This window comes from Maniola hyperantus, chromosome 12 (assembly GCF_902806685.2).
Source record: "Maniola hyperantus chromosome 12, iAphHyp1.2, whole genome shotgun sequence".
In the NCBI taxonomy this organism is placed as follows: domain Eukaryota; kingdom Metazoa; phylum Arthropoda; class Insecta; order Lepidoptera; family Nymphalidae; genus Maniola; species Maniola hyperantus.
This window is the reverse complement of record NC_048547.1, coordinates 3,351,863-3,476,431: the sequence shown is the minus strand read 5'-3', so window position 1 is coordinate 3,476,431 and position 124,569 is coordinate 3,351,863. Positions and strand designations below refer to the sequence as shown.

At 37.6% G+C, this 124,569-nt stretch overlaps 3 protein-coding genes across 4 annotated transcripts; 2 read left to right on the top strand and 1 right to left on the bottom strand.

Moving 5' to 3' along the window:
• Positions 1 to 32,086: 32,086 nt before the first annotated feature.
• Positions 32,087 to 49,454, top strand: LOC117987000 (peptidoglycan recognition protein-like). The gene is made up of 6 exons (XM_069502252.1): positions 32,087 to 32,231; positions 32,904 to 33,105; positions 33,535 to 33,650; positions 44,380 to 44,578; positions 44,965 to 45,083; positions 49,221 to 49,454. Exons 1-6 carry the CDS (start codon positions 32,162 to 32,164, stop codon positions 49,421 to 49,423), a joined length of 909 nt encoding a protein of 302 aa, XP_069358353.1. The 5' UTR covers positions 32,087 to 32,161; the 3' UTR covers positions 49,424 to 49,454.
• A 2,899-nt stretch (positions 49,455 to 52,353) lies between these two features.
• On the bottom strand, positions 52,354 to 61,183 carry LOC117987181 (E3 ubiquitin-protein ligase MARCHF2-like). 2 transcript variants are annotated; one of them, XM_069502240.1, is made up of 4 exons: positions 61,074 to 61,183; positions 54,918 to 55,476; positions 53,310 to 53,462; positions 52,354 to 52,587 (listed from the first exon to the last, which is right to left on the bottom strand). In XM_069502240.1, the coding sequence occupies exons 2-4, from the start codon at positions 55,401 to 55,403 to the stop codon at positions 52,441 to 52,443; spliced, it is 786 nt and encodes a 261-aa protein (XP_069358341.1). In that variant the 5' UTR covers positions 55,404 to 55,476; positions 61,074 to 61,183; the 3' UTR covers positions 52,354 to 52,440. The 2 variants fall into 2 exon arrangements, with proteins under 2 accessions (XP_069358341.1, XP_069358340.1); XM_069502239.1 differs by having other exon boundaries at positions 52,391 to 52,587; positions 54,654 to 55,476; positions 61,074 to 61,177.
• Positions 61,184 to 64,948: 3,765 nt separating this feature from the next.
• Positions 64,949 to 109,566, top strand: LOC117986997 (tachykinin-like peptides receptor 86C). The gene is made up of 12 exons (XM_069502235.1): positions 64,949 to 65,055; positions 74,323 to 74,518; positions 80,409 to 80,520; positions 83,771 to 83,872; positions 84,421 to 84,555; positions 91,146 to 91,223; positions 91,309 to 91,459; positions 104,747 to 104,943; positions 106,603 to 106,727; positions 108,315 to 108,329; positions 108,715 to 108,852; positions 109,444 to 109,566. Exons 1-12 carry the CDS (start codon positions 64,966 to 64,968, stop codon positions 109,467 to 109,469), a joined length of 1,365 nt encoding a protein of 454 aa, XP_069358336.1. The 5' UTR covers positions 64,949 to 64,965; the 3' UTR covers positions 109,470 to 109,566.
• Positions 109,567 to 124,569: the final 15,003 nt, after the last annotated feature.

The following is a 124,569-nucleotide window of genomic DNA, read 5'->3' as shown; positions in this document are numbered from 1 at the left end:
ACACCGACTCATAATATTATGCGTTGATACAATGACGTTTATTTATGGTACCTAGTTTACAAATTGGTTTTCGCTCTGCGGTTTCCGGTATTTATGTGGACATTCCCTCTTCGAAAGGGATCCAATGAATGATTCATTCATAGCTATACTACATATACATGCGAATACAACATATTAATATGCCTTACCTACTTACCTTCGGATTAACGACTTCTGATGAATCTCTTAGCATAGTAATTATTGCTATCGTGCCAAGAGATTAATGATAATTGACATGTTTACAAACACGCTCGATGAAGTAAAGTCTACGTAAAAGTATGGAACCAAGGCAGAGATGGGAAAATAAAATTGAAAAACTTATGTTACTCCTTGGTTAATCCTCTACTTGTCTGTGAAAGTGCTGTCAAAATAGGTTCAGCCGTTCCGAAGATTAGCCCGTTCAACCAGACAGATAGACAGACAGACGGACAGAGAGGCAGACATACAGACAGACAAATATTTTAAAAACATGTGATTCGGTTATGGTACAGTTCAAATAACCATATGAGATTAATATGAGGTAAGTAGTTATTTCGAAATTACAGACAGACACTACAATTTTATTTATTAATAGATATAGATAGTATATATAGATGAATGACGGCATATTCGATGAAAGCTCTCATTCCTAGTGATTATATACTCTTTGTCTCATTCATCTTGATTTCTTCTGACATCTTGAACAATTATCCTCATATTTCAACAAATTAACACAAAACAAACTATAGGTAAGTAGGTAATTTATATAAATGAAATCTCCATTAAAATTCGGGTCAGACGACGGGAAGCGACTTTGTTCTATACTATGAAGAGATTCTATTGTTTTGTTTTATTAGAATTTGATAAAATGTTGGATTTATCTCATGCAACTAGGTCATTCGGGCCGGTAATTTATTCTATTGACAATATTATATATATGAGCTATGGCTTGGAGTTTCTCTACGTGATCAAATCAGAAATGAGGAGATCCGTAGGAGAACTAGAATAACTGACATAGCTCAACGGATCACGAAGCTGAAGTGGCAATGGGCAGGGCACATAGTTCGTACAACCGATAGATAGTCGTTGGGGTCCTAAGGTGCTTGAATGGCGATCTCGCACCGGAAGACGCAGTGTTGGAAGGCCCACCACTAGGTGGACGGCCGACATCAGACGAGTCGCAGGGAGCCGCTGGATTCCGGCGGCGCAAGACCGTGGCGTGTGGAAGTCCCTATAAGAGACCTATGTCCAGCAGTGGACGTCTATCGGTTGATGATGATGATGATGACAATATGTAAATTTGAAGAGTAAATAAATTATTATAAATCCATACTTGATTTAATAAATGCGAAAGTTTGTTTGTGTCTCTATCTATCTGTTACCTTTTCACAGCCCTCCCGGTTTTAAGGTAAGGTACAGAGATAGCCTGCATCCCGGAGACGGATACTCATTATCCCGGAGATCAGTTCCCAAGGGATTCTGAAAACAAAATGATGTCCGCGACTTCATCTGCGTGGATTTATAAAAGTAGGTAGGTATACTTATACTTACCTAGGTACCTAGTACCTACTAACTTAGAAATTTTCTCATAGAAATCACTCTTGAAAATCGTGATAAAATCCGTTCAGAACTTTTCTTCAAAAAAGTTAGGAAACAGGCCAAGTTTTTCCACCTCCTCTGACTGTAATGTGAAGACTGCATCGTCACTTACCAACAGATGAGATCGCGGTCAAGGTTAGTCCATGCCATAGAATAAGACATAGGTAGGTATATCTAATTTAAAAAATTTCATAATCTCTCAGATTAATAATACTTACTTAAGTAAATGTAAAAAAAAATTTGAATTATATTATTATTCTTTTATTGTAAAATATGAATAATAATTTTATTTATATTTAACAGTAACATGTTTGATAAAATAATATATTTACAATAAGGTAAAGCTTGATTAAATGGCATACATTTAGGTATACAAAAACAAGAACTAAAATTAATCTTTGAAAAGAGACTAAATATTTACCCTGTAAATGCCAATTTGGACTGGTGAGGACTGAAATCCGAAAAGGTAAAGTTACAAGGCTGGGTTTCAACTTTCAATTATGCGCCGTAGTCTGAGAAGAAGCCTACTTATAAAAACTACACATTATTATTTTACTTTAATGATCGAAGGTATAAAACACTAACTAATTCCCGCGACTTCCTCCGCGTGGAGTAAACATTTCGAATTATTATTATATTCTTTCTTAGCGGAGTCTACGTCATAATAGCTATTTGCATCAAATTTCAGTCCGATCCGTCCAGCAGTTTGAGCTGTGCGTTGAATCCGCCAAGAAAGGGTTTTTGAAAATTCAGTCCCTAAAGGGTTAAAACAGGGGTTTCAAATTTGTGTAGTCCACGCGGACGAAGTGGCGGGCAGAAGCTAGTTGTAAATATTATGTACTAGTAGGTATTATAAGGGATGATTTATGCTAGACCGTGCCGGCCCCGAGCCGTGCCACGTCCGAGGCATGTTCGATTCACGGATTGCAATTTTGTATGAAGAAACGTAACACTGACGCGGCACGGCTCGGGCCTGGCACGGTCTAGCGTAAATCATCCCTAAGTCGGCTAAAACTCACTTTTTCCTTGGAGTAAATGAATGTGAACCGGCTCTTTTATTTACCCATGGTATTATAATGTTATAATATTGTTGGCTCCGTGTAATCCTACGTTATCATGGCTACACGTTCTCTTTATGGGTAATTAATTTATGATCTTGAGTTTACGTAACAGTTAACAAGGTGATTATTTATAATTAGGGATTGTAACTTTAATTATTGCTATTTACAAGAAAATTGTAGAACCAGTTACAAGTTATACACGTGTGAAAATATAGGAAAAAATGCTTATATAACAATATAGATAACATTGTAAATTGCAACCTATAAAGTAACAAATTAACTCTGCAAGTCATGTTCAGTAGTAGGTATCTATCTATATACAGGGTGTAACCAGAGCGTTAGCAAAAACTAAGCGTTATTGTTATACTATCTAAACACAATCCAATGCCAATAACCATTTGCCTCATTATGTAGTTTTAGTGATTGAGTATTTTTCAAACCCGCAATGTATATCGTGCAAAACTGGGGTTAATGCCCCACCTACGTCACGGCATTGACTCCGAGTGGCCTACTTACGCAACGTTCGTTGACCTCCAGCGTCAGTCAGATGTTTTATTTCCAATGTATCGTGAACTTTTACAATATTTAGGATTTTTTGTGGTATCCATATATTATGTACTGTGTATGTAGTCTAACTTATAATAATATAATATACCTAGGGCCATTTTCGGCTGCCGCACCAACCCGTGCTTTCGTGATTCCTTTCGTCAAAGGTTGCCTGGAAGAGATCGCTTTAGCGATAAGGCCCGGCCGCCTTTGCATGCTACAGCTAGTAGATTAAGATCTTGTATTGTGTTTTATCAATGTTTACTTTGTGTTGTGTGCAATAAAGTGTAAATAAACAAATAAATAAAAAAATCAACATCACTTCATCAGTACTATCACCTATCTTCGTTTTTGCTAGCGTTCTGGTTACACCCTGTAATTACGATTATATTGAAGGTAGGTATTTGTTTTCCATGAACGTTATACTCAGTTTAAAATACGTATCACTCAACGGAGAAGCAAAACATCGTGAGGAAACTTGCATGCCCGAGAATATTCTCTTTATGGATTCAAAGGTATGTATATGAATCTGCTAATTCCACTTGGCCACTTGGCGTGGTGGACTATGATCTAAGCCCTTCTCAATCTGAGAGGAGAGCTATACTAAGTACCTAGTGGGCCCGCGATGGCTTGAGAAGATGATGATGTATTTTTGTATCAAATGGGGGGGTGTCACACCAACACCGGCAGAAAGTAATGTACAACGGCCTTTCGACTGACATTTTGACTTTGTAAGTAGAGCGTTGTCTTTGTGACTCCTATATAGATAGAGATAATCCACTATCTCCTTCTAAAGGTCGGTATACATTATTTTTTGTATAATGTAAGTACATCGCGGACTGTACCAGGTACCTATCTTCATTGCGCTTCTGGGATAGCAGGTTTTTAAGAACATCCGGATACATTGTGACTCTCCAATATTTTCTCTTTCTCTTAATAGATACAGGATATTATTGATAGTGTATCTAATAGGCCTCAAGGAGAAACGGACTAACCGTACATGGAGCTCAAATCGCTGGGTCTAAAAACTTGTGTCTTTCGCGTCGCGGATAAAGTAGACAATATACCTACCTACCTACTTAGTTTAATTTCATTAGATTCGAGTTTTCATTGTTTTCAGTATAAAAAAACCTAATGATGTGGTTGACTTTGACTTTTAACTTAGAGTAAGTACTTAATGTTTATGGTTCTTACATTAAAGATAGGTTTTAATATTCTCAATCTAAAACTCATTAGATTCGAGTTCTCATACATCCTTGTATAAAATAGCTAGATTATAAAATAATTAATACCTAATGATGTGATCGACTTTGACTTTTAACTTAGAGTACTTAGGTATTATTTATGGTTCTTACAAAAAAGATAAGTTTCAATATTCTCAATCTAAAACTCCATTACGTGTAATACGTTTCCTACCATTGAATTATCGAGATCGTCATTTCATTCCACTCTCTTAACTCTTTACGTTTCAATCTAATCAATCGAAGTAGTCATTCATTGTTACTTTCGAAATATTCTTTCAGTTTCAGTTCATGTGAAGAAGCCGTAGAGGCTATGCATTGTTTAGGCGAGGTTGACCTGCAATTCTTTTCGAGTCACCTTCGACCGGCTAAGGTTTCCATGTACCTGAAAAAGAAATGGTATTGTTCAATTTGATTTATATTATTGAAAGAAAGAAAGTAAAGAGGGAAACTTTTTTATTTGATCACTACAATGCAACTTAATACTAGGTACTTAAGTAATAAGTAAGTAAGTACCTAAGTATTAATATTAGGTAGGTATGTTATATTATTTGCTCGACAGACGACAACCAACTTTCAAGTATAAAGCTTTATTTACGCCAGAGCAACACAGTATAATATTGCGGCATGCGGCATGCACGCATGTTGCACTAATTTAAAAGTACGGAGCGACTGAATCTAAAAAGATTCGTTCGTCCCAGAAACGTCACACGCGCTATGTAAGTTATAATAATTGAACAATCGAAAATAATCGATTGTTTTTCGATTGTTCATTTGTTATTAGATTGTTATCAAATAATAACAACAATCAAATACTTCGATTGTTATTCAAATGAATCGCCCATCCTTATTTACTACCTACTACCTGTGCTACTACTACAACGGGGCCTCAGTCTTGGTGAGATCTATAGAGCGCACTCTGAATTTGCTTAGACTTAAGACAGAGTAAAAACGAGACAGAGCTATATCTCTCACATAAATGTTTCTCGTTTTAACTCAAACTTGAGTCTGAGCAAAGTCAAAGTGCGCTATATAGATCTCAGCAGGCTTAGAGTTATATCTTTACTCAAAACCTTACGCCCGAGACTGCGTCAAGTTTAGCAATATTTAATTTGATATTACGTCGAAATCGCGCATCAATCGTTTTATTTGAAACTGTTACGTGTGCCAAGGGCAAGCGGTCCGCGGCGGCAAGCGAAACATATGAGAAAGTACCGTTTCGACAGACAAAGCCGAACGATTGCATACTAAATTTCCAGACCAGTTTTCGATGCAATGCTCAGGTGTATTGAGTTCAATGGCCTTACAATTGTGTATTCTCTTTTATATATAAATATTGAAGCAGCCCTGGGTCCTAAAGATCAATCCTACTAAAGAAAATTTTTTGTTCACGAAACGCCGTATAAAGTGTACAAATTACAGTTGGGACAGTGTTCTTTACACATTTAAAATAATATGTGATGTAGGTACTTATACTATGCGGATATACACATATAGTAGGTAGTAAGTAGCTGACTCTTTGTTTTCAGTAGATTTATATAAAAATACGATTTTATCGCGTCTTATTTTGTATGCAGGATGTCGACGAAACGCACTATTTCGTCAGCGAGTTGAGGCAACGGAATACGGAAAATTTTCCAGAACACTTCGATGCCATTAATTATGATTCATTTTTATAGTTCAGTGTAGAAATATACTTAAATATTATAAATGCTAAAGTCTGTCTGTCTGTCTGCTAGCTTTCATGGCCCATTTCATGATAGCTTGCTTTTTACCCCAAAAAGTCAATTCGCAGAGATCCTAAAAAAACCTATCCACGCGAAAGAAGGCGCGGGCAAAATCTATTGTATTAATAAATGTAATTTAACCAAAATATTAGGTAGGTATAAATATGTTTGTGTAGCCCTCAATGCCTAGGATTGCATTTGGACTAGCACGCCTAATGGCAAGTGATGATGATGGTACCGGGCTAACTTGGAAGGGGTGTGCACTGAATTATAATACTAAACCTCAGTGGGTACGGAGCAGTTTCACACCCCTTTATCAATTTCTACATGGCATTGTACCGGAACGCTAAATCGCTTGGCGGCACGGATAGCCACCACGGCCGTAGACTCCCATCAGACTAGACTAGAGACAATTTAGAAATTATAAATTCCCAAATTGCCCCTGTCGGGAATCGAACCCGAGACCTCCTATTTATAAGACCACAGCACTCACCACTGCGCCAGGGAGGTTCGCAAATAAGTTAATAACCTGAAGTAGGCAAGCAGAGATTTTTAGGACCAACTTCTTTCAAATGTAATTATTACAAGTCTGAAAAGTTCCCTAGGTAAGTTGATAAATCAGACTCTGCTTTCAATTAGATAACAAACTTAAGAAAACTTGAAAGTTTTTCTCTTTCAGTGGATAAAATATTCGAAAGAACACACAGAACATAAAGTTTCCTCGTCGTCGTCAGTCGATATAGGTACACGTCCAGTGGCGTGCATAGGGTTTATAGCAAAAGTGCTTACTTTAGTAGCTATATTATAAACCCTAAAGATGTGTGTTAGTTGATAAATAGGAACCAATTTACAAGCAGGTCCTAAAGGAAAAAACCGGCAAGTGCGTGGCGGGTCACGCGCAGTGTAGGGTTCCGTATCACATCACATCACACTAATAATAATATTATAAAGGCGAAAGTTTGTGTGTGTGTGTGTGTGTGAATGTTTGTTACTCCTTCACGCAAAAACTACTGGACGGATTTGGCTGAAATTTGGAATGGAGATACATTATACCCTAGATTAAGACAAAGGCTACTTTTTATCCCGGAAAATCAAAGAGTTCCCGCGGGATTTTGAAAAGCGTAAATCCACGCGGACGAAGTCGCGGGCATCAGCTAGTATGAGTATAAGTGTAAGTTTTCAAGTTTAAAACTTGACATTCGAGTTAGGTTCTTAATCTGCGTTATTATGGAGATTTTAAAACACGTTACCCGTCTATAGTATACTAATACACAGATTTTGAAAAGTTACACAGCCTCAAAAGTGGCCTCGACGAAAGTTTTTTCTTTTTATTTTATTCATTTTTGATATTATTCTTTTTGGGTAATGAAACCATTTTTATATTCCATTACTTAGCTTTTATTATATCAGTGAAATTTTTAATAAAATCATATTGAAAAGTCTTATTATAACTCGTGTCTGTGCTTGACTACAAAAGAATTTAATAAAAATGTAAGCTTCAACCCTTTTCCGAGTAAAAGCAGTAAAACAACGCTTGAAATAACATGATAATTTGGAGTATCTATTACAATGAAGTTGACCATAGGTAGGTACAGCATGTACCGAAAGTGCTTTTCAATTTTCACCCGACAGTGAGAAACTGAATTATGTGTTTAACAAACAGTTTGTACGTTTGTCAGTACCCTGATGCATTCATTTATCATTGACAATCACCGAATTTTGATAAATAAGATGTTTTATGGCTTTCGTTCGTCGTGTACATAGCCATTAGCAAATTTACAATATGGGGGAAACGAAAAACAAAAATAGATTTGTTTTTGATAGAAAATCGAGTTTGGTATCAAATGAAAGCTCTCGTTGTCATATACGGTGTCCTAATTCGACGCAAAAGCCACAGCGAAAATTTTATTAAATAGGTAGTGCATAGTAAACAGTAGTAGACTATTAGTAGGTAATACCTAATAGAAGCATAATAATAAAAGATCTATGGAGATAAAGTTCTGGAAGATATAGTAGATAGACCAGTAAGGTTGAAAGATGGACGCATAATGTACCAAGTGAAACAAGTTTTTGTTATGTCCGATTTATGATCTACAGAACCTTGGTATATTTTAAAAATGCAAGGTTGAATTATAAACAAAGTGACAAAATTTGTACTGTTTTCGGGCTATTTTTTATCCAACTACGGAAGGGAAGGTTATGAACTTAGATGTGTGTTTTTATTTGTTTGTTCTGTTATCTAATAACTTCCAAACTATTCATAAGATTTTGACAAGATTCAGATTTTGGCCTTAGGTTATGCGATGTTTTGGCCGGATTTGGGTATATTTTGGCCGTGACTTTGTATTTTAATGTACCAATTGGATTGTAGGTAGGTACTAAACATGCATCTAAGGATAATTTTTTTACACATTTCGTACGTCGTTAACTAAATAAATATCTAACAGGTAAGCAAGTAGGTTTGAGCAAATGTGGTTCTTACAAAATCGCGTTGAAATACGAGCGCCGCGTTTTACTTGAAAAATCATTGGTAAATTCAAACAAGATAATTTCGCAAGTGCACACAAGCTAGAGCGAAGAAGAGGCAATAGCCTAGTAGTTAAGACTTTGGTCTCCTATTCGGTAGTCCGGGATTCGACCCCGGGCACGCACCTTTAACTCTTTAGAGTTAAATGCATTTCAAGCAATTAGATATCTCTTGCTTTAGCGGTGATGAAGCCTGAGAGTCGCCATTTAAAAAAAAATTCACAGACAGCGCAGTTCGCAGTTCACACATCTTTGAGAACATGCAGGCATACAGGTCTTGATACGATATCTTCCTTCACCGTTAAAATATCAAGTGAACGCAAAGTTATAGCTCCGTAAAATAGGTTTGTGCCCGAAATCGAACCCCGGACGTCTCGATGAGTAGGTAATAGGTATGTCCGCTTTTGTTTATATTATTTTGTTGGTATACATTAGAAGTATCTATATTTAACGTAAACTGTGGCCTAGATGCTCGCATAGGTACCTATAGGCATATTTGTGCTACGAAATAGCTACGAAAGCTATGTACATAATTTAGAAGACTTAATAGACTTTCCCAGACGTATCTTTTCTTACAATATTCACTTGTATTTACAACTTGACAAAAAGTTCTATAAATACAAAATATTGTTACTAGGTTTTCACTAGCGACCTTATTCCTAGCCTTGTTTATCTGGCCTTATTTCTTGTTTACATTTATAAAAGGAAAGTCTATCTGTGCTTTCAGCTTTCTAGGTCCAAACTCCTAAGGGCTTGGGCTGGGCGTTGATAGTGAGTAAGGCAGAACTTTTCTTTTTATATATCCAGATTTAGTTGATCTCTCTGGCGCTGTGTTCCTAGGTCGGGAGGTCCCGGGTTCGATTCCCGTCTGGGTGGAAATTTTAGGCCAGTCTACCGGTTACCACCCTACTGCCAAGCGATTTCGCGTTCCGGTAGGTACAATGACCCGTATTGGTAAAAACTTCTATATACCACTTCCAGCATAGGTCAGCCTTAAGCCTGCTTCATTTTAGACTGCATCTACCATTGTCAATTCATCACTTACCACTAAGTGCAATCGCAGTCAAGGTCTTGTAGAAAAAATACATCTTACTTACGTAAGCATCAAATTTTTTCACAGATAAATCTAGAAAAATGCCTATCACTCACCAAATTGTCGGGTACCGGAAAGCGTAGCGCCGTATGACGACGAATGCCGTCGAAGCTCACTCACGAGCGTATCGAGAATCCGTCGAAAATCCCTCTGCTTCCCGACGACGAACTTGAATCCGACGAACAAGACGAGCCCGATGAATTGCTGCAGTTACTATCCTTTCGCGAGAGTTCATATTTACGCGCACTCTTTCTCCTTTTCAAAAATTTGTCGAACACTTGTCTTATAGTCGAATGTTTTCTGTCAAACGGATTTGGGAACATTTTGAACACTTTTTTTTTTTACACAATAAACGGTCAGCACTTTCGTGCGTGCCGTGTCGCTTTAGTTAAATGAGTGTTGCATCTACAGGTGGCGTGATCGGTCGAAAGGGGGGCGGCTTGCAAAATGATAAGGTCAAGTTCAGGATTGTATCGGTTGGTAAACGGGTGGGTTACCTAACGCAGCAGCTGTATGAAATAGAGAAGTCAATGGTATTATTAATTTTATACCTACCTGAGGTCCAGCTGCATATCAGGCGGTTAAGTTACGATTATCGTTAATCTTTGATCTTCGGACCAAAATTATGCTTAAATTCGCTTTCTCAAAGCCTCGTGCTAAAATATTAAATTGGACAATCAAAATATGATGTTTATTTTTCTAACATTTACTAATGCTATTGGATACACGCTAAGCAACGGCTGGTGTCTCTGGGGATGACACTAAATTAGTCTATGATCGAAAAAAGAAACGTAAGTAAGTACGAAAATAATATGTTATTAATGAGTGTGCCTACCTGTGAAGACGTATGGAGCGGAAACGTGGACACTGACAGTTGGCCTCGTCCACAAACTAAAAGTCGCTCAGCGCGCTATGGAGCGAGCTATGTTGGGTATCACTCTCAGGGATAAAATCCGGAACGAGGAAATTCGCAGAAGAACAAAAGTGACCGACATAGCTCAAAGGATTAGCAAGCTGAAGTGGCAATGGGCAGGTCATGTCTGTCGCAGAACCGACGGCCGATGGGGCAGACGTGTTCTGGAGTGGAGACCGCGCCCGCAGGACGAGCTCCAGCCTGCTGGACCGATGACCTGAAGAAGGTGGTGGGGAGCGGGTGGATGAGGAAGGCTGAGCTTCTTATATAGTCTTATCACCACTTCAGAAGTGGTGATAAGACTATATAAGAAGTGGCACTTCTTAGTTGATCTAAAAACGTCAATTTATTATATTAGCGCACATAGTTTACAAGTAATTCAAACAAAATGAACAAACCTTTGTTTCAAAATCAAAAATGGAAGTTTTATAATTTGCAAAATAAGTAATAAGTATATTGCGCTAATAAAATATTTCATTTCGCGTAGATCTACTTAACCGAAAATAAAATTACAAATCTCGTTAAATGATTCTCAAATTTTCGATAAATGGAGTTAATTACTAGAATTTTCTTTAACGTATTTACAGATAAACAAACGCGGTTCGGAGCAGGTTCTTATAATGATTTCACCAATTAAATTATACTTACGTCAAAAGTATTAAGGATTCATCAGCTAGGTCAATAACATTATAAATTAATTTTTGAATATTTTGTATTGTATTTGCCTCTAACCTTTGGAATTCTTGATATTATTATCTGTTAAGTAAGTACATCTTTATTTCATTTTATTGAAAACTTGCTGCCCCGGCGAACTTCGTACCGCCTCAGTCGATTCATTTTTTTTTAATTTTTCTCTCCGTAATAACCATCCTCGTACTTCAAGGAATATTATAAAAAAAGAATTAGCGAAATCGGTTCAGCCGTTCGCGAGATTTGCGATCAGCAACACATTTAGCGATTCATTTTTATATATAGAAAAAGATGTCCTTATCTAATAGAGAGAGAGTCAGCGAGTGCCAGGACTTCGTTATTTTATAAAAGCTGAAAGTTTCTCTGCGTATTGTCTCCAGTACAGGGTAGGGAGTGTACTTTTTGTTCTATTTACATACATGGTAGTATTGGTAGTAGGTTGAGATGGTAATCGGGGAGGGAACACACACACCCGCACAGCCCCCGCGCTAACCTGGTGCGGGCGTGCGCGGATGACGTGCGGGTGTGCGGGGCATCTCCCCACCTCACACCATCATCATCGGCCTATTCTTGTGTTCTCGATCTATCGCCGAAGGTACTCTATTATTTATACGGACTTATTTAATCACTTATTTCGCTGGTTCAGTTACCTAAATAGAATTTGGAACTCCAACATCAGAAACAGCCATTTAGTCCTGTGTCATTTCGTGCCAATCGACTATTCCGATGGCTTATAGGTTTGTCCACGGCTCGTCAATCTAGCAATACTGAAAGCGCTTTATTATTGACTAGCTAATGCCCGCAACTTCGTTCGCGTGGAATTAGTTTTTTTAATCACGTGGGAGGGAACTCTTTGATTTTCCGGGATAAAAGTCACACGCAAAAAAGAACGTCAATCCGTTGCACCGTTGCGAAGTGATTGAAGGACACACCAACAAACTACTGTACCTACTGATACTGTACGGGTACTGATTGACCAAGTGTGCTAGTCTTTCCACAAAATATTACTATCCCTTCGTTTCTGTTTCGCCAGCACAGTCAGGCAACACAGGAGGGCGATGATCACTGCAACACAGTTTATACTTCTGCAGTATCATCGTTCCCATTTGTTGTTGTTTTGTAAAATCAATGTGTGAAAATAAAGATTATTGTTATTAGTCGTGTCGATCTCATGTAATTTGATACGAGAACCGCGCTAAATATGTATATGTATGTTCATTTATTTATTACTTAGCTTATGCTCGCGACTTCGTCCGCGTGGACTACACAAATACCTATCGAACCCCTATTTCACCCCCTCAGGGTGAAATCATTTCTTAGTTTATTGATAGATCAGTCAGCCAGGCAGTCACATTTTCGTTTTATATATTTAGAAGTCTTCTTAATCGATTTAATTACTTCATTCATATTTAGCCACCAGATTTTATCTCCTGATTCTTCCTCTGCCCCCAGCCACCATCCTCGCGTTTTGTATGTCCCAGTATATTATTTCGGATTTTTTTTCTGTTTGTCGTTATTAGCCTATAGATATATTTTTGTACTTGTGTTAAACATGATTGACGTTGATTCACAACCGGACATTAAGATTGATATATTATGCCTACGGAGTTTGCCATATCTATAGAAATAAATCTATGTAGATAGAAATGCTGTGATAGCCTAGTGGTTAGGACGCCCGCCTTCTAATCGGAGGTCGGGGGTTCGATCCCGGGCACGCACCAGCTCTAACTTTTCAGAGTTAAGTGCGTTTTAATTAATTGAGTATCACTTGCTTTAACGGTGAAGGAAAACATCGTGAGGAAACCTGCATGCCTGAGAGATCTCCATAATGTTCTCGAAGATGTGTGAAGTCAACCAATCCGCACATGGCCAGCGTGGTAGACTATGGCCAAAATCCTTCTCACTCATGATGATAATGAGATAAAAATGAATCGCCTAAATGTATGTACCGACTCGCATAGGTAGGTAACTTCCGAATGATTGCATTAAATTGAATACCTTATTCTTTTTTGTTGTACACATCGTTATTGTCAGAAAAAAACCGGCCAAGTGCGAGTCAGGCTCGCGCAATGAGGGTTCCGTACTACAGTCGTATTTTTTCGACATTTTGCACGATAATTCAAAAACTATGATGCATAAAAATAAATAAAAATCTGTTTTAGAATGTACAGTTATGTACCTTTCATAATATGATACCCCACTTGATATAAGTAGTTATCTTTCTAAGAAAATTGAAAATACTAATTATTAGTTTATGACCACAATTTAATTTTTTTTGTGTGATGTAACCACAAATTTACGGTTTTCAGATTTTTCTCCTAATACCAGCTATAAGACCCACCTACTGACCTATTCTAGGTCAACGGGAAGTACCTTGTAGGTTTCTTGACAGACAGACGGACAGACAGACAGACAGACAGACAGACAACAAAGTGATCCTATAAGGGTTCCGTTTTTCCTTTTGAGGTACGGAACCCTAAAAACAAGATAAAGCATAAATATCTTATCAAATTAGACATTGTTATTCATCTTATATTTGGTTTATCAAAGAGATATTATTAGACCAGGTATATTCTTCTGCAAATAACTGGGTAAGAAGACGCATTAGTGTTTTATTTGAGGTTCTTAATAACATTTTACAGCTCGAGGCGCCTGTTAGTAAATAAGAATGAATGTCTTTCTTAGGAAGATTTTCAATATTTTTAATTTTCCAATGCAAAATGAGATGAGATATCGAGATATTCAGATTCAATATCAAGGCTCGACGGATAAAATATATATATAAATAATATTAATTATTAAAAAAGTAAGGTACGAAATAGAATAAAAAAAATATTAATTAATAATGTGCGCGACGCGAAATATAACCACACTTATTTTGAAGCCGGTGTTGTCTGATGGGACGGTGGTCGCACAATAGTCGTTGGCAAACAAATAGGTAAACAAAACGGTACCTAGGTAGGTACTCATATATCATCGATCATTATATTTCGATTAGAATAAATAGGAATAGGAATAGTCCGCGACAGGTTGAAATATGGAAATCGGGGTATGAGGCAGGCGGACGCTCCGCACACCCGCACATCACCCGCGCTCGCCCGCACAGGGTTAGCGCGGGGCCTGTGCGGGTGTGAGGGGCATTCCCTCTGCGATTGCCATCTCGCAGACAGCTACATTACTAGCTGATGCCCACGACTTCGTGCGCGTGAATTTACATTTTTCAAAATCCCGCGGAAACTCTTTGATTTTCCGGGATAAAAAGTAGCCTATGTCTTAATCCAGGGTATAATCTATCTCCATTCCAAATATCATCTAAGTCCGTTCAGCCATTTTTGCGTGATTGAGTAACAAACATCCAAACATCCACACTTTCCCATTTATAATATTACTAGCGCTCGCCCGCGACGTCGTCCTCGTGGATTTAGGTTTTTCAAAATCCCGCGGGAACTCTTTGATTTTCCGGGATAAAAAGTAGCCTATGTGTTAATCCAGGGTATAATCTATCTCCATTTCAAAATTCATCCAAATCCGTTCAGCCGTTTTTGCGTGATTGAGTAACAAACATCCAAACATCCACACTTGCACATTTATAATAGGTATTATATTAGGATTAGGATGAATCGATTAACCATACACTTACATAAAGGACATATAGGATCCACAGCCAAAGGACGCGGACGGTCGGCTATTCTATACTAAACACTTGCCCTTTTAGGTCCCTTGTTACTAGATTTTCCTTTTAGAAGCGAATTAACAGCCTTCTTTTTGTCCTAGCATACCTGTTTCAAAGCCAACCAAGGTTCGCTAATTGGATACAGTTTCCATGTAGGGATAAAACGATTATCCAATGGTTAGATAATCATAAGAGTAATCTGTTTGCATTCCCAGACTCTGCATTAAGAGTCCTCCTCGCAGTTGCTTCAAGTCGAGCGTGAGAGCACGCTATTGCAGTCATCCTGAATGTTTTGCATTTATTATATATTTTATTTATATTTTTTAACAAAATTAAGATATCTGAAATATTATTATTTGCAATTTTATTGTTTGTCTTTGATTTTAAATAGAGACGTTTCAAGGATCATAAATCCATACTAACACATAAATGCGAAAGTGTGTCTGTGTGTTTGTATGTCTGTCTGTCTTCTACCTTTTCACAGCTCATCCGTTTAACTGATTTTGATGAAATTCGGTACAGCGATAGCTTGCATCCCAGGGAAGGACATTTTTGGTGCGACCGGGGAATCAAACCCAGCATTCGTCATCCGCAGTCGAACATGCTAACCATAGACGAACGAGGCAGTCATCAGAAATAAACATTGGGGCTGATTCTCTTGACACACAATCTCTCAAGTCTAAACTAAACTAAATTAACAGGTCCAAATCTAGTGCTATCCTTTTCCGCAAGCAATATTATGAAAGGGAAAGCAATACTTAGATTTAGACGTGCTATTTTAGTTTAGTTAGAGATTGCGTACAACGGAATTAGTCACACTACCTAGTTAAGGCTAGGTTTTCCCGGAACTATAGGTATTTGCGGGCTGCCTCGCTCCCCGAAATTCTCGCGTACGTAGTTAAATACGCGTTGCGCGGATATCAAGAGAAGCTAGAACATCCAAGTTTCCAGAAATAGCAGTGCCGTAACAATACGGGCGCTATTTATAAATATCTAAATGCTGAATATCTAATAATTTCCATTACGATACCTAAGTTGCTTTAGTTGACTCAGCTATCACAATTGAATAGAGATTGCGTCTAAAATCAACATCTCCAGAGGCTGGAGCGAAATAACTTGAACTGCGACATTCAAATTATTTAGGAGGTGTACCTATGGAATGATATTCCGGTAACTATTGGTTTAATTTATTCTAATACTTATTAAACAATACAAGAATATTTAATAGTTTAGGTACTAAATCTAAACTTAAACTAAGGTCGACTTGCACCAAACTTTTAAATAATATATTTAAGTTAAATTTTAACCCCTGTTCTTTTATTGTCAATTTGCGAACTTGGAATAAACTTATCAGATTAAGTACTGTGGTGTAAGTGGGCCTTAGATTATGTATTGTAAATTATGATACCCTGAGAGATATTTACGAGTTTGGCCTAGAAAAAGACTGTTTCAACACCAGCGTGAGGAGTCTGCCTTAGATCACTTCTACGTTTTCTACGTACGCAAGTTTCATTCCTACGAGTGAAACTTGCGTAAGACGTAAGTGCATCTTAGAGGATCTTTGTGGTGGAGGGTACCATGGCCACAGTATCCTTGCTGTCTGGCTGTCTGCTATTGCTCACTTTTGGTGCATTAGTGCACTTTGCCAGCTACACCATAAGGTTTGTCTGGTTTAGCGGATTATCTAGTAGCTATAAATAAAAATTAATTGTTGCAATCATTACGTATTGACAAGTTGAGAACGGCGCGACGGATTTGGCCGATTTATTTTTATTGGATTCGTAATTGTTAGGCCGCGAATAGACCTGTAAGTTTTACTCACGTAAGTAGCTTACATGATTCTTACGACTTAACTAATGTAAACACACTTAGGTAAAAGTACATTTATCTTAATAAAATTACGTAAGCTAAGTAGATACTTACGTGACTAAAACTTACAGGTGTAATAGCGGTCTAAGGATAAGAAATGTACTTTTTAAAAATAAAAATAGCGTGCAAACGAGCAGGCGCGTCACCTAATATTAAGTGATTACCGCCGCCCATAAACATTTGCAGTACCAGAGGAACAGCCAATGCGTTGCCCGCCTTTCAGGAATTTATTGGTCCGCCCCTTGCTGCTGTAATCTCCCCCATGTTGTAATCTAATGGGAACACCGCCAAAGGGAGTTGATTCCACAGTTTGCATGTGCGCGGCGTGGAAAAAAGAACAAAATTTCCGAAACATAATATTCATAGTAAATTGCTATGAATATGTTTCAAAATGGTCGTATGGTCGCTCGTAGAATAAAAAGCAAATAAATCATGGGCATCACAAAGTACGCTAGATTACATTATACACTATTTTTTGTAAAGAATGTAGTCAATAATAATAATCAAAACAATGAAAACATTCCGGTATCAAACGATTAAATATAGATTTATAATGCATTTATCGATCATTAACATTGATAAAATCGATCAGTTTAAAGGTTAATGAAGGTCAATAGAATTAGTGGCTCAATTAATACAATCAAAACAATTTAATTGAAAACTCAAACTGTAGAACCAGCTCCCTTCGACAGTGTTCCCGCTAGATTTCAACATGGGGTTATTTAAGTGACAGATTAACGATTCCTGAAAAGCCGGCAACGCATTGGCGATTCTGGTACTGCAAATGTTTATGGGCGACGATAGATCCGCCTGCTCGTTTGCTGGCTACATATATGTACCTTAAAAAAAAAGTGATGATGGAAAGCTTTATTTCTGAAATCAGAAGTGGGATTCGTACATACGCCTAACTAAACAATATACAAGGAATAATAATAATCCACCAAAACCGACAATTTGTATGGTACAACGTGCAGCATGCGATATACACCACTCGCCCTCCCACGGCTAACCATGAAGGAAAAGCAAGTCAACGAGCATGCAAGACACACCACCACCGCTTCCTTGCTCCTTCATTGACCTCACAATACATAATCGCAATAAGTAATATATCTGAGTATGGTCAATTTGGACATTTATAATTTACTAGCTGATGCCTGCGACTTTGTCCAAGTGGACTACACAAATTTCAAACCGCTATTTTATCCTCTTAGGGGTTGAATTTTAAAAATCCTAACGTAGCGGATGTGTACGTCATAATAGCTATCTGCATGCCCAGCCCAATCCGACCAGAACTTTGAGCTGTGCGTTGATAGATCAATCAGTCAGTAAGCTTTTCTTTTTATATAAGTATTTAGATAATCTTTTTCTAGCCTGGCCTGGAGGGAGGCTTTAGCCAAGCAATTTAAATTCCCTGTACGATACTATCGTACCCTTCGAGCTGCCTATTGCGTGCATCTTAGTCCGTCGTCATCAATATCATTTAAATTGTACACAAAAAAAATGTTTTTTATTTCTGCAAAAACTTTATGAGAGCAATATATTAATAAATCAGGTTTGGTATTTATAGAACTTCTTTAATTCGCCTTTTTAGGACTTCATTGAGCGAGATAACTTTCAAGATTTAAGTAAAAGAATCCTGATAGATAATATCAAACGCCAGTTATGTTATACTTGAGTTGTTGTATCGTATTTTCGACTAATCTTTGAAAAGTACGAGTAGCTTGTTGAAAAAGATTAGATCTAAAGGAATGAGTCTTCTCTGAGATTTACTTGTTTTTCTTTTTAAATTGAGTACAAAATATCTAGTAGAATACAGGTACTCTACTTTAGGCTTCAAGGTAACAAGATTTAGTTCTTAACAGCGCGCAGCGCGGTGATTCGTTAACTCAGTCTCTAACACTGAAATGATAGCCACCGAGCTCATTTGACAATGCATTGGTTGGTTCTACATTGCTGCTTCACAGAGTGATATTAAAATATTTTTTCGTAGACAACTCAACTAATTAAAAATAAATGTAATTATGAACTCTGAGGCTATCTTTCTGTGTTAGACACTGAGGTAGCGAATCAGTAGGTAGGCCTGAGTAAGTCAAAATCTTATTTTTGTCCAGATTAATATGAAACTATGGGCAGGTCATGTCTGAAGGATAACTGATAATCCAGGCAAGCTAGCTAGACCAAATTCTCCACTGACCACTAGCGACTTTGTCACGTCAACAGATCAGTTGGAGGCAGTGTAATTTGGCATCACCTAATGGTGTCGTTGACAAGACGTGAACAGGTCATTTATGAAAATTGTATTTGAAAACTAGCTGTCCTGGCGAACTTCGTTCCGCCTAGCAGTCGATTCAAATTTTTTAAATTTTTCTCTCCGTAAGGACCATCCTCGTACTTCAAGGAATATTATAAAAAAATAATTAGCGAAATCGGTTCAGCTGTTCTCGAGATTTGCGATCAGCAACACATTTAGTGATTCATTTTTATATTATAGAGAAGAGATACAGCATTAATGTAAAGCAAGTAGCAACATAGAGGTGTTGCAAATCATTGCAACTTGCAATTCAGTAAATCTAAATATATAAAAGGATTGACTGACTGACTGATCTATCAACGCACAGCTCAAACTACTGGACGGATCGGGCTGAAATTTGGCATGCAGCAGATTATGATGACAAAAATTCTTGCTTAGCGGATTAGATATCTGCTAAGCAAGAATTTTCATAAATTCAATCCCTAAGGGGGTGAAATAGGGGTTTTAAATTTATGTAGTCCACTCGGACGAAGTCGCGAGCATAAGCTAGTTAAATAATAAAAATGGCATAAAATCCAACTAAATATATGTACATATAACTAAATAATTATTTTAGACCAAGTTCATTCCAAAAGATAAATAAAAAACAGCTTTATCAAAGTATTATTTTATTTGATAAAATATGATGACAATCTGAGCACCTTCTTAGCACATTATAAACATTGCGTTTTGGTAATAATATGCTGACTTATACCTATGCCGACTAGTAACACCAGTATAGTTAGATGTAGTGTATACCATTGACGTCACCAAACCAGTTGAATGGCCCGTCTCGACCTGAGGACAAAAGAAAAAAAGGTTAAAGAATGTGTTGTGTAGTTAATAAGATTTGGAAATAATGGTGAAAATAAAATTAAGCAAATCTATCTATAGGAAGACGACGTAAAACTTAAACAGAAATTTTGTATAATAGGTTTCCTCTCTAATGTAAACCCTCAATAAGAGAGGATTTTGGAAAATTCCAACGAAATTTTTGAAAAACCAAACTCCAGGCGGACTCAGCAGTTGTTATCGGAATAATTTAATGCATGTTATCTGTAGCTTCATAATAGGTTCTGCCCGCGGGTTTAGCCATATCAAAAATTCGGGTCAAATTGTATGTCTCGTAACTGGTTACAGGTATTTGACTGATTCTGATCAAACTTAGCTCAGTATCTAGGTTTATACACTTAGGTACTTTAAGTTTAATTATTAGCGCACTAATAAATCAAAAAATTTACCATTTTATAACGATACGATAACAAGTAACTAAACAATTATTGATGGTTCAAACATTAGGTATAATATTATCAAGATATTGTTATGTCTTGATAATATAAACAGTTTGTTTAAAAAACTAATTCGGTAGTTATACCTAGGTTAACTCCAGTACTTAGTCCATTAAGCAAGCTGTGCTGTAATAATTTTAATAAAAATGATTAATCTGTAAACTTTGAATGTAAAAATCTTCCAAACGTTTGTAAATACTTCAAATTATTTTATTAATTTTTTTTATTAATAATAGTAGTTTGTTTGTATATTTGATTGCTCCCAAATAACTGGATCAATTGGAACTAATTTTAGTCGGTTAGTAGTCCGATTTTCATTAAAATTGGTCAACCAGAATCTAAAATACAGATCAAATCTTATATATGCGAAACTGAAGGCAAAAGCAAGTAGGTACTATATTTGATGATATCAACTATCAATATCTACAATTCGACATACGAGTACCGTTAAACCTAATGATATCTATTAGTACATTTGTATATGTTAAACAGTGTGTATATACCTACCTACTCAGTAAGTATTTCATCATGCCCTCTTAAATGACAAAACTGACCTAAAATGTCGCTTATTATTTGTAATATTAGATAAATTTAATCAAAGAGTAATAAAAGTACACATTAAAAGTTTCTATAAGTAATAAGAAGCAACATTTGAATTACTTTGAAGATAGTAAGCGTAAGTAGACACAAAGGCAATATTTTAATTAAAATAACTGAGTTTATAAAGTACTCATTTCGGGAATGCGTATTATGAAATCTTAGTTCGGGATAAAGGCTTAGACGAGCACCGTAGAGCAACAGAATATAAAACATTTTGTTATTAATATGAAATGCCTTTTGAGCGTACAAATAAATGAAAAACCTTCTAAAATTGAGATCTCAAATTCGATTATGTTCCACAAATATACCTAAGTAGATTAAAAATCTAAGAACAGAAACTACCTACATACCTAACTTTTTGAAAATCTAAATGATATTATGTACCTACCTACTTACTTATTTAAAAACTAGGGCAGGTAATATTTTTTAATTAAATTTGATTGTGTACCAACCTTTTTAATGAGTGGGCCACAGCAAATTAGCACAAACACTGAACCATACACAGCTTCATCTTTTTCCGAAGAATTTCTGAATACTCTCGTTACTGCTTGACGAAGACATGGATGAATCGCTGCTTATTCTCTTTGAAAGGTTGCTTTTCTTTCTAAAGCTCAGTCTTGTTTCTCCTTTAATAAGCCTGTCTAAGGCTTGCCTCAACGCTGAGTGTTTCCTTTCAAACGGATTTGAGAACATCTTCACTATTGATAATAACTTATTTATTTGTTAATGAAACGCGCGTGCGATCGCTTCGGATTATCACAACAATCTGATGATCGCCGACGCCTCCCACTCCTTATATATATCAACACATGTGCCGTACACGCAGTTCAACAAGTCTACGAACGTCATTATTTTTTGTTTCAATACTTACCTACGCTGTAAATGGATGTCACTTTGATATTGATGTCGTTTTTTTATCCAAGAGATTATTAACTTTCGAGATTTCTCGCTAAGTTAGCCTCAAGTTAAGTTTATTTACGTCTTCGGAAGGAAAACGTGCTAAAAGCGTTAATAGTTTGTTTACGCTTTTAGTTATCGAATCTGCATTGGCAAGTTATTTCCAAGTATCATAATATCTTTGATAAGACATATTATATGCAGAACTGTAAGTAATAAACACTTATTTAGAAACAAAACCAAGTTGTTTTTCGTTTATCAAATAATCAGGGATTTACCGACTTCAATTTAAAATAAATTATACCTATACTTAAGTATAGGTATTTATTACTACCTAATACTTACCTACTTATCACCCCAAAAAGATATCATACTCAGATACACATACGTACCTACCTACAATAACAATTATAATGACTAACTGCACAAAATTATTTACCTATCATAAAAGTTCTGTCAAGTAGATTTGGTCCAAAAGTCACCAGGCACAATATAAAATATGACCTCCCCCAATCAGTACCCCTATTATAAATGCGAAAGTTTGTTGGTTTGTCCTTCAATCACGTCGCAACGGTGCAACGGATTGACGTGATTTTTTGCATGGGTATAGATAAAGACCTGGAGAGTGACATAGGCTACTTTTTATTCCGGAAAATCAAAGAGTACCCACGCGATTTTCAAAAAACCTTATTCCACGCGGACGAAGTCGTGGGCATCAGCTAGTTGATGATAAACCACTATCCTTACGGGTATCTTGCACATTTTTACAATTAGCTAAAATCAAAGTTGTGGCAAGACTCATGAGTAGGTAACTAGGTACCTACAATAAATTGTATCTCCCCCTCTTCTCCTATCACTCTTAGCCATTCTTCTTCTTATTCTTTGAGGCTATACAGGTTCTTGGATACCCTGTATCACTTCGCCAGTCTCCGATCCATTGTGATCGCCAGCACTTTTAAATACATATTTCTTTGTCAATATTTGTTGCCGCTAGAGCAGCACTTTTCTGATTGGAATTAAAGTAGCTTCCTCAGGGTGTACGATGCGCTTCCCTAGGTGGATGCCACAGCCCACATTTATGCATTAGAGCAGTGCAATATGTGCATCGGAGTCTTGATACACTCCTGGAATAGTCTGCAAATGTCTGTGCCCTGGAGCTCAAGGTTGTGGTATGTCCACAGTGACCCGTTAGCACTAGAATGCACTCTTGGCCATACCTGTCGTTATCATCATGCCGTGGCGTTTTTAGTGGCGGATCTGATTTGCCACTTTTTCTGGTAGCAGACAGCCTGAAGAACTCATGAACGGGATCACTCACAACTTTTATTAGCATTAGTTGGTCAGCCAATAGCTTTTTTGGCTATCGTTAAAGTGATGGCCACGTGGGAATATGTCGTCAAGCATACCAGATGCCTTTCCATCTGAACAGCTAGGCAACCTTACTCTTCTGTCACCAAAAGGAAATTTATCTAGTTACTTTAATGAGAAATTTTTATCACTCTGGTGAACGACATTAGCTGAGATAGTGCTTTATCAATTTCCGACCCAACCATGGGCGAGAGATAGTTTTACAGAAGAGCAACGACCTATTAAAGGTCAAAGTGATGCTGGTCACTTTCTTCGAGGAAGAGAGGGGCCAGGTTTTTCCGTTTACGTTGAAATGTGGTTACAATATTCGACAATTTTTAATTGACCCCTTATAATATCACCCTATCATAGGCAAGGCAAATCGAACATTGCGAATAATACGTCATATAGTCCACGACAGTTTGTGATTGCAATCGGGGTATGAGGCGGGAGGACGCACCGCACACCCGCACGTCACCCGCGCCCGCCTGCACTGGGTTAGCGCCTGGGCTGTGCCGGCACAGCCGAGTGCGGGGCGTTCCCTCCCCGATTGTCATTTCAACCTGTCGCGTACTATAGGCATGTGTACAAATAATACGCAATTAGAGTAAAAAAATAAATGTATCAGAGGAAAGAAATAACTGGTTTTCCGTGGTTAGTTATTACTTTTGTTTATATATTGTTTTGTTTATTAGTTTATCCTGTTTACTTAGGTACATAAATTACGGTTTATTACTAATCAAACAAAATTACTCAGGTACTTACCATCATCATCACGATCAACCAATAGTCGGCTCACTATTGAGCACGAGTCTCCCGTCAGAGATAGTCTTCTACGCTGGCTCATTGCGGATTAGGGGTTTAGTAGGCCGTAGTCTGCCACGCTGGCTCAGTGCGGATTGGCAGACCAGTGGCACTCAGGTAGGTAGGTATACCTAATAATAATAGCAATAATAATAAATGCGAAAATATCTCAGTCTGTCTGTTACGTTATCACGGTCCATTCGCGTAACCAATTTTGATCCAAAAATCTACGTGTTTGATCGTCTCGGAAGCTCCTTAAAGACCCAAATCCACGCAGCTGAAGCCGCGGTATCATCTATATCAATAAATTCCAAATAGCAATTTGCTAAATGACTATATCCTTATAGAGTCACTTCATGTATGAAGTCACGTAATTAAAATTTAATACAAAAACATATTCCAAGGCCTGGATGGTCAGGGCTAGAGTCACGGCTTAGAGATAACCTATATTTGGTTATCGAGCTTCATTCGTGGAGCGAGTGGTTCGGTTAGTTGGAGAATTTATAGATAGACCAATAAAATTATCATTTAGACATAACTAGCCGATGGCCACGACTTCGTCCGTGTGGAATTAGGTTTTTAAAAATCCCGTGGGAACTCTTTGATTTTCCGGGATAAAAATTAGCCTATGTCACTCTCCAGGTCTTTATCTATACTCATACAAAAAATCACGTAAATCCATTGCACCGTTGCGATGTGATTGAAGGACCAACCAACAAACCAATAAACCAACAAACAAACACACTTTCGCATTTATAATAAGGGTACTGATAAGAGTATTGATTTTCATTTCTCATTAATTATTTTAAAGGCCTCGTCACCTGTCACCTCGGCTTGAGGTTATTGTTTCTATGATGCTACGTGGCTGGCCACATTTTTTGGCAGTAGCATCTGGTGGAGTGTCCAATTTTCTTTATGAGTAGGAATGAGATTGATATGCTTAGGTGCACGATAATTGAGACAGCAGGGCGATTGTCTAAAACCTGCATCAATCATTATTACAATCTCAATTGTTCTGATTGGCTGAATTTGTGCGATTCTTGTTGCAACAATGCATTGTGGCCAATAGTGAGCGAGCATTAACCAATCAGAGATGATTGCGATCGTGACATTGTAGCTGTCAAACAACCGCGGTAGGGCCACAGATCTATTTTTTGCAAACGAAATAAGCTAGGTGTGTATGCATACGCGTGTATTTATGTTTGTTACTGTGGCGTCACCCGGGTCACAGCTGAAAATCAGCGTCCTGCATCTTATGTGTGTTAACGAATATGATGCAGGACATTATGCTGAGCTGTACACCCATTTGGGGTGGCATCACAGATGAAAATGTTACATTTGTACTTTGTTTTTATCTGTGACACCAACAACGAATAAATGCATTTTCTTTCTTCTTCTTTCTTTCTTATTTCATATACCGTCCTATATGTATAAAAAATATTTTTTACTTACTATTTTATAAATTTGTTCAAGCGACAAAAATTGCCATAGATTTAATCGCACTTTACCGGTCGAACCCTCTCGACATAACCTCAAATAAATTGAAAGTTTACTCTTACCATAAACAGCAAAAAATACGTTCTATTCCATGAAGGCTTAAATAATAGGGGTTTAAAGTTGGTTGTATAAAAATGTATTTAAGAAAACTAAAAAACTGATTTTTAAATTTTGAATCATCAATATAGGTATGGATTCCTATGCGGGAAAGGGTTAAGAAACGTGATCAACTGATGTGCACTGCCACACCTCCTCAGATGAGAAAGCAAATTATGGAGATTGTAGCAATATAATAGAACTGAATAGCATAGAAATATTTTTATAAAGTAATTCATTTTTTTTATTTATTCAGATACAAGTTAGCCCTTGATTGCAATCTCACCTGGTGGTAAGTGATGATGCAGTCTAAGATGATAGCGGGCTAACCTGGAAGGGGTATGGCAGTTTTTATTAAACCCATACCCCTTTGGTTTCTACACGGCATCGTACCGGAACGCTAAATCGCTTGGCGGCACGGCTTTGCCGGTAGGGTGGTAACTAGCCACGGCCGAAGCCACCAGACCAGACCAGAAATTTAGAAATTATAAAATTCCAAACCCCTGCCAGGAATCGAACCCGGGACCTCCCACTATTAAGACCACAGCGCTCACCACTGCGCCAGGGAGGTCGTCACATTAAATAAACTTTTACAAGTACCTAGGTACTTTTGATTCGTCAAATGCATCTACCAGTTCTACCACTGGTTCGGAATGCTGTTCCTACCGAGAAGAGCCAGCAGTGCAATGTGATACTTAATTAAAACTTTCGTGCTGGATAGTTATCGTAGAGTTTATTTTTATTTTTTTTTGTACCAAAAACACTACTACCCATATTATAAAAAAGAAAGTGTACCTATTTGTTTATTGGTTTTTGGTTTGTCGTTCAATCACGTCGCAACGGTGCAACGGGTCGATGTGATGTTGCATGGGGATAGTCAAAGACCTGGTGACATAGGCTACTTTTTATCCCGGAAAATCAAAGAGTTCCCACGGGAATTTTAAAAACCTAAATCCACGCGAACAAAGTCGCGGGCATCAGCTTATGTTTACATTTTACAATAAAGAGAAAAACCGGCCAAGTGCGAGTCAGGCTCGCGCAATGAGGGTTCCGTACTACAGTCGTATTTTTTCGACATTTTGCACGATAATTCAAAAACTATGATGCATAAAAATAAATGAAAATCTGTTTTAGAATGTACAGGTGAAGACCTTTCATAATATGATACCCCACTTGAAAGTTGAAAATACTAATTATTAGTTCATGACCACAATTTAATTTTTTTTTGTGTGATCTAACCCTTAATTCACGGTTTTCAGTTTCGGTTTTTCCCCAAATGTCAGCTATAAGATCTACCTACCTGCCAAATTTCATGATTCTAGGTCAACGGGAAGTACCCTGTAGGTTTCTTGACAGACAGACAGACAGACAGACATACAGACAGACAGACAACAAAGTGATCCTATAAGGGTTCCGTTTTTCCTTTTGAGGTACGGAATCCTAAAAAGAGAGTAAATGTGAACAGGGAAGCACTTATCTCTATGAGAGGTCTCCCAGTGACCTTTGGCAGTGCGAGAGGTTGTAGACTTTTTACCTGACGTCACTGTACAGGGCAACACGGGAGATCTCGACTCGACCTCGCTGATCTCTGCTAACGTCAAACCTATCGTAACAATGTAAACAGGTGTACCTATTAATCCCATTGTAATCATCGCTATCATCGCAAACATCATAATGAAACGTAATTGCAATTTTGTTTACCTACGTGCTATTTTATGTACCTAACTAGCTTGCGTAGGTTAAATCTGACTCTACTTTGTTTGGTAGGTACTGTTTAATTTGAAGGACAGCTCTAGAGGGAAATCTAACGTGATGTTGAGACCGAGCAAAGCTTGGGAATACACAGTCAAGCCAAAAAAATCAGTCAAGTGCGAATCACACTCGCACACGAAGGGTTCTAACCATCGTACAAGAAAAACACCTTAATTTTTTTTATTTTCATGGCGGACATATTGAAATTTTTATTAATACTTGTTGTTATAGCGGCAATTTAAATACACAATTCTGTGAAAATGCCGCTGACAGATATAGACGGATGGACGGACGGGCAGCGTGGGCTTAGTAATAGGGTCCCGTTAGCATCCTTCGGGTACGGAACCCTAAAAAGAGTTGTGGTATTATACCTATTGTCGTGATAGTATATTGAGTATTGACCTGTCTACTATCAAACTTGTACACCGACCTTATATTTAAAGATGTACAGCATGAATATTGAATAGTTTCGTTGTTTATTGTTGTTTGAATAAAATATTATGAGTAGGTAGTGTTAGGCGGCAAAAACTAGGTGATTGTATTAGTCTGTGGCGTTGCACTGCGGAGTAGCGAATCTATGTAAAACGTCAATTTAAAATGACGCGTTGAAAGAGGTGTTTGCTCTTGTTCTCATATTTATATATGTAAAAGGAGAAGGTGACTGACTGACTGACTGACTGACTGATCTATCAACGCACAGCTCAAACTACTGCACGGATCGGGCTAAAATTTGGCATGCAGATAGCTATTATGACGTAGGCATCCGCGAAGAAAGGATTTTTGAAAATTCAATTCCTAAGGGGATTAAATAGGGGTTTGAAATTTTGTAGTCCACGCGGACGAAGTCGCGAGCATAAGCTAGTAAATAATAATTACTATGTTCACATAACAGTACTATGTTCATGTTGACTGAGCACAGTTGAATAAAAGTCCTCTAAAGTATATCGAAGTGGTTTTCATTCTAATAGTAGGCACATATGAAGGGGAATAACGGTTTTAGCATGTGTATCGCCATAACACTATCTGCTAAAAGGAAGTAGAATATCAATTATGAATAGTCTTTTATGAATAGGTTCTTTACAATTATTTCCTAGCAGACCACAAATTTCGTAATGTGTTGGTTTTATTCCTTGAGATACCTAAGTACCGTAGAATAGAACTTTAAGCCCGTGTAGGTAATAATTAATACTTAGGTCCTTACTACCTATTTACTTACATATTGACATAGGCATCTTTTTACCCCGTAAAATCAAAGAGTTCCAAACCTAAATCCACGCGGAGTCATGGGTATCCTCTAGTAAAAAATATACCTAATATCAAAAACAACAAAAACATTTTATAGTAATCTGTCAAATCAAAGATATTAAGCACAGTGTATCAGTTAGATAAAAGGAAAGTACCTACCTACCTTCTGTTCCAAAATACACATGATATGTAGATAGATAATAGGGAATTACTTAAAATAATACGATTAGGTACCTAGGTATTATATAATAAGAATTCATATCGCTTCCTGTCTTACAAGATTACTTACGGAGATAAGATTTATAGCAAGCATGAGACGGTAATAAATCTAAATTTTTATCAAGTTAGGCAAGGAAAAGACGTTTTCGAGTTAATTAATTAATATCTCTACGGACCGGATGATGAAGAAATTAAATATTTACTGAACATTCTGTTCAAATACTACTGCCTAGTATTCTAAAGAGACTCCTCACTATATAGGATCACTTTGTCGTCTGTCTGTCTGTCGGTCTGTCAAGAAACCTACAGGGTACTTCCCGTTGACCTAAAATCATGAAATTTGGCAGGTAGGTAGGTCTTATAGCAGACATTAGGGGAACAATCTGAAAACCGTGGTTTTGTGGTTATATCACACAAAAAAATTGTGGTCATGAACAAATAATTAGTATTTTCAATTTTCGAAGTAAGATAACTATATCAAGTGGGGTATCATATGAAAGGACTTCACCTGTGCATTCTAAAACAGGTTTTTATTTATTTTTATGCATCACAGTTTTTGAATTATCGTGCAAAATGTCGAAAAAATACCACTGTAGTACGGAAACCTCGTTGCGCGAGCCTGACTCCCACTTGGCCGGTTTTATTTTAATTGGGGTAGGTAATCGCCGGGTTTCCGTTTGATCATTGTTATTCGTAGGTTTTATCATCATATTTACCTACGTGGAAACTTGTCGCAAACAAAACACGGTTACACCAGAAAAGAACCACATAAACCTAGAATTAGCGATAAGCTAAAATACATAGATAAAGTCCATCATGGACTAGATTTGATTAAGTGAGACTTGTCATAGAATGATACTGGTAGTAAACTTCAAATAAAGTAAAAAGAGAAGGATAGGCCTACATGACAAATCGACATGTATTTTTTTGTGATAAACACGTCGTTATTCCTTCAATCTAGTACATACCTATATTCAGTGGCGTGCACAGGAGTTCAAGCCAGGGTATGCATTTAGGTATGAACTTATTTTACGGCAGGTTAAAATGAAAAATAAGCATAGACTTATTATAATGAGGGTAAGCAGTGCGTTTATGCCTCTATGAGCTGCACGCCACTGCCTATATTGTGTTGCAGGGTGCTCGGAATTTTTCCACATTGTTAGGTAAGAAATAGACAGGAAACTGTAGAAAGAACCAATACCTAACCGACAAAGCTGAAGTGACAGTGGGACAGGCACATAGTTTGAAAAAGTGGTAGACGTTGGGGACTGGGGTCTCAAGGTGTAAGTAGGTAGGTACTTTAGATTTTTTATAACTGATTGATATATACAAATTGCAGAAACCATTGATTTTGATGGATCCGTATATAAATATTAACCAAATTAATCTTAATAATGAAACGCCCTTAATCTAACATTAATAATATGGTCTTTTTGATAGTTTAATACAATTTTCAGTTGTTTAGTAAAAAAGAAGAATTAAGTAAGTATTTTACTTTGCAAAAGTGTTTAGTTATAAGTTACAATATAAGTTTTTCTTGAATGACTTATGAATTTGTTTATTGTTGCCTCGCAAATGGGAGAAAGCACTATACAGTATACACGTCTCGGCCGAAATGGTAATTCGGTCTCGTTTATTTTAAAAGGACTCAGCTAGCGCCTCGGCCGTCTATTTAATTTCCGGCCTAGACAGTTATGTACCTACTATTACTTTTGTCATGATTTTTGTGCAAGGGTGACCCTATGTGCAAGCGTGATCAAATCATGAGATTTTGCTGTAACTTGACCTCCATAAATGATACAACGCGAACGTCACAACGCTCGGTTATCGTGAACTCTACTCACGGGGTGGTCTGTGACTCTACCCAAGTCTCAGTGCAATACCAATAGTTTTCGTTAGCAGTACCTACCGCAACTTGCGTTGACACATTGGCCCCGTGTCATATCAGAAAGACAGCGTCAAGACCGGGAGCCGCAGCAGAAACAGCTGAAAACGGCAAGCGGCGCAAGTATGCCTCTCTTATAGAGAGTTACATTTTTGTGCCGTTTGCCGTGGAGACCCTGGGGCCATGGAGTCTTAGTGCAAAAAATTTTTTACGAGACATTTCACCGCGATTAATAGCCTCATCTGGTGACAGAAGGGCTGGCTCATTTTTTGTGCAACGGATCAGCCTGGCTGTCCAGCGCGGAAATGCAGCCAGTATTCTTGGCACCATTTCACGCGGTCATGATTTATATAGTAATTAGATAAGGCTAGCTAAAAAAAAATGTGAAATAAAATTTTCATGATTAAAATTTAACAATAAAAAAAGTCCCTAAACTTATTTTGATAAGTTTAGGTATTAATTAGCAACTAGCTTATGCTCGCGACTTCGTCCGCGTGGACCACACAAATTTCAAACCCCTATTTCACCCCCCTGGAGGTTGAATTTTAAAAAATCCTTTCTTAGCGGATGCCTACGTCATAATAGCTATCTGCATGCCAAATTTCAGCCCGATCCGTCCAGTACCCGTAGTACAAGATTTTACGTCTCACCAAACGAAACCAAATTCGAGAGTCGAAATACTTCCGTGTTACAGTAAAATGGGCCTAAACAGCCTTGAATTGAAGTCAAATATTCAATGCCACTGATTTTAATTTCGCAATGTTTCCGCTTGGAGCGCTGGCTGTAGAAGTGTAGACAAACTTGAGCTTTAAAACAAGGCCTTTATGATCCAGTTTACTGTAACGCGAAAGTATTTCGACTCTCGAATTTGGTTTGGTTTGGTGAGACGTAAAATCTTGTACTACGGGTACAGTAGTTTCAGCTGCACGTTGATAGATCAGTCAGTCAGTCAGTCAGTCAGTCCGTCAGTCATCTTTTCCTTTTATATATTTAGATAACAAGTCAATGTCAGTTCTGTTCATTTATTTTACTTATTTATTATTTTTATACTTTATTACACAAACACATAGTAAACATATTATATAAAAAATCAATCTTAATAGTGTTCACTTTATGGTCTGTATTATAGAGCTCCTTTATCAGGAATTGCTGGGGATGTACCCAATCCTATTCAATTGCTACAAATACTAACGTATGCGGCCATTCGTCTCATTTCTAACAAAGTCTAATACCTCACATGAAGTCAGCAAAAAGGAGTTAGTGTAGGTAATATTCATTGTGAAGATGGCCGCCGTACGAGTACTTAATGTGGTTTTCCTTATGATTGCTACAGTCAGTCAGTCTCGAATAGCTGGTAAGTTTTCCTAAATCCATACTTAATGTTACAAATGCGAAAATGTATGTAGGGGAGGTGTGCCCAAAGTGGACGCCTTAACTTTGTGTTTAAAAAAAAACCTATCAAGTGCTTGATTTTCCAAAAGAATTTTTATGTTCTAGAATAAGTTTGGTATTTTTGTTTTTTGTATTTTCATTTGCATTAAAAATAAAAAATACATACAAATAAAAAAAAAAGAATTTTATACTGCTGCTATAAAAACCGCTTTGCCTTTATCATGGGGCATCCATTCAAGCAATTTGGATGTGTACCGACTACAGAGTTAGCTTACATCTCACAGACATAGGCTACTTTTTGTCCCGCGAGAAACAAAGAGTTCTCACGACATGGGATTTTTAGAAACCTTAAATCCACGTGGACGAAGTCACGGGCATCATCAGTTGGTGGAGAGTTAGCTTGCATCCCGGGTATGAACATAGGCTACTTTTTCTCCCGGAAAATTAGAGAATGCCCACGGAACTTTTAAAAACCTAAATTCAAGCAGATTAAGTCACGGGTGTCATCTAGTCTAATTATAAATTGTAATCAGCAATTAATATTAACACATTTTTTTTTACTGAATCTGTACTAAATACTGTAAAATAAAACTGAAAGAATTTAAATGTTAGTTTACTGTTTTGCCTATTTCAGCGGCTGATTGCGATGCAGTGCCAATAGAAAAATGGGGTGGGAGTCCCTTAAATAGATTAAAGGATCTAGAGAAACCGGTGAGGATTGCTGTTATACAGCACACGGTTACTCCGGAGTGTACAGCTGATGCCGAGTGTGAAGAGGCCGTTAGAAAAATTAGGGAGATGCAAACCAAACATGGCTTCGACGATATTGCACAGTCGTGAGTAGATTACATTAGCATTACTTACTGTTGCCATCTTCTTTTATCTTTGGGGCTGTGCAGTTCCTTGGATTCCCTGTATCACTTCCATCTATCGGACGAGATTGAGCGAATCACGAATATCTACAGAGTGCGTCTGTGTTCGCGCACGCAATTTGTATAATTATCTCGTGCGTACTGCGTACATGGCTAGTTACCGTTGCGTATTGGGAATCATCAATGGGGATTTGTAACTTTTCTTCTACAATTCCCCATCGACAAAGGAAATAAATAAATGAAATGACACTGTATCCTCCTCCTGAGCTCCTAATAAGAAATTGGCTACCGTTACCTCAATCCGTATTGATTTCGTAGGGTACAAGTACCTATACCTACCCTATGAACTCTATGAAGTAAGACGGTGTCGTATCAATACTTTTGTTTTTTTAGATTCGTTATTGGTGGAAACGGGAAAGTGTACGCGGGAGCTGGGTGGAAAGTCGGAGCACACACTTTGAGATGGAACAACAAATCCATCAGCATCTCTTTTATCGGAGATTTTAGAGGTAGGTACCTCTACCTATTAATTAAAATCAAGGTAGGTTTAATTAATATAGGTACCTACGTACCTATATTAATTAAAATTAAACTATCATATAGAGCTAGAGAGCTATCATACATAATCGGAGGTCGGGGGTTCGATCCCGGGTACGTACTTGTAACTTTTGGAATTAGGTAGGTATGTACATTTTAATTATTTTATTAGGTTTCTCTTGCTTTATCGGTGAAGGAAAACATCGTGAGGAAACCTGCATGCCCGAGAGTTCTCCATAATGTTCTCCAAGGTGTGTGAAGTCTACCAATCCGCACATGACCAGTGTGGTAGACTATGGCCAAAACCCTTCTCAATCTGAGAGGAGACCCGTGCTCTGTAGTGAGCCGGTGATGGATTGATCATGATGATAAAGCTAGAAAAAGTCCCTAATAGCAGTAAGATACAATATTAAGGAAATTGGTCAATTGCGATTTGGACTCGCACACGAACGGGTTCCTTACAAGAAATAATAACACTATTTTTAATGGTGGCCATTTTTAAATTTTTATTATTTACTAGCTTATGCTCGCGACTTCGTCCGCGTGGATTACAAAATTTCAAAACCCTATTTCACCCCCTTAGGAGTTGAATTTTCAAAAATCCTTTCTTAGCGGATGCCTACGTCATAATAGCTATCTGCATGCCAAATTTCAGCCCGATCCGTCCAGTAGTTTGAGCTGTGCATTGATAGATCAGTCAGTCAGTCAGTCAGTCATTCAGTCAGTCAGTCAGTCAGTCACCTTTTCCTTTTATATATATAGATTGTTATAATTTGCTATAATATTGTTGTTGCAAAATAATTATGTGATCAACTCTCTATTACAGTTCTCGAGATACAGCTCGCTAACAGACAGACGGACTGACAGACAGCGGAGGCTTAGTAATAGGGTCCCGTTTTTTCAGTTTTTTAGGGTTCCGTACCTCAAAAGAAAAAACGGAACCCTTATAGGATCACTTTGTTGTCTGTCTATCTGTCCGTCTGTCTGTCTGTCTGTCTGTCTGTCTGTCGGTCTGTCAAGAAACCTACAGGGTAGGTACTCCCCGTTGACCTAGAATCATGAAATTTAGCAGGTAGGTAGGTCTTATAGCAGACATTCGGGGAAAAATCTGAAAACTGTGATTTTGTGGTTTACATCACACAAAAAATTAAATTGTGGTCATGAACTAATAATTAGTATCTATTTTCAATTTTCATAGTTAGATAACTATATCAAGTGGCGTATCATATGAAAGGGCTTCACCTGTGCATTCGAAAACGGATTTTTATTTATTTTTATGCATCATAGTTTTTTTTTTTTTTTTTTTTAATATTACAATAAAACTTAAAGCTAGCCTTATCTAATTACTATATAAATCATGACCGCGTAGAATGGTGCCAAGAATACTGGCTGCATTTCCGCGCTGGACAGCCAGGCTGATCCGTTGCGCAAAAAATGAGCCAGGCCTTCTGTCACCAGATGAGGCTATTAATCGCGGTGAAATGTCTCGTAAAAAATTTTTAGCACTAAGTTTTTGATTTGTGAAATATTATGTCGAAAAATACGACTGTATAGTACGAAACCCTCGTTGCGCAAGCCTGACTCGCACTTGGTCGGTTTTTTTTCTAATGTTCCTAATCACTAATCATGGGGTTTTCAGATAAATTGCCGACACCCGAAGCTTTGAAAGCCGCACAAGACTTCCTCGCCTGTTCCGTAAACAACAAGGACTTAGATGAGAAATACCACCTGGTTGGTCACCTTCAGCTCTCCGCAACGTTGAGTCCTGGAGCCACGCTGCAAACTCACATCGAAACTTGGCCTCATTGGTTAAGTGATATCAGCCAAATTTAGGATTACTTTTTATTTTTACGAGACATTTCACCGCGATTAATAGCCTCATCTGGTGACAGAAGGACTGGCTCATTTTATGCGCAACGGATCAGCCTGGCTGTCCAGCGCGGAAATGCAGCCAGTATTCTTGGTACCATTCCACGCGGGCATGATTTTTATAGTAATTAGATAAGGCTAGCTTTAAGTTTTATTGTAATATTTTCATTAAAAAATCTTAAGCCTTTAAAATAAAATCGGCCAAGTGCGAGTTGGATACGCACAAGAAGGGTTCCGTAATCCGTACCAACGTAGGGTCAGCAACAAAGCTAGGTTTGCACCCGCAAATACAAGTGACTATGGACGGGTGTATACCTAGCTTTGTTGCTGACTGAAACAAGCAAAAACACTTTTTTTAATATTCTCTAATTTTCATGGTGGTATATTGTTCTCTTGAATCTATTGATGTAAATCGCATTAGAACCCGTTACACGTTGTTTAAAAGATCGAACGAAGCATACAATACGGGGACAGACGGCAGGAAGCGCTTTGGTTTTATACTACGAGTACGTAGAGTTTCCAGGAAAATTACTATAAATGTTTAGAAAATTAAATGTAAATTTAAATAAATGTAAATTATATGTAAATGTAAATTAAATGTGGAGAAAAATCACTATAAATGTTTGTGCTGAACGATGCATTTCATTTTGTACTTTATTTGTTATTTAAAACCTTTGCACACAACATTTTCACGCTTTTCGAACTCGATGCAGACGGAACCTGGTGGTGCCTTGTTTACTTTGGTCTTTGGCATACGTTAAGACATGGTCACACACAACGCGCGACGGAAACAAATCGTGATGGCATTTTGTGCATATGTAAAACTTTAGTTAGTAAGAGTAGTTTTAGGTCACCAAGACTCTAGAATACAATGTTTACGTCAATAAAAGAGCTCTGAATGGTTTTCTTAGAGCCGATTTTTCAATCACCATCTACTTTTGGCTGAGAAAACGTTTTGAGAGTTTTTGTATTGGAAATCGCCAAAATGAATATAAAGGAGAAATATTTTGACAAATAAATGTTACGTACTTCGGTCTGCTACGTACTTTAATCTTGTACCTAGAGAAATCTTAAAATACTCGTTAATAAAATCCTATTTATGCCAACCCTAGTTTGTGTTAATGAAAGCCTCCTGAATACTTAAGTTTTCGAACGAAAGTTTAACTATTCAGTTCAGTCTAGTTAAGGTTAATGGGGCTTAGTGCATTCGTTTCGCAGTTGGAAAGAAGAGTGCCCCCAATGGTGAGGTCTGCTTGAGTAAGTCTAGGTCAAACCAACGCTTTGTTGATGATAGTTATGAATTATGATCAACACTTTGATCGCACGCTGAAGCCTTGCTGCTGCACTCACGCGTTGTCACAGTCGCGATCAGCGTGGACGTAGAGTAAATTGAAGGACCTACTTACCCGGTCAAGCTAAGTTTGCACCTCGCGTCGATTAAAAATTAAAAAAAAAAAAAACTCAACAAGTGGCAGATAAAAATTCGTAGTACGTGTATCAGTGGCAAAGATGCAAACATACACGTACTACGAATCTTTGTCTGCCACTTGTTGAGTTCTTAATTTTATTTAATTTTTAATCGACGCGAGGTGCAAATTTAGCTTGACCGGGTTATACCTTTGAATTTCGTCGCATGATAAATCGTATTCGCATACACGCTCGTTCAGTATGACATCAGGCAATTGGCGTCGTGGGTCGTGTGTGCATAAGCCTTTATTATATCCAGCTTGCAGCACGTTTCTCCTCGCAGGTTATAGAATAGTTTATAGGTATTTTTATACTGCAGTGAGTGGCGGCAAACCGCAATGACAAAGGCTTTGTTATTTCCTCTTTATACCGGTATATTTCTCTTAATTGAGTCTTTTACTAAAGGTAGTTTAGAGTAAATAATAATAAAATACATAATAACTTTCATAAAGGCTGATTTTTATGCAGAAGGAAATAAATATTTTTCTCATAACTTTATTCAATACTAGCTGACCCACCCCCGCTTCGCTTGGTCCACCCGAGGGTGGGTCAGCTATATAGGTAATTTATTCAGATTAGGTATTATTATATAATGTATACACTTTCTGATTGTCACTTGGTGAATTTGCAATACAGTGATAATTAATAATTAATTTTGGTCGAACGAAAGCTATTCAACAGAATATGATGACGTCATTGTAGCTTAAACCACCATCAAAATCTGTCTGATAGTAATCAAGATCCCTTGCTTTGACGAAACTAGGTAGGTAGTGGTACTTATAAGGCATAATTTGCACTTTAAGGGAATGGAAGCGAATTTCTAAAATATCACATAGCATAGGTATTGACTTTTATTTCCACCTCGTAAAATACAAACTTCTTGCCCAAATGAAAAATCGCCGGAATGCATGGGGATTCTCGCGACTTCACGGGAATTTTCTTAATCGGTAGAAATTTATGTTTTACGTGGTGGAGATATACCTAAGTCAATATGCTATGTAATACTAAGAAATTCGCTTCCATTCCCTTTCAGTGTGAATAAAATTGAACCTTAGGTTTCTTTGGTTTGCAATGGAACCCTAAAAAATAGATCCAGTAAATATAATAATATAGAATATTCTAGAGTTATAGATACCTACCTACCTCAAGCCATAAATAATTTAAACTGATGGCAGGATCAAAGATCTTGTGTTGTGTACCTATTGGTATTGTATGCTAATTGGAAAATTCTCATATTTGGAAAATTGGAATCTTTTAGCACAGTTTTGATGACAACGCTGAACTGCGACCTCACTTGGTGGTAAGTGGCGATGCCGTCTAAGCTGGAAGGCCAACTTGGAAAGGGAATGGCAGTTTCAAACATGACTAATCGGTTCTACGCGAATCAAACCAGAGACCTCCATTTTATAGACCACAATGCTCGCCATTGCATCAGAGAGGTTGTCAAAATGGTCAACCAGTCGAAACGCTTATTATATCCGGTCAATTGGACTAACTAATGGAAGTTAGTAACCAGCATCGGCTTATCAAAAGATGTAGGTACCTACGAGTATGGACCTCTACATTCAGCTTACGAACTTCTATTATACCACGTTTTCAATAAACGTGAGGTCTTAGAGTTCAATGATCTTTGAGTTTATACGATTATATTATTATGCTAATTAAACACGCTATCCTTACATAGTAAAAATATGTTACCGGAGACATTGTATGAAACCTCGGAATTGTACGCAATTCCCTAAGGATTGAATGTGTTAATTGACACTAGTATATCTAATCATGTGATCAGTACCCGTAGTACAAGATTTTACGTCTCAATAAACCAAACCAAATTCGAGAGTCGAAATACTTCCGCGTTACAGTAAACTGGATCTTAAACGCCTTGTTTTAAAGCTCAAGTTTGTCTACACTTCTACAGCCAGCGCTCCAAGCGGAAACATTGCGAAATTAAAATCAGTGGCATTGAATATTTGACTTCAATTCAAGGCCATTTAGGTCCATTTTACTGTAACGCGGAAGTATTTCGACTCTCGAATTTGGTTTGGTTTGGTGAGACGTAAAATCTTGTACTACGGGTACAGGTTAGAGGCGGCGGGACGCATCGCACCGGGTTAGCGCGGGGGCTTTGAGGGTGTGCGGGGCATTCCTACCCCGATTGCCATCTCGACCTGTCGCGTACTTACTTATAAGTGGGTAGGTATTACAGTTTTTTTATTACTTACTGACATTTATATTACCTAAGTATAATGTTCGTAGGTAATTTAGTTGTTCGTCTCTTGATAAGTAAACGTATTGTGAGTTGTGACCTCTGAACCCCGAGCATGTACCTCATACAGGCAAATATGCACTGCCTAATCAATGAAATTGGAGGAACTGGTAGCTATGACTATTACTGAGAAGTGAGAACCGTGCACCGTACCTACTATAGATTTAGGTAGGTACTTGTAAAAATACTGAATGTACCTACTTGTTGCCTTCAGCCTAATAAGTAATTTCATATTTTATAAATTCTTGATTTCGCAGAATAGAAGCTATAAATTAAACTAAAATATAAACAAACTAGATGATGCCCGTGACTTAATCCGCGTGGATTTAGGTTTTTAAAATTCCCGTGGGAACTCTTTAATTTTCCGGGATAAAAAGTAACCTATGTCTATCCCCGGGATGTAAGCTAACTCTATACCAAATTTCATAAAAATCGGTTGAACTGTTGGGCCGTGAAAAGCTAGGTGACAAACAGACAGACACACTTTCGCATTTATAATATTAGTATGGATTAGCCGAGCAGATACTAAAATTTGTCAATGATCAAACTTACTACTTAACACACTTTTTCACTGCACGCGGCGATCGCGCCTGCCTGATTTTTTCTTGCAAAAACTTTCTGCCGTCTAGATACAGTTTTTTGTTTTGATAGGTAATTTATAAAATCATTAAAGTATAGTAGGTATTAAAAAATTTCATCATCTAAAGTCAAATCATTTATTCAAAATAGGTAAAATTTACACTTTCTGACAGTTGTTGGATTTGTGTGATATAATCATCATCATCATCATCATCAATCAATAGACATCTTCTGCTGGACATAGGTCTCTTCTAGGGACTTCCACACGCCACGGTCTTGCGCCTCGCCGCCTGGATCCAGCGGCTCCCTGCGACTCGTCTGATGTCGTCCGTCCACCTAGTGGGGGGTCTTCCAACGCTGCGTCTTCCGGTGATATAATGATATAATTAATTACGTAAACTTAAAACTAAAGCTACGAGGGTTCCAAACGCGCTCAGGTCATCATGATCAACCCATATCCGGCTCACTACAGAGCATGGGTCTTCTCTCATTATGAGTAGGGTTTGGTCATGGTCCACTACCCTTCACACACCTTTGAGAACATTATGAAGAACTCTCGGGCATGCAGGTTTCCTCACGATGTTTTTCTTCACCGTTAAAGCGAGCGACATGTAATTTCTTAAACGCACATTATTCCGAAAAGTTAGAGGTGCGTGCCCGGGATCGAACCCCCGACCTCCCCAATAGGAGTCGGACGTGGTAACCACTAGGCTATCACCGCTGTGAAAATATAAAAAATTAGATAAATATTAAATAGCATAAAAAACGTACGTAGGTTATTCCCCTAGAAATGATACCTACCATACTGGCCTTCTGTAGATATTACTTCATTAATTAGGGTTCCGTAGCCAAAACCCATCAAACCCATACGCGTGGGGTGTATCTATGGATAGGTCTTCAAAAATGATATTGAGGTTTCTAATATCATTTTTTTCCAAACTGAATAGTTTGCTCAAGAGACACTTCCAAAGTAAAATCACACATCCCCCCAATCATATTTGCAGTGGTGCCAACATTCTTACGCGTTTAAACTACCGTGAGTGATTTCCATTATAAAATATATCATCTGTCCCGGGCCCCGGCTGTACTCACGCGCCCCCCCCCCTGCCTTTGAACTCCCTCCCTTTGACTCCCTTGAAAAAGGACCCGATGGGTTCGAAACTAATCGGGCTAACGTCGACTAAACACGTGAGTACAGCCGGGACAGATAATATTATTTATATTCTTTCGCGTCAAGTCATGATGAACGAACTGTCCATACCCACTTGATATTACAAACGAACTTAGTGTCTGTCTATGCTTACATTTTCACGACGAACGAAGTCACAGACACGACCAAATAAATATTATCATGAGAGCTTGCATTTAGGAAACGGAAGTATAGGTTTTATCACGGAAAAATAGCGAGGTCCGTTTTTCTCAGGCCCATTAGAAACTGGGTTCCCGCATTTTTATCCAAACCAACGAAGACGACGGAATGAGCTAGTTGTTACTCCTCACAGAACGCACCAAATCGAGAATTGATTATGATATTATGACGTCTTAAATAAAATCAAGCCGTCTCTCTTTTGTCACTTATTAATGAGCAGGATGCACTGAGGATTTGCAAAGGTCTTCACCTGTGAATTGATAAGGCAGGTTATTAACTCAGTAACTCCGTTGGTCAGTCTGCTTTCCGAAGCTCGGCTAGTGTGAACTGAAGTGCATAATGATTTTAGTATTTTGTATAGCTTTAGGTTTAGTTCAGTGGAGTCATGTGGAAGCCGGTATGTACTCGTCTGTTATTTTTACTCCAATGAATTACACAACAACGTCTATTCCATTTTATTTATTTACTAGCTGATCCCCGCGGCTTCGCCCGCGTAGATTTAGGTTTTTAAAGATCCCGTATAGCCTATGTCACTCAGGAATAATGTAGCTTTCTACTGGTGAAAGAATTTTTAAAATCGGTTCAGTAGTTCTAAAGATTACCCCCTACAAACAAACTTAACGACATTACCTCTTTATATAATATAATACAACGGGCCGTGCAGCAGAAATCGTAATATTTTAATTTCGCCATAACTTCAAAACCAAACGTCCAATTTTAATCATTCAAAGACCAAATATTATCTCCATAAACTGTTCTTAGTGATGAAATCATTTATTTTGATAAGGATTAATAGCATGAGTAAAATAAACGCGTTTAAATGTAGTCCAAAAAAAATTCAAGATTTTTAAATAAAAAAATGGTTGCTGTGCCTCACTCGACATAGATGGGTATAGTGTGTCGCGGATTTTTTTTGTAGATATTTATAAGATCTACAATTAATTAGAACATTTTATGGTTCTATCTTTTATAGTTTAGGCAGCGTACGCAAAATAAGTAACTTTTCTGGTTGATTTTTTACACCTTGTGTCCGAAAACCCCAAATATCTTACGGAACCCTATTTTTTTCCAAAATAAAATATAGCCTATGTTACTCGTGGATAATGTAGCTTTCGAATGGTGAAAGAATTTTTAAAATCGGTCTAGTAGTTTTTGAGCCTATTCAGTACAAACAAACAAACAAACAAACAAACAAACAAACAAACAAACAAACAAAGTTTTCCTCTTTATAATATTAGTGTAGATTTATTACTAGCTGACCCGCCCCGGCTTCGCTCGGGTGGAATTTAGAAAATCGAGGTGGGGGTTGAATTTCCGAAAATCCTGAAATACATAGGTATTTCTTCATTTGTTGCCGAATTACTCATAGATCTAAACTCCCCTCCCGCACGCGCACCCCCGCCTTGGTGACGCCCACTTCGCAACGGGCCGTGCAGCAGAAATCGTAATATTTTAATTTCGCCATAACTTCAAAACCAAACGTCCAATTTTAATCATTCAAAGACCAAATATTATCTCCATAAACTGTTCTTAGTGATGAAATCATTTATTTTGATAAGGATTAATAGCATGAGTAAAATAAACGCGTTTAAATGTAGTCCAAAAAAAATTCAAGATTTTTAAATAAAAAAATGGTTGCTGTGCCTCACTCGACATAGATGGGTATAGTGTGTCGCGGACTTTTTTGTAGATATTTATAAGATCTACAATTAATTAGAACATTTTATGGTTCTATCTTTTATAGTTTAGGCAGCGTACGCAAAATAAGTAACTTTTCTGGTTGATTTTTTACACCTTGTGTCCGAAAAACCCAAATATCTTACGGAACCCTATTTTTTTCCAAAATAAAATATAGCCTATGTTACTCGTGGATAATGTAGCTTTCGAATGGTGAAAGAATTTTTAAAATCGGTCCAGTAGTTTTTGAGCCTATTCAGTACAACCAAACAAACAAACAAACAAACAAACAAACAAACAAACAAACAAACAAACAAACAAACAAACAAAGTTTTCCTCTTTATAATATTAGTGTAGATAGATGGGTATAGTGTGTCGCGGACTTTTTTGTAGATATTTATAAGATCTACAATTAATTAGAACATTTTATGGTTCTATCTTTTATAGTTTAGGCAGCGTACGCAAAATAAGTAACTTTTCTGGTTGATTTTTTACACCTTGTGTCCGAAAAACCCAAATATCTTACGGAACCCTATTTTTTTCCAAAATAAAATATAGCCTATGTTACTCGTGGATAATGTAGCTTTCGAATGGTGAAAGAATTTTTAAAATCGGTCCAGTAGTTTTTGAGCCTATTCAGTACAACCAAACAAACAAACAAACAAACAAACAAACAAACAAACAAACAAACAAACAAAGTTTTCCTCTTTATAATATTAGTGTAGATGTAGAAGTGTAGATAGGCAAACGCTTGACCACAATCACACCTGATGGAAAGTGATGATGCGGCCTAAGATGGGACGCGTTTACCTAGAAGATGCCTATTCACTCTTGTTTTAAAGATTCCAATATTTTGAAAGATATCCGTTCTGTTAGACTGTTAGGTAAATCGTCTTATAGGAAAACAATCTGATCTGTTCGACTGCTCGGTCGGGATGCTCGTCTGTCTGTCGTGTCTGTGAAGACCTGTCAAGGGTATCAAACCCTATAGGTTACTTCCTGTTAACCTAGAGTCATGAAATTTGGCAGATTGAGTTTAAACTGTAGGTACCTGCAGTAATTGTTTTATGGACTTCCGGGTAGGTTTCTGACATGGTACCATCAACGCATCATCAATCAATAGGTGGCGCGCGTGTCGTATTGTAAAGCATGCCGGGCATTAGTTAGTACTTATAATAGTATATTATAATAATATGTTCCATTTGTAATTATAATACCTAATATAGTAATGGTATAATAAACTAACAATATATTGTAAACTGATCACTTGAAAAGAGCAACCGCCGAGTTTCTTGCTGGTTCTTCTCGGTAGGCACGGCATTCCGAGCCAGTGGTAAGGTAACTAGTTGAAGATTCAAAAGCACTTGTCAAAGTTTACTTCAATAAAATATTATATTCTGTTCTGTTCTATTCTATAGGGTGCACTATTTATAATAGATATACCCTAATAATTATAATTTTCATCCCATTTCAGAATGTGACGTAGTGAGTAAAAAGCAATGGGACGGTTTGAATCCTATTCATGTGGAATACCTCCCAAGACCAGTGGACCTGGTCATTATACAGCACAGCGTGACAGCTGGGTGCAGCACCGATGCGGCATGCGAAGACCTGGTCAGGAACATCCAGGATTACCATATGGAACAGCTAAAGTTCTGGGATATTGGAATGTCGTATGTATCATTTCAAGGGTCCATACCCGAAAAATGCCAACGGGACTTCCGTTGTCCGGCCCTCCGTCCGTCTGTCTGTTTGTCAGCGGGCTGTATCTTGTGAACCGTAATAAGTAGAGAGTTGAAATTTTCACAGAATGTCTTTTCTATTCAAAATGGCCGCCATGATAATAAGATTAAAAAGGGTAAGGTACCTACCTATTTCGTAGGGGCGTTGTATAATTTGTCCATAATACCTCAATGTTTGTCTGTCTGTTAGTCTGTCTATCTGTTACCGTTACACGGCCCAACAACTAAACCGATTTTGACAAAAGGTAGGTACAGGGATAGCTTGCACGCGGACGAAGTCGCGACCATAAGTGACAAATAAAATAATATCTTTACAGGTTCATGGTAGGCGGGAACGGCAAAGTGTACGAAGGGAATGGATGGTTGCGCGTGGGAGCTCACACCTTTGGATATAACAGGAGATCTATCGGCATATCCTTTCTTGGGAACTATAATAGTAAGTAGTTTTGTAAGATGCTGACTCAAAGTAGAGGGGACTAATAACTCTTGCTAGGTATATAGGAAAGTCTGAGAGCAAGCAATAGCTTGCGATGGAGAAAAATACTAGATTAGACCAAAGCTTGAAAAGATCGTTTATAGTGGTCACGGCTTTGGCAAGAGACCCTTAGAAAAAAAACCAAATTAAAAATAATAATTGAGGAACACTGCGCACATTTTACTAACTATCATCTAAATATATAAAAGGAAAAGGTGACTGACTGACTGACTGATCTATCAACGCACAGCTCAAACTACTGGACGGATCGGGCTGAAATTTGGCATGCAGATAGATATTATGACGTAGGCATCCGCTAAGAAAGAGTTTTTGAAAATTCAACCCCTAAGGGGGTGAAATAGGGGTTTGAAATTTGTGAAGTTCACGCGGACGAAGTCGCGAGCATAAGCTAGTTAAATATATGCCGTGTTATCTTTGCAACGATATACCACAAAAGATAGATCGGAAATAATGACATTGATTACTGCTCAAGGTTAATTAGGTATTAGATATACGGTATACCTATCTATTTTTTTAAGCATTTTATCGGCTTTTATACCTGTTCATGCTGAAGTATAACATAATCATAAAAAAACCGGCCAAGTTCGCGGCGGGCCACGCACATTCTGGGTTCCGTATCCTCGAAAAACAGATATAACTCCTTAACCTGGGAACCCTACTTAGCCAAAATTGTTTATATAGGTATACCTACTACTGCTGTGAATTTTTCATGTTCCTATATACTATCATTTGGCTGATGGGGGGGTGGACGACGACGACACTTGACTCTAATAAAAATTTGCACTTTAAAACATCATATTTTACAAACGGATCTAGAAATCGAAAAATGATATTTCCACACCCACAGTATTTTTAAAAGACCTATTCAACGATACCCCTAACTATGAAAATTCAACCCCTAAGGGGGTAAAATAGGGGTTTGAAATTTTTGTAGTCCACGCGGACGAAGTCGCGAGTATAAGCTAGTCATTTATATAACGGTGTGCTGTTAATTAATTAAAAGGTCTAATAAATATGAATTCCCTCGTTATATTTAATCTTTATTGTGTTTGTGGGGTAGCAAATAATTATGAAAGACCGTTTCAGATATTTTTACTGCTGCTAGATTAGGGAAGGTGCTTAAATTATTAGGGTTTAAAAGAACCGGTCAAGTGCGAGTCGGACACAAAGGGTTCCGTACTGTCGTATAGTACGCGACAGGTCGAGATGGAAATTGGGTTAGAGGCGGGGGAAAACGCCCCACACACCCGCACAGTGCCCGCACTTACCCGCAATGGGTTAGCAGGGGGGCTGTGCGGGTGTGCGGGATGCATTATGCCTATGGCGAGACGTCCCCACCCTGATTGCAATCTCGTCCTGTTGCGGACTATATGATATTATATTTTAACTCTTTTATGTGCAACACAGCAAGTTAATGACAACAGCGCCATCTTTAAGTATATTAGGATTTAGTAAACCAATTATGTGCAAGATCACATTTAAATTGTTTTGTGATGTACTTAACAACAAATTCACGGTTTTCGGATTTATTCCTTTACTTGCGCTATTGGACCTACCTATACTTGCCAAAGTTTGATTTTAGCTCAACGGGAAGTACCTTATAGGTCAACAGACAAAATATAACGGACAACGAAGTGATCCTATAAGGGTTCCTTTTTTCTTTTGAGGTACGGAACCCTAAAAATATATAATATTATGCAAATCTTGTTAGTATCTACCTAGCTTAGTACTTCCTGAAATTCATAAATTATCGTGAACTCGTCACGGACCGGATGGCGGTCTACGGGAATGATTCGCTGGTTCCGTCCACATTCGTAGGTAACCAATGTTTCGTAACCAGCTATTATGAAATAAGATGTATACTTAACTAGATGATGCCCGCGACTTCGTCCGCGTGGTTGTGGGTTTTCAAAAATGCCGCGGGAACTCTTTGATTTACCGGGATAAAGAGTAGCTAATGTCCTTCCCCGGGATGTAAGCTAACTCTGTACCGAATTTTATCAAAATCGGTTAAACTGCTGGGCCGTGTAAAGCGAGCAGACAGACAGACACACTTTCGCATTTATGATATAAGTATGGATTAATAACCGGTTACGAAAAGACGACGAAGTCTAACCTTATTTCGAAGCTGGTTACGAAACATTGGTTACCAATGTGGACGAGACGGAACCGATTCGCTAACTTCAACGTTCAACGCTGGATGTTAGCCACCAAGCTCATTTGATATTGGTTGGCTTTACATTGCTGCTTCACTGGTTTTTTTTTATCGTAAAGTACTGACAACAGTACTGTACTATCATTACAATCTATGAGAGAGGCTAATAAGTAATATTATATCAACCTAAAATTATAAACGTACCTATAGGTACCTACCTAAAAATTTTCCTAGAAAAACTTCAATGGATTAAAAATAAATGTCAAATGAGATCGGTGGATATCATTCAGTGTTAAGAACACTGAGTTAGCGAATCAGCCGGCTGTTTGCTATATTTACTCAGCCTTGTCTTATGTAAGTAGGTACTACTAAGTCATTTTGTTGGCACGTAGTGTTTTCTTTTTTAAAGAATATTAGCCATGTTAAATGACTAATATTCCACTTTCCTCTCCAACTAAGCGTCAGGCTTGTGCTAGGAGTAGGTACGACAATAGTGCAATAGGCGGGGTTTGAACCGTTGACCTTTCGGTTTTTCAGTCCACTCCTTTACCGGTTTAGTGTACCCGGACAGAATCAATATTCGTTAAATTGTGATACAAATTCTAAGAGTTCTGTTTGTTAAGCCTTTAGTCAACAGCTTAGCCTTTCACTAACTTAGTTTCGGTTAATCCTAGGAGTTTACTTCTTGAAATTCCTTAACCTTTTGTTTGCGTTCTAACCATGTTTAAATAATTTTAAATACATACCAAAGTGATGTCATGAAATTATGATTGGAACCTGTGTTGGCGCCGCGATGCAAGACAGCTGTATATGTATAATAATGTGAATATTTTTTAACATCTAAGTTTGAGTTTATTGTCAAAGTTAAATAATATGGAATTAATTGGTTGGTTGTGTCATGTGTGTCACCAAAAAGCGATAGTGGCGCGGGCCGAGACGATATAATAACTTTAGAAGTCGGCCAGTCGGTGATTGTTGATTATTCAGAGAGTGTACAAGTCGTTTTAAATATAGTAACTTAGTGAGTTATAGTGATAATGTGTAATGTAAGGTAAGGTGCCAATGTAACGTTAAAGAAATAAATAAGTATGATGAAATTGGTGTGATATTAGCTGATTAATATACTTTTCCTGGTATTGCTACTTACGCGTATTATTTCGGTGGCTTTCACCTGCGCGCTGCGTCTCCCCATGGGTATAGCGCAGAGCGCGGCACTTGGAAGTAAGTGAACCGTGGCCTAGCGGTTAAAGGCGTTACGGGCACGATACCCAAGGGAAACGCAGGTTCGAATTCTGCCAGTTTCGCAATTTTTGATGTGTACCTACCTATGTATTTTTATTTATTTAGAAGTTTCTTTGAAGTGTACTTAAATAAAAAATACTATCACAAAAAATACATACATAGTTCATGAACGCATTTTTTTGTGATGTAACCATAAATTCACGGTTTTCGGATTTGTCCCTTTGCGTGTGCTAGAAAACCACGGAACAGACTGTTCTTTCTGTTCCGTGTAGAAAACCTACTACCTGCCACATTTCATGATTCTAAGTCAACTGGTACCCTATAGGTTTCTTGACAGACAGACAGACAACGATGTGTTCCTATAAGGGTTCCTTTTTGATTTTGAGGCATGGAACCCAACCACCGCACGTCACCGCAATCAATTCCACCCTCACCACCTGGGTTTCTGGAGCACTTCGACCACCCGTTGTGCCAGATCCTTTTTCCAAGCACATGCAAACTGTGGAATCAACTCCCATCGGCGGTGTTCGCACTAAATTACAACATGGGGCGGTCCAACAAATTTCTCTAAGGCCGGCAACGCATCGGCGGTTCCTCTGGTGGTAATCACCTAACATCAGGTGACCCGCCTGCACGTTTGCTCGCTATCTCTATTAAAAAAAACCATGTTTACTTTACAGATGATGAACCTAAGCCTGAACAGCTGGAAGCAGTGAAGAATCTTATCAAATGCGGTGTGGAGAAAGGTCACTTATCACCGGACTATCATTTAGTGGGACACAAACAGCTGATCAGCACCGAGAGCCCTGGACGGAAGCTGTACAGAGAGATCAGGACTTGGCCTCACTTCTTGGAAGATGTTTCATCTATAAGAGCTGTATAATAAAAGTTAATGTTGTTGACTGCTGACTACAGTTAATTCTTTTTATTCTAGCTAAACTAGCTAATGCCCGCGATTTCATACGCGTGGATTTAGGTTTTTAAAAATCCCGTGGGAACTCTTTGATTTCCCGGGATAAAAAGTAGCCTATGTCATTCTCCAGGTCTTTAACTATACCCATGCAAAAAATCACGTCCATCCATTGCTCCGTTGCGACGTGAATGAAGGACAAACCAACAAACCAATAAAGCAACAAACAAACATACTTTCGCATTTATAATATGGGTACCTAGTGATTAAAATTAAAGTTACATATATATATTCTTCTTGTTCTATCTACATTTTAATGGATACTTACTACTATGCAAATTGTCATAATATAAGCTATATTAATTTAATGGAGTGGTGTTTTCGATATAAAATGACTAGCTGATCCGCCCCGGCCATATTTCATCTAATATAAATGCGAAAGTGAATCTTTTTGTTTGTCTGTCTGTAACCTTTTCACGGCCCATCTATTTTATAACCGATTTTGACGTTTGGTGCAGAGACAGATAGAGGTGGACAGAATTTTTTATCTCGGAAAATTAAGGAGTTCCTAGATGTTTTTCAAAAAATTAAATATAAGAGGATAAAGTCACGGGCATCAGCTAGTATGATACATCTTATACCAGCTTCCCACGGTGCGTGATATTGCGGACGGACGCGTACCAGCTCGCACCGACGACAACGACGCACCTGGGGAAGAATGTCGTCCGATGGTAGTCGCGTCGTCGTCATCCAAGCCTTGTGCTTGGTGCGTGGCTTCCCGTGGTCGTGGTCCGTGATAATTCGTAGAATCACGCACCGTGGGAAGCCAGTATTAGACAGCTGGGTCTAATAGAAACTTTGCACGTAGATTTTTTAATAACGTAAGTAAGTAGAGGTGGAAAGGACTTTCCAAATTTCCACGCAAGCAAACCTGCAAAGGAACGCGAGTAGGTAAACTCCTGTTTAATTCCCTTAGCAATAAGATTAGTTGAATCTTCGTTAAGTCTATTGTCTCTAAGTTCTTAGAAGTTTAGCTGTATAGAAACTGTCCTTGAAAGATAAGGGCCGCGTTTGTATGTACCTAAAACCAATACGTCCATAATTGCCTACCAACATCTGTTCGATTGTTTAGTCGATAATGACAGACAGACACATACTTTCACATTTAGACACAATGCATATCTGCAGAGTTGAGTAGAGTCGAGACGCAGCGTATTTTTATTAACTCAAACATGTTTTTGAAGGAGTTGAGATAAACTAGGGCGCTCTCTTAGAATGTACTACAATAATATATCTCAATACTAGCTGATGCCCGCGACTTCGTACGCGTGGATTTAGGTTTCTAAAAATCCCGTGGGAACTCATTGATTTCCAGAGATGAAAAGTGGCCTATGTCACTCTTCAGGTTTTAAACTATACCCATGCAGAAAATCACGTCAATCCGTTGCTCCATTGCGACGTGATTGAAGGACAAACCAACAAACCAATAAACCAACAAACAAACACACTTTCGCATTTACAATAAAAAGACTTATGACAAAACAAATTATTTAATTAGAGCGCGATTGCTATCACAACAGCTAGTAATCCAGCTCATATCTAATCATTGAAGGAATTCAAAATCGTTCAGAGTATTATTTTATAAAACTACCTTCATTAGATAAATTAATAATTTTATATAATTTCTAACAAATTCAAATCAATTTTTAGGGTTTCGTACCTCTAAAGGAAAAACGGAACCCTTATAGGATCCCTTTGTTGTTTGTTTGTCTGTCTGTCTGTCTGTCAAGAAACCTACAGAGTATTTCCCGTTGACCTAGAATTATGAAATTTAGCAGGTAGGTAGGTCTTCTAGCTGGCATTAGGGGAAAAATCTGAAAACCGTGAATTTGTGGTCACATCACAAGAAAAAAATTAAAATTAAAATGTGTTTCGAACAAAAATTGCTATTTTCGACATTCAACGTAAGATTGCTATATCAAGTGGGGTATCATATGAAAGGGCTTTACTTGTACATTCTAAAACAGATTTTTATTTATGTTTATACATAATAGTTTTTGATAAATGTTTTGGGTCAGTCTGACTCGCACTTGAACGGTTTTATACTGACGTATATTATACTGATGGGTGTACAATCAAGCAATTTTGCATGTAAGTTTTCTCTATACAACGTGAACCCCCACTAAGAAAGGATTTTCAGAAATTCCACTGAACCAAACCGAATAAGATTTTGATAACCGCTAGTCATCATGATTCGAGAAGCTTTTAATCTCTTCACTCCCAGAATATTAAAGGTAAACTTTTCTCGTTATAGTTCATAACTTTTGTATCTATTCCTGGATGGCCTTTCATTTACATTGGCTTTTGATGCGGTGTGCCAGATTTGTTAGGTTAACCTTCATTAGGTTTACTCCAGGTCAAAGTATTGTTTTGCGACTCTCACAAGGTACCTATATTATTGGATTTCTCTCTATTTGATGGTTATTTATACTATCATCTTAGGCTGTTTTCCCACACTGAGGAATTAGCAGATTGTCTAAACATAAGCTTCGTCAAATCTCTTTCCGAAATCAGATAAACAACCAGTATCAACCAACAGAACCTGGAGAACTTTGTTGACATAGGACGTATTCACAAATAAAATAATGTATTTGTGATAGGCCTTATTCTGAAAATGTTCTATTCGGTAAACATACCTAAGATTTATTCAAGTTAAAAGGACTCAAATAAAAATACAATTGTGTTGTAAATAAGTTTTAATATTTACGATACGAAAGAAGTATTTTACTATTTCCTGCACGTTATGTAGGTAGGTATACATTGTATAATAGTTCTTTTACAAATTATTACGAACAGCGAGATTTTATTTATGTACAGAAAGTTATGGCGAGCTATGGCATTTGAACTGCAATTTGACTTGCAGTTCAAAGACAGGTCGTCTGTATAAGTAGAATCTTAATGTAAACGTTTAGGTGGGTACACTTCAGGAGTCAGTATAAATGATTTGCGATCGAATCCTGCGAGTGTTCTCCTTCCTCCGGGATCTGCAGCCTCACTTCGTAGTGGGATCTGTACCAAATCCACCAACCGAGTGCGTGACGAGTCAGAGCAGATACGATCCAGCAGTAGTAGCACACCTGAGAAAGGCATAACGCCGCTGGTCAATTCAGAACTTTAAACAAGAACGAGTCAGTTCTTTAAAGCAACAGTGAATAGGCATCTTCTAAGTAAACGCGTCCCTAGGTTTAACTGGAATGTGGCACAGCTTTAAAAAAATAAACGTTTTTCTTTCGTTCTTTCTTTATCTTATTCTTAGGCCACATCACTTACCATGTGCCTATCTCTTTATGTAAAAATGAATTGCTAAATGTGTTGCTGATCGCAAATCTCAAGAACAGCTGAACTGATTTCGCTTATTCTTTTTTTATAATATTCCTTGAAGTACCTACGAGGATGGTTCTTACGGAAAGAAAAAATTTAAAAATTTGAATCGACTGTTAGGCGGTACGAAATTCGCAGGGGCAGCTAGTAATGAATAAAAAATCTTTGGGTCAAATTGATAACAGCTCTTCTATTATTTTGTAGTCGAAAGGCAGTTAAAATGTTCTTAGTTTGATTTTAAACAAAAATATCAACAAAGATATCTTATAACAGCAAACACTAGGTGAATTGATGGTACTATAAATCTTAAACTTATACGCGACAGATTGAGATAGCAATCGGGGTATACCCGATTGCCCGCACCTGGTTAACGCGGAGGCTGTGCGGGGCGTTCCCTCTCCGATTGGCATCTCGACCCGACGCGCACTATAATTAGGTGAAGATCGGTAGAGCTGGAAAATTTGAAAAGTATGCTTACCAGGGTCATGCAAGCTAGGACGAAGGTCGAAGCTAAAGGCCACGGCGTCAACTGATCTTGAGCCATGAGACCAGCAAATGTCCGTCCCGTGAGACCCGCAGCGACAACCGCGATCGGTGTCATTATCATAATACCGAAGAAGTCGACCATCAACTATAAATATATCACAAAAACAATGTAAGTGTAGTTTCCGAAATACTGCAGCAATGGTATTTTAGCGTTTAAACTATCGTGAGTGATTTCCACTATATTATATAATATCTGTCCCGGCTTTACGACTAGTTTCGAACCCATCCGGGGTCCTTTTTCAAGGAAGTCAGTTCGCGCACGCGGCGCGGTTGTGACTGCGAGCTGCGCGTGCCGCCGCTGCCCGTAGAGTCCGTTGTGAGGGTGGCTGAAGGGGGGGGGGGGAGCTGCAGATCGTCTCCCGACAGTTCTTGCTGATCTTCAATCGTCGACTAAACACGTGAGTAAAGCCGGGACAGATATTATATATTACTACAATGGTATTCGTTAAATTCTTGAAAAGCCGGCAACGCATCTCGTCTTTGAACATACAGCACCAAAGGAACCGTCAATGCGTTGCCGGCTTATCTACCATAAGTACGTCAAATAATAAGTACAATAAATGATAGGTACACCAAGCTTGAACTCCTAAACAATTAATGGCACCTTAGAAATCGAACAAAGCTAGTCAACACAGCTAGATGCTTTATATTTTGACGACTTACATAACAGTATCTCGAGACTAAAATAGAATTTGTTCCAGTCAACCGAGGACTTTATATTGAAGAGAAGAAAAAAGGAGTTTACTTTATTTTATCTGTAATATCTTCAAAAAAGGGCACAGTCTTTACAGGCGTAAAAGGATCTAAGAATAGGGTTGGCTCTATTTTTAGATCCTTTTACAGGCTTAAATACTATGCCCTTAGCTTTATTTCATACTATAAGATGCCCGCGACTTTCTGGTCGCATGGATTTCTTCTTAAAAATCCCGTGGGAACTCTTTGATTTTCCGGGATCAAAAGTAGCTTATGTCGTTCCCCTGGATGCAAGCTATCGCTGTACCAAATTTCATCAAAATCGGTTAAACGGATGAGCCGTGAAAAGCTAGCAGACAGACATACAGACGGACAGACAAACACACTTTCGCATTTATAATATTAGTATAGTATAAATTGAAATATTATAAAATCAGACAAAAACAATCACTACAGTACCCATATTATAAAATGAAAATATGTTTGTTTGTTGTTCTATTGGTATGTTTGATTGTCCTTGTAAAAGTGTAAAATTTAAATAAATCGCATATTTGCCCAACTTCTCGTTTCTAATAATACTTACATGCTTAGAATTATTGCTAAGAATCCACATAACAAGCGACTTTAGAACGCCGAATTTATGTACGCGTTTGGTGACGTACTTAGTCCCACATAATTCACACCTAGACTTTCCGGATTCTGTCAACCATCTCTCCAAGCATTTGACGTGAATTCTACCAACAGTCCCTCTGCACGAACAAGCTGATATTAGCCGACCCAACTCAGCTGAAACTGCTATCCCACTGTGACAAATACGGCACATGTCTTCCATAGAATGACTGCTTACTCTCTCTTCTTCTTCAGTATTCGCAGCTACTTCTGTAACTTGCTTAAGAACTTGCACCTTTATTTCATTTTTCTCTTCTATAAGTAAGTCATCCCCCCAATCAACTGCATCAACACCAATACTTTTTTTCTGACAAATATTTTTCTCTATCTCTGGACCTTTCCGCTTTGGACTTCTTACTTTGCAACGGTGAGTTCGTTTTGATGTTCTTTCGCTTTTAACATTACTGTTTCCTATATTTTTGTTTTCTGTAAGTTTTTTACTGATTTGGTTATCATTCCCAACATCGTCTTTTGAATTACTTCCAATTAATGAATCAGCAGTATTCATCTTCGTGAATAAATCAATGTTGCTAGAACTTGCAGTTACTTCTTTATCAGTACTGATTATATTAACTTCTGGTATCGTTCCCGTGGATGTAGTACTTTTGCATTCCGAAACAATTTCTAGCATAAACGATCTCGTCGAAGTGTTTGGATACGTCATGATTTTTCTAGATTTGGTGTTCTTGATACCGAACAGATTTTGTGAACTATTTATTTCTAGATCAGAATTAGAGCTAAAAATTAATTAAACATGTGATTTATTACATTGTAACATTACAAATATAAATTCATTTGTGAGAACGTTTAAATATGTTCTTATAAGCTTCATTACCACTGGAGTAAAAAAGTAGGCAACCTATCTAAATATATAAAAGTAAAATGTGACTGACTGACTGACTGACTGATCTAACAACGCACAGCTCAAACTGGACGACATACTGGACGGATTGGGCTGAAATTTGGCAAGCAGATAGCTATTATGGCGTAGGCATCCGCTAAGAAAGGATTATTGAAAATTCAACCCCTAAGGGTTTGAAATTTGTGTAGTCCATGCGGACGAAGTCGCGAGCATAAGCTTGTTACAATATAAACGTAAAAACGGTATCGAATTACTAGCCACCTAGAAATTTTCAATAAGTAGTTAACTTCTTATTTAGTAGGTCATACTCATGGCATACTCATGGTCATACTCTTCGAGTACGCTTGTACCTACGTATCTATAAAAGCAGAAAGTTTGAAAAAACCTACCTGATTTGAGTTTCATTGTGTGTTTTTGATTTTTGTCGATTCGCTATATCGTTTTGAACATTAAACCGTCGTCGTCGCGCACTCGGCATTTTACAAAAGAATTTAGAATTTTTATAGAAAGTTTTAGTTATTTATGAGAGCCAATATTATTAGTTTTTTTTTGGTATATAAATGACAGTCATGACATTGTTAGAGTGAATCTCTAAATCACTGACCTCTACTAATAGATACAAGTACGCTAGACTTGCTATTGCCGACCTATTTTTGAAGTGACCGTACTATCCCCATTATGACATTGATAGCAGTAATGAGCGTCATGTGAGCGTATTCGGTAGGGCGATTGTCTAAAACCTGCATCAATAATTATCACAATCTCAATTGTTCTGATTGGCTGAATTTGTGCGATTCTTGTTGCAACAATGCATTGTAGCCAATAGTGAGCGAGCGTCAACCAATCAGAGGTGATTGCGATCGTGACATTGTAGCTGTCATTCTACGGCAAGGTGCAGCGGGGCGATTGTCTAAAACCTGCATCAATCATTATTACAATCTCAATTGTTCCGATTGGCTGAATTAGTGCGATTCTTGTTGCAACAATGAGCAACAATGCATTGTGGCCAATAGTGAGCGAGCATTAACCAATCAGAGATGATTGCGATCGTGACATTGTAGCTGTCAAACAACCGTGGTAGGGCCACGGAACTAAATGTCAGAGATGATTTGAGAGCACGAATACCATTTGATACAAAGTGTCAATTTGATTCCCGGTACGCTCGGACCTGGGTGAAGCGCTTTGAATCGGCATAAAAATAACTGTCATTTTGTATAGCACACCTTATCTAGCGTATTTACTTACTTATCTATAACTGTGCTTTGAAAAGATTTAACCTTTTTATATACAAGAAGGTTTCTCATATTTAGCATTTCTTTTTAGAGATGTTTTAGAGGACACATTGATTCTCTTTTTGAGTTCGATAACGGCAGTGGTCCGACCGCCGACGATGAACGAGAAACGAGTAGAACTAGAAACTATAAACGAGTTGGAGATCAGCGGGAAGCGAGTGTGTAGTTTCGATACTTATGTCACCGAGCTATAAGCGAGTGTGCAAGTGCGACTTGTGCGAAGTATGCTATAAATTAAAAATATTCATTTTCTGTATAACGTAGACCGCTGCTGAGAAAGAATTTTTAGATATATCACGCAGGCGAAGCTAGGGGGCGGGTCAGATGGTTTATATAATACAATAGCTTTTGCCGTGACTTTATCCGCATGGAACCAAGTTCTTGGGAATCCCGTGTATCTATCGAAATCTTGGTATCGTAGCGTAGTACACTGGAAGTTGTGCTGTTGTCTTGAACCGCTACATGCATAGGAAAGCTCCCTAATCACTTTCCTTTCCCTTAAAATTGTGAAACACGTATATTTCTTCATTTGCAATTAAAAAACAGATGCCATACATCTAGTGGTTTGATCTTCGACCTGTGCGTTGCTAGATCAGTCAGTCAGTCACATTATAATAAGATATTTTGATTTGTTTTATTTTAAAGTTTGTATTGCTTTAAGCACAGAAGCGACTGGTTGACTTTTTGTAAGTAGATATGTCCGTAGTGCCATGCCCTGGAAATGCTGTGGAAATTCGACGTACGATAAACACTCCTAGCGCCAGTTTATGTGATAAGCTCAACAGAGACGGTCCTCTGCTAAAGCTTTCGCCTGAAAGTTTCGCGCGTCGGAGTGTCGAATACTTGGACGATTAGGTTAGATCGTCCAAGGTCGAATACAATCCGTTGAATTTAGTTTGATAAGTGTTTGTTGATGACAGTTTGACTGTTTGTTTTGTTTGATTGGCTTTTAAGAACTACTAATGTTTACTTGGTAAGTTTAATTAATTGTTCTGAGTGAAAGTTTTAATTGAAAAACTCTTCAGGTTGGGAATCATCTAAATATATAAAAGGAAAAGGTGACTGACTGACTGACTGACTGACTGACTGATCTATCAACGCACAGCTCAAACTACTGGACGGATCGGGCTGAAATTTTGCATGCAGATAGCTATTATGACGTAGGCGTCCGCTAAGAAAGAATTTTTGAAAATTCATCCCCTAAGGGGGTGAAATAGGGGTTTTAAATTTGTTTAGTCCACGCGGACGAAGTCACGAGCATAAGCTAGTTACAATCTAAAATTAAGTCAAGTAAGTACTTATATTTTACATCAAGTTTCAACTCAATCGGATGAATCGTGGTAGGTAGATTATTTTGACGATTCAAAAGCACTTGTAAAAGTTTAATTGAATAAAAATATATTCTATTCTAATGATACGCGAACACATAGATAACTAGCAAACAGATAGACACAGATAGATAAATTCTATTTTCTACATTAATTATTTAATTATTCTCGGTTATTCTTTATTAATTAATCCAAAAGTTTACTTTTTATTAAATACCTATTATGGTTTTAATTTATATAAATAAGTTCCCGCCGGACGCCGGCGAAGTCACGGGCAACAGCTAGTTTTTAATAAAAGTTACAGATTTTTATTATGATAAATTGAAGGATATTCACTGAAGGAAGCACTGTCATTATAGAGCCCAAACCGATTTTTCTTTTCATAAGTCTGTTTAAGCATGCTTCTTATTGAAACCAACGCAACTTAGCATACTTGGCTAATACCTACTTCGGGTTAACATAATATAGGATAACTTTTATCCCGAAAAACAATTAAGCTACTTTAGGATTGATTTGTTTTGTTAATTTTAATCCACTCTCTCTCTCTCTCTCTCTCTCTCTCTCTCTTATTTATGTTCTCTACTTCTTATTTATAGACTTGAAAGTTGAAAATGGCCAAAACCAGAGGACTGGCCAAAACCGGGGCTCCTACCCTAAATGAGTATTTTTGACCAAAGTTTTTATGGAAAAACATGTAGATGCATAAATGTTATGTCTGCAAAACTTCGATGTATGATTCCACAACTTATTCAAACCTTTTTTTACAAGAGTTGTATTATACTATCAGGTTGATTTCATGTAAGTGAATTGTTTGAATTCTCAGGAATAGTTTTGGAGCTAGAGAATAGACGTACTAGACACCTTAATCGCTAGTAGCAACTATAGGAGTAGGTAAATCAATTGCGATCATTGTTAAAGCTTATAGCAAACAGTAAATTTTTAATCATAAATTAAACATATCATAATATACCTATATTCTTTCCTTATTAGTTCGAATTTCAGTTCGATTTCGGTAAAAAAATGTTAACTTAAACTTCTTAGTACGATGTCAGTCTAGTCCACTGGACTGTATACCTTAAGTAGCTGGATGAAAAAAGTGGAGGAGCGCGATTAGTGGTACACCCTCGTAAAGGTCTATGTCCAGCAATAGACGCAAATAAGTAGACGCAAATATAATAAAGATAATGGTGACGTTATGTTAACAACAGTAACAATATAGTTTTTTAACCCCGCCCACGTAGCAAGCGTTTTGGGTCGTACCATTTTATTTTAACGGAATGCGTGTTCCTTAGTTATTAACTTATTAGTTCGTTGGTTTCCATGTACTTACAATCGATCACCACAATTTTGTCTTAAAAATTAACTAGCTTATGCTCGCGACTTCGTTCGCGTGGACTACACAAATTTCAAACCTCTATTTCACCCCCTTAGGGGTGAATTTTCAAAAATTCTTTATTATTGGATGCCTACGTGCTACGTCTGAATAGATATCTGCATGCCAAATTTCAGCTCGGTCCGTCTAGTACTTTGAGCTGTGATCAGTCAGTCAGTCACCTTTTCCTTTCATATATTATTTAGATAAATAATCGTCTACTTATAGCCCTTGGGTATAGTACGAACAAACTTTTTTCTAAGCTGACTTCAAAACAGACAAATCACTTCTCGAAGAAACGTGTGCGACTCGCTTCGCCTGGTGGCTTGAAGTTTGAAATAGAATTTCTACCCAACCTATCATTACGTAGAATTTCTTAGAATGTTCACGTTAGAGTTAGAACTATTCTAGTCAAACCACTTCACTTAATAAAATTGTAAAGTAATTTAAACTGCGGTCGGTCGGTCAGAAAAAGTAGTTCAAATCCAATTTTAGAGCTTCGATGCGATGGGACTTGGCGTTTTAACTGAACTTTACCCTTTGTACGAGTTTGCACCTCTCATATTAACATATCAGCAGTGACATAAAAATATAACTACAAAGAAATACAACCTTATAAATCTTAATACCAAGCAAAATTAATTAAGTGCAATTAAACAAATTAACAGGGCACAATTGGGCAGGACACATAGTTCGTAAAACAAATAGACGTTGGGGTCTCAAGGTGCTGGAATGGCGACCTCGTACCGGAAGACGCAGCGTTGAAAGACCCCCCACTGTATGGACGGACGACATCATACGAGTCGCAGGGTGCCACTGGATTCAGGCGGCGCAAGACCGTGGCGTGTGGAAGTCCCTACAAGAGACCTATGTCCAACTGTGGACGTCTATCGGTTAATGATGATGATGAAACAAATTGATATAACACGCACGCTCCAATCGTCTGAGCCAAAGTTAAAAATTCTCGAAGGCCATTCGAAAGATCATTTTCCGAGATACTGCTTCGGTCGCGTTCGTAAAAACTTTCCTGACAGTTGCCACGTGACTTCCGTTCAAAAAGGCGGCAACCACAAGTGCGACAAAACTCATTAACGTTAAAAGCTGCTTTTCCACCAGAGATGTGCCACGTAGCGAACAGGTCAAACCTATGTGACCGTTTCTACCAATGTGTAATGTAACAAACGACATATTGTGTCATATTCAACCTTTATGCAATGCATTAAGATTGTGTATGATATGACACATATCGTCTGAATCGTCCTGTAAAGAAGCCCCTATCTTGACTATGAATTCTAGTCTAATTGCATGTGTATGAGTTCTGCAGAATTGCAATTTTCGCTTGTAATAACTCCCAGAGTTTCAGAATGGAAAGTAAAGAAAATTTACATTTATCTGAAATTCATATTTTTTAAGTATAATATCACTAACTGCTTCCTTATTGAAATAACAAACATGTTCCGTTAGGGAACTTTTATTTTACCTTTTACTTATTACTTTTATGCACTTCCACTAGTTATATAAAAATCACTTGGACGGAATCACTTGGATGTAACTAGTTTGAACGGCTCTCCTGAAAACCTTTTTTTGAGTTGTGTCATTATTCATTCAAAGCAGCGTTACATCAACGAAAGCCCCTAGAACATTAGAAAAATACTTTTTAAATTGAAAGATTTTTTAAACCTTTTTAGTTTTAACAAAGTTTGACTTGAAAAAACTCATTTAGAAATCTAAATGCTTACTGCGAACAGCCGTATAAAAGGAGAATTTTTAACGACCTATCCAATTATTATCATTTAATCATAATAATTATATATTACTAGCTGATGCCCGCGACTTTGTACGCGTGGTTTAGGTTTTTAAAAATCCCGTGGGAACTCTTTAATTTTCCGGGAGAAAAAGTATGTCCCTCTCCAGGTCTTAAACTATACCCATGCAAAATGTCACGTCGATCCGTTGCTCCGTTGCGACGTGATTGAAGAACAAACCAACAAACAAAACACACTTTCACATTAATTTTTAATATGAATTTAAACAATTGAACGTAAAAATTACAGATCGAAAATATCATCTAAACCACCACTTTCACATTTATAATAGGGGTAAGTAAGTAATATAAGTATAGATTTGATGTACTGCTTGGATTACGTCCATTAATACGTCTGTATATAATTGTCAGTAGTTAGATGGCTCCTGAAGTCTGCGTCTGTATGGTCTATAATCTATTTGCTAAGCCGAAATTCAGCTTGAGGTGAAAATTAACGCAAACAAGCTTTCCAACTGCAGCTCACAGAGCTTGTTATGTTTAACTTGAGCACAAAATTACAAGGCAAAGTTGCACTGTGACACAGGCTTGTTGATTTTGAGTTCATATTGAGCATGACATAATTTAGGACTTCTGACCATGGATGAGCTAAAGCTGTGATATCCTAGTGGTTAAGACTTCCGCCTTCTAATCGAAGGTCGGGGGGTTCAATCCCGGGCACGCACCTCTAACTTTTCGGAGTTATGTGAGTTTTCATTAATTAAATATCACTTTTTTTAACGGTGAAGGAGAACATCGTGAGGAAACCTGCATGCCTGAGAGTTCTCCATAATGTTCTCAAAGGTATGTGAAGTCTGCCAATCCGCACATGGTCAGCGTGGTAGACTATGGCCAAAACACGTCTGTGGCCAAGACCTTTCTAACTCTGAGAGGAGATCCGTGCTCTGTAGTGAGCCGGTGATGGGTTTATCATAATGAACCATGGATGAAAGAAAGGTACTATACTCTATTCGCGAAAAGAAGTTAGTATAGATGCTCTCTCTGTTACGAAATCCCATTCAAATGATGAAGGCACTAATCTCAGTGGGCGCTAACCATTTCGAGTCACCAACCAATCACTGTCATTTATCAATCACAAACCATTTTGATGAATATTTAGTCACTTCTAAAATATTTCGAATGTAAATTTATTGCTAACAATAAATTATTTGTTTTCTGGAACAATAAAATGATAATTCGTAGTTCGATGAATTTTAATCAGACGTTCTTTGTATTAGGTACTTACCTAGTTTTCTTTAATAAAGCAAAGGAGACATCCAGTGGGAATTCTATGCAAGGAAATACGCGCGGAATCTCAATCGAATAATAATTATGTTATATGGCAACGTTAGGGCCAACGCATACCGACCACGGTACGAATATAATATAATTGAATATTAAGTATTATAATATTAGGTGATGCCCGTGACTTCATTCGCGTGAGTTTTGGTTTCTAAAAATCCTGTGGGAACCCTTTGATTTTGCGGGATAAAGATAGCCTATGTCCTTCTCCGGGATGCAAGCTATCTCTGTACCAAATTTTGTCAAAATTGGTTAAACGGATGGACTGTGAAATGCTAGCAGACAGACAGACAGACGGAAAGACAGATAGACACACTTTGGCATTTATAATATAAGTATGGAAAGTATGGATCAAGAATTTTCGTAGCATTCGTAGTAAAGACGCTACGCGTAGTCTTCGCGTAGCGTATACATCTTCTTGTACCTACTGACTTGCCCCGGCATCACAAGGGTGGGATGACTATTTTATAGACTACTAGCTGCCCTGGCGAACTTCGTTCCGCGTAACAGTCGATTCAAATTTTTTAAATTTTTCTCTAAGAACCATCCTTGTACTTCGAGGAATATTATAAAAAAAGAAATGGGGTATTTGACTACAACAAAAATAAATTATATCTCAGTGATTAATTCCTTCCAAAATACGTGAAATAACCATTTTAAATTATCGATTAAACTAAAAAAAGCACGTCAAATGATTGTGACGTCACACACCAGTATTTCATAGAATCTCACATACTAAGCGCGCGTTTTGACGTTTGATAAAAAGTTACTGATTTGACTAGTTGTCAAATACCGTATTAGCGAAATCGGTTCAGCTGTTCTCGAGATTTGCGATTAGCAACACATTTAGTGATTCATTTTTATATTATAGATAATCTCTACCCTATAAATGCGAAAGTGTGTTTGTTTGCTGGTTTATAGGTTTGTTGATTTATTGAATTATGGTTATAAAAGACCTGCAGAGTAACATATTGGGCTACTTTGTATCCGAGAAAATCAAAGATTTTCTACGGGATTTTAATAAACTAAATCCACGCAGTCGCGAGCATCAGCTAGTACCCAACTATGTACTTAATAATATAAGCCTCCCTCGTGAAATGTGCTAAATGATTGTGAAACTAAGAGAAATTATAAACAAATACAAACTACAAACAAAGTATTATTTTAATAATATATTTTGTGGTAAAAGGCAGATTGCGTGCGTACTTTGTGATATTTAAAACATGTTTAACGTTTTACTGAATATTTTCTCTTTTTTTCAGATATTTCACAAGCTGCCACATAAAAAAATCTCAATTGCAAAGAATAACAAACAGAATTTTCGAGTGTAGGAAAAAGTGTTAAATGGACGGTCGGTATGGAGCGACAAAATAAATGGACTCTCTTTTTTCTTTATCCGAAATCCGAATACTAGCTGGCTTGTCCTATCTTTGTACGGATGGGTTTAAGTATATATAATAGTCGACGCATTTTAAACTGAGTCGTCGAATTATCTGTCTGTTTCGCTCGCACTTACCTACGACCTGTAAGTGCGAGCGAAACAGACAGATAACTCGATGCCTCGGTTTAAAATGCGTCGACTATAGTAGGACTGAACAAAAACTGTCCGTATATTTAAGAGTAGAATTTTAGATACTACAATTAATTTTTGCCCGGCATGCCGGCATGCATTAAAAGTTGCAACGCGACTCATGCATGCTATCTATTGTGCTGATGGTACTATGTCAGAAACATTAATATAAGTGCCAACAACAGCTGTATATTTTTTCAAATCAATCGGATGAACGATGCCCGGACGTATAGTAATACGAATGAACGAACACTCAAACATTAATTTTTATATCACTATCACTACCCACAAAAGTGTGTTTGTTTGTTGGTTTATTGGTTTGTCAATGGATCAATGTGATTTTTTAAATGGATATAGTTTACGACCTGCAGAGTGACCTGAGAGTGAAAATCAGAGTTCCCAAGGGATTATTAAAAGCATAAATCCACGCATACGAAGTCGCGGGCATCAGCTAGTGTTAGATAATTATTATGATAAAATGATAATAATTGGATAGATCGTTAAAAAGTCTCCTTTTATACGGCTGTTCGGAGTATATAAAATTTTTCAAGAACTTAAGTATAACTTTTTAAAAATAATTTTCCGAATGCTAATAATTGAGTTGTGAGTTAGTAACAGTTTACGAAATGAAACAGTGAACTTGTGAGTGTGTAAAGTGTAATCTTTTTTGACTAATATAATGAAGATTTTGGGGACAAAATGGATGTGATGTCCAATATAACGTTGCTGAGAAAAAAGTTTTACGCCTCCGCAGACTTCAAGAACCAGACTGATAGGAGTGGAGTTGAGGTAAGATGATAGAGATAAGGTATATCTATGTCCGTTTTACGACTTTGAAACCATCCAACCCAAACCAGTTTCATTAGAAAGGCAATAATGCGAAGATGGTTTCAGAGCGTATCCACTAGTAATATTATAGATGCGAAAGTGCCTCTGCCTGTTACCTTTTTACAGCCCGTCCGCTTAATCTCGAAGAATTCCTAACGGATTTTTAGAATTCCTAAATCCCCGCGGACGAAGTCACGAATCACGATTATCATCTGGTAAATTACATTTTATAAATTCTTTAATTATTATCCATGCCGGTAATCGAATCTTAGTCCTCTCGCTCATAAGTCCCAGCGCTCACCACTGCACCAGGAAGTTAATTATTAAAATTAATAGAAGTAGTTATTTAAATTTTCTGGATATTTTTCAAAAAATATAAATAAATCGGCAGTAATTTAATATTTATTTAAATTGATGGTCGTTTTATTTGAAATAAGCTATTAGCAGCCAATTTCATAGCAAAAGGCAAAACCAATAAAAGCTCTTTAAAATCTAATCCAATACGACTCGACGCGACAGAATGATCAAAGGAGTTGGCCAACCATTTCGAATAGTAAATTAAATTCTTTTCCCCGAAAATGAGACCATAACAGATGGTCCTTATGGGTGCGTACCTAACAAGGAAGGCATTATTAGCAACAAGAAACGTATTTATTAGACGAATTTATTTTAGGGACCTACTGGAACCTATTTTGGCTCGTTCTCATCCCACGGAAACAGCATGTTATTTGGGGGAATCGTTTTTCGCAGGATTTTATATGTGTCGATGCTAGCGTTCATATACAAGCATAGGTACTATATGCGAGATCTTAACCTACATAAAGAAGCCGAAAGAAAGGTTTTTTCTTACTCATAATGTATTCTAGAGCTCATTGATTAGAGGACCTACAATCTATTTGTTTATTCTTTTTTAAAGATTCAGTGAATTTGACAATTCAAATGTAAGTAGATAAAAATTTATTTCAATAAAGATATTTCTATTTTATTCTTACCTTGAATAATTAAACTTTTGAATAAATAAAGAACAACAATTTTGACATGGGTTCTATTGCAAACCCAAAAATAAATATTACTATAATTAATAGGAATTTGGAATTTGTGTACTTTAGGTACCTACCATATTGTAGCGTATTTCATCAACAAATAGTGAAAACCGACTCATAATAATTGGGTATTTGACTCCAATTTTTTTTATTACTTTATTATAAACTAGAATAAAAATAATGACGTAAACTGAAAAAACTAATTAAATCGATCAAATACAAAAAAATATTATAAGCATTTAAATATTTCTGATTAGACAGAGATAGCCCGTCACACTCACATCCCGATTCGTCCTGAGCCGTGCGTCGATAGATTAGTCAAGTCAAATAGTCACCTTCTCCTTTTTAAAATACATACATAATAAGGTTTTTGATGAAAACAATTCCAAGTTGTGTCCGATTTGTTTGCAGTCTCCGTACCTTAATAAACCTCAGTCAACTAAATTGAGGTGTGCATTTCCAAAGAGCGTTTTAATTAAGCTTTATATAGGCGAGCTAGCTTACGTCCATGACTTCCCTCGCGTGGACATCACAAATTTAAAACCCCTATATTTTAATCCCCTTAAATTTTCAAAAATCCTTTCTTAGCGGACATCCATGTCATAATAGCTATCTATCTCTTTCAGCCCGATCCGTCCAGTAGTTTGAGCTGTGCGTTGATAGATCAGTGGATCAGTCAATCAATCAGTCAGCTTTTTCTTTTAAATATTTCGATTTGGAAGTTTTATAATAAAATTGATAGTGAATTAATTGTTACAAGATTGGCTCTTGATTAATCGGAGCTAGGTATATAGTGAGTTCAAAGTAAGAATAGGATACCATAGCCATTTTCTTTTTCGAATCAATCATCATCATCATCATGATCAACCCATCGCCGATTTACTACAGAGTACCTACGGGTCAATCGAAAATTTACACAATAAAGTTATGCTAGTGAAAGTCCGAAATGAACGATTATCACAGAACAATTCAGACTTGTACCATTACGACTTTGTACATCTTAGGTTTTACTGCAAATCCTAGGATTTACCGTAGTTAGAGTTTTTACAGTTAATATATTGCGTGACACGTGATACAAAAAGTAATTTCGCAACAAAGCAACTAAATGTATTGTGATTTGTTCCACGAAGAAAATTATCGTCGTTATATTGCGTCGCCATTATTTAGTTCAATCACAGTACATAATTATTTACTTAATTACGCAGATTGCTTTTATAGACGCTGCCTACTGCTTTTGTGTGTTTTAGGCTTTGTTGTTATAGCAACTTCGTCTGCACACGACCAATTTCATGTAAGAGATCCATTTTTTAGGGTTCCGAAGCCAAATGGCAAAACGGAACCCTTATACATTCGTCATGTCTGTCTGTCTGTCCGTCCGTATGTCACAACCACTTTTTTCCGAAACTATAAGAGCTATCCTGTTAAAACTTGGTAAGTAGATGTATTCTGCGAACCGCATTAAGATTTTCACACAAAAATAGAGAAAAAACAATAAATTTTGGGGGTTCCCCATACTTAGAACTGATACTCAAAATTTTTTTTTTCATCAAACCCCTACGTGTGGGGTTTCTATGGATAGTTCTTCAAAAATGATAGATTAGATTTTCTAAACGGAATAGATTGCGCGAGAGACACTTTCAAAGTGGTAAAAAGTGCAACCCCCCCCCCCCCCCCCCCCCCACCCCAACAACTTCTAAAATAAGAAAATGATAAAACTAAAAAAAATATATGATGTACATTACCATGCAAACGTCCACCGACAATTGGTTTGAACGAGATCTAGTAAGTAGTTTTTGATTTATCGTGCAAAATGTCGATAAAATACGATTGTAGAACGGAACCCTCAGTACGCGAGTCTGATTCGCACTTGACCGGTTTTATCTATAAATGTTTTGGCCCGTCTATAGAGACGGGTAATAAATGGTGTCCAATTTTATGCCGACTCAATGCATATTGATGTCTGCTTTAGTGTTAGTGCACTCGTCTGTATTCTAATTCTTCTCTTCGCCCGTGAAAATTCGGATGGTTTCGAGAAAAGTTCATTTCATTCAGACACATTTCACCCTAATCTTTGAGGGGCTGTTTTCTGTGGGTCGTTTTTTCAGTAAAAAATAGTGCCACCAACTTATCTGTTCAGATGACACTCTAGTGGCGAATTTGGTATCGTTTTGGTGTCGTTAAGAAATTTACGAAGAAAGAATGGAATCAAGATTCATTCTACATAGCGAAGATTCAATATAACTTATAATATTACAATTCGCCGCGTTCACTTAAGACAGGGTCGCCATGAGGTGTGCGGGGTAAGGGGAAGTATTGCAATCAAAACACGTCCACTCTGTTTGACGTTTATTTCGTTTCTCTCTCAAACACATATATTACTTAAGGTCTATGCTACACTATCTTAGGGCTATACCACACCACAATTAGTTGGTGCCCGCGACTTCGTCCGCGTGGATTTTGAAATGGCGACTGATGCGACTCTAGTTCCAATTTTGCCCACCTGAACAGATTTAGTTGGTGGCTGTGTACGCAGGCCCGTAGAAACTTAACAATAGTTTCTTAGGTGCTTCATGTTTATTACTCATGAATGGAGTTAGCCCCAAAAGTTTACACGAAGCCACCAGACAGCCTTTGGAACGTGCCAATGTATGATTAGAAACACTAACACGCCATTGAGACTTTATTGGACCATTTCAAACAATTAGATTTGACCTACATCCCTTAGACCCATTTCCACGAGGCGTTTAACACCCGTTTAGTTAAACATTGTACCTAATGCTGTTCCTTTTTGGTAGCTGACATACGCGATTTTCAAAAAGGATACAAAGAATGCTACTGATTCTGTACCCGTAGTACAAGATTTTACGTCTCACCACACGAAACCAAATTCGAGAGTCGAAATACTTCCGCGTTACTGTAAAATGGACCTAAACAGCCTTGAATTGAAGTCAAATATTCAATGCCACTGATTTTAATTTCGCAATGTTGCCGCTTGGAGCGCTGGTTGTAGAAGTGTAGACAAACTTGAGCTTTAAAACAAGGCGTATAAGATCCAGTTTACTGTAACGCGGAAGTATTTCGACTCTCGAATTTGGTTTGGTTTGGTGAGACGTAAAATCTTGTACTACGGGTACTGAGCACAACCTAATTTCGCATCCTCTTCTTACTAATGTACTTAATATGAAAAGGACAGCCACAGTTTGACAGTTTTAAATTTAATTTAGACCTGTCAAACTTCGTAACTTTAGCTGCCAGTCGAGAGCCAATTGTTTAAATTTATAGCGTGCCCTAAAATTTAGAGTCTTCAATTGTAAAATTTATGTTCCGTCCTTTTCTAGCAATATTAAAAAGAAAAAAATGAAGACACTCTAAATTTAGTTTAGAGAAAGACAACGAATCGACTCCTGTTCAATTAAACCATGGTTAATTGCTAAAACTACAACAATTTAAGAGATCCTCTAACACTTTAATTGCCGAATTGCGAGTGCGAGAGTCTGACTCGCACTCGAAAGGTTTACAGACTATACTAGCTCATGACGATTTCGAAAATCACTTCGCCACAAACCACTACCTAGGCTGTGTTCTGCCAATAGCTATCAAAGGGCCGGAAGATTTACCAGCACTTTATTAACCCATAATAAGGAACTGCGAATGGGTAGATTCTAGCGAGAAACAATAAAGGGTCGGCTCTATTCGTTTTTACGTGATTGACTTGTCTTCTTTCAAATGCCATGGAGTTTTCGAAACGGTTATCACAAAATCTTCTCCAGCTATACATATAAAAAGGAAAAGCTAACTGACTGACTGACGGATCTATCAACGCACAGCTCAAACTACTGGACGGATCGAAGGGTAGGTGTTTGGAGCGCGCTCCATACCAACAAATTAACCAATCAAACACAATGAAATTTTGTAGATCCGCTCTACAAAATCTAAATATGTATATAAAATGAAAAGCTGACTGACTGATCTATCAACGCACAGCTCAAACTACTGGCCGGATCGGGCTGAAATTTGGCATGCAGATAACTATTTAGACGTAAACATCCGCTGAGGTAGGATTTTTGTAAATTCAACCCCTAAGGGAGTAAAATAGGGGCTTAAAATTTGAGTAGGCTACGCGGATGAAGTCGTGGACATAAGTTAGTAGGTAAATAGGTACTTAAATATATAAAAGGAAAAGCTAACTGACTGACTGACGGATCTATCAACGCACAGCTCAAACTACTAACCGGATCAGCCTGAAATTTGGCATGCAGAAGAAAGGGTTTTTGAAAATTCAACCCCTAAAGTGGTAAAATAGGGGTATGACTGTGTAATCCACTCGGATGAAGCGGGCATAAGCTAGTATAGTATAAAGTAGAATTCAATATACACCGCCCAAGTCCAAAATATTTTGGATCCGAATCACACACAGTGCTTATTTTTCATCCCAAAAAAGTAGGATTACCTACCTACTCGAAACATAAATTAAGTATATACTAGCTGACGCCCGCGACTTCGTACGCGTGAACGTAGGTTCTTAGCAATCCCGTGGGAACTCTTTGGTTTTCCGGGATAAAAACCTATGTCACTCTCCAGATGACATAGGTTTTTATCCCGGAAAAACTTTGCCTATAACCGTGCAAAAATCTCGTTAATCCGTTGCTCCGTTGCCACGTGATTGAAGGACAAACCAACAAACCGATAAACCAAGAAACCAACAAACTAACAAACAAACACACTTTCGCATTAATAATAAGGGTACTGTAGACACCAGACAATAGACATTACATTGAAAGTTTAAATAAAACACAAAACTTCTATGTATAGACATTGCTTTAGTATGCTAAAGCACGAACGCGGACCAATCAGAAGAGAGAGAGCTAAATCTCCCATAAGAACAAAATTGAATTTTGTTCTCACATCCTGTAAAGCCAATTTTCGTTTTTCGTATAAAATATGATGGCCTAAGAGTCAGCACGTGCCAGACTTTATTTTATAAAAAAATAAGGTAAACTTCAAAGTAGGTAGGAATAATACCTACCTACCTACAAAATCTAATTTTTTATATTTTTTTCGGAGTAGGTAGTATTAGAAATCACGTCATGCATTGCCAAAAAGTGTCGTGGGAACCCCCGCCAGACACCTTAATACTTAACGTTAATTCTATAATTATTATAATATATATAAAAAACCGGCCAAGTGCGAGTCAGGCTCGCACAATGAGGGTTCCGTACTACCGTCGTATTTTTTTGACGTTTTGCACGATAATTCAAAAACTATGATGCATAAAAATAAATAAAAATCTGTTTTAGAATGCACAGATGAAGCCCTTTCATATGATACCCCACTTGATATAGTTATCTTACTTCGAAAATTGAAAATACCAATTTTTAGTTTATGACCACAATTTAATTTTTTTGTGTGATGTAACCACAAATTCACGGTTTTCAGATTTTTCCCCTAATGTCTGCTATAAGACCTACCTACCTGCCAAATTTCATGATTCTAGGTCAACGGGAAGTACCCTGTAGGTTTCTTGACAGACAGACAGACAACTTATAAGGGTTCCGTTTTTCCTTTTGAGGTACGGAACCCTAAAAAGGAAAAAGTGACTGACTGACTGACTGACTGATCTATCAACGCACAGCTCAAACTACTAGACGGATCGGGCTGAAATTCGGCATGCAGAAAGCTATTAAGACGTAGGCATCCGCTAAGAAAGGATTTTTGAAAATTCAACTCCTATAGGGGCTTTTATAAAATAAGGAAGATCTGGCACGTGCTGGCTCTATGATGAAAATAACTTGTGCAAAATTCCTCTTGCGGTCCTGTCTATAACACGCAAATGTCACTGAAAGCATTCATAAATAAATAATTGTTGGAATCTTGTCTGGGTGGAAAATGGTTGTGATTCTGAGCACAACAACGTCAATGTAATGAACTGGAATAATTTTAATGTTAACATCATGTATAATTTGAATGTTTATTCATTAACCATTTGCACACCAGGACCTGGTAGAATGTGTAAGGCAACTCAACTGATGTAAAACCTATATGTATCCACAATCCAGCGAATAAACGTATTATTTATTATTTATTAACTAAATTTTAGAGCATTTGCATCCTCTTCTTACTAATATAATATGAAAAGGACAGACATAGTTTGTCAGTTTTAAGTTTAATTTAGAGCCGTCAAACCTCGTGACTTTAGTTGCCAGTCGCGAGCGTATCGTTTAAATTTGTAGCGTGCACTAAAATTTAAAGTCTTTAAATGTAAAATTCATGTTCCGTCCTTTTTTAGCAACATCAAAAAGAAAAGAATGCAGATACTCTAAATTTATTCTAGCGAATCAAACAAAACGAAAAAACAGAATGTCGAAAACAACAGAATCAGCGCCAATGTCTGAGTTAGATAATACAAACCTGAAAGCTTTGAAGCGTAGTATAAGTGAACCGCGCTTTATCATACTGGATTTTACCTCTATTCAATTTGTACCAAACCTTTTGTTTATTTATTAAAGGACTTTAATTGTATATGCAAAAAGCAAATCTGCTTGTAGGGTTCCGTACGTCCGAACAAAAACAGAACTCTTATAGGATACTCGACTCGTGTGTCTCTCCGTCTGTCACAGTCAATTCGCTCCAGAACTACTGAATCGAATAACTTAAAATTTAGTCATAATATTAGGTTTATTAATTTCTAGGACCCAAACACGGATATTATGTAACGCAAATATTTTTTTTCGCCCGCGACTTAATCCGCGTGGACTACACCAACCCCCTATCCCCTGGGGTTGCATTTTAAAAAATCCTTTCTTAGCGGATGTCTAGGACATTATAGCTATCTGCATGCCTTTTAGCCCGATTGTGCGTTGATAGATCAGTCAGTCAGTCAATCCTTTTATATATTTAGATCAGTAAGTAGTCAGTCAGTCAGTAAGTCAGTCAGCTTTTCCTTTCATATACCTATTTAGATAAAGATAATAACAATAATAAAATATATTAAGAAAATCATTCTGTTTGATCTTTAAGTCCTCATAATATTATTATCTCAGAATCATAAACTTATTATACTAAATCATATCACTGCTCAGAATGTATATATTTTTTGGATTGTGCCAGTATTCTTAATAGGCACCATATTGTTCAATGTCAACTTCTTTCCGGCCTTCAATTTGTCACTTCCATGTTATTAGTCATCACTGTAAGCTAATGTTTTTTCTCTTATATACACTCTCGACTTTTACGCAGTATATAATATTCCTGTTTTCCTCAATTATGTTGGATACTTGTCCCCAAAGTTATGTTTTTTCGATGATATACGAGTAAGTTGACCCTTGACCGCGATCTCATTTGTAAGTAAGTGACAATGCAAAATGCTTGCCGATAAGTCTTTCCCAGTAGGGTGGTAGGTGATAAGCATTGACTTATATATTACTTCGTAAGGACATGGCCATATTGAACAAGCAAAATGGCACCGACTCATTGGTCCTAAAATGTTTATTTAGCACCAATGCAACCTCGGTGACGTCTGGATTTCAAACGGGTCGTTCATTAGAGGTGGCGCTGATTTATTTGGTTCCAAAACCGTGATAAATTTTGTTCGCTTGGGCATATCTTGTCATTTATATCGATGGTGATAAGTATAAGCACGGTTGAAGCCTCCCACCGTAGTGTATACTTACGTATACCTAACTGCAAACGGCGAATGTGGAATAATTTCACATACTTATTCTCTGCGGATTTGCATAGTTTGATTATTTGAGTCCTACGTCAATGGGACCGTTAAGCCTAAATTTTGAAGTGAGTAGGTAGGTCTTATAGCTGACATTCGAGGAAAAATCTGAAAACCGTGAATTTGTGGTTACATCACACAAAAAAAATTAAATTGTGGTCATGAACTAATAATTAGTATTTTCAATTATCAAAGTAAGATAACTATATCAAGTAGGGTATCATATGAAAGGGCTTCACCTGCGGATTCTAAAACAGATTTTTATTTATTTTTATGAATCATAGTTTTTGATTTATCGTGCAAAATGACGAAAAAATGTGACTGTACTACGGAACCCTCGGTGCGCGAGCCTGACTCGCACTTGGCCAGTTTTTTTATGGAAATCAATCCGCAGTCCAAAGACACGTAGATCTTTAAACGCGTGCAAGCCTGAAGTGAAAATTAATGTGCAATTTTAATCCACAGGTCATCTACACTTGGGAAATGGATTTCAACCGAAGTCTCCTGGCCGCAGCGACGGTGCTGGTGCCGAAGAAGCCCACCCCCTCCCCCTCGGCAACAACGATGCCTGTGTGGGCGCACAACTCCTGGGTGTGCCTCTTCACGGCTATGTTGACTATCGCTATTGGGGGAAACGCCATCGTTATATGGATTGTTACAGGTAATAATCCTTAGGGGCACAAAGTTTAAAAACAACCGGTCGAGTGCGAGTTGGACTTGTACCCGAATGGTTCCGTACCATCGTGCAAGAAATAACACTTTAATTTTTTTAAATTTGCATGGTAACCATTTTTTTATTTTATATACATATACATTTACATCATTTTTTTTCTGCAATTTAGTTAGATAATGTGGCTAATTCCGTTGTACACAATCTCTAAACTAAACTAAAATAGCACGTCTAAATATATTGCTATCCCTTTCATAATGTTGCTTGCGGAAAAGGATAGCATTAGATTTAGACCTGTTAATTTAGTTTAGTTTAGAGATTGTGTATAAGAGAATCGGCCTCATTGTAAATATGAGTTATGACAAAATATTATATTACCAAGATTTTAAGATATTATAAGTTTATATAAAGTAGTAAATGAAACTCTACATAATTAGGTATTAAAACACGAGTGTAGCCTTTATTATGTACCCGTTTCATAAACTACTATTAGAGTACACTGTCGCATTAGGACTTAATAGAATACTAATTTTACATCTAGTATTTTTAGGGTTCCATACCTCAAAAGGAAAAACGGAACCCTTATAGGATTTTTCGTTGTCTGTCTGTGTCTGTCTGTCTCTCAAGAAACCTAGAGGGTACTTTCCGTTGACCTAGATTTTATGAAATTTAGAAGGTAGGTAGGTCTTATAGCACATGTAAGGGGGAAACCGCGAATTTATGGTTACAATCGAAAAAAAATTAAAATGTGTTCATGAACAAATAATTAGTATTTTCAACTTTCAAAGTAAGATTACTATACCAAATGGGGTATCATATGAAATGGCTTTACCTGTGAATTCTAAAACAGATTTTAATTTATTTTTATGCATAATAAATAGTTTTTGATAAATCGTACAAAATGACGAAAAAATACCACTCTAATAAGGAACCCGCGGTGCGCGAGTCTGACTCGCACTTGGCCATTTTTTCCCTCAGTTCATTTGACATCCCACTTGATACAATAGCAAAATTTAAAGATCCCCACTTTTTTGGATCCGTTAGGTCAATTTTGTTCGTATAAAAGGTAGACTATTAATACCCGAACCATAACGTTGAATCAAGTTTAGCAGCTACAGTGGAACACACATAGATAAAACATACATACATACATAGACTGCCAAAATCATAACCCTACCTTTTGGCTTTGGCGTAGTCGGGTAAAAATAAATTCACGTCGGTCTACGCAAGATTTACGCATATTCATTTTGGAATTTGTTTTTTTTTTGTCGTGGACAAATTGACAAGATTCGGCCGGGTCGCCGAACTGGCCTCCTTTTGTCGCTCCGAAGCCTTTTTATTATGTGAAAACATTTGTCAAGTAACATTCTTTATTGGCTTCCCCCTATGAGAAAGTAATATTGAGTCGGATATTTGCACATTCAAAAGAAATTTTATAGAATTGTACTAAAAAAATCGAATATGCACTCAAGTTTCTCACACTTTTCGTCCAATACCACGCTTTTATAGATGTTTTTTTTAAATTCAGACTCGACTTCAATCTCACCTGGTGGTAAGTGATGATGCAATCTAAGATGGACGCGGGCTAACCTGGAAGGGGTAAGGCAGTTTTTATTAAACCCATACCCCTTTGGTTTCTACACGGCATCGTACCGGAATGCTAAATCACTTGGCGGTACGGCTTTGTCGGTAGGGTGGTAACTAGCCACGGCCGAAGACTCTCACCAGGCCAGAATTTAAAAATTATAAAATTCCAAATCCCTGCCGGGAATTGAACCCGGGACCTCCCACTAACAAGACCATAGCGCTTACCACTGCGCCAGGGAGGTCGTCAACAATCTAAATATCTATATATAAAAGGAAAAGGTGACTGACTGATCTATCAATGCACTACAGCTCAAACTACTGGACGGATAGGGCTGAAATTTGACATGCAGATAGCTATTATGGCGTAGGCTTTCGCAAAAAAGAGTTTTTGAAAATTCAACCCCTAGGGGTTTGAAATTTGTGTAGTCCATGCGGACGCAGTCGCGAGCATAAGCCAGTCAGTATATAAATTTAATATATTATGTATTATGTTTTGATACAAAGTTACTCTGTAATACTTAAACACTGGTAGTACTTACTTGCTTTGCTTTGAAAACAGTATTGTTGTCGGCTTTAAAAAAAGATCTTTTTCGATACAAAAGAGTATCGTTGAAAAAACGCCTGGGTAGAATAAGTTTTGTTTGATCCATATTCTGCTCCGAGCGTAAGTTCCTTAATTAACATCACAACTAATTATTATCTTAATTGGAGACCAAGACATAACAATAATATCATAATAATCATAATTTGTGAATTTCATAATTATTTAAGTACATATGCCCTTTGTATCATAATTTAGGGGGTTTCAGTAAAATGGCGTCCTTTGAACGTGTAGATTGTAACATAGTAATTAGTATCGTGTTGATAGGAATAACATACAGATCCTTCACTATAGTACATAATATTATGATAGTATCGAGGGTGTCATATTTACTTTAGAGAATTTGCAAAACAAAAATAATTGGTTCACTTTGAAATTTAATTAGGATGTAATTAATTATGATGATGAAAATGTACGTGTTACTGTCGTGAAATACTCTTCTCGATGAAATATGCGAAATTTTTCAGTTCTAGTCTTTTTTCGTTGCACCGATATTATGTTCATAAGAGATCGGAACCTCCTCATATGCGCTGAGGGTGGCCACCGAGGGGGTTCTAGTAAGTGAGAATCCTAAGATCTAGAAGATTTCCCCCTGTAAACATAAAAGTACACTTAGTCATATTTTGTCATTTATTCATAAATACCCAGTGTGTTTATTTATACTGATTCTGATGAACACCTTAATTTTAGATTATTCACATCCTCTTCTTACTAATATAATAAGAAAAGGACAGACACAGTTTGACAGTTTTAAATTTAATTTAGAACCGTCAAACGTCGTTACTTTAGCTGCCAGTCGCGAGTCTACTGTTTAAAGTAGCGTGCACTATTTAAATGTAAAATTCATGTTCCGTACTTTTTTAGCAATAATAAAAAGAAAAAGATGCAGATACTCTAAATTTAGTTTAGAGAAAGACAACAGAATCGGTGCCAGTATTCGTTAATATGCAAACCCACAGTGTGAACCTATCAGATAATATCATCAATTCATTTTAGAGCCACCATTTTGACTTGCACCGCCTCGCCTCGTGCGGTTTATTTAATTATTTCATACTAGCTGATGCCCGCTACTTCGTACGCGTGGATTTAGATTTTTTAAAATCCCGTGGGAGCTCTTTGATTTCTCGGGATAAAAACTAGCCTATGTCACTTTCCAGGTCTTTAATTATACCAAAAAAAATCACGTCGATCCGTTGTTCTGTTGTGATTGAAGGACAAACCAACAAATAAACACACACATTTATAATATGGGTACTGATGATACACCATCGAGTGCTATATCATAATAATATGCACTTCTATGGGCATAGGTACACTACATGAACTCCGTAGCACTCCGTAGCATTCCGTAGCGTCAGCGAGCGAAGCTATCTGCTACGCTACGCTATATTTATCGTATTTTTTAAAATAAAATGTTCTTGCTCTATTATCCCTCTTTAAGTTCGAGGTTGTGGGCATTAAATTATTTGTGAATATCAAGTAGTCATAGTGGTAGTCATGTTCATTATATCAGACGTTACAAGACTCTGACAGATGATGGGCAGACAGATGGACAGATAGCCGAAAAAAGTAAAACAACCAGTCAAGTGCGAGTCGGACTCTCACATGAAGGGTTCCTTCCGTTCCGTACCATCGTACAAGAAATAAGACTTTTTTTGTGATGATACCACAAATTCACGGTTTCAGATTTATCCCTTTTGCTATACGACATTGCTACCATATTGCTTTATATGCCAAATTTCATGATGTTAGGTGAACGGGAAGTAGGTACCCTATGCGTTTTGATTTCCTTCACGACACAACAGACAGATAGACAGACAAAAAGCATTTTTATTTACTAACTAGCTTATGCTCGCGACTTCGTCCGCGTGGACTACACAAATTTCAAACCCTATTTCACCCCCTTAGGGGTTGAATTTTCAAAAATCCTTTCTTAGCGGATGCCTACGTCATAATAGCTATCTGCATGCCAAATTTCAGCCCGATCCGTCCAGTAGTTTAAGCTGTGCGTTGATAGATCAGTCAGTCAGTCAGTCATTCAGTCAGTCATTCAGTCAGTCAGTCAATCAGTCACCTTTTCCTTTTATATATTTAGACTAGCTGCCCTGCCGAACTTCGTTCCGCCAAACAGTCGATTCAAATTTTTTAAATTTTTCCCTCCGTCCTCGTACTTTAAGGAATATTATAAAAAAAGAATTAGCGAAATCGGTTCAGTTGTTCTCGAGATTTGCGATGACCAACATATTTAGTGATTCATTTTTATATTATAGATATATAATTTTGCATTTTTTTGCAAGGCTTGGAGGTTGAATTTGATTACTTTTTTCCTGAAAACCATAGGCTTTTTAAAAACCGAAACATACGCGGCTAGGTCTGAGATATTGCTATAATAATATTATTTAGTCCATTCAGTCTTAATTCATTTATGTGACAAATTAGATAGTGTGTGACCATGAACTCGTGGACTACAGCTAATCTGGCATGTAACTGACATTTAATACAGTTATGTAACAGTATCTGATATCATTACCGTGAGTTGGCAACACCTGACATGTCACTAGACTGCTTTGGGCTAAAGATAGAACCTTGGTAAAAAGCGCAAAGTTTATCTGTATATTCGCCTTTAACTATATTCTATTCATCGAAGGAAGTTAGTATATAGAGCTCTCACTGTTACTTAGCCCCATGCAAATGACGGAGCTAAAAATTTAAGTGGGTGTTAACTATTTTGAGACCCCAACCAATCACAAACATAAAATTTCAAAAAATATTTGAGATTCAATTCAAAAACTGTTTTCAAAAAACTGTGGAATCATCTCCCATCGGCGGTGTTCCCACTACAGTGCGACAAGGCTCTCTTGGCACTTGAATGACATTGACAGGGGGGCGCTGTTGGAGAACAAAGGCTTAGACTATTCAAATAAGAACAAAGGGGACACAGCCTTGACGGCAACGTTAGTTCCGATTTTCGCCACGCGCCAATATAGCCTTGTCGCACAGTAGATTACAACATGGGGTTATTCATGGGGCGGACTAGCAAATTCCTGAAAGGCCCGAAAAGCATCGGTAGTTCTTCTGGGACTGCAAATGTTCATGGGCGGCGGTAATCACTTAATATCAGGTGACCCTCCTGCTCGTTTGCTCGCTATCTCTATTAAAAAAAACATTTTCACTATTCCCATTGGCTTAAGAAACGACGAATGGAAATAGTGAGACTCATGTCCTCCTACAAAATGTCTCCGTATTCCCATTTAGAGCGTTTTTTTAAACGCCTGGTGATAAATCGACGATATCTTACAGAAAATTGCTACAACAAGACAAAATAATCTTTATCTGAAAACAAATAACTGTCAAAGCAGGCAGTAAGTACCTACGATCAAATTACGCATTGTAGACATTTTTATAGTAAAAAAAATAAGTAGGTATACTTCCAATTCTATTTATTAGAGAAAGAGTTTATAATTTTATTTAGATTCGAGTATGTTATAAAAATAAACAAGCGTTTTCTTGGTCGTGAATAATCGCGGTATAAACGCGCAACGGGAATAGTGATCAATGCAAGAAGTATCAATATTACCGTCAATGGGAAAGCTCAGCGGGAATAGTGCTTTATTGACAGCTCAGGATATTAATACGTGTAACAACGTGCTTCATTTGACAGCTTAGATTATTAATACGTGTTTTATTTGACAGCTCACAGAAGGATGCGAACAGTGACGAACTATTTCCTGGTGAATCTCTCCTTCGCGGACCTGATGATGGCATCCCTCAACTGCCTGTTTAACTTCATCTACATGCTTCACAGGTACGTTTAACCTCTTTACTAAGTCTGCAATCCTGGTGGGAGCGATTACGGGCTGCCAGCGTACCCATCTAAAAACTAACACCTCCTTATCATCATCATCATTATCAACCGATAGACGTCCACTACTGGACATAGGTCTCTCGTAGGGACTTCTATACACCACGGTCTTACATCGCCTGTATCCAGCGGCTCCTTGTGATTCGCTTAATGTCGTCTGTCCACCTAGTGAGGGGTCTTCCAACACGCTGCGCTTTCCGGTGCGAGGTTGCCATTCTAGCAGCTTGGGACCCCAACCTTATTAGCGTCATGAATCGATTTCCGTCAAGGTGGAGAAATTATAATTGTATCAGGTTTGGTCATTGCTTGTTTTAATGGACATTCTCTTTTTTGGAAGAACTTTATATTGGGTGAAAACCGAAAAGGGCGAGAAATAGTACTTAAAGGGTAAACTTATTATGACATAACAGGCGTATAGAGAAATGGGTATCTAACAAGATTAAACACGCTTGAAGTATTATTCATAAGCTGTCTACCTTTAAACTAGGTTAAAGTTCAAGATATGCCCCCAATTTCCATCGACTTCCTGACACAAAACCGTACTAAAACAGCCAAATGAATGTAATAAAAGTACGGCTGCCTAATTTACGAAAATTGACTTAGCTGGGCGGGGTGCGGGACCTGTGATGATCTCATTTAGCCGGCTAGATGTCCGTCTTCTTTGCTTAGGGCCCTATGATACTTATAATATAACGATGCATAAGTGGTTTCCACATAACGATACTAGATGACACCATAGACTTCAATCATCACTATGGAGTCTGAATCGATTTTTTCTACGGAGCACTATAAATACAAGTTCCAAGATACAACGGTCAGACCAGCTGGCTCCCCGGGTATAACATCAGATCAAAGAAAGTTCTTCCAATTATAACGGTCGAGCGTACATCACCTGCTCGTAACTACATTTTCTTTATGCTTATTTCATACATTTTCATGGCATTTGCATTCGTGATGTGGGCGTACTATTCTCAAATGGGAAAAGTTAAATTAGTACATTTTACGCGCTGCGCAAATGTATTTAACCACTTTTGTAACCGCAGCGGGGAACCGTGAATATTTTATTTTGTCTTTCTTATATGAAAAGACTGACTGACACATCGATGCTGCGCGATCAAATTGACTACGATACGAAGCGGGATCGTCAGCCGCATAGCGCCTAGCGATGCGCCCTGCACACTTACACGTAGGTGTGCACGTATACACCCGCACATAACTCTCACCCAGTGCGGGCGAGCGCGGGTGACGTGCGGGCGTGCGGGGCGTTCTCCCACCTCATACCCCCATTGCCATCTTGACCTGTCGCGGACTATATAGATTCGCGTCGTGGACGCTCCTGCATCGCGTCCCGCATCCCGCATTTATAATGCGCAGGTGTAGCCGTAGCTTTAAATCGCTGGGTCTAGAAAGATATTTCGCATGTAGGTTTTTTCGTTAATAATATGGATCCACTCTAATAAGAAGGAATTTTCAGAAATTCCATTCCAAAGAAGCCGGCCCGGTTCAGCTAATATTAATATTATGAATTCGAAGTTTCGCAAATAATTAAGCATAATTCTTAATAATAATATGTCCTTTAGAATATGACCGGATTACCCTTATTCGGAAAATATTCCCTTTCATTTTTATTGTCTGTGTCACAAGGTCAAAAAGGGTCACGAGCGATTAACTGAGGTTGTCCCAAAATAGCTGCAATATTCGTTAGTCACGTCAACATAACAATGCCACGCGATTGCAAACATTTAAATCAATGCTATTGTAATTTATGCGAGTGATGAATTGAACAATTTCATGATACCTAAATGATAATATGGTAATCATTTGGAGAGATCCATAAAATGTAAGGATAATTTGCTTTCACAGACCCGAAATATAAAATTCCATTTATAAGATAATGCCCATTTGTCTGTTACTTTTTTTACGGTCCATCCTTTTAACCTGTTTTTAACAAAGATACAGAGGCTTGCATCCTGGAGGCGGACTTGGCTTTAACCCCGGAAAATCAAAGAGTTTCCACGGGGTCTTACAAAACCTAAATCCACGCGGACAAATTCGTGAATATCATCTATTTGGTACAGATATAGCTTGCATCCGGAGCTGGGCATGCATAGTTTAGGGGGCATCCATAAATTACGTGAGATGTTTAAGGGGGGGAGGGGGTCAAGTCAAATCTCATCTAATCTTACGTTGGAGAGAGGGGGGGTCTCGGCAAATATCACGCAATTTTTTTTTTGATTGAAACAAAAAAATTATATTATTTTGGTCCATTTAATCCAGATTGTATTTATTTATTTATTACACTTATAACCCACAGCAATATTGGTAACTAGTCCTAACTAGTCGTAAATAAAAGCACGAAGCAATTTTTTTATCTTTTTACAATAACAATCCACCGCGTTTACGTAAGAAACCCACATTTTGAAAAATCTCACGTGAGATTGGGGGATGGGGGAGTGGGTTGAATAAAATCTCACGTGAGATTGGGGGATGGGGGAGTGGGTTGAATAAAATCTCACGTGAGATTGGGGGATGGGGGAGTGGGTTGAATAAAATCTCACGTGAGATTGGGGGATGGGGGAGTGGGTTGAATAAAATCTCACGTGAGATTGGGGGATGGGGGAGGGGGTTGAATAAAATCTCACGACATCTCACCAGGCGGGGAGGGAGGGACAGAAAATTAAAAAAAAACACCTACGTAATTTGTGGGCGCCCCCTTACTTTCTATCCTGAAAAATCAAAGATTCCCATAGGATTTTTAGAAAACCTAGAAGAAATCGCATCATCTAGTAAAAAAATATTTATTTCATGTAAGCCAAACTTGTGATTTTTTTAAGATAAAAAGTCAAGACTCTAAGAGCTTATTAAGGTGATCGAGATATTTAATGGCTAATGAAACGCGAGGGAGGAAACGCGAAGGAAGGAGGATTAAAAAAAAACTGAGAGGTATTTCTATTTGCTTATATTATCAAAAACAAGATGATATAGGGAAAGTATCAAAACCGTCTGAAACGCGAAAGAATTCACCCGCCACGACTTAATCCTATTGTTATTGCTAATGACGCGGACGGTCTCAAGTGGAAACACGCCAGCTAGTATTGAATGCACTATACGCTACAAACTCCGCTTAAACGAACTCCACAAGCTATTTTGTATTTCTGCTATCAACTCGATTAACTAATACCCTGTGTTCCAGCGACTGGGTGTTCGGAGTGCGCTACTGCCAGCTCAGCAACTTCATAGCGAACGTGACCGTCACCGCCAGCGTGTTCACTCTCACTGGGATATCCTTCGATAGGTGAGATAAACTGTACCCGGCAGTAAATATATTGTACTTTGACTATTACAAACAGATAGCGGTTTGTAGAGCGTTGTCTCTGTCGTTAAGATCGACTAAACCTCACATAGTTATAAGTGACAGAGACAACGCTTTATGAAGCCGAAATCTCTTTCTAAAGGTCGATGTACAATATGCTGGCTACAGTACCTAATTGATATACTTCAGGCTCTGCGCAAATGGGCCAACAAACACAGCCACTGGTGGCTGGCGACAAGCTGGTTACATGATTTTTAAAACGTTTTCTATAGAATCTTTCTAAAGGTACATTATTTTTTGCCGCGTACTGTATTGGGTATTTCTGTTCAGAAATTCTCAGTACTAGCACGGAGTTAGGAAGTTAGCGGGGTGTCACCTGATCTCTCTCCAGTCGTGTCGGATTTCCGTCCCATCGGGTTTTGAGAGTGAGGGAATACACCTGTGTTAGCGCGCACACTAGCTTGATAGACAATGTTGGCAGAGAAAGCAGCAGTTTTCTGGTATAAAATGTATTGACTCACAATACTTAGGTACCAAGCGATCGTGCGTCCAATGCGACCGAGGATGTCTAAGAGCTACTCCCTCATCATGATCGCCGCGATATGGGTGAGCGGGATGCTGCTAGCGGTGCCGTGCTTACTTTTCTCCACTACTAAGGAATATCGGTAAGTCAATAGCACTTTGACCTTGAACCTGCACAGCGGGTGATTTTTAATAATAATATGTAATAATAATTGGCTTTTAAATATATTTATCTTGTACACGGGGGTGAAGCTGTGATAGCCTAGTGGTTAGGACGTCCGCCTTCTAATCGGAGGTCGGGGGTTCGATCCCGGGCACGCGTTCTAACTTTTCGGAGCTATGTGCGTTTTAATTAATTAAATATCACTTGCTTTAACGGTGAAGAAGGAAGTGAAGTAAACATCGTGAGGAAACCTGCATGCCTGAGAGTTCTCCATAACGTTCTCAAAGGTGTGTGAAGTCTACCAATCCGCACATGGCCAGCGTGGTAGACTATGGCCAAAACCCTTCTCACTCTGAGAGGAGACCCGTGCTCTGTAGAGAGCCGGTTATGGGTTGATCATGATGATGATAACACGGGTGTGAGAGTAGATATATCAAGATAATAATAATAGGAGAGGAGGGACAAAAGTGCCTCACCTTCTCTACATGGATGACCTCAAACTGCTGGCACCCAATGCCACCCGCCTGCAGGAGCTGCTGAATGTCACCACTGACTTCAGCAATTCCATCAGGATGGAGCTTGGTTGGACAAGTGTGCGGTCATGCATGTGGAAAGGGGACAGGTAACTCATTCGGCTGAGATGAGTCTCGAGCCGTCCAACATCAGAACCCTCTCTGAAGCTGAATCATACCGGTATCTGGGCATGTCACAGTCCCTAGGGGTAAAAGAGGCGGACGTGAAACAGTCTGTTTGCGAGGCCTTTTTGGCCGTCTGACAAAAATCTGTAAAAGTTATTTGTCAGGCGCCAATAAAGTCCGAGCTTATTACGGCTGGGACATGCCCGTTCTCATGTACACCTTTGGCGTGCTCAGATGGACTCGGCTCAGACCGAACTTGACGCCCTGGACAGGAAAGTCCGCAGAACTATGACTCTTTATGGAAGGAAGGAAGTGACATGGGCAATTTTTATCCCGGAAAATCAAAGAATTCCCACGGGATTTAAAAAAACTAAATCTACGCGGATGAAGTCCCGGGCATTAGCTAGTGTCTAATATTTTTTTCAGCCTGGTGACCACATACGAAGCGTAAAATATTAATTCATTTTCTTTTAACAAGCATTTAAAATAGATATTATTTTCAAAAGCTGGAAAGAAATTATTTCTCCTCTTTATTTTTCCTATTATTATTTTAAAATTTAATCCCTTTTGTCGCTTGTTGTCTTAGCGCTATTCTCGTACCTAATCCTAGCACAAAGTCTTACGCTTAGTTGGATGGGAACAATATTAGCACAATATGTTAAATTGTATGAAGACCGTACATTTTCTAAAATCTCGTGGGAACTCTCTGATTTTCTGGGATAAAAGTAATCTATACAAGTCTCCAGGACGCAAGCTATCTCTGTACCAAATACTGATGATGCCCGCATCCCGGGGGAACTCTTCGATTATTGGAACAAAAGTAGCCTGTCGACTGTGAACGGGCAATCGGGGCACCTACCTACCTATATTATATTATTCTAATGGGAAAGTGTGTTCGTTTGTTGGTTTGTTGGTTTGTCCTTCAATCACGTCGCAACTGAGCAACGGGTTGACGTGATTTTTTGCATGGGTACCTGTAGTAAAAGACCTGGAGAGTTACATTGGCTACTTTTTATCCAGAAAAATCAGAAAGGCGAAGTCGCGGGTGAGAGATTTTGTATAAAGAAGAGAGAAGTTAAGACAGTGGGCTTTAATAGTGATGATCAATAGAATCTAATGACGACTAATAAAAGTTACCATCTATCAATTATTTGAAATGTAGGTAGTTGTAAATTTTGTCAGGTCATGCCAAGTAATTAAAAATTCAAGCAAAGCATCTGCTGTATTATTTTAAAGTACGAATCCTAATCATCTAAACAGGCTTCTATAATAATTAGAAGCTAACAACCTAGTGTTTACTTTTATCTCAATGTATAAAATAAATAGCAAAAGAGGGTAGGTAATAAATACAGAAGTAAAACCAACTAAGTCGAATAATAATTAATCATTTATTGAAAGATCTTTAATACTTTAATCTTTATAGACCTATCTGTATTTTGTTGTATTTCTCAGCATAGGTCTATTTCATATTAAAATGAATCTACCACCCGTTTCCAAAGGTGTTTCGTTGTGTAGAAGAAAGGGCAAACAAACTACACAACACACATCTTTTAAAAGCATTACAACATTACATTATATTTAAAACATATTTGGTACATGGTTATAACAAATAAACATTAAAAGGCAAGTGATTACATACATTACAATTTACAATAAAATATAAGAATACTTAACTTTAGATAAACCGCCGGCCTCGTTTGCTCTGGGCTGGAGAACCTCACCATTCAATTATAATAATTAAACCGTAATTTGTTGTTAACACAAGGGTTGAACTAACACCGAATCAATTTCACTTGGAGACTGTACGATACTGTGGCTCCTCTGTCGAGGTAGCTACTTTTATATCTTCCCATCGCAAAACAGGCGGACGTCGACCATCACATGATATTTTTAATAATTATTTATGTTGGTACAATGGTAGGTACCATTGTACCAACATTGAGATTGTTGACATTATTATTAATTTAGTTAAATAATATTATTTGCAACATGTATTGACGGTTTACCTATTATTGTTTTACTACATTAATTAAGGACATAATATAATTGATGATTTACATTACAATAAGATACTATTAAATCATAACCTTTTGAGTTGGGTAACATTGACGTTGTATCCTGTCACGGCATAACGATTCTGTTCAAAATATTACTACAAATATTTATTTTAGACTCCAAGTTTATGATTAGATAAATTTTAGCATAATAATCATGGCTATATTTTTAATCGTGATATGACACGGCCATGCTGATAAGTACTTCGCTCCCGAAGTACATAGGGAAAAACAGAAGAGGAGAAAAAAAAAGAAGAAGAAAGATCTAGCTAAAAGCTACAAAAAAAAAATATCTGTAAGCTAAAAAAAATATCTATAAGCTACAGCTAACTAACCAGTTGCTACCCCCTCTCGGTCCTCCCACCTGCTGTGCGTGTAGATCTAGACTGAGAGGGTCAGCAACCCCAGCAGACTTTTTGCCTCCGTCCTTTATTGCAGGGTACTTTATTCCCCTGCTGGTGGGACATAACGGCAAAGCAACAGGGCAGGACACCAGCAGCCTAACTCCCTAACTGGCTGCACCCCATAAATGGGTCTTGTACTAGACTCTTGTCTAGTAAATACTGTACGCTAGCACCGTCCGAACAAGGCGTCTAACATTACTAGCCTAATAATTTATTATTTTTTTGCGTTAGTACTAGTAATGATTAGCTCCAGGCAGCCTAACTACCCTGCCTAACTGTCTGTCCGCCCATAAATGGGTCTTGTACAAGACTCTTGTCTAGTAAATACTGTACGCTAGCACCGTCCGAACAAGGCGTCTAACATTACCAGACCAAAAAAAAAGAAGATAATATAATATCATTATTTTCCGTTTTCCACATAGTACAAGGTAATGATTAGCTCCAGACAGACCTAACTAACCTAATCCCCTTTGTTCCACTTGAGAATCACAATTTTTTTTTTTTTTTTTCTTTCTTTTTTTTTTGTTTGTTTTGTTTTGGTTCCCCTTTAAGATAATATTTTTGTTTTCTTTCCGTCATTTAATATAAATGACGGCCATTCGGCCATCTTGATAAGTACTTCGTTCCCGAAGTACATAGGAAAATAAAAAAACTGCAGCCAGTGAACAGTGGCAACAAAAGTACCGACATAAAAAAAAAGTAAGATTGCTCCATCCACAAAACGATATTCAATGATTCAACGTCAATGTTATTGTCATAAAACTAGGGTAGCTAGACGTCAGACCGAAATTAGAGTAGAAGAGAATGTTTTCTTTGTTGATTATGTTTTATAAACAAGTGTAGTGTATGTATCTCAAACCAACTCAAAACAAGAATAAATTAAAACGCGTTGTAACGTAGGTAGTTATAAAATTAAATGTTCTGATAGCATCACTAAACAGAAAAGAAATACTTGAGTAGGCAATCTGCTTTACGTTGTTTTAAGAAAAAGAAGTTAGTTGATTAACAAAAGTTACTTGAGCATCTCTTTTTAGAAAAGAAAAATAGTTGAATTATTTTAAGAAGGAGAATGAATAATTAATATAGTTTACGTTTAAGTTACATAAATCAAAATAGTGATTTCTTCTTGTTTTGAGTTGTAAGCAAACGGTACGATGCAATGTCTCTAAAGCAAACCTACTGATTTATTCGTTATTTAGTTTCGGTATATCATAACCTTCTAAATGATTTCACATTGTTATATACTTTATTATAAACCGCTCGGTCAATCTGACGCCTAACTAGACTTATTCTTATCTAAATAAATTATACCACAACACGTGGTTTATCTAACTAATTAAAAATCTTTTATGATTACCCTCACAAAAACTTTTTCATAGAAACAACACCACAAAATCGTGGTTTTAAATTTACACTTTTCTTCACACACAACGCACAAAAGCTTGATCAAACGACGTGACGTTTCAACCGGCGGTGCCACACCAGCACCAAGTGCCGCTGACAACAGAGTTGCCTCTCGTTTTGGGATCATTGGACACCAACACCAAGTGGCGCTGACGACAGGCGGTAGCCTGTCGCTTCGAGGAGAAGCCGCATCCACGATTGCTGAAAGCATTTGAAAAGTATTAGTATTGCGACAAGAAAAGAATTATCGTATCCCACTTCTGATGAGAGATTTAGATAAAGAGAGAGAAGTTAAGACAGTGGGCTTTAATAGTGATGATCAATAGAATCTAATGACGACTAATAAAAGTTACCATCTATCAATTATTTGAAATGTAGGTAGTTGTAAATTTTGTCAGGTCATGCCAAGTAATTAAAAATTCAAGCAAAGCATCTGCTGTATTATTTTAAAGTACGAATCCTAATCATCTAAACAGGCTTCTATAATAATTAGAAGCTAACAACCTAGTGTTTACTTTTATCTCAATGTATAAAATAAATAGCAAAAGAGGGTAGGTAATAAATACAGAAGTAAAACCAACTAAGTCGAATAATAATTAATCATTTATTGAAAGATCTTTAATACTTTAATTTTTATAGACCTATCTGTATTTTGTTGTATTTCTCAGCATAGGTCTATTTCATATTAAAATGAATCTACCACCCGTTTCCAAAGGTGTTTCGTTGTGTAGAAGAAAGGGCAAACAAACTACACAACACACATCTTTTAAAAGCATTACAACATTACATTATATTTAAAACATATTTGGTACATGGTTATAACAAATAAACATTAAAAGGCAAGTGATTACATACATTACAATTTACAATAAAATATAAGAATACTTAACTTTAGATAAACCGCCGGCCTCGTTTGCTCTGGGCTGGAGAACCTCACCATTCAATTATAATAATTAAACCGTAATTTGTTGTTAACACAAGGGTTGAACTAACACCGAATCAATTTCACTTGGAGACTGTACGATACTGTGGCTCCTCTGTCGAGGTAGCTACTTTTATATCTTCCCATCGCAAAACAGGCGGACGTCGACCATCACATGATATTTTTAATAATTATTTATGTTGGTACAATGGTAGGTACCATTGTACCAACATTGAGATTGTTGACATTATTATTAATTTACTTAAATAATATTATTTGCAACATGTATTGACGGTTTACCTATTATTGTTTTACTACATGAATTAAGGACATAATATAATTGATGATTTACATTACAATAAGATACTATTAAATCATAACCTTTTGAGTTGGGTAACATTGACGTTGTATCCTGTCACGGCATAACGATTCTGTTCAAAATATTACTACAAATATTTATTTTAGACTCCAAGTTTATGATTAGATAAATTTTAGCATAATAATCATGGCTATATTTTTAATCGTGATATGACACGGGCATTAACTAATAAGTCCTATTTCAAATTTTTGACGCTTTCACTTTATAATATTTTGTACTCCACACTGTCATAGTTTAAAACAGTTATCTAGCTTGAAACAAAAATTTGAAAAGCACGTAGGTGCAACGCAGGCGTATGCAGTTAATATTTATGTAGCTGAAGGAAATAAGTTTTTTCCTTTATGCTGTACAGTTGGTAAAATAATTGAGATAGTAGTTACTGTCCAGGATGAAAACTATCTCTGTCTTTTGTGAAGAGATAGGCCGTGAAAAACTAGCAGAGAGACAGACTCATTTTCGTATTATTCATACTAGTATGGAGTAAGGATAAACTCCAGCACCTTCCAACTCCAAGGTGCTGAATGGCGACCTCGCACTGGAAGACGCAGCGTTGGAAGACCCCTCACTAGGTGGACGGACGACATCAGACGAGTCGCACGGAGCCGCTGGATCCAGGCGGCGCAAGACCGTGGCGTGTGGAAGTCCCTACAAGAGACCTATGTCCAGCAGTGGACGTCTATTGGTTGATGATGATGAAGGATAAATACAAAATGATTAAAAAAAATCTTAGACTATAGGATGGAAAAAATAATAATTTTTTATCCTACAGATCAAAAGGGACGATAAAAACTGCATGCCTGCTGTCGTGGCCTGATGGTTTACCTGATGTCTCGTACATGGATTTTGTGTAAGTTAATAACATTCACCCATCCCATACAGCTTGCTTCTTGGCTAGCACCGAATCGTTCCTAATCGTTTGATTCCTTGTGCAGGTATCAAGTATTGTTCTTCGTGGTCACATACGCGGCGCCCATGCTTGGAATGACGTTCTTCTACTCGGCCATGGGTAGAGTTTTGTGGGGTTCCAAATCTATCGGCGAATTGACGCAGAGACAGCTAGACTCGATACGCTCCAAGAGAAAGGTAAGTATGGTTTTTGTAACCATCTGCATCATTTATTTATTACAAACTACTTTGCTGATTTATTTATTAGTAACTAGATGACAAAAAAGCGGTGATCCCCTGGTAATTAAGACGTCAGCCCCTTATGGGGGGGGGGGGGGGGGTCGGAGGTTCGATCCCAACCTGCGTTTAAATATCTCCGGAGTTAGTAAACGGGGGCCGTACTGTAGTGCCAAGGAATTTGGAAAACTTACTTTAACGATGACGAAAACATCACCATATAGACGCCTAATAGCCGGACACCCCCGATCGCCAAGCCTAGGCAGTTGTTTAGCATAAAAGTGGGTCCACGCCCGTTCGGTACCCTCATTCAGCACATTGTCTTGATTACGTGACTTTTGAGCCCACCAATCACAAGAAAGCATTCTCCCCTGGCCCCGCTAACATTTTACGATTTTCATGCAAAACCTTGTATATCTAGAGGTTGAATTCTCTTACCTAATCGATACCTACTACTTAGATATCGATTGATATTTTAATGGAAACACCAAAAATGTATCTGCATTGCTGCAGCTTCGCAAACAAATGAAGTTACATTGATTTGTTACTTGAAGATGAAATTATTCTAAACGAACCTCCCTGGCGCAGTGGTGAGCGCTGTGGTCTTAATAGTGGGAGGTCCCGGGTTCGATTCCTGGCAGGGGTTTGGAATTTTATAATTTCTAAATTTCTGGTCTGGTCTGGTGGGAGGCTTCGGCCGTGGCTAGTTACCACCCTACCGGCAAAGCCGAGCCGCCAAGCGATTTAGCGTTCCGGTACGATGCCGTGTAGAAACCAAAGGGGTATGGGTTTAATAAAAACTGCCATACCCCTTCCAGGTTAGCCCGCTATCATCTTAGACTGCATCATCACTTACCACCAGGTGAGATTGCAGTCAAGGGCTAACTTGTATCTGAAAAAAATAAAAAAATAAAAAAAAACTACTTATTTGTACTTTGTAGCACTGTACCCGTAGTACAAGATTTTACGTATCACCAAACCAAACCAAATTCGAGAGTCGAAATACTTCCGCGTTACAGTAAACTGGACCTGAACTGCCTTGTTTTAAAGCTCAAGTTTGTCTACACTTCTACAGCCAGCGCTCCAAGCGGAAACATTGCGAAATTAAAATCAGTGGCATTGAATATTTGACTTCAATTCAAGGCTGTTTAGGTCCATTTTACTGTAACGCGGAAGTATTTCGACTCTCGAATTTGGTTTGGTTTGGTGAGACGTAAAATCTTGTACTACGGGTACTGTGTTATGGTGTATTAGTACTGTACCGAAACAAAGTGTTTGAGTCTTTTCTAATATGTTTCGAAGTAAACAGTTAGGTGGTCCCACGGAACAGAAAGAACAGTTTTTTCTGTTCCGTGGGTGGTCTAGCAAACTGGAGGTCGTCCCGCGCTGCGGTTGTTTGTTCGTACGAGGTCGCCACTCCCGAACACGTATGCCTCTGCTAGGATTGCCAGTAGGGTTCATGATTTCTCGAGCTTATCAATTTCTCGGGTCTCGAGAATTCTCGAGGCTAATTTCTCGGGTCTTCTGGGGTTGTCGAGAAATTTACATTTACGTACGGATTTGCATATTCTTCGGTTCCAATAATGCGATTAATCAACAAATTCAGTGGTTTCCTCTCAAATAAAAGTACCAAAACAGTTATAAGACTTTTATTGACAGTCTTCAACATAATTAGCTTCTTTTTCTTAAAGAAAACTAAAAAAATAAGCTATTCCGACATTTGTGACTTATACATGTTAGCGACATTGCTTTGCCTACAGTTGAATTTAAAAAAAGAATTATGAGTAGAGGTAAAAAATGGCGGCAATAAGAGCGGGAGCTATTGATTTGAAGCAGGGAAAATTAGAATTTATAATTATGTCTTGAAGAAGTTAATAGTTTAGAACTAAGATTGAAGTTTATTAAGTATTGTCTAAATGGAATAAAGTCAGTTCCTATAAGTTGAGGATATTTTTATTAGTTCCGAAGTGAAGATTACTCATCGCCCACAATTTTGTGAGTACCTATTTTTATTCGTTTATTAAAGTACCTATGTACTTTGAGTGTTAAATTGAGTTTTGATTTTGTCTCGACTAAAATGCAGAACATAGATATTATAATAATTTATATTTTAAAATATTCAAATGGACTTTAGGAAAAGTCCGGAATAGAGTTATCACTCGCGGAAAATATTATACGAAACCATCAAGGAAATCAGCGCTCCTAGTAGTTGGTGTACGAACTAATTTTCTTAGATATACCCATAACTATGGTTCTGTTGTTCTGCTATATATAGCCCTTATCCTACACCTATTGTTGTTATAATTTTTCGAGGTTATTTTGATACAAGTTTATCTCTTTCATTGTTGTTGCTTAATATTTAACATAGTAACAATGAAAGAGGTAAAACTTGTGTCTAAGTTGAGTGTGAACTATTTAAAACAAAAGTAATATCATCACAATATCTTTGTTTTATTAAACTTAATAAAGTATAACATAGCATTTTAAATTTAAAAAAAAAAACCAGTAACGTCGTGTCTAGTGTTTACTGTCCAAATTCTGGACGAATCCGAATGAAAAATGTAGTAAAACACACCGACCAAAAAAAAGGGTAAAAAAAAACTGGGTGAAACATAAAATAAAGGTTTATTTATTTACTTTTTTTAGTTTACGGCCCTGGATAACAGTCCTTTAAGGCCTTTATTTATTAACTACACTTCATTGACCACAGATCGATAACTTTTTTTTACTGGTTTTACGGCTCTGGGTTCTAGCTCTTTTGAGCCTACCAATAACTCATAGGATAACAATATACTTAGTAGATAATCTATGGGATAACCTAACCCGGGAGAATCGGGAAGTGAGAAAAGTTGTATGATGTCAAACTAATTAATGTCGATTTATTATTTCATCAAAATGTAGAAATTTAATAATTTTAAAATGAATAGGGCATTAGGAGGCAATCAATCAGTTTATTGATTTATAAAATGTTTATAAGAATTTATATTACAGTCGAAATTATTAAAATAATACACTAGGTATATTTTGATTATTTTGACAAAAAAAAAATATATATATGCGTGTAGCGAAACGTGTGACGATTCTAGAGAAAAAGTGTGCCGGCATTAAAAAATAATCTTTGGTATTGCTACTACAAATATTATTGGCTGTTGATGTACGGGCTACCTATGTCAGTTCATATTTCCATAGTTTTGTTCGAAGTAGAAAGCACCGTGACATAAACGTCGTTAGCACTTTTCCCGATGATAAAACAGTTTAAAACACTCACTGACGCCTTGTGGTCCACGAACAACGTATCAAATATACCTACACGTAGAATTCGTTCTTTTTATCCATGATTTAAGCAAAATTTTTATTAAAAATGAGATGAGAACAAAATTAAGATCCACAGAGTAAACTAAAATGCTAGTTTGACGTTTCGCATTCTTTAATTTCTTTAGACATTGCAACCACAGACGAAAAATGTATGAATGTTAGGGACCGTACACATCGATAATTCGTTCAGAATCGGAAATTGATCGAGTTATTTAAATCAAATTATTTTAATATAGCATTGTGTACAACAGAATCGGCCCCATTGTTTACGAACCATCAATAGATATATAAAGTTATTTTATATTGCGTTCTCGTAATAATGTTTACGGACTTATAAGTTTTGCAAGTACATAAAATGAAAATATAATTCTTTACATCAGAGTTAATTCATTCAAACGTCCACATTCCCAATATAGTTAGTTCAGCAATAGCGCATCACTAGAGGTCAAGTCAAAATAAAGTCACGTGATCAGTATCGCCATATTTGTTATCTTTTTGGATCAATCATAAATTGGAATGCAGCTGTATAGGTGTAGTATGCATATTTCGATTCGTTCCTCGAAAAGGCAAAGGTCGTAGATCATGCAGCCTGGTGAATCGTAGATGACTTAAAATATTTTAATTGTGATATAATTTTTTGTAAAATTAAAAAAAAATTACTAAACAGCACATTAAAAAAAAAATCTGAAAAAATATATATTTGCGCAAAAAATTATGCGCGGGAATCGTAATAAAAAAATTAATCTTTTACTCTTGAAAGTTAAACGTTTTTAAAACACGACAATTAACAATAATAAATTAGTACCACCTTTTAATGGTGATTTTGTTGCTGCTTTGTTTTTATTTCTGTTTCAGCAAGAATCTGTAATGATGATCAAGATGTAAATGCGGTACAATTTAAAGATCATAGTTTGATAAAGAGATTGATGTCATACAAGAAACAAAATTTATAAGCTATTGAAATATGCAGAAGATATTACTTATAGCAAAATGTGCCATGTTATTGCCAGGACGTTGTGGATAATATGATGACGATCACGATAAGACAATGAGACTATTAGTTTGCGGCCATCAGGTTGGTGAGCGGGCCACCATGGCGTAAATGATATAATTAATTAAGATGATGATTAAGATGATGATTAAAATGATGATTAAGATGATAAGAGAATGAGACTATTAAGTTTGCGACCATAGGCTAGTGAGTGGGCTGCCATGGCGTAAATGATATAGTTAGTTAAAGATGACAATTAATAATAAGTGAGTATATCTCTTAAGTTACACTGCATTTACACATTTAAAGAACTCAGATACTGCTTAATTGTTTTTATTTTGTTCCTTTCAGGCATCATTGACGTAACGATCGTGGATATTTTACTGATGTCATGACGTTGTGGATATGATGACGATCACCATAAGAGAATGAGACTATTAGTTTGCGGCCATCAGGATGGTGAGCGGGCCACCATGGCGTAAATGATATAGTTAATTAAGATGATGATTAAGATGATGATTAAAATGATGATTAAAATAATGATTAAAATGATGATTAAGATGATAAGAGAATGAGACTATTAAGTTTGCGACCATAGGCTAGTGAGCGGGCTGCCATGGCGTAAATGATATGGTTAGTTAAAGATGACAATTAATAATAAGTGAGTATATCTCTTAAGTTACACTGCATTTACACATTTAAAGAACTCAGATACTGCTTAATTGTTTTTATTTTGTTCCTTTCAGGCATCATTGACGTAACGATCGTGGATATTTTACTGATGTCATGACGTTGTGGATATGATGACGATCACCATAAGAGAATGAGACTATTAGTTTGCGGCCATCAGGATGGTGAGCGGGCCACCATGGCGTAAATGATATAGTTAATTAAGATGATGATTAAAATAATGATTAAAATGATGATTAAGATGATAAGAGAATGAGACTATTAAGTTTGCGACCATAGGCTAGTGAGCGGGCTGCCATGGCGTAAATGATATAGTTAGTTAAAGATGACAATTAATAATAAGTGAGTATATCTCTTAAGTTACACTGCATTTACACATTTAAAGAACTCAGATACTGCTTAATTGTTTTTATTTTGTTCCTTTCAGGCATCATTGACGTAACGATCGTGGATATTTTACTGATGTCATGACGTTGTGGATATGATGACGATCACCATAAGAGAATGAGACTATTAGTTTGCGGCCATCAGGATGGTGAGCGGGCCACCATGGCGTAAATGATATAATTAATTAAGATGATGATTAAGATGATAAGAGAATGACCATAGGCTAGTGAGCGGGCTGTCATGGCGTAAATGATATAGTTAATTAAGGTGACAAGTAATAATAAGCATTATTGACGAACGATCATGGATGTTTTACTGATGTCATGACGTTGGGGATATGATGACGATCATAATAAGAGACTGAGACTATTAGTTTGCGGCCATTAGGCATCATTGACAATGATCATGAATATTAAACTGATGTCTATAATGTCTGTCTGATGTGTGAATGAGGACATTCTAAGAAAAGGATGGCCGAAACGAAATAATTGTTCGAATGTAACAATCATCCAAAGAAGTGGTTTGGTTTAAACAAAGATGGTGATTATGAGATTAAGATATAAGTATGAGTTTGATCAAATGAGAACCCCTGCCAAGAAAAGATGAAATTCTTCGAATGCAACAATCAACCAAAAAAGCGGTTTAGTTTAAGCAAAGGTGATGATTATGAGATTAAGATAAAACTATGAGTTTGATGGAATGAGAACCCTTGTCAAGAAAAGATGAAATACTTCGAATGCAACAATCAACCAAAGAAATAGTTTGGTTTAAGTAATTATGTTTAGGTGATTATGAAATTAATATAAATTTTGATAAAATAAGAAACCCTCACCAAGATGAAATTTTTCGAATTCAACCAAAGAAGTGGTTTGATTAATGAAAAGTTAGTGATCATGAAATCAAGATAAAACTATGAGTTTGATAGAATGAGAATCTCTTTCAATTGAGCCTGAATGTCTGAGGACAGACATGAAGTCAGAATGGCCGATTGTTAGCGACATTGCTTTGCCTACAGTTGAATTTAAAAAAAGAATTATGAGTAGAGGTAAAAAATGGCGGCAATAAGAGCGGGAGCTATTGATTTGAAGCAGGGAAAATTAGAATTTATAATTATGTCTTGAAGAAGTTAATAGTTTAGAACTAAGATTGAAGTTTATTAAGTATTGTCTAAATGGAATAAAGTCAGTTCCTATAAGTTGAGGATATTTTTATTATACATATATACAATTACAGCACAAGCACAGCATTAAAAAGAAAAAAAATCAACTTAAAACTTCTAGCTTCTTTCTTTTAAACAAAACAAACAATAAACAAAAATTTCAACATGAAACGTTAACCTTATCCTAACTTATAATTAAATTACAATCACAGCACCATTTTTGGCATGTTAATTAGAAAAAAAAATCAAATGAAATTTTTGCATTTAAAACAAACGGCAAACGCAAATCGTTTTATTTTATAATTTCATAGACTCAAATATGATTTCTCGAGTTCTCGAGTTTTCTCGAGCTTGATTTCCCGGGAACAAAGCCCAACGATTTCCCGGGAATTCTCGAGCCAATGAACCCTAATTGCCAGCCGCCCGGGTTTAGCTGAAAATGGTTGGCTTTTCCGATCGTGTAGTATTTAGGTCTATTCTAAATAATTTTAAATACACATCAAAAATTGCGAACCGGCAGGAATCGAACCCGCGTCTCCTGGGATCGCGCCCGACGCTCTAACCACTAAGCTACAACCCGCTTACTGCCAGTGACGAAATTTGTATGTGTATGCTCCATCAGTACTGAAGCGACTGTTTCTGCCATCTAGTAGCGACATCTTTTTGCAGTTGTCTGCCGGTTCGCAATTTTTGATGTGTATTTAAAATTATTTAGAAATTTCCTTCAAGTGTAGGTGAAACACTATAAAAATTATAAAAATTTAGGTCTATTGTTAGGCTGTTTGGGGTTCCGTTCCCAAAAGGGTGCCAACGGGGGTCCCGTATTACTAAGCCACGTATTACTAAGCCTTCGCTGTCCATCCGCCTGTCTGCCTGACAGCGGGCTGTGTCTCGTGAACCGTAATAGGTAGAGGGAAAAAAAAAAAGTGTTATTTATTGTACCATGGTGCGGAACAATCCTGTGTGAGTCCGACTCACACTTGACCGATTTTTTTAGTGAAAGTGCACGTAGCGCTTGCAGAGCGAACGAATCAATCCATACTAATATTATAAATGCGAAAGTGTGTCTGTCTGTCTGTCTGCTAGCTTTTCACGGCCCAACTGTTCAACCGATTTTAATGAAATTTGGTACAGTAACTTATAAAAGACAAAGGAAAAAAAAGGAGTACCTAATATTATACTCGTAGCCCAAAATATTTAAATCCGAAGTCATAGTGCCCAGCATATTATTCCGTACTAGCTGATGCCCGCGACTTCGTCCGCGTGGATTTAGGTTTTTTAAAATCCCGTGGGAACTCTTTAATTTTCCGGCATCAAAAGTAGCCTATGTCCTTCCCCGGGATGAAAGCTATCTCTATACCAAATTTCATCAAAATCGGTAAAATGGATGGGCCGCGAAAAGCTAACAGACAGACAGACACACTTTCGCATTTATAATATTAGTATGGAAGTATGGATGAACTAGCGTTTGGCTGCAATCAGACCTGTTGGCAAGTGATGATGATTGATGCAGCCTAAGATGGAGTGCGCTTACCTAGAAGATGCCTGTTCACTCTTGACTTGAAGGTACCCATATTAAATTAGAATTGGAGTGGAGTTTCTTCTACGAATTTGCGCAGTACCAATGACACCCAATATTGCAACATTAGTTGCGTAATACAATAACAATTTATATCCCTTGCTAGACAAGCTTAGACACTAGACAATAACATGTTAGGACATCAGCTATGTAAGTTGATATACCTATTAGAGCCAGAGTATTGTGTATTAATATTAGACAGACATAAACGTACTAGGTATTAATCTTACTTTTTTTCTTTACTTCTGCCTCCTTTTTAGAGAAAGAGTCAGCGCGTGCCAAACCTTCCTTATTTTATACAAGCTGAAAGTTTCTCTGCGTATTGTCCCCAACACTGGGAGAGAAGTTTGTTTGGATCATGGTAGCTTTGGGAGATAACATGTAATAAAGGTGTAAAAAATCTTACGTCAAAGTATAAAGTCTAATTTTTTTATATTTCTTCGGAGTAGTATTTGAAATCACGTTTTATTTAGGATTTTGTAAAAAAACCAGCCAAGTGCGAGTCAGACTCGCGCAATGAGGGTTCCGCACTACAGTCGTATTTTTTCGACACTTTGGACGATAATTCAAAAACTATGATGTATAAAAATAAATAAAAATCTGTTTTAGAATGTACAGGTGAAGACCTTTCATATGATACCCCACTTGATATAGTCACTCACTTCGAAAGTTGAAAATACTAATTATTAGTTCATGACCACAATTTAATTTTTTTTGTGTGATCTAACCCTAAATTCGCGATTTTCAGATTTTTCCCCAAATGTCAGCTATAAGATCTACCTACCTGCCAAATTTCATGATTCTAGGTCAACGGGAAGTACCCTGTAGGTTTCTTGACAGACAGACAGACAGACAGACAGACACACAACAAAGTGATCCTATAAGGGTTCCGTTTTTTCCTTTTGAGGTACGGAACCCTAAAACAATGAACAATACAGTTCTATTTAATTATTTCTCGACTTTTCGACGTTTCCGGGAAAAATGAAGGAATACCTATTCATGATTGTAATCAAAAGAATAAAATAGAAACCATACTTAATAATTTTTGAAAGAATTTTCATTCAATTGGGCGCCTTGTCGATTTCTTCCAGGCAATTGGGCACTTGGTTTGACAAAAGCAAAAAATGTGTAGCGCGTAATTTTTAATGAAAATATTTTTTCTCCCTTACAGGATTTATTGTACCAAAATGGTAAAAAACCGGCCAAGTGAGAATCAGACTCGCGCACTGAGGGTTCCGTACCACAATCGTATTTTATCGACATTTTGCACGATAAATCAAAAACTACTTACTAGATCTCGTTCAAACCAATTTTCGGTGGAAGTTTGCATGGTAATGTACATCATATATGTTTTTTAGTTTTATCATTCTCTTATTTTAGAAGTTACAGGGGGGATACACATTTTACCACTTTGGAAGTGTCTCTCGCGCAAACTATTCAGTTTAGAAAAAAATTATATTAGAAACCTCAATATAATTTTTGAAGACCTATCCATAAATACTCCACACGTATTGGTTTGATGAAAAAAAATCTAAGTATGGGGAAACCTTTTTTTTCCGCGTGTAATTAGGTTTTAAAAAATCCCGTGGGAACTCTTTAATTTTCCGGGATAAAAAGTATGCCTAAGTAAGTAAGTAGCCTATGTCCCTCCCCGGGATGTAAGCTAACTCTGTACCAAATTTCATCAAAATCGGTTGAACTGTTGGGCCGTGAAAAGCTAGTAGACAGTCAGTCAGACAGACAGACAGATAGACAGAGAGACAGACAGACAGACACACTTTCGCATTTATAAAATTAGTATGGATTTGGTGCGAGGTAGCATTGTGTCCCGGAAATTGACATATAATAATAATAATAAAGTTTTTTATTAAAGGCAAAGAACCCAGTATACATATTATTCATAAAATAAAATATACCATTATATAAATTAAAATAAAATAAAGTAAAATGAACTACATGTACATACAAACTTATAAACTAACTGTGAATGTTAAAAAACTCTTCACAGGCGTCCTTGTCAACAAATATATTTCTATTTCTTATTACTATTGCGATGCACAGATAGCCAATATGTAAAAATATTGCTAGGCATTCCGTCACAAACCATCTGTAGAATACTGTTCTGAGATGCCCGGAGTCTCTCCCAGAAGGCAGCCACTCTTTTCCTCATTACCGCATAAAAGTCAGGCAATCTCGATTCGGCAAACATACCCGAGGCACTACAGTATCTAGGCAAACCCATCAATATGCGAAAAGCATCATTATACTGCACGCGCAATGCCGTTTAGGACTTTTGGAGAAAATTTGTCCAAAGTTGGCAAGTGTAGAAACACTGGCAATACGCGTTAAACAGTACAATCTTGACGGATTTGCTGCATTTGCCAAATCTTCGAGCTAACATGTTACAGCGTATCGAGAGTGCCCTCCTTTCTCTCTCAATATCACAGTCATCCTTCAGGTGCTCAGTAAGAATCATCTCATATCCTATACTTTTTATTCTCTTATGTATAACTGAAAGTGAATGAAACGAAAGGAAACCTAAATAAAGGCAATAAACCCGACTCAGATTTTAGAATTCCAAAATAACTTTTCTGAAGAGAATAAATATGTGACTCCACCTCCCGACAGTAAATCGCAAACTGTAAGCGAAATGTATACCTAAGTACGCGACTGGTCGAGATGGCAATCGGGGTAGGGACGCTCCCCACACCCGCACAGCCCCCGCGCTAATCCTGTACGGGAGAGCGCGTTGGTGACGTGCGGGTGTGCGGCGCGTCCCCGCGCCTCATACCCCGTTTGCTATCTCGACCTGTCGAGTTCTTATGGTAGGCGCGTTGGGAGGGATAATTTATTTGTAATCAGATTCCTAGAGACGAGTTCTCAGTGAGAGGAAATAGGCAATCTTTCACATTTATACGTTTTTTTTACTGTAGCGGAGTGGTTCCTGCGTTCTATTTTTTTTGTCGATATTGTACATAACTCGGATCGAGTAAATGAGTAAATTCCCATCGGTCGGGAAGTATTTCCTCACTAGCTGACGCCCGCGACTTCGTCCGCGTGGATTTAGGGTTTTAACAATCCTGCGGGAACTCTTTAGTTTTTCGGGATAAACAGTAGCTTATGTCACTCCCCAGATCTTTGACTATACCCATGCAAAAAATAGAGAAACTAAAACTAAAAATAATTGTATGCAAAGGTGGCCTTATTGCTCACGTCACGTCAATCCGTTACTCCGTTGTGACGTGATTGAAGGAGAAACCAACAAACAAACACACTTTCGCATTTATAATAATATGGGTACTGATTTACTTTCTAGTCCAATCAAATCCAATCTATCAGCATGTTTGCGTCCACTGCTGGACATAGGCCTTTCCAAGAGCGCGCCACAAGTTAGCCCTTGACTGCAATCTCACCTGGTGGTAAGTGATAAGTCAGACTAAGATGGAAGCGGGCTAACCTGGAAGGGGTACGGCAATTTTTATTAAACGCATGCCCCTTTTGTTTCTACACGGCATCGTACCGGAACGCTAAAACGCTTGGCGGCACGGCTTTGCAGGTAGAGTGGTAACTAGCCACGGCCAAAGCCTCTCCCACCCGACAAAAGTTGAAGTCTGATTGCTTTATGTATAAATTAATCGACTATTTGTGGCCGTCTAGACACTTTCAGTTTCATATTCACATCCCACATATTATTATTTCAGCCGGGTATAAATTCACAGCCGATAAAAAACCTTTTGAAGGTTATGTACCTACTCGATGGAAACTTGAGAGTGGGTAATTTACAGGGTTGTAAAATATGAGTGGCGGAAAAGCTATGCCGCTATATTGGCGACCGAAAATCATTATATTTTTCACACCACTCGCTTGACAATGCATTATTACAGACCTGTTAACTAATATGAATGTATAAAGATAAAGTACGTCATAGCATTCAGTGACTTAGCCGGGTTGTGCGGGTTGTAATGTTGTACTCGTACTGAAATCCCGTCAAAGAAATTTTAAGTAAGTGCCTAAGTGTAACTCTTAGTAAAGAATTATTACTTTTTATATCGATGAATCCCGTATACTATAATTACGCCGGAGGATATAATGTGATTTGAATTTAAACATATCACTCATCCGAAGAAAATGCTGTTCCTTCCAAAGAGGATTTTGGTTCATCAAAATATTGTTGTTTCGCTTCGACGTATAATGGCGTGACTCTCACTCGCGTGATTTGAATTTCGCTATTGCCTATTTCATTTTGATGAATGATGGCGTCCCTTTTACTCGCCAGAAGCCCAAACCACAGAGTAAAGACTAAAGATTATTGAAAATTACCTCCAAAACTTGTTAATTATGTATTTTAGCGTTTAAACTACCGTGAGTGATTTCCATTATAAATACGATCTGTCCCGGCTTACTCACGTGTGTAGTCGACGTTAGCCCGACTAGTTTCGAACCCATCCGGGGTCCTTTTTCAAGGGAGTCCGTCCGCGCACGCGCCGCGGTTTTGACTGCGGGACGCACGTGCCGCTGCCCGTAGAGCCCGTTGTGAGGGTGGCTGGGGTGGGGGGGGGGAGACAGCTGCCGATCGTCTCCCGACAGTTCCTGCTGTTCTTCATCACTGGAACCGTCACCGAAATCCAGGCACGCGGAGCTAATGGTGTCCCGTCCCACGACTCCCACGACGTCAAAACCGCGGCGCGTGCGCGGACGGACTCCCTTGAAAAAGGACCCCGGATGGGTTCGAAACTAGTCGGGCTGACGTCGACTACACACGTGAGTAAGCCGGGACAGATCGTATTTATAATTATGTATTTACCTAACTTGAAATCACAATGTCGAGTGAAGTCGATGGTGGCAGCAGTAATTTGACTCCGGAAACTATTAAAATTTTTACTCCAAGTGTAATAAACAATTTGCTCCCAGAAAATTCTAAAAACAGAGTAGTATTTAAGCATACGAAGATTTTGATTGTATTGTTTCGCGAGGTATGAAAAGTAGGGTATTGAACGCGGGGGTAATGCTTTATTCTTCTTGGGCCGAATCATATCAAGTTGATTTTAGAAATTAGGTCGTGAAAAGGTAATAGACATGGAGACTAACAGACGATAGCCAAACACTAATCATTTTTTATTTTGCCAGGTGGTGAAGATGTTCATCCTTGTCATAGTCATCTTTGGCATCTGCTGGCTGCCCTACCAATTGTACTTCGTCTACACGCACTTCCATCCGTCTATCATGTACATGAAGTATATCCAGCACATCTATCTGGCGTTTTACTGGCTAGCCATGGCCAACGCAATGGTCAACCCTATTATTTACTACTGGATGAATGCCAAGTAAGTATGATAACTAAATAATAATAGCAACTAGTCTTTAATCTGTATTTATATAATATATACTTAATTAATTTTTTCATAGTGTTTAACCTACACTTCACTTTCACTTCACTTCACTTCACTTTTACTTTTCACTTTCACTTTGTATTTATATGCGTGTAAAGGGGGTGGATAATACGTTGACGGGTGACAGAAGTGAGCGGAAGAAGAAGACAATATGTTGTGCCGACCCTACGTAGCGTGGGATAAAGTAAGGAAAAGAAATCTTTAATCTGTATCTATATATTTTTCTGACATTGTGTTCTTACTAAAATTTATGAATTACTTTTTAATAGTTGAATTACATTTATTTTTTCAAATAATAATTTTTAAATTATCATTTTTATCTTTTTCTTATTTTATTGATCGGGCGCACTTTCGGTACTTTCTTCATACAAACGTAGGAGGGTAATTACCACATTATTTGATATTGTACGCTCAAAACTAAGTATTATATCGGTTTGTCTTGCCATTATCTAGGTTTACTGATATATAAAACATTGAAAAAACATTGTTTTTAAATTTTTAAAGTTGCGATCCTCAAAATATTCCTAGTGTTAAACACTAAATTTATGACAACTTTCAGTGCTTCAGGGCCTAAGGAAAGCTTACTCAATTCATCTCTCCCTTGGAGACATTCAGAAAACGGGAAGCGATATGTAATGCGTCCCGGCGGGATATTTATGCTTGATATAGGTACGGGACATCCCGAGATATACGATACGTGTGGCAACACTAGCTTTTATTTGACAATATGTCAAGATATACAAACTCGCTCTATATACAGTGCTTTGGGCGCAAGTATTTAAACAAACAGCACTACAGCTCTCTTTCAATTTGTATGGCAAACTAAAGTTTCTAAAACCAACCAGTTAGAGTATAGAAGTTCTATCAAAAGCGCTGTTGATATTCCCTCCATTTTGAGTATTTGTTTTAAAAGCTTGTGATTCCTAGCGTGGAGCTAGTTAATTCCCATCGGCCCCCGCTTTCCTACTCCAGTTGCATTAGCCTCACAACCCACTACATCCTTTTGCTTTACTCCTTACTATAGGGATCTGGAGGCCGATCACATTAGGGGACTAGCAGGAAAAATTACTCAGATGGGGGCCAACGCGAACTCAAACTACAAGCCTAAGTAGTATAAAAACAAAGTCACTTCCCGCAGTCTGTCCCTCTGTACCTACGTATACGTGGTTTTCATCAATCATCATCATCATCATTATCATATCAACCCATCGCCGGCTCATTACAGAGCATAGGTCTCCTCTCAGAGTGAGAAGGGTTTGGCCATAGTCTGCGCCATACGCATAGTCATACGCAGGCCATGTGCGGATTGGTAGACTTCACACACTTTTGAGAACATTATGGAGAACTCTCAGGCATGTAGGTTCCCTCACGATGTTTTCCTTCACCATTAAAGCAAGTGATATTCAATTATTTAAAACGCACATAACTCCGAAAGGTTAGAAATGCGTGCCCGGGATCGAACCTCCGATCTCCAATTAGAAGGCGGTCGTCGTAACCACTAGGCTATCACAGCTTGACGGTTTTTATCAATAGATAGTGATTGAAGAGGAAGGTTTATACGTATAATTTACTCGAAAACTCTTTGCACGACAGGTTCAGGTCCTACTTCCGGACAGCGATCCTGTGCAGGTGGAGGGTGACATGGTGCCGCAGGAAAAGGCCGCCACCGGAGTCACCCCCCGAATATGTCTCCCAGACGGGCAGCAGATCCCGATCAGGTTTTTACTCGTTAACGTAATTATTGTTTGATGTGATACCTAATAATTTCTTTGTAACAGTTTATTGTTCTCCAGACCAAATTTCAGATACGGCAGCAATACTTGACTAGATTAGCCCACTAGCATGTGTGATGTTCCTTGATATCAAGTTGTTGTTCGAATGACTTTATCATTGACAGAGTGTAATAATTAGAGCGCTCGTGAATAACCATTGGTCTTATTCCTACTCTCATGAAATAGAAATAGATCAATGAACTCCACAGGATTGAAAAATACAATAAGGTATGAATTCTTATTGAGATAAATCTAACATTCATCTAGAGTTTCAGAACTCCAATTATTTACAAGGGTCAGATTTTAATTTCCTTTTCGAGGGGACTGAAAAATACAATTAGGTATTGAATTCTCATAACTAAGTTATCTAAATTCAGTTTTGTCTAGTACCCATTTAATCAATTCAGAACTCCAATTATTTTCAAGGATTTTCATTTTCTTAGCTTATCACGTAGGATTAACGAAAATCAGTAAAGAAAATTGGGTATTCCGTGGCCATGCATCAATGTTCTTGAGTTGAATTGTAATATATAAAAGGTTCTTTGGACTGAGCATATCGGGTACTAATTGGTATCGAAGGGCGCAATTGGACACATACAGTACGCGACCGAAAGTAACGTAAATCGACCTTTAGAAGGAGATAGCAATTTTGTAGAGCATCTCTCTGTCGTTGAGACCGACAAAAAAAGTTATATAAGTATGAGTGACAGAGACAACGCTCTACAAAGCCGGAATGTCACTCTAAAGGCCGGTGTACATTACTTTCGGCAGGCAGAGCACGGCAGAGCAGATTTTATAATGTACCAGCTTACGCCCGCGACTTCGTCCGCGTTGACTAACCAAATTTCAAACCCCCAATTTTACCCCCGTGGGGGTTGAATTTTTAAATATCTTTTCTTAGCGGATGCTGAAAATACGTAGTGCCCGAATAAAGCCAGTCGAATAACAGTTTACATTAAAAATCGATGACTTCAAATATAAAACTTGCCACTAAGTCCAGCGGTTCTTAACCTTTTTGGCTGGCGACCCAAACTATAAACATATTATTTGAAATCCACGACCTATGCCTTATTTACCTTCCATCTCTATATATAAAAATGAATCACTGAATGTGTTGCTGATCGCAAATCTCGAGAACAGCTGAACCGATTTCGCTAATTCTTTTTTTATAATATTCCTTGAATATTAAAAAAAATACGGAGAGATTTTTTTAAAAAATCCTGAAAAAGAATCGACTGTTAGGCGGTAGGTACGAAGTTCGCTGGGCTAGCTAGTTGATAATAAAATAATAGGATTGATTTGAGCAAATAAAGATTAATTTGATTTGATTAAAAGCCCGTAGTTCATTTCTCACAAATTCTGTCAGGATGTCAGCGATTACGGCGCTCACAACATCATTTGGAGAATTCCCGCAACCCATCCCAATACCATCCCGAGCCGACCCGATTATGGGTCGCGACCCGAGGTTCAGAAACGCTGCACCAAACCAACGCGGCAGCCAAGCACACACGTTCTATAACAATCTTGCGGCAGTGTACGCATCCACAGGTCTTCTTTCTTTCTTCTCTCTGGGCTGGTTTCCGCATTTAAACGTTTCCGTCTTCCGCCGTCCGCCGAAGTCTTTACTCCAGCCACCCAAATTCGCTCCAGAAGCCGAGGTTAGCGAACTCAAATGGCGCTCGCGTTGTTCTGTCATGTCCGTGCACTCTAGGAGCACGTGCGTCGGAGTTTCATCGACCTCCATGCAAGCTCTACACAGAGGACTGGCGGTGACACATACAACGTAAAGGTGTTTGGTTAATGGCTATGCCCTATTATGAGCCCCACCATTTTCCTAAGTTTACCTCTGTCCAGGCGAAGTAGTTTGTTAGTTTGTCGTTGGTCTATGTTAGGGGAAGCTTACTTACTTTTATACTCACTAAAGGGTCCACAGGTGCCGCGGAGCTCAAAAGTTCAAGAGGAAATGCAGCAGTCGCATGGCCGCGCTGGTCGTGTCAGACGCTCGCCCCGCAGTCGCAGAGACCGTCTTTGCCTGCTAGCTGTCCTCGGTGCCCGCACCGGACCTACGATGGTAACACGTCATACTTACCCCTTTTTGGTTTGGCGGTATCCGCTTCCATCTTAGACTGCATCATCAATTACCACAAGCTGAGATCGCAGTCAAGGGCTTATTTGTATTTGATTAAGAAAAACAAAAAAAACCATTTCTAATCGGTCTCGCAATGAGCTTTTTAGGGTTCCGTAGTAACAAGGAACCCTTATAGTTTCGCCCTGTCCATCCGCCTGTCCGTCCGTCCGTCCGTCCTCGGTTAATCTAAGAGACTATTAGTGCTATTAGTGCTAGAATTGTGTAATTTGGCATGGGTATAAACCACGAAATAAGCTTAAAATCATTAGTTTTTAATATTTGTTGATATAGCGGCAATAGAAATACACATTCTTTGAAAATTTCAACGCTCTACCTTTTACGATTTATGAGTTACAGCTTACAGCCCGTGACAGATAGACGGACAGACGGATGTACAGACGGACAATGGAGCCTTAGTGATAGTGTTCCGGTGGTAGTTGGTACCCTTCGAGTACAGAACCTTAAAAATTAATGATAAAATAATTTTATAATAAAAGGATTAAGTACCTAACTGATATTTTTGTTTTGTTGCAGCTTTCATCCATGGGCGAAAAGTGTAAATTTCTACAGCGGTCTACATAATAATATTGTAACATCGACCATATTATTGCTTTACCATTCTAGGCTGAATGTCGTTTGCACAACTTAAAGTAGAAGGTCCATTTTCGCTTGCGAAGTAGGTACCTATATAATATTTTTATAAAAGTCTGATAGCCTTACTTACAAAAATTTTGATTTACATAGGTACTGGAAGTTGTTAACAAAAATGATAAAGCAATTTTATGGTCGACTTGTAGATAGGTATGTATAAACAGAAGATAATTAATTATAGTTAGGTTTTGTCTAATTCAATTGTTTTGGTCAAATTTTTTATTATAGAAATAAAATCAATCTCGTAGGTACTTAAAGTTATGTTATTTATATTGTTTTGTTTTAAAAGACGTTCAAATTCAAATTAACTAAGTAGGTAGGTAATTGTAAGAATTTAGATTTAAGTAGATGTGAATATTTTATGTGAAAAATATAAACATTTGAATGCTCAAAAATATGGACTCGGCTCAATTATTTTATCAAATTAAGTAGGTATCAATTATTATTAATTTAGAATCAGATGCCATCGAGCACTCTATGATTTATAAAAGTTAAGAGGTAACTGTTCACAATATCAGACGGTTGGGACCATAGAGCAGAAACAAAGAGGAGATGTTGTATTAAGATTTCCCTATGAAATATCGAGTGACATTTTGCGGGGTGAGGGGTTGTGGAACGCCGCCCACTTCTCAATTTTCCATCTGCGGGTTAGTAGCAAAACTACTCGCTTAGCGACCTAACATCGATATATTGATGTCACTACATAGTTCAGCTATCTCACACTAGATGTCAATAAGTGTAGAAATTACGTATAAAATTACTTACAAATGAAATGTGATACCATTCATAGCATCAGAACGTCTGTCTGAATAACTTTGACACGATAAAACACAACACTTCATCCTTTTGTTCTTAAAAACGCGAAAACACACCGATAATACGAGTCTCAATATATGTGAACCTGACGAACGCAGACAGCATACTAACTAAGGCCCCGCCCACAGTGATGACGTCAGGACCTAGTTGAAAATCACAGTGCACAGTTGCTTAGGCCAACTCCTCTTTGTTTCTGCTCTATGGTTGGGACTTAGGCTGACCGCACTTTGGATGCGTTGTACGAATTTGATTCGTGGGTCGTGCGTCCACGTACGAACACGCTCGAGCAATCCCGATGTTCCGAGTAGGTACCTAGTATGGGAGCGCGCAGACTGTGTGCGAGATCGTATGTATTTATATACCTACGTGCATGTACCTAGTTTCGACGACCGAAAACAATCCGAACTTGTTGGTATTTTTAAATACTTACTTACCTAAACTTTCATAGGGTTACATAAATAATGGATGCAGAAAAATTGGTTACCAACTTGTTTAACAGAGACAAAATGTTTGTGGGATCAAAGAAGACATTTTTTTTAATTTATAGACTAGCGCTTGGCTGCAATAACACCTGGTAGCATGTGATAATGCAGCCTAAGATGGAGTGCGCTTGCCTAGAAGATGCCTATTCACTCTTGAATTGAAGGTACCCATATAAAAAATTGGAGGGCAAACTGATGCTAGAAGGGCGTTCCATATCCTAGCGGTTCGAATTAGAAATGAGAAGGCAAATTGTTTCGTACGTAATTATCTTGAAGATACATAGTATTATTTATTCATCACGCACCAAAGAGGACTTCACGAAGACGATAATATATCCGAGAAATTGTGGGGTATGGCGTACTGCCTATTTGAAGAAAAAAAACCGGCCAAGTGCGAGTCAGGCTCACGCAACGATGGTTCCGTACTACAGTCGTATTTTTTCAACATTTTGCACGACAAAAATAAATAAAAATTTGTTTTAGAATGCACAGGTGAAGCCCTTTCATTCGATACCCCACTTGATATAGTTATCTTACTTCGAAAACTTAAACTACCTACTAATTTTTAGTAAGTAGTTTAAATTTTTTTTGTGTTATGTTACCACAAATTCACGGGTTTCAAAATTTTTCCCTAATGTCTGCTATAAGACCTACCTACCTACCTGCCAAATTTCATGATTCTAGGTCAACGGGAAGTAGGTACCCTGTAGGTTTCTCGACAGACCGACAGATAGACAGACAGACAGACACCAAAGTGATCCTATAAGGGTTCCGTTTTTCCTTTTGAGGTACGGAACCCTAAAAACGTGTTCAGCGTGCGCAATCAATTATTCATACGACCATTAGATACATACATTTTCGTACGAATACAACACAAATTCGCACCCATTAGCTCAATGTAGGTACCCGTTAAAGTCAAATGTAACCCAAACCACTGGTTAGTAAAAATAGTCTACCAATCTAACCGACATTGGACCTGTCTCATAGTTTAGTACAATCTATGAAAAAAAATGTACTTAATGAATAATATGATAACATACTTACTTCTTTTTGTGTCTTTTGTCTTTTTTCTTACTGATGACTGGTTACACATCAGTAAGATACAAAAGTAGGCGAGTCACCGAGGCTAAGCGGAAAAAACTGGTTTGCTAGATCAAATGTTTTAGGTATTTACTATTAAATAATGGCCTGGCTAAAAATACACAATATACCTAAAGACATTGTCTAAAGAATGTGCTACTTTGATACACAATAGGAAGTACTTCACTCGATTAAATAAAATCTTGAAATAAGCCGAAATAAAAGTCTAAAACGAATTATTTAATACTAAAATTTCTGACTTGGCAAATAATTTTGACATGGAAATGTTTGTCTTTAAGTACTACAGAGAACCTGCTAAATTTTGGTTTTCAACAGAACTTCTATAATTTATTAAATTCAAATTTAACGTTTGAAACACAGAATTTGAACGTTGCCAAGCGGTTTACTTCAAAGCCGCGCTGCCCGCCTCGGTGACTCGCCTTAAGAGTAGAAGAGATAGATAGCGTTCTACAAATGTGACCCAAGTACATCGACATAGGAACTAAGTAGTACATAAAATTTCTTTGCCCAAGTATCGTAGTTTTAAGACTTCACTTTAGATACGTGTGTAACGTGTCTACTTCTTGTTTTACACATAATGTCATTGACGTTAATAAATTAATAGATTAGATGCTTAAATGGATGTTTCTGTACAACTTTAAAACACATTTTTATCACCTTAAAACCATTTAGAACAAAATTGAAACACGGTTTAACGGTGAAAATAGTTTATTCTAGCTTGTTTGGCTATCCAAACAAGCTAGATAGCGGATAGCCTATGCTATCCGTTTAACCGTTTCCATTACTTCATGAACACCTTTCTAAATAAGAAGCCAAATACGATATCCTTGTATGACCTACAGACTTCCGTACATGCGAGAATGAATAATTAGATTATTTTGGGCTTGTTTTACAAATCACACCACTAGATAAACTTTATCTAACGGATAAAATTATCATATTGACAAATTCCGAGCTAAAAACTGTTATAACTTCAAATTTATTCCTCAGATAAAATTTATCTGGAAGTTGTGTAACAGGCCCATTAGTTAGCTATATTAAAATGCGATTGTAACAGTAGAGCCATTTAATAGGCCACTTAATTTGACAGTTTTTAAGAATGTAAGAAAGTATCGAAAGAAGTAAGTAATCTTGTAGAGTGGTTTCTTAAAAATACCTGTAAAAGCCAATGGAAGCCAATAAAATTATGTTTTGTACTTGAAATAAAACGTTTTAAACAATATTATGTTTACTATTGATATTTATAAGTAAGACTTCAGAAAATTTTACTTTTATATTTCTATAAACTATCTTATAATAACTTATTATGACAGTATAAAAGGCAATAATGCGAAGATGGTTTTAAACCAATAAAAATGCACTAGGCATTTTTTTAGTAGCAGGCCGGGTATCCGCTATTTGATAATAGTAATTTGTGCATTTGCGTTGCTAAACATGTGTTTGAAAATGTAAATAAATCGATTGAAATAGGAAAGACGTATTTGTTTTATATTATAGTTCTTGCAATTCACGAAGGCGAGTGGACTTTATTGTATTTATGTCGGATACGCGGGCATTGCGTAAGTAGGTCTACGTGCACGTCGGACTGAATCAGTCGCGAGCAAGCGCTCGCAAACGCATTCAGTGTACCTTACTTATACCCATACGACTTAAACACAAGCATGAGCCACTCGCCTTCGTGAATTCATAATAATAATTCCTAATTCATAATTTATTGCAAAAATACACGTGAATTGGTGTTACAAAAATTTTTTTTTGGTAGCAGTGTATTACCAAATTTGGCGTGCAATGTTATTAGGCAGGTACAATAAATGTCAATAATGTGGAATTGCAAGAACTGTACATAATTATAATAAAGCCGGTCATACAACGTTGTGAAATGTCGAAAATTGCCTTTTAAATTGGCTCTACTTAATTAGTATACTATTAATATGATGTAAATATTTTACACTGTTAACTACTAAATGTTAAAGAAATAAGAATGTTTAGTTTTGTGTACTTATGTATTATTTTTGTATAAAAAATATTTAAAAAATATTTCCCGACCATTAAAAATCCGAATTCCAGTTTTGAGTTTTTATTTCAAAATCCTTTTTTATTGAGATGTCTGATATGCTCCTAAAAGCAATAGGTACATATCGTGCAGTTCACTCTTAAATTACTTGTTTTGACAACAATAATAATTAGATAATTATATTCTTCTATATATAAAAATGAATCGCTAAATGTGTTGCTGATCGCAAATCTCGAGAACAGCTGAACCGATTTCGCTAATTCTTTTTTATAATATTCCTTGAAGTACGAGGATGGCTTTTACGGAGAGAAAAATTAATTTGAATCAACTGTTAGGCGGTACGAAGTTCACCAGGGCAGCTAGTTTATGAAAATAAATTACTAGCTTACGCCCTAGCCGAGCTTCGTTCGCGTGGACAACACAAGCTTCCGCTATTTTATCCCCTTAGGGGTTGAAATCCTTTCTTAGCGGATAGCATTCATAAGATCCGTTTAATAGTTAGTTGTGCGTTGATGGATCAGTCAGTCAGTCAGATAGTCAACTTTTCCTCTTAATTAAGATAATCAAAGTGAACGGCAACGACGTGAGTCTGATCTAACAGCTAATTAGCTCCGAGGTGAGCTCCTAGATTAGCTCTTTAGAAGAGTTTCGATGTGGGGTTCGCAGGGTTTTTAATTCCGATATATCCGAGATAAGACGTCTCTGAACTGAATGTTTCCTGAGATAAAAGTCCTCATAAAAAATATAATATATTATGAGGTATGAAATAGGCTATGGATTCAATTTATAAAGCATTCAGTTTTACTATTTTATTTTCAAGTGTCACGCTTTATTAAATACCTGTCGAAACAATTATTAATCTGGGAGGAAATCAACAGACCAGAGCAAGGTAGGATGCATATTATGTACCTACTTACTTAACAAACCGTTTAAGGATTTCCACTTTTAACGTACTTCCGTAATTTTAGAACGGCTTTTTTATGACGACAGAGATTTAGGGTAATTTGGCGTAAAATCGAACTTCAGGTGGTTACCCTGTTTTTCATAAAAATAACCTACCCAATGTTATGACTGTCAGAATTCCACCCAATTAAAGACCAACAGTCTGAACTCCACCAAATCACACTGTATTAGTCCGCGACAGGTCAAGATGAGGCGGGGGGACGCCCTGCACAGTACACCCGCACGTCACTCGCGTTCGCCCGCACAGGTTAGCGCGGGGGCTGTGCGGGTGTCCAGGGCGTTCCCTCCACGATTGCTATCTCGACCTGTCGCGTACTATACATATTTAATCCTCCATTAATAGGTATGACATCTCTTTGTACCTAAAAATAAAACGTGGCCAATTTAAATAATTATGAATGATCACGTAACAAATTGGCTTTGGCGCATAATTTTTTTTGCTTCAAGCAGATTCGCGTACATTACACATAATACCTATTATAATCCGTAGCTGGAGGCCGCTGGATTAAAATCCAATGAATAACCAATGAACTCATCCGATGAAGGCTTTAGGAGAACTGCGTTTCAATCATTCTAATGTAGATTGATTTTTGCGATATCCACAATATGTCGAAGTGTCAAATAAAACAATCATTCATCAAAGCAATCAGCAGCCAGTTTGCGATGACTGGACAATGATGGGGCATAATATATAATATCGTATTCATTCCCGTAAAGAGTGAAAGGTCTAAAAGTGTGGAAGGTAAAAAGAGGAGAGGACGACCAAAGAAAAGGTGGATAGATTGCGTGAAAGAAGATATGCGTGTAAAAAGGGTGGATAATGCGTTGACGAATGACAGAAGTGAGTGGAAGAAAATGACCGACCGTGCCGTGCCGACCCCACGTAGGATAAGGTACGGAAGAAGAAGAGAGTGAAAAGTCTAGTCAAAAAGTTTCGCAACTTCGCAATAGGTCCATACTTTCGCACATAATATCCCGAAGCGGCCAACGGGACCTTAGTATCTAAGCCTCCGCTATTATTCCGTCCCTCTGTCTGTATGTCTATCTCAGAAACTTTCACAGAATGTGTATTTCTATTACCGCTATAACAACAAATACTTAATAAACATTTAAAAATGGCCACCCTGTTCCATACTATGCATACTAATATTATAAATGCGAAAGTGTGTCTGTCGGTCTGCCTGCTAGCCTTTCACGGCCCATGCGTAGAACCAATTTTGACGAAATTTGGTACAGCGATAGCTTGCATCCCGGGGAAAGACATTCACGCGGACGAAGTCGCGGGCATCATCTAGTTAAAAATAAAAAAAGTAGGTAAGTAGGTACAGTAACGCGATGAACAATTAGCGCAGACCTTGCGCATCGAACTCTTGAACTGTCCTATTTTTGTGGAAGTAGTGTTAAGTAAGTCACTTACACGAGATGGTGAAAATGAAAATGAAAATGAAAATGAAAATCTTTTTTATTCGTATAAACTTTTACAAGTGCTTACGAATAGTCGGATGCATCTACCACTGGTTCGGAATGCCTTTCCGAACCAGTGGTAGAATTGGTAGAAGTGGTGGTGGAATTTGATATTCAATTAATATTGTATAGATACCAAATACTGACTTCGTAATTGAATTCCATGTCCTAACACAAGCAATCCTGATATTGTAAGGTGCTTCACACATATAATATAATATTCAAAACATGTACCTAATAAACGAAACCTTGTTAGGGCCCTGTCCTTGGTAGAGTCCTGTTTCATTTCGAGTGTGAAACACAAACTTTTTTTACAAATTCTATGTCCCCACTTAACTATTGTCCGTTCATTGTAAGTTGACACGTGAGTAATATGTTGGCATCATTGCTTTGTTTCTTTATTGTTTAAGGCTTAGGGTTTATTATTGTGTGATTTGCAATGGTGCCAACATATTACTCACGTGTCAAGTAACAATGAACGGACAATATAAGCGTTTGTTAACTTTGTTAAGTTGTTATACAAATTACGGTAAAATTTTATAAAACAGTACAGTAAAATACGGTAGACCCATTATATAATCTTTTAAGGGTCGCAATTAAAATGGGTAGCGTTATTTTTCGAGGCCGGAAGTACGTTTCTTTTAATTCTAACGAGATGGTTGGACTGAAAGCAATATCTGTGTCAAATTCATGAGTTTCCGGAACGTTGGGCTTTAGACCATGTAATGGATTTGTAATGAGGCTTTTACGAGCACCCATATTCAAACTGGAAAGTTTCAAGTTACAAGGATGGTTTGATATTTCCACTGCATAATTTTCTTTTTAGATAGCAGTGATAGTCTAGTGGTTAAGAGGTAGGTCTCCTAATGAGGGAGTTTTTACTTCATACTCAATTTTTTTTAAAGAATATTAGCCAAATTTTATATATATTCCTAATATTCCTCTTTTCCCTCCAATTAAGCGTAAAGCTTGTGCTAGGAGTATGTACGGCAATAGTGCAAAGGGTGGGGTTTGAACCAGTGACCTTTCGGTTTTCAGTCCGCTCCTTTAACCGTTGAGCTATCGAGGCTCTATAGTTTCTTAGGTTTCCGTAGCCGAAAAGTGCCAACGGGACCCTATACTAAGACTTCGCTGTTCATCCGTCCGTCGGTGTGTCAGCGGGCTGTATCTCGTGGCCGTAATAGGCAGAGCGTCGAAATTTTCACAGAATGTGTATTTCTATAGCCACTATAACAACAAATAATAATAATTTCAAAATGGCTGCCACGAACCCGTGTGCGAGCCCGACTCGCACTTGACAGATTTTTATTTTTATTCACTTAAGGGCAACACAACCGGTAAAGTTATATAAAAGGCGTAGGTACTCGAGGCTCAAGAACCTAATATTTCAGTCAACCTTAGGAAGGTGTGAGAGGCGCGTAGTAGGTGGGTGTGCTCAAAATGACTGGTAGAAAAGAAAAGAGATAGGACGATACTGCTAAAATAAATGTATAAAAATTAATAAGATACCTACCACTTAAATAAATGACCATTTTGACGGTGTATATTTTCTGTAAATATATATTTTTAGTGAATATGTGTAGGTATATTTATATTTTTGTTGTAATAAGTATTGTTAAAAATATGTAGGTAGGTATACCCGAATTAAATAAAATACCCAATTAATACACTTTAGTTTGTTCACAGTTAAAAAAAAAAATTTATGAAATACATATATAAAACAAGGTTATGTGCATTTTAAGCAATTACATAATTATCGCTTATTTTAACGGTGATTCTATCTATTAAAAAGAATTTTAATAATTATCAAATCAAAAATACTTCCAGCTAAAGTTCAGAGCTAAAGACATAACAATTCGGCAAAAGTCTTATAAGTGTGGGCGTGGTACAATTAGTTTTTTCATAAATTAATGAACAACTTTCTACCCTTGTATAGTTACCTAAGTAGATAGGATCTAAATGCAAATTACTAATTAAGAGAGGTAAAAAGAAGGTCCAATTAAAAAAAGCTGAACAATTATTTTACCCCTAATTAATTTACCCTTAACATTTTTCCTAACTATCTCTATAAAATTGTTTTTAAAGAAGACAAAATCTATTTGTATTTTTATTGAAAATTTTAAAGTAGGATTATTATTACTTTAATTTTATAATAGGTACTGTAACAATCATGTACTCCCAAACTAACATATCGATAGAAAATTTCTGGAAAAGAGTACTAAAATATTAGTTTTATAAAAATCAGGTTAGTTAGAGTACGTATCATAATATTATATTCAATATATTATAATAATGCGAAAGTGTGTCTATCCTATGTGTGGCCATCCATTTAACCAATTTTGACGAAAGGTAGCTACGTCCCGGGGTCGGTTTTTGATCCAGAAAATCAAAGAGTTCCCACGGGAATTTCAGAAATCCTAAATCCACGTGAATGAAGTCGCGAATTCCCTGGGTTTTATATAATACTATAGTTGATGCCCGCGACTTCGTCCACGTGGAATAAGGTTTTTAAAAATCCCGTGGGAACTTTTTGATTTTCCGGGATAAAAAGTAGCCTTTGTCACTCTCCAGGTATTTCTCTATACCCATGCAAAAAATCACGTGAATCCGTTGAACCGTTGTTGCGACGTGATTGAAGGACAAACCAACAAACAAACACACTTTCGCATTTATAATAAGGGTACTGATTTGATAGAGATAGGTTTCATCTTGGAGACGGATATAGGTACTTTTTAACCCGTAAAATCACATCAAATCATCATCCCAACAAGTTATTTAAAACTAATGATTTTATATAATAATCTGTCACCGGCTGTACTCACGTATTTAGTCGACGTTAGCCCGACTAGTTTCCAACCCATCTGGGGTCCTTTTTCAAGAGAGTCAGATCGCGCACGCGTCGCGGTTGAGACTGCGAGCTGCGCGTGCCGCTGCCTAATGATTTTAAGCTTATTTCTTGGTTTAACGACATATTTTATTGTAGATAACGGGTACATACCACGACTACTTAATTTGATGTTTTTATTTATACACTCCTTCCAAGTTGATACGCTTCAAGATCGCAGTCATGGGCTATCTTGTACTCACCGAGTAGCTTGTACTAGTAAAAAACTGAATTACTTAGTAGGTACTTAAGTGTTTCAAAACACTTTGTATCTAAAAGAAAAAAGAAACATTTGGAATTTTGGCGGTATCCGAAAAGGAGTCGAGTCACTGGCTACACGCTCTGCCATCTCATAACTTGGGGACGATTCTCGACCGGACAGCGCTTCGTGTGGCCGTTTGCCTACGCTTGGGAATCAAGGTATGTGAGCCTCATTATTGCCCTTGCGGCAGCCACGTGGATCGGTTTGGTCACCATGGACTCAGTTGTATTCGGAGTGCAGGCCGCTTATATCGACATGGTGCTATTAATGATATAGTCCGTCGCGCTCTGGCCACTGCCTCCATACCAGCTCAGCTAGAACCTTCCGGCTTGTTCAGGGATGACGGCAAGAGGCCAGATGGGATGACTATAGTACCATGGTCGATGGGGCGTGCGCTGGTGTGGGATGCGACCTGCGTCGAAACGTTGGCAGCGTCCCATTTACCGGGCACGTGCCAAAAAGCGGCTGCAGCAGCCGAGTCTGCTCAAGAGCTTAAGCGCCGTAAATACTCAGTCATTAGTAAGGACTATGTATTTGCGGCGCTTGCGTTTGAGACTCTGGGCCCATGGTCATCGGACACGAAAGCTTTTATAAACGTCGTGTTCCAAAAGCTGATCCACGCGTCTGGTGACCCAAGAGCTGGTGCTTATTTCGCTCAACGGTTGAGCCTTGCCGTTCAGCGAGGTAATAGCGCCAGTGTTTTGGGCACAATGCCCATAAATGACCATCTGGACGGCGTATATTTTTTGTAAATATAAATTTTTTAGTGATAAGTTTTTACTGTATGTGTATACTATATATAGTTTTTTTTTGTATTGAGATGTTATTAAAGTATTAAGACTGAGCCTGAAAAAAAAGCCTTTATTTCTAACACGTAATTAAGTTAGTACATTACAACAATATTCATATATTCCATTAGTAAATAATAATCAAATAGTAATCATTCATGTAAGAAAAAAAAATTAAAAAAAAATGAAGTAGGTATATAAGGAAAAATTAAATGTTTTATATTTTATTGTGTTAGACTGTAGTTTAATTCTTTTTTTCTCTTGATTATGAATCCTTATCCTGTACGCCACTGTCATATCATATAATATTTTAATGGAAAATCACCGATGTTCGTTGTATATTGAATCTGGCTTAGATCAGGTTATCTAATATGGAAGAAAACGGGGTATATTATTACGCAAGTCTGGCGATTAAATTGAATCTCATCAAAATTCAGCCGGCCAAGTTATAAGCGGTAGCGGTTTGCTATAATAATCAATTAATAGGCCTTCCCGAGAGTGGGCCACCACACACGGTCCTCTGCCTTCCTTATCCACCCACTTCCCGCTAGTACGGCGGGTTGGAACTCATCCCACACTGCGCTTGTTGGTGCGCAGTCTCCACTCTAGAATAAGTCTGCCCCAGCGGCTGTCGGTTCTACGACAGACTGCAGACATGGACTGCCCACTGCCATCTTAGACTTCTCACCACTTACCACCAGGTGAGATTGCAGCGAGCGAACTGTCACGGAACCCCAGTCGCCTCAGATGGTGAGCGAAGCTGACTGGGATCAACCCATTAGCTGATATGACGATTGGAATTGTTTCAGTGGATTCCACATGCCACATGTCGAAAATATCGTGAGCCAGATCGAGATACTTGCATTAATATTTTTTATTACCCCTGCCCCGGCGAACTTCGTACCGCCTAACAGTCTATTCAAATTTTTTAAATTTTTTCTCCGTAAGAACCATCCTCGTACTTCAAGGAATATTATAAAAAAAGAATTAGCGAAATCGGTTCAGCGGTTCTCGAGATTTGCGATAACCAACACATTTAGTGATTCATTTTTATATTATAGAAGACTAGCTGATGCCCGCGACTTCGTACGCGTCGAAATAGGTTTTTTACAAATCCCGTGGGAACTCTTTAATTTTCCGGTATAAAAAGTAGCCTATGTCCTTCCCCGGGATATAAGCTAACTCTGTACCAAATTTCACCAAAATCGGTTGAACGGTTGGGCCGTGAAAAGCTAGCAGACAGACAGACAGACACACTTTCGCATTTATAATATTACTATGGATATGGATTATTATTATCGTGGCGGAACGAATAATAATCGTTTGGTGACCATGTGTGTGCCGGTAGAATGGCAAATAGACATCTAAGCCATCCAGCCACGAGCCCGCCTCCCACGACACTAAGCCAGAGGCAATTTTGAGAAGTCATAAATACTTAATTATGCCCTCATATTTTGCAAACGACATTCCTCTTGCGACCCGCTCTAATGATATGACCACTTGAAACTGTGTAATTTAATTTCCCGATATTTCTACTTCTAGGAGTCTCTTCGGAATTGGGTTGTTAAGGATACGAAAGTTCATTTCGTTTAAGAGCACTTTTGCTATAGAGCAAGATCCCGGTACAGCCGGACGTGTCTTATTTTCTGAGTAACACGATGTGTGGGATAGAGTAATGTTTGTATGCTTGGACCAAGGGTAAATTTAAAGATAATAATAATATATCATTTGCTATAGGTACGTAAAAACATTACAACATCGGATCATTAGAATGACATTTCAGGTTTGTAGAGCGTTGTCTCTGTCACTCATACCCAAATGACGTTTTGTCGGTCTCAACGACCGAGACAGTGCTCTACAAATTTGCGATCTTCTTCTAAAGATCGATGTTTATCACTTTTAGCCGCGTACTGTACTAACTTTTCTAAAAGTCTGAGTGCTGATGTTTATGTAATATGTTCTACAGAATATTGTTAATGGTCAACACAGGTTTTGAATTTGATCGATTTAAAAAATGCTTATTACTGTTGCCAAAACTGTATAAAGGGATGTTATAATCTAAGTCTAAGCGCAAATCTCGAGAACAGCTGAAGCTTGTATAATATTACTTGAAGTAGGTGCGAGGATGGTTCTTACGGAGAGAAAAATTTAAAAAATTGCCTGAAATAGAATCGACTGTTAGGCGGTAGGTACGAAGTTCGCCGGGTCAACTAGTATTTTATAGAAAGACTAGCTTATGCTCGCGACTTCGTCCGCGTGGACTACACAAATTTCAAACCCTTATTTCACCCACTTAGGGGTCAAATTTTCAAAAACGCTTTCTTAGCGGATGCCTACGTCATAATATCTATCTGCATGCCAAATTTCGGCCCGATCCGTCCAGTAGTTTGACATGTGCATTGATAGATCAGTCAGTCAGTCAGTCACCTTTTCCTTTTATATATTTAGATATTTTTCTACTATTAATACCTTTTATTTGTGAACCTACTAGATGGTGCCCGCGACTATGTCCGCGTGGATCATATTGCTACAATCTCTATTGTTGTGATTTGCTGAATTTTAGGTATTCTCACTGCAACAATGCATTGTAGCTAATAGTAAGAGAGTGTGAGCCAATCAGAGTCAACTTGGTGCTTGGGAAACGATGGGAATTGGAAAAGGAACTAATTTCGTTAAATATTTTATTAGGACTTTAAATTTTTTCCATAAAGTTAAAAAGAGCTGTTAATGAACAAAAATATTTTTTACAAACGCGTCTACTCGTTAAAATATGCGAAAAAATAAATTTGCAGAATTTGTTCAGTCCATTGAACCAAATATTGTAAAAAAAACTGATTATTATCGTTTGTATAGTAGGTGTGTGAATGATACAGCTTAGAAAATAATATTGATATATTTTTCATTAAGTACATGAAAAACAATAAGTTAGTACCTATGTCAATATTATTTTCTAAATTGAGAAAAATAAATTCGGTAAGGAAAATACGAAAATATCAATCAAATACAACTGGATAAGTTACTTGTACTTTTATTTATTAATGACTAGCTTATCGCCGCGACTTCGTCGTCGTGGACTACACAAATTCAAATCCCTTTTTTATCCACTCAGGGATTGAATTTTCAAAAATCCTTTCTTATCGGATGTCTACGTCATAAAAGCTATCTGCGTGCCAAATTTCAGCCCGATCCATCCAGTAGTTTGAGCTGTGTGTTGATAGATCAGTAAGTCAGCTTTTCCTTTTATATATTTAGAAGACTATGGCAACTCTTTATCTAGGTATATTATGTTTGCAACTATGCGAATTATTACGAAAATTTTACCTGAAAGCTTAACGCAAAACTATTTACAAATTAGGTAGACTAGATACCAATTAAAAAAGTTTGAATTTGAAATATCTGTAATATTACTATTCTAATAAATACTAGGTACTACCTTCGATACTAAATCTATACTAATATTAAAAGTGGTAAAGTTTGTAAGTCTGTTTGTAGGAAGTAATTTCCGGAACTACTGAACCGATTCTGAAAATTCTTCACCAGTAGAAAGCTACATTATACCTGAGTGACATAGGCTAACTTTTTTTAAATTAGAGATTCCTGCGAAAACAGTAATACTAAACGTAACTAAGTAAGCCTAAACTTTGTTCATTCAGACCAAACAGTATTGTCCTTACCTTACTATTTAAAAAAATGTCTTCTAAAAGGCTTTGATTTTATAAAATAAAACCCCCTGTCAAGGCTTCGGGCTTCAATTTTAAACCTAGTGTTGCATGCTCTGGAGCTTTAAAGCCCGGATTTTAACTCTTTTTCGTTGATTTCGTCAACGTGACTTAACGAGTTTATCGGGAAACGAAAAGCTTTGGTTTACTGAAATAGCAACTTATTTACAGCTAGTAAAAAATTTCGTCATCCAAAAACAATGCTACTGGCATTTTAGACGTAAGGCCATCAAGTCAAAACTTTAAAATTGTAAACTTCCTTGCAAGCTTCTGTTTTCAGTAACTTAACTTATCTTTGTATTCTGGTAAGTATTATTTTTGTCCCACAGTGCGGAACGAAATAAGAAAACCATTGAATCTACATCGTAGTCCGCCATTTTGCAAAGTACTTACGCACGTTGCGACATCGCGCCGCAGATATATATGGTGCGTTGCGACAACGTGTTACGTTCCGCGATGCGTTGTGCGTTGTCATAGAATGCACTGCACTGAATGTGAAACGTCCCATAAGGCTGA

Bases quoted from the DNA above. Each gene is read 5' to 3' on its own strand.
- LOC117987000 (XM_069502252.1), top strand. From the start codon at position 32,162: ATGGCCGCCGTACGAGTACTTAATGTGGTTTTCCTTATGATTGCTACA. The intron at 32,232-32,903 runs GTAAGTTTTCCT...TGCCTATTTCAG, and splicing joins CAGTCAGTCTCGAATAGCTG to CGGCTGATTGCGATGCAGTG. The intron at 44,579-44,964 runs GTATGTATCATT...ATATCTTTACAG, and splicing joins TTCTGGGATATTGGAATGTC to GTTCATGGTAGGCGGGAACG.
- LOC117987181 (XM_069502239.1), bottom strand. From the start codon at position 55,403: ATGACGTATCCAAACACTTCGACGAGATCGTTTATGCTAGAAATTGTT. The intron at 53,463-54,653 runs GTAAGTATTATT...ATATATTTATAG, and splicing joins TTAGCAATAATTCTAAGCAT to TTGATGGTCGACTTCTTCGG. The intron at 52,588-53,309 runs GTAAGCATACTT...TGCCTTTCTCAG, and splicing joins TCCTAGCTTGCATGACCCTG to GTGTGCTACTACTGCTGGAT.
- LOC117986997 (XM_069502235.1), top strand. From the start codon at position 64,966: ATGGATGTGATGTCCAATATAACGTTGCTGAGAAAAAAGTTTTACGCC. The intron at 65,056-74,322 runs GTAAGATGATAG...TTTAATCCACAG, and splicing joins CTGATAGGAGTGGAGTTGAG to GTCATCTACACTTGGGAAAT. The intron at 84,556-91,145 runs GTAAGTCAATAG...TTTATCCTACAG, and splicing joins TCCACTACTAAGGAATATCG to ATCAAAAGGGACGATAAAAA.